The 144,179-nt window shown below is 37.9% G+C and overlaps 2 protein-coding genes across 2 annotated transcripts; both read right to left on the bottom strand.

The window, feature by feature from the left end:
• Positions 1-24,538: 24,538 nt before the first annotated feature.
• On the bottom strand, positions 24,539-27,383 carry LOC117369690 (regulator of G-protein signaling 5-like). Its single transcript, XM_033965003.2, has 5 exons — positions 27,266-27,383; positions 27,025-27,108; positions 26,540-26,601; positions 25,820-25,986; positions 24,539-25,230 (listed from the first exon to the last, which is right to left on the bottom strand). The coding sequence occupies exons 1-5, from the start codon at positions 27,316-27,318 to the stop codon at positions 25,027-25,029; spliced, it is 570 nt and encodes a 189-aa protein (XP_033820894.1). The 5' UTR covers positions 27,319-27,383; the 3' UTR covers positions 24,539-25,026.
• Positions 27,384-68,670: 41,287 nt separating this feature from the next.
• LOC117369999 (regulator of G-protein signaling 8-like) lies at positions 68,671-110,978 on the bottom strand. The gene is made up of 5 exons (XM_033965341.2): positions 110,749-110,978; positions 80,392-80,502; positions 79,620-79,681; positions 69,884-70,050; positions 68,671-68,938 (listed from the first exon to the last, which is right to left on the bottom strand). Exons 2-5 carry the CDS (start codon positions 80,490-80,492, stop codon positions 68,741-68,743), a joined length of 528 nt encoding a protein of 175 aa, XP_033821232.1. The 5' UTR covers positions 80,493-80,502; positions 110,749-110,978; the 3' UTR covers positions 68,671-68,740.
• Positions 110,979-144,179: the final 33,201 nt, after the last annotated feature.

The following is a 144,179-nucleotide window of genomic DNA, read 5'->3' as shown; positions in this document are numbered from 1 at the left end:
CTCGTGGAAGCCAACATTTCCACACAACAGTCAAAAGTCTATGTTTTGAATTATTCATCTGCAAAAAGTGTCCTCGGCTGCAGCCAAAACCTAATCCCATAATGCTGCTTGCAAATCCCACTGAAACTTTAGCGGAGGGTTAGAGGTCATCGAGGGTCTGAAAGGTAGCCATATTTTTGTGAGTTTGCAGACGTAACACTTTCTAAGCTACAACTACAATTTATTTTATTTGTTGTTTGTCTGGATCTTGATAAGCATGGGGCAGCCAAAATTTGCATGCTTTTAAGAAATCCAACAATATTTCAACTTTGATGCGAGTATACATGACTTTACTGGATTTTAGTTTTTATTTCTTTAATTTTCAATCTTACTTTTTTTTTCATATTTCATTTTAAACTGTCCATTAAAGTGCTACTAAACGTCTAAACTCTGCCGACAACCACATTTCAAATAGAGCTGCTAAACTGGACTGTACCTGAAGGACTAAGGAAAAAAGTGAGGGGGGAGGAAGGGGCGGGGTCTCGAGGTATAGTGTGTGCACACTTCAAAGTCCATCCCAGGTGTTTGTGATTAGAAAACACCTGGATGTAATCAGGGCAGTCTTGTGTGATGTTACCAACTACTTTGGATTGTAGTGGCCACTGTTGGCAGCACAGACGTGGACGTTTATGACCAGCAAGCTGCATATTTCCTTAGTTTGTACTGAAGTTGACAGAACAGTAGACAATGTAACTAAAACACTATTTATTCATAGCTCAATGCTCAATTTTGAAGTCTTATTGATCGGGCTTCATTAAAGGGCATAGTACTGTAACCACAAAAGGTTTAAATGACATTTTCTCAGCCCTTGATGACAAACAAGATTGTGTAGCGCTGTTTATTGATTTAACTAAAGCTTTTGATTCAGTAGTACATAAAGTTCTCTTGAAGCTCCCGAAGCAGATTGGATTTGACATTGCTACGTGTAATTGGTTCTAAAATGATCTTTGAGACAGAATCCAGGCAGTAGTAGCCGTAAATCAAATGTTTTAACTTTAAGCTTAGGAGTTCCCCAACGCTCAATTTTGGGCCCGCAAATTTTTACTATATTTATTTATTTGATTGGTTGCAATTTAAGAGAAAGTCTCACAGATGATGCTGTTTTGTATGCAAGTGCTCTCTCTGCCGATCAGGTGATTTTAAAACTGTAGCAAGATTTCAATAAAATCTAAAATTAAAATAAAATAAGTTAATTTAACTAAAATAAAATATAGTATAGGATTTTTTGATGTGAAAACTACAAATCTTTAGAAATTAAATGGTACATTGATTGAGAGTGTATAAGTATCTTGGGTTTTGGCTTGATGAAAATGTATCCTGTAAAATATATATCTTGAAATCAAAATTATCATTTTATTACAGAAACAAATACCGTATCCCATTGAATTGCAAAACAGACATTGTTCGGGCAACCATTCTTTTTGTACCAGATTACAGAGAATTACATGCAAACTTCAGCCTCTACTTTGAAACCTTTACATCCACTCCTTTACTCAGCCCTTTTTTTAATCACCTGTTGAAACAATCACTGTACACGCTATAAAAAAGTAGGTTGGCCCTCGCTATCTGTCAGAAGAGAACAACACTGTATAAAATGTATTTATAAGAGTCTACTTGAGAGGACGCCTAAATATGTCACTGCTTGTTGAACTCTGAGATGGGAATTGTCTTAGCAGGGACTCCCAGACCTCTCTCACCCCAGAGACTTCCTCCAGCTCCTCCAGTGGGACATCAAGGTGCCTAGAAATTATTTCTGTAAAAGCAAAAACCAGAGGTAAAGGGCACCCCGACAGAGTCCAACAATGCAAACACAGCTTCTGTCATACATGTGATCGTATCATCAATGATCAGATATTGAGCCTTTGTTATAGTGTTTGGTAATGCCTTCACCCAACAGTTGTTTTTTTTTTGTTTTTTTCTCATTGCACTAAACTCCTGCATTAGAGAAACAGCTATATATAAATGACTGTTGTGATTCTTCCAACTACCAAATGTTATATACCTGTAATATGTACATTGTTAAGACATTTTATCATTAAAGTAGCATATTAAAAGGAAATTAAAGAAACATGTTATGTCTACATTTTGAGTAATTAGACCTCATGTTTTTCTGTCTTGTGAACTTGTGCACTCCGCCATCTTGTGTCCACACAAGCAATGAGAAGCTGATGTTACTAAGCCACAAGATGATTCTGTCATGTTTGTATAAGAACATGTTAATCTGCAAGATATCCAGAGAGACCAGCCAGAGATTATTTTGTTTATTATTAACTCATTCAATAAAGCTTTTTAATTATACTATTCTCTTTGTGTCTGTCTCTCCAGGTTGGAATAAAGTTTCCATATATAAAATAAACTTGTTCGTACAATTCTATAAAATGTATTAACAACATGGACGAACTGTGCAGGTTCATGGAGCCTGATTGATTGTATACTGTCCTAGTGCATGTACTTTTTTATTTATGTCAATAAATATCTCATGTCATGTGGGCCTGAGGAACACATTTCTTCATCATGTTTTTTCACATGTTGGAATAACTACTAAAGAACCATGAACCTCACCAGATGACATTGCTGTGACCATTGTAGAGAAAACCATTCAGTCAGATGATTCGGTAAAAGCAATGCAAGCAAATGTGGCGTGAGCAAGCTGCACTGCAAATATTTTGTTCAGTCTTTGTCGTAATTGGGAAGCTATAAAATAGATTTATGTAAAGTGTATTTAGGTAAAGCGAGGTTATACAGGGTTAGTTAAAAACAAAAAGGAGACTTAGAGACAACTTTGCCTTTCAGATTTGAACGGAACTAATCTGACGATGACAATGATGTTACAGGAAGGGAGAGGATCGCAGGATTTACGGGAATGTGGGAATATGGACTTGTGAGTAGTATAGAACAGATGGCATTAGGTGCAAAACGTCTTGAGAAGTCTTTCATTGCCGCAGACTGTCAGATGGTCAACTCCTTCAAAGTAGCTAGTCGACTGGTGATGGGTCAGTTGTGGGTGTTGTGGGCATTTAATATAGAGCATGAATCAGTACTTTTCCAACCCTGGTAATGTACTAAAGAAATGGGTTATAACAAGACATTCTACACTTAGAGCACTAGTCAAATGTACATATTCTATCTACATCTACATACACAAGATGTCAAATATATGATGCAAGATATGTGGCATTATACAGAAAAGGAAAAAGGTTAAATAACTCAAGTATATTTTATATTCAAATGCTCAGAGTAACCACCCTTTGCGTTGTCGACAGCTTTGCAAACCCTTGGAAATGGTTTTCACTTTTCACATGCAGCTACAATGTAAATAACCTTTGAAATAAAGAAGAAAAATACATTTAAAAGTGCATTCAAACTTTTCATTGGTAGCGTAGGTTACAGGGCTGAGCTCCTGTTTAATTCCCTGTCCATTTGCTCCTACTGTTTGCTCTGTGTTTCTACATTGTGTCAAAACTGGATTAATGAGGGTAAAAAGCGAGAACTTGCAACACAACACAAATTTAGCCTAATCAGTGTGGATGCAAACTAAATAATTTGATTAGAATGTTACTGGAATCCTTGATCTCACCTGTGCAAATGAAATCTATCATGAAGTAGATTTTAACTCCAACTAAACCTGAGTAACTTGAATTATAAGTGATACTAAAAATAAAACGAAGATAAGATGAATGAACCTTTTGCTTTATTCAATGAACGTACTTGAGTGCCTTATATTGGGATGGAGTTGTTGTTTTTATGTCTATCATTTGTGCTAATGCTTATTTTTTACAATAATATACCATCTACCATATGCAGTCACCACTCGTCACTGGAGAAATTAGTCAAGATGGTGAAACAGAGAGAGAAATCTATTTATTGAAACTCCATGAAGCCTCCTAAGCTCACTGATTTAAGTTCTGGCAATAGATTTATGATCACTGTTTACTCTTCCTCCTTCCAGAAGATGAGAAAAACAAAAAGTCATAACCTCTAGACGAGAGCTTACAGCCACAGGAAGAGCCCACGTGATACAGCTCAGAGTCTGACCCCGGCTGAGGACAGTGCTCCCTGACCTAAGCAAGGGCTAAGTAAATACGTCAGTTAGATAAATAGTTTTTAATTGGGTGTTTATTAAGTGTTGTTAGTACGGTGTCCTTACGGAGAGCATACATTCTTATTATTATCTTTAGTATATTCAAGATAGTCAAGTATTACTATATTTTCATTGTTTTAATGAGATTGCTGTACATAATCCTCCAAAACATCCTTTAAAAGAATTAAAATACTATATGCAATTTCACCTTCTTTTCAAATGTGAGATAATTTGACATGAGCCTCCCCCATCTGCACATTTTCTCTGCCAATGACACATCTCAAATGTGAAAACTGACGCCATTTCCTCGAAGCAATCAGGAGTAGCAGCACATTTGCTGTCAGTGGCTTCAAAAATTGGAAAGCCATTTCTGTAAAATGAAGCAAGCATGAAGAAAAACGAAAAGGATGACACCTCTAGACAACAAATTGCAGCCATGGGAGGACGCCCCGTGCTACAGCTCTGGTTTTGACCCCAGTTGAGAACATCTCTGCCTCCAATCTACACAGGCACAGTGTAGAGGGTGTTGGGGTGCTTAGTATTTACTTGACATGTAAGCACTAAGCTTTCTGGCTATTCAACAGGTTTCAGATGCTGCGTAGCGAGTCAAGGGTGCTCGGGGATCCAATGACCGACTTTCTTATCAGTTGCTGCAGACACTAAACCCCATACAGAAAGTAAAGCAGCATTGTGAAAGAGTGAAATAATTGATATAATATAATACATAACATTTAATAATATAAAAATTGACCTTGAGTTGCCAGTTTCAATGCTGAAATCCAGTTGGTTTAAAAGAGGACTCTGTATGATCTGAATGGTCAGTACCTAAACCCCAGCACCTGCAGTCATCATTAATCAGTGCTAGTGCAGCCTCTACAGCTCAGTGAGTGAATTCTGAGCTTTTACATGAGGCATGGCCATGTCTATATACTGAGAAAAAAATGTGTACATATCAGTTGTGATTGCAGTACCTTTAAAAAAAACCCAGCAAATAGCAATAGCTTTTTAATCTAAATAGATGAAGGACAACTAGGAAACTTTCAAAAGAAAATTGAATTCTATCAACTGGACAAACGTTTTTGGATGTTTTGCCACTCATCTAGAACCGAAGAAGCCTACCTGGATGGCTAAGGGATTTCAGACATCTTTTAATGACTGTCACAAAACCTGTATTGACAACTATTGCAAAATCTACTTTTAAAATGTTTGTATTTATGTGTGCATTGGTAACCATCACTACATATTAGTACGTGTTAGTTAGGACTATAAAAATGACATGTAAACAGCAAAAAAAAATCTGATTTCTTTCTAATCACAATCCCTCCAATTACTCACATCAAATTTTGCTATTTGCATGTCATTTAAATAATCTTAAAGGTCCATAAATCGGATAATAGTCAGATTTTGTTGTGCATGTAAACCAAGCCGGTGTCACAGTGAGAAACAAAAATAATACTAAATGAGATTATAAGCAAGATGCAAGATTATTATTCCTTCCTGAACATGACTCTTCACCTGTTGCGCTGTTATTGTCCTACACACCTGGCATCTGTCACGCGCCATACTCTGCACTATAAACAATTAGTGCAAACACAGGCCACAGCTGGTGTCTGCCATTGTGGGTGAAGTCCCGCCTCTTCCAGGAAAAAAACAGGAAGTGCTTAGAAGATAATGTCAGAGTGAATCCACCCATTACCAAACCTGCCTCTACGCTTGTAATGTGGCAGTTTAGCCCGCGGCCATTAGATTAATGCTATCATGGACAGTGTATCAGAGCACAGCAGGTAAATGGAGATGGCAATTGAACCTGCAGGCTTAGGGTATGGTCTGACTCTGCAGTTAAAATAAAAGCAAGAGTCAATGGAGCACATAAACCAACCAGAAAGATTTTGATAGTTAGACTAGGATTAATCACAACTGAATCACAATTTCAATAGTCACGATTAGGGCGTAATCTTCTTAAGGGCGTATTGTGCAAAATCAACTTTTTGATGAAGGAAGAAAGTTACGACATGGTATAAAGCTTCAAAAACATGTTGAAAATGGTTTGATATGTCATCCATGCAGGTTTGAGTAATCTCCTGGACCCTATTCAAATCTCTTTAGCCTTTTAGCAGTATGAGCCAGTAGAGAAAATTGTCATGTCCAACACTTTTCCATAAAAAAACCCCCAAAAAATACACTACAACTTCACAAACCTGATGGAACGTACAGTTGTTTCATTAGCGGGATGCACACGGATTGTGCTGTGATAGCGCTTTGAAGGGGGGGTGACTTAGTGTGGAGAGCAAAGAGAAGCAGAACTGAGAGTGTCAAAAACGTAACTGAAATATATAGCATTTTCAAAACATGGTGATCTAAATATGTTATCTGTCAACAATTGATAGCTCATAGAAGAGTAATACCCACTCTTCAACCAATCACAGAGATGAGAGATGTATTTGACTCAAAACAAGTGGAAAAGGAAGTTGCAGGGTACATTTTGAGTCTGGATATTCAAGACGAAAATATGTTTTCTGCTACTGTGAGACATGCACAACAAATAAACTATTACGACTATTGGACTGTCACAAAACTCACCAGGCTAGAGAATATTGCCGCTTTAATCCCATCTCCAACCAGTGCGTCCTGTCATGGTGTCCTTGGGCAAGACACTGTGGGTTGTGATTGAGAAATTGGTAGTGGTCTGAGGGGACGTTGGTGCAGATTGACATGTTTTCTTCGTTCAGTCTACTCCGGCGCAGGGACTTCATAACGCTTACCCATTACCACATATGGGAAGCAAAATTGTAAAATAACTTTGAAAGCTACGATTATTACATCCTGTCCCCATGAGGTCATAATGTGTTTAAAACCTGCTAGCCCTGTGGATTAGACCTCTATGAACATGCTCTGCACTCTTCTCTCAAATGTCAATGCCTCTGGGTGTTTTGGTTTTGTGTTTTTAGGTCAAATATGGGAAAAGAAAAAAAAACATTCTGTGAACAAAACATGTTTTTTCCAAAGATTTTTAGCTAAACAGTACAAACTCAGTAGCCTTTCTAATGTTATATTTTCATTTTTGAGGATGGAAAGAGTAAACATACCTTTGGAGTTTGTATTTTGAGTGAACTTTAATAAATGAATAGTGATGTTGCATTGTAAATTTCTCTGCGCTGGGATTGGCTGAAAGTTATAGAGCAAAAATTGTGTGTCAAATAATTAAATAAACAGGAAGTCTCTTCAGGCACGTAATGTTCAAATGGATCTTAGAGTAGAATATGTTATGTGAGATCTCAGAATAAAAGGTGAGATAAGCCTTTTTTTAATTATTATATTATTATTATTATTATATTATTATTTAATACAGCCCTGTGATTGGTGAATTCACTTCTTTCTATGAGCTCTCAAATTTCCTGAGAATTCAGCTTACATACACACATACACTACAAGTCAAAGGTTTGGGCACAATTTCATTTATGTTTCTTCTTCTTTCCATGATTATTTACACTATAGATCCTCACTGAAGTCATCAAAACTATGAATGGACACATGGAATGTAGCAAACAAAAATAAACTCAAAATAACTCAGAACTTACAGAACAGACTTAGAAAAAAATCCACCCTTTGACCACTGTTTTTGTCATTTCTTGACCCTGACAAGACGCCCCAGTGAAGTGAAAACCATTTCTGGAGACTTCATCAAGAACCGCAGTGAGAGAAGGCCAAGGGTTGCAGCACTTCTTCACAACATAATTCCTCATATCTTTCATCATATATTTGATGACTTCTGTATGTATATAAAACGTGGAATGTAATGAGAGGATCTGTCTAAACTTTTGACTGGTAGTGTTTGTTCCCAAATGCCAACCTGTTGAAAAAGTACAAACTTTAGAAGCATAATTACATATGAAGCTTAAGGCTCACAGCCTAAATCAACATGACTGAGACCAGCAAAAATTTAAATTTCAAGATAAGCTGCGTCAATAACAAGCAGCGATCTGAGCTGTTAACACAAAGCTAGCATGTACGTGCATAATCACACAGCTTTGTGTACATAATGGATCTTACAGTTTCATCCTATAGTTAATGTTCCCAATAGAATGCATTCAGTGACCTGTTCTGTGCGTCATTAGGGGAGTGTGCTCTGCTGGATGCTGCACACACCATATAATGTAATATAATGTATCACCTTATGGAGGGCATAAATCTGATAACCTCATGAACCAGGATATAAAACAGATGCTTGCACGAACAGCGTTATCATTTTTAATTATGTCGTCTTCCATCAAAGCTAGTGCTGGCTGTTTGGCTTTAACATCTGAAGAGAAACAGACATTTAGCTATAGGGTGAAATAGTGTACATGATTACAGTGATGAGGCAAAGGAGAGGGAGCAGGGCTTTGCAGTGTCAGATACTATTACTGTAAAACACTGCACTGCAAATAGTAATGCCCATGTAAGATAAAATAACATGGATTAAGAATAGGAGACATATTAAGCAAAATCAACTTATCCATTAAAAGTTGGATTTAGAGTGATGTATGCAGTATTCCCTTTTAATTTTAAAATGCCCCAAATATATTAGGGACATTATACATAAATATAAATAATGGATATCATAACTGTAAAGGCTAATTTGCCCTCTACAAACAGCCACTACTGGTTGAAGGTGCACAGAAGTCTTAAAGCATGTGTGTCTTCCAAAAAAAGAAAAAAAGTCCAGTAGTTAAATGTATTTATTTGACTCACCTTTGCTGCAGTAACACACGGAACATCTATAGGCATGGTCAAAAGTTATATGTTTCTGCAGCTTTGAAATCCTGATGCCATTTTCCTGCCCTCTTTACACTTGGAATTTTCACTCCAAATAGCAAAATAACAGTGCGACATAAGGGCTGGAGGTCCACATATTTGTAAGGCAGTGGTTCAGACAATAACTATATTACAGACAACCCAATAATATGGCTTGTTTAATTGTTACATTTTTGACAGTTAATATATTTAACTTGATCGATCTAGAAAATGTAACTTTCAAGATATTTTGGAATTTCAATATATTGCTTCTTATCAAGTTCAAGCTAAATTATCTTGTAAACAATCAGAAATGTATTGAAACCTATTGAATACTCTACCTCCCATAAAATGTTTAAAGATTATTTTATTTCTGTGGGGAATTAACTGTTAACACATGACATATTTAGATCACCATGTTACATTTTATTGTTTTGAAAATGTTATATTAGCCAAAAAAAAACCCCCAAAAAACCCAAACAAAAAACAAACAAACATATTAACATGTTTTATAATTTTCACTTTGTTTTTTGATGCTCTCCTCTCACTTTGCTCTTTGCATTAAATCACTCCCCCTTCAGAGCACTATCACTACACAATCAGCGTGTATCCCACAAATGAAACTACTGCACACTGCATCATTTGTTGGGTACAGTTTTGTATCATGCTTTTGTATATTTATGGAGAACTGTCGTGTGGGACCATGGAGGACATAGTCTTCTGGGCTGAACATTACACAGAATCTTACAGCTAACTGCATGGAGGGTTCAAATAGGGCTTGGAGGAGATCTTTTTTTTTTTTTTTTTTGCAATGTAGTCTATATCCTATGGAGTAAAGCAGGACATATGTTGACCATAATGAGTAAAAATCCATTAATGAGCACAGCACAGCAAGGTCAAAGTTTGTATAGATTTCCTCGTATGCAATAACCTCACCTCAGCTGTAATGCAGAGCTAATCCAACAATAATAAGAATAATTGGTGTAATCAATTCAAAAGAGCATTGGGTTGACGTCAGACCCTGAGTGCAAAGGAGAAAGTAGTGATGCTTAGAGCTTTACCTTTAGTCTCACTGGGGTCAGGCCATACTACAGTCGGGGCATGTATACTTTTAATAAAGCATCATTACTAAGATTTACATACATGCATTTTCATGGTGACACTAAACCTGATCTTAAATCTGAAAAACAGAACTAGTTTATTTTAAACAGTTTGTAGTTATTCCTCACTTAACTTACCATGGTAAATAAGTCAAATAAGTTTGCTTTTCACAGCTCTCAGAGATCAGAGGATATTTTTGCCGTCACTGTAGTGCTAACAGTGACTAGCACGTTAACTTTCCCAATTTTCCCACACAAATAAAAGGCTTATAATTAGATGCAGACAGTAGACAGCAGGCAGCAGCGATTTTGATCTCAAGAGCTGCTTATACAATATATCTTTTCGGCTCCCCCAAAGCAGAGGAATGATTCCTGCTCCCATCGCTTAGAGCATCTGGAACAGGCTCTGGAGAAACTGCGACGTGTCATGTGACCAGATCAAATGTGAAAGAACTCCACATGAGTCTGTCTTTTTCAGTGTCTTTATTTGTTAACATTCATTAAAATATGCGACTAATGAAGGCTGAGTGAAAAATTTGCCATCAAGTTATTTAGGCTGATCATTAAATAAATAAATACATACACACATGGCCTAAAACATCTTTGGACGATCAGAAGATTTTGCTCAATTTGCTGCATTTGTGCAGATTTGAATTAAATCAGTCTATGATTTAGTTCCATTTTATTGCTTAAATAAAGTAAAAGAATACCACCTTGCGTTCTGATGACGTGGATCTCTCCGAGGATCCTGGCAATTTGGAAACACACTTTTCTTTAATTATCCAGGTACAGCCCAGTTTAGCAGCTCTATTTGAAATGTGGTTGGGAACAGAGCTTAGGTGTTTAGCCCAACTTTAATGATGCAAAACTAACACTAGTCCAACTTTGAATTTCATCCTCACATGTTTACATTTACATTTTACATAGAGTCCTGATTGTGTACATGATTGTACTTTTGAAGTTTGGCCTGAATAAAGCCAAGGCACCCACCTGTTTTGAATCTGCTGCTTGATTTTATAACTGAATCGGTTGAAGTGCAGCCAGATCAAGGACTGAGCTGCGTCTAGACCTGTGGCACTTTATTAACCTCAAAATACTTTCTGATCCACATGATTGAGATTAACTTTGCCTGAGGTTTAAGAGGGGGTGTTATGCAAAATCAACTTTTTGAAGCTTTCCATGATTATAACATTCTCTCATGACTGAAAAGATTTTATATGTCATCCTTGTATGTTTTGAATAATCTTGTGATCTCTCGTGCCCTATCAAACCCTCCTTATGGCTAGCTATAAGATTCTGGCTCAACCTACTCACCCATACTTCCGAATGGCCATTTTCCACAAATATACAAAAGCAGGATACAAAATAATATGCTACAACTTTTCAAACCTGTCAGTTATGACCTGATTGCTGTGAATAATTACGATTCATGGAATATGTTAAGTGAGTGAGGAATAACTTTTGACATCTGCAAACCTTTTTAGTTTACGCTGCTACACCTTGTTACACACTGGCTGTGTTTACATACACACCAAAATTCTGATCATTATCAGATTTCTGGAGATATGAGATCATTAAATCAAGCTAGCGTGAAGTCAGCCTGGAAGACCTAACTGCGCTCCCATCTACCTCATCACTTCTCCAGAGTTTACCTGCTCCTCAGCCTTAATCATTTCAATCCAAATAACTCAACCCTGCTGCTAAATGCACCTTCTCTTCCTCCAGCCTGACCAATTTAAACTCCCATGCATGTCCGCTTGAGTTAGTGCCAAGCTTCATGAGTATGTTTAGCATGTCTAATTTCGATTCTGATGATCCCATAAATCCATTGTTGCTGTTCCATGGGAGTTTCAGTTCCCTACTGGACCGCCCGGCTTGGAAGAGCGCACGCCTCGCTGCTTGGGCTGACACCCCATCAGTGCTCAGCCCTTCGGACCCACGCCTTGATCCAATACACCCGAGCCAGCTCTTCTTTCCTTTCTCCCTTACAGCAATTCCTCTCCTCCTCTCATCGACCCCCCTCCACCAACCGTTCTCCCATTCTTGTTTTGAATACTGTGTGTTATGGACATTGAGATGAGCTTGTTTCTTAGTAGGAATGGTACACATACTTATTTTAAGATGTCTCACTGGAACCTGCTACTTCGGTTACATGATATGGGTATTCATCTTCCTGTGACAAGAGGCCTTTGCAGTACATCTTTTCAGTAACTGCAAGCCATCTTTTCAGTGATGTATTCTACCTTCTGTAAGCACTTACCGGTGTGTCCATTTATGGCCTTGTTTGGACAGTATGTAAAATTAGTTTAAGTCATTATACGACCAGCCTTCTATAGATACCTTTCTCAGGGTATAAGTACAGCTGGTTTGTGGAGAAATGGCAGTCCTCCTTTTCAGCCTCTGAATCCTCTGCACTATATGAAATAATTGCCATTGCAAAAGCTTGTCACCTATGGAGGAGGAAACGAACTGTAGCTCTACACGAAAAAAGGGTTATCTGGACAGCCATGAACAATAATTTTATCATCACATTCCCGGCCATTCTAATGCCATCACTAATGCTCTGTCTCATCCTAAATTGCAGATTTTTCGCTGCCTTTGTCCCACTGCCGGCCCTCTGCCTATGCCAGTGCCTCCTCTCGAGGACATAGAGATTTCATGTCTTAAACCTTTTTTGGACTTGGAAAGTTATTACATCAGAGCAGGCGTGTTTCAGTCCACCATCAAAGCATACACTTATGCCTGACTTTCATTCAACAAGTTTTGTGCTGCTTATCACATCCTCCTATGTCCCGTACCACTCAACACAATCAAAGCCTTTTTAACTTAATGTTTTGATCGTCAGAGCTACGAGTTGTCCTATATTCGGTCACAACTGGCTGGCATCAACTTTCATTCAAAATGCTATAATCCCTCCACTCACAGCTAAACATTCCCCTGACACAAGACACTCCATCACTCACCAAGTTTTCACAGCGTTACGCTCGGCCCCTTTCTCTTGCTACATCAAAGCTCTCTTCCACAGCTTATTTCTCCCAGCTTTCTACAGATTTCTAAGAGTAGGAGAATTCACATCACGACCCTTCCTCCAATGAAGCATTTTCCAATCTCATATTTTATCCAGATCGCTACAGTATAAGCCTCAAACCCTCAAAAAGGTCCCTGGTCAATATCCATTGCCTGCACAGATGGCCCATTCAGCCCATTCTGAATAATGTTAAAATATCCCAATGAGATTCAGCTGGTGTTCTGCTAATTTATTTTAATAGATTCTTTTTTCAGACCAAGGTTTAGTTTGTTTTTACCCCTGTGCCCGGGGGACTCAAAACTGGGATGAGGAGGCCTTTTTATTTTCAGACACTTGGAGTACTGTTTTGAAGAAGTTGAACTGCAGATGGCGCTGTCATCCTGGAAGGTCCTGGTAGGAAGACAGAACCAAAACCTGTTTAAATCAACTGAGTGAACACGTCACAGCAACATCACGTGACTATTTTGAGGAAGACCGCTAGTGAGCAGTCAAAACTGTCATGTATGAAAACAATGGCTCTCCTTATCACCCCTGTTCCTTACTCCTGAAAGCCAGCCCATTTCAATCACCTGGTTCTAAAAACACCTCCTGAGACCTGGCGTCCTCATCTGTGGACAATACATTTTGGGTTGTTGAGGCCACAATGCAAATTTTTAGAAGAACAGCAACAAGAACATGTAAAATTTTGAATATTTCTAGGAGGTTATAATATTCATTTATTATTTTTTATGTTGTTGTTGTTGTTATTATTATTATTATTATTATTATTATTATTATTATTATTATTATCATTATTATTTTATTTTTTTATGTTTTTATTATTTTTATGTATTTATTTATTTTTATTTAAAGGCATATGTCTTCCTGCGCCTGTTTGCAGCACTTAAAATGAGACACTTTGTTCCATGAGGCACAATTGTTTTTCATTTTGTTTTTTACATTCAAGAAAAATGTTGCTGTGTTCAGGCACTTAAAAGTTTTTGCAAATAAAGTCCTGCAAGAGCTCGGGTCTCAGGAGGTTAAAGCCACCTTTTCCTTATGTAATCTGTCCCCTCGCCTCTACTCCAGCCACTCGTTTAGAATAGGGGCAGCCATTACCATGGCAACTCAGGGCATTTTCACTCCAGTCCTCCAACAACTCAGATGATGGTCTTCACCCGCCTATGCCCTGTATGTTTACCTCGACAAGCCTTACTTCTTAGCCGTACAACGCTCTGCATGCCTAGTAAGCCTTATCTCACTGTCTCACTTCCTACCGGCGATTGCTGCTTCATGGTCTCTGCTTCTGTCTATCTTGTCGCTCTCCATTTAATCGCCTTCCGGTATAACTCCCCGTCTCAATTTTCTTATTTCAGTGCTCTGCCTAACATGTCATCTAACTGACCACACCCTTCATCACAATGTCTTCTGCCAGGGTCTGAGTGCCAAATATAACTCATTCAGTAAAGTTTATCATTGTGTCTGTCTGACTCTCTCCAGGTTGAAATAGAGCTCCCATCTAACTCACCGCTTCTCCAGAGTTTACCTGCTCCTCACGTTTCATCATCTCACTCCAATTACTCCTCCTCGCTGCACGCCACACCTCCTCTTCATCTAATCAGTGCCCAGTCTGCCCAATTTAAACCGCCACTGCAGATGCACGATCGCTTCAGTTTGTAACGCACCCCCACCCCCTCAGCCTCTCAGCATCTCATCGGCCCCTTCACTCCCCTCAGCCTCACCTCTACGACCTCCAGTGTCCAGGCCCTGGGAGGGAAAACATCTCCTAAAACATCATCTAACCGGCCACACCCTTCATCGGATGTCTTATGCCGGGGTTTGAACTCCAACGCTAACTCATTCAATCAAGCTTACTAATATTTTTTTCTCTTTGTCTCTCCAGATTTAAATATGTATGTCATGTAAACGGTTAAAACTGTGAGTAATCTGATGTCTTTATGGGAGATCACACCTGTCTAGGCTTTGACCAGGAAAATTATGCAAACTAATGACAAACTAAAATGATAATGTAGTTTTTTTGTTTTCAAATTACAACCTTGAATCCACTGATTACCGAGCATGTACCTAATGGTTTTTTTCTCCTTATATTTGAGCAAAATTGGTCTTGCTGGGTACTGTCTCCATCCAATTATAACGTATGTTTTATTGTCCGATCATCAGGAAGTGTGTGTTAGCATGCAAGTTGTTGATAGTTTTACCACTCTGGCCTCTAAAAGTTGTGGAAAGTGCTTCTAAACTCATCGGGGTGAATAATTAGGATGGTCTGAATGCATGAGGTAAGTGAGGAATACTTTTGAACCACAGCAAAGTTCTGTTTTTCACATCTTTAAATCAGGTACAGTGCCTTTAACTTACACGTCACCAGGTGTTTTTGATATTAGATTTTCACTTATTCATGTAAACTCACATCAAAAATCTGATCTGATTATTGGATTATCTGATTATTGTGGTAATCTGATTTCTACTGACAATGTAAGCATACACAGTATTCAAACACAGTAACTAGATTTACGTGGAAAGTACCATCTGATTTAAGTTTAGACTTCACAAATAGCGTGTTTTCTGACCTTTTGTCCTGGCTCTCAAAGCGGGGTGGTTGTCCAAATTAGAAACATTTGGATTTGTATGTAATCACTGTAATTTAATCTGGTGAAATTCCTCAGGCGGTTTGCTCACAGTGCTCCTTCTATGAGCTCAATGCAACCTGGTCCAAAGCAACCGCCAGGGAATATTCTCAACCCCATTTATTATTAGCCCATAAATCACCTTATTGTCGATATTTGATGTAAGTGTGAGCAGGTTGTTGTGGTACATAGCGATGCGCTGAGGTAAGTGTGCTCAGTAAATGTGCCTGTTAAAGGGGCTCTACCTGACTTTTACTGTCTCAAATAAAAAAAAAACTTGAGAAACAAAACTATTTCATTTTAAACGGTTTACCTTATGCATTATACATCATAACGAGATGAGTTCATAATCGCTTTTCACAGCTGTCAGAGATAACTGAAAAGCGACTAGCATGCCATCGGGCACTTCCTGATTCTTGCACAATAAAGCACATTATTATTAGATGCAGACAGCACGCAGCAGACTCAGTTTTACCTCCAGAGCTGCTTATACAATATATCTGTACTGGGGTAAGATACATTTTGTTCCAATACATGGGGAAAAATCAGGTACAGGGTGAGCGTATGGTCTGCTGTTTTAATAGTGCCACCATGTGCTCAGAGTTAAAATTGCAACTATAGACAATAAGAAGATGTGTTTTATTGAGCCACATGAAGAGGTAGGTAGAGTTGTTAAAATTGAAGTTGTAGTTTGGGTTGGGCAATTATTATTATTATTATTGCTATTGCTATTATTGCTTATATATTTTTAAGGGCCTATACCTAATTTATTAATCTGTTCCAGTCAAGATAAATGCTCTTTACATAATGCATCGTAAGGTAAAAGTAGCTAAATAAGAAACATATTAAGACTATAAATCATAATGTGCATTTTTTGTAGTGCGTCAACTAATACAGAAGTTACTAACAAGGTCACAGTGTTCATTAAGAATCATGGGAACCCAAAGCAGGAAACCAGCATGACACTATCCTGGACACTTAATTATCTGTCATGGTGCACTTTGAAGTGGCATTAAAGCAAACAGTAGCAGAGGTCAGAGAATGATAAGTAAACAGCTGCATGACACTATCCTAGACAGATGTTTCTGTGTTATGGGGCAATATCACAGCGGTAGAAAGGGCAAAGTGGGCGGGGGTAAATGTTCTGACTAAAACATGTTCCTCATGGTTCAAAATCAAGTACAGACCCTTTAATATTTATCTTTATGATGATGTTTAGTTTCTCGACCCAAACCCTAAGTGTAACCATGTTGTTGTTGTTGTACACTGTGGTGCTCTGAGGAAAGTGTGCTCAGTAAATACAACTGTAAATGTCAAAATGTTCACAGCAAACTCCAAAGGCAGTGCATGGTCTGCTGTTTTACAATAGTGCCCCCATGTGTTCAAAGCACATTTAAACCTCTGACGTCTTAGAATCTGTTTGTATGTATGTAATGTTTGTTCCCCAAGCAGAAGTAGAGTAGAGTAGCCAAAACTTGTACTCAAGTAAGAGTATTGCTATTTTGAAATGGTATTGCTCAAATAGAAGTACAAAGAAGTGGAGTAAGATGTTACTCAAGTAAAAGTTAACGAAAGTAAATGGGGAGACAACTCCTCCAAGAAGTACAATTTCTTTTAAAGGTTATTGAGTAGTCCAATACCAATCTATTCATCTATGTGCTGCAGTTAACAGGCCAGTACATGTTAGAGAAAATACAGAATCTAAATAAAATAAAAATAAAAGGAAAAAGGGGAAAAAAAGAAAAGAATTTCAGAAGAACTTTAGAAAGGGGCTCTCCAGCACTTTATGAAGAGTTGCAGATTTTGGGTTAATGCTCCAAAACTAAGCCAAAAATGCCACCTGGTGTCCAAAATTAAAGTTGCATCTTCAGGCAGTTTCATTGATGAGTCAGGAGGCTTCACATTCAGTCGATTACAATCGATGCCTGGCAACAGAGCAAGACTTCTGTCCATTTTGAGCCAGACAAGTCAGTGACCTTTCACCTGTTATGTTTGCCTACATAAACTACAAAGTCATTTCTGTATGATGGGACATGTTGTCTTGAGAACCTACTGGAGGTTCATTATTGCTTATCAATTCATGAACAGTAACTATAACTTTCTGGAGTTGACACGCCAACCTGCAAGATTCCATGGAAATAGAAAGTTACCATACTTTGGAACAATCTCCATAGAGACAGATGTTTTTTTTTCATGCTATACTGTCAACATTATAGAGCTGAAGGAAGAAAATTACCATGGAAACAAGCAGGTAGCAGGTTTTATTATTCAATTTATATACATTTTTTATGGGTTTTTTGTGCACACACAGCAGGTATGTGCACAAAAAAGCACCCAAACATCCCCCTCCCACAGGTATCCCTTCTCTCATTACTCACCTCCCTCCAACCATCGTCTTCAGGAAAAAAAAGGAAAATTCTAATACAATGTTATAGAAATATATTATATAAATTTCTTTCTAACACCCAAAGGTCACTTCACAAATGGACAGAGATAATAATTTTGAGGTGAAATGGGTTAGCTTTGAGAATTTATTGCAATGTCAATGCAGTAAATGCTTTTTTGTTTTTGTTATTGTAATTATACATAAAACCAGCAGAGGTCACCCTTGCTCCACATTTAAATTGGCACCTCTCAAACATTACTACATTACTTCACTATTGTAGACTAGTGCTATATAGATCCATACTGTTTATGCATGTTCCACTGTTTTTCTATCTGCAAAACTCAAAGAAATGTATGGCTATTTTATAATTAATTTCACACTGCAATTCCCAATTGTACAGCTCTTTCGAACTGATGAGTTTATAAAAATATGGATTACTTAGTTCTTTTTAATCCTTGTCAAATCCCTCTTACATTAAACACATCTCAAATCCAACGCAGCATTAACTTTAGCCACAAAAACATTATTTTGTCTAAAGCCCTTTTCTATAAATTAATCAAATATCTGCATCTAATTAGAAAGCGTTTTATTGTCCGATAACCAGGAAGTGTGGAGTTAGCATGCTAGTTGTTACCGTCACTGCAAAACTCTGGATTTGGTCTCTGAGACTTGTGAAAAGTGCTTTTAAACTCATTGCTGTGAATAATTAAGACGTTCGCAATGCATAAGGTAAGTGCGGAATAACTTTAGACCACTGCTAATTGTTTGCTAGCTCTGTTTTTCACGTTTTTAAGAGAGTTTAGATCAGGCACAGCACTTTTAATTCAAAGAGTCGCAATTCATCTGTCAATAAAGTCCACCCCATCTATCATAAGTATTATATGTATCTAAATATACTCTTTTATAACAGTCTAGCTTCGCCTGCTTTTTCCTAGAATTCGATTGTTCACTCTCATGCTGTAAAAGCGACACTGGCCTATTTGCTTTTGTTTTGTAGCGTCCAGCGGCGGGGAATGTTGATCACCACGGCAACAGCAGGCCTCACACTTCAAAACACCGCACTATACAACTACATCCGCCCACTCTCACACCAGACAGACATATAACAGACATGGACTGGGCAAACAGGAAGCTATCCGAGAAGAAATCGCCAACGTAATAGAAAGAGCCATAAAACTACAACCTGGGTGTAAATGTCAAACACGGGTGATAAACCGTGAATACAAGCCTCTGTCACTAGGCCTGAAGTTAAAGGTGCACTGTGAAACTTTTGTGGTAGAGAGTCACGTGTGTGTCTTTAATTAGATGTTATTGCTTTTCTGTAATGTTCTGCTGTTTAGTGCAAACTTTTCTAATCTCTATGGCAGGGGTCCCCGACATTTTTTGCACCACGGACCGGAATAATGTAAGTTTTGTTTGCACGGACCGGCCTTCTGCGTGTGGCACTTAAATATGGCAAAAGTGCATAAAAAATACAGCTCACCATATTGCTGAACCAGTGGGAGCTCTGTGCTTGTTTCTTCTTTCCTTCTTGTTCGCCTTAGTTTCTTTCAAAAAACTCTACAGGCTTATATCTTTTAGTCCAGGGTGCTGTGTCCCCATGTGCCGAAGCAGTTTTGAATTTTGAATTGCCTCGTTCGCTTTTCCCCCCGGTGAGGCGTGAGACTCACCTGTAGTGACAAACCCATCTTTTAAGTAGGACTCCCGGTGTTGTCTGTTAAATTTATCTTTCTTTTTCTTGGAGGTCGTAGGCTCCTCTTCTGGCTCCTCAGTTGACCTTTTCCCCTTTGGCTCATTTTCACTCGCTTGTGGCTCTACTTTTGAATGACGTGTCTGATGTGTTATACGTGATATGTCATCGCAGAGGACAAGAGCAGAGCCATTATATCAAATGAATTTCTGTGGAAATTTTCTATCAGGATTTTAATTATATATCTATGGACAAGCTTATTAGCGCATCATGAGGGACGGGTGAAAGTTACGTCGAAGAAGATGCGGTCGCTGATAAATTATTTACTGTTTTTGTGCGGCCCGGTAGCAAACGCATAACGGGGACCACTGCTCTATGGGGACAAGCAAGTGACACCATGCACCAGGTCAAGTTACGAGTCAGATCTGTGGAGATATGACCCCACGCTCAGTCAGAGTGCATGTTTTCTAGACCGTTTTAGCAATAACAACACCGGTAAATGAATAAAGTTTAAATTCATACTATGGAGCATTTAATAATAAAAATAAATGTTACCTGCAAACAAAATCGCTTATTAGTTTATGAATGTATCAGTGACTTAATAGGCTGATAGAAACTTGTCTCTTAGCTTTTTTTAGAACCGTGGAAGCTTCGTATCAATAACAATCGCTTAAGTAATAAGGGATCACGTTTATTATTAACTGATCAGAGAATTTACACCAGCAATGTCCTATGCACGTCCAGCAAGTGTAATTACGCTATGTATCGATCAAATTAGACCGGAGTTCTCCAGGGTTTTTAGCAGCAAAATAAACTTTCAATGTCCTTTCAAAATAATAAATAAGTCGTGTAAACACCGCGCGTCGCATCCAGGACTTCGGGGAATGATTTGTGATGGACTATGGAATGTTTATAGTCCAGTTGGATAAGTATAATACATTTCACGACATCAAACAGCAACTTTACAAAGACAATTTCCACAGCATGCAGAAACCTAGATGGTAAGTTCATTTGAGCACTGCAGCCACGGCTTGTTATTAAGACTAAATGTGAGAATATTGCTGCGTTTCAGACGACATTACAACATTCTATAGGCTAATAATGTTTAATACAGATAATGCAGGCAGCTAAAATTAATATTGTTAAATGCAGAATGGCTCTAGTTACTAATAGAAATGATCAGGTTCAACATTTGTGAGTTTACCTTTGGAAATTTCAGAGGAAAGTACAATGTAATTAATAGGAACAACTGTCTCATATCTGGAAGTACCACATTATCACATTATAAAACTTGAAAAGTACTGATACAGAGCCAAGTATTTCAGGAGCAGGTCTGATGACTCTGGTGTAAATTGACACTTACATGACGTATGTATCTTTGTCATTGTAGCTCCAGGTGTAAATTCCGCGTTTTAAGGTATTTCCGAGCAAAAAAAACCCCCAAAAAACACCTAGATTAGGCTACAAAGATTCATTTTTATTGTCATACTGTGGAGTAATAACCACAGAAAAGTTATACAATGCACTTTCAAAGCTCTCGAACGTTGATTTTGCAGAACATCTTCTTTGAAAAGATGAGCACGAACGTGATTGCAAAACATGTTAGTGCAAATTGAAATAGATTTTTTTTTTTTGTCCATCTAAAAATCGTTTGTTCTTTCTACCTAATTTCAAAATGAAATGTTGTACCAGCGATTGCATAGATAAGTTGTACTTGTATATTCATTAAGTATCGGGGCAGTTATAAGAGAGGACCAGATGGTGCAGAAGACTAATGCATATGATTACAGCTGCCATGTCTTCCATAGTAACACACAGGTCCACAGTAGAACAGGGGTAAATGTGCACACGTCAAAAAGTGAAGATTTGAAATGTCAAGATGAACTAAAGATAAAGATGAACTGCGTAACTTATCTGGTTTAGGGTTTCCCACCTGCTTGTTTCCATGGTGATGTTCCACAGCATGGCGTTAAACACACAGACAAGCAAACCAACTCAGATCTGTGGAGAAGCGACCCCGCACACAGTAAAAATGCACGTTGAGGTACTTTTTTTTTTAAGCAATAGAAATATACATGTAAAATTAAAAAAAAATAAAAATAAAAAATCATGTATACTGTGGGATATTCAAAGAAAACAATGCATCTCCATCTGGAAACAAGGATGAGATAGCAACCACCAGAAAGATTACGTAACGCATCTTTATCTCATCTTCTTGCTGAGCCATTCAGAGTTGGCCCAATTCTGACAAATGGATTAGATCTGTTTAAACACAATAGGTAAATCAATATGTTATCACGCCAAAGCGCAAATCAGTTGTATCCATGTACACAGCAACCACTGCATTAGCTACTGTTGATGTTAAAAACACTGTTACCATGCCTCGAACGTAAACCTGATTTGACACCACGAAAATAAAAAAAATATATATATAAACTTCTAATCACAAAGTTGTTGTAAAATCCAATCATATAAAAGAACTGACTGATACAAGTTTACCAAAAAGTGCTATTTAAATTGCTGATCACAAGTTTCTTTGTTAAAATGATGGACATTCTGAAAACCAACTCTAACCACAAATGGGATCTTCACAAAAAAAAAGTTATTCTGCCCAAAACACTGAAAATGTGGCTCTTTAAACATGCATAATGATCTGAAAGAAAAACAAAAACGCAACAGAACTGTTAAAGCAGACCTATTACGCAAAATGGACTTTTCAGCTTTTGACCATGTTATAGTTGTTTTCCTTCTCATTTGCACTCTCAAAGTTTTTGGAGTGATTTGCGCATGTTTGAACGATCTTTAATCAGTTATTTTAAAGATGGCATATTGTCGATCAACCCCCGTTTTCACCTCCACTGGTATACGCCCACTGCTCTGTGCTTACTTCATTCTTCATAGGATTTGGCAGTACTGCTTAGTCTTTTTGGTACAACTGAAAAAAAACAAAAACAAACTTCCTGCTCGCTAGCGTGATGTGCAGATATCCAACAGGAGGTGGCGATAGTTCCACCATCTTTGTTGTGACGACATTTATGGCGACATCAGCTCCCATTAAGCGCCGCAGTTCTGTAACTCAGAAGTCAGCGGGCTTGTTACTTTTATTAAGTTGTTCTAGATGAATATTCCAGTTTAAAATGTGCAAATTATAACATAATGATCCACGGGTGTCGTAGATTATAACTTTATAGCAGACACAAGGACAATAGATCTTTAATTCTGTTCCTATTACACAGGCAGAACTTGCTGTTACAGTTGTCCCTCGCTATATTGTGGTTCACCTTTTGCTTTGTCGCTGTTTCGCAGATTTTTTAGTGCAATTTTGCATGCTTTTTTACAGCGTATGAACGTGCACTGTGTTCTGTGTCCTGACCTGCTAAGGGACTGTAGACCATTGTCAATCAGTCTCCTCCGTGCTGTGTCTCCTGTACAGTACAGAATGTGTTCAGTCACATAAATGTTCATTTGACACTACAGTGGAGTGGCACTAGGACGAAGAGGCACGGTCAAAGGAACTGTGAAACATGCGTGAGTCACTGTTATTTAATTAAACAAGAGAGAAATGTGAGAAAATGTTAATACCTGTCTGAGAAAAGTGTATCAAGTGTGGGATGAGGGGTTTTACAGCCTTAAACATATATAATAATTGTAAAAAATAAAGCTGACTACTTCACAGATTTCGCCTATTGCAGGGTATTTTTTGAATGTAACCCCCCCAATAAACAAGGGACCAGTGTATTCAATTGGTGTTTTTAATGCTAAAAGAAACTTGAAAAGCATGTATTCTTACCATGAGCAGGCTAGCCTTGCCACAGATCTGAGCTGTAACTGATGAGCCACACACTTGTTTCCAAGATAGAAAGATATAATGTATTGTGGAACATTACACGCAATGCAGTAACATCTCCTTGGAAGACAAGCAGGTGGTGGACCCTGAGTTACATAGTGGCCCTTGAAACATTTAGCTTTATCAATCCCCAACCCTAAAATGTTGCATATATCGCATAGTATAGTTGTTATGTGTTTAAATAATCAGTCTGAGTGCATTTGACTATTTTAGTTAAATCCCTGGAATTTGAAACTAAATGAACTGGTCAGTGAGTCCTCCGGTTTTACACTGTTGTTTCATTCCTTATCCTTGAGGTAGGATTGTTAAAAGTATCAAAAATCAGATACTAATCAATACTAAAGCTATTATTGAAACTAGAAACTAATTTCTGCAGATTTGGACACTAAAAAAATGTCACATTCGCAGGACAGCAATTAACCTTCCTGAATAGCTTTAGAATGATTTTGAGCTGTATCAGAACAAGTATAAGACACATAGACTAGTTTATGCACATGGACCACTGTGAAACCTACTGGACGACTGAGGGATTACACAGATGTAACGCCACAAGGTGATATAAAAAAAAGTACTATTATTTAATAATGATACTTTTTCGACAGCCTTGGTCTCTCAATGTAACTGAAAATAATGTATTGAAACAGATTCATTTTTAAGACCTTAAACTTGGAGGTGTTGAATGCCAGTAGAGGGCGCAAGGACAAGAGCTGCAGGTGTACCAAGGGGTTAGCAGTTAGGCTGTTAATTAATGCTGTTAACTAAGCCTGAATCATTCTTAATAAATGATCAGTTCATTATGAATTAAGTTGCAGTTGCTTTTAAAATATGCTTATAATATGTGATTTCCAGTTACATATTGTTCATAATAAATAATTTCTTCTTTCATGTGTTTGTATGTGAATGATTCCAGAAACAGCCATGCTTAAGTTTTCATAATCTCATGTTTTATTTCACATACAAAAGTTGACATCGTATAAATAACATTGTAATATCATTAGATCAAATATTGCACGGGTAATCTTTTGTAAAAAATACAACCAACAATACATTAATATCAAATAAATAGTAATAATAAATAGAAATTTCAGTAGTCTGTTCACAAAAAGGGAAATTGCACATCACAACATCGACAAGTTTGCCCAAAAACGGCAACAAAAAGTGCTTTTAAGTCTCAAGTTTTTTTTACAATTGATTGTCAGTTAAAATCTCCTCTCCACGTTCTATCTGTTCGCCAGCCGTCTTATCTTCACTGCACATATCCAACATCTCCAAAACTTCCCAAAGATCCACCTCAAAACTCAGACCAATCCTGCGCTGCCTAATCTGCGTCACCAGGTTAGCATACAGCCATTCAGCCAGCTTCATGACGCAACTAGCTTATTTACCATGCCTTATGTCTTTCAAAAGGCAGCTGGTTTTGTTGAAGGTAATTTCATATCATGGTCAACAGGGGGCAGCTCACGCCTTCTTCTCGGTCCTCTGGTTCTTGGGGGGTTTGGCCTGGCGGAGGAGGTCCTTGAAGGCCGGGGAGCGGAGGAAACGGGGGTAGCAGTCTTTCGCCATGAGCAGGTAGATTTTGTGCTGCGCCGAGTCAAAGCAGGAGAGAGATGGGGTGGCCATGTTGGCTCTGGTGATGTCACGGGTTTCGTGGTCGATATTGATCTGAACAAAAAATAAATAAATAATTGAATGTCAATCGTATTATGCCAGGTTTGTTTTGTCATATTAACTGAACTAAGTCTAAGTTTTTTTTTCTACTTTTATCCCTATATTTTTTACACTTATTATAAAGTCTTAGTTCAGACTTTAATTGAGTCAAATCCTCTCTATAAATACATAGTAATTAAAAGTCTAATGCAGAAATTGCTGAGTTAATGAAATATCCAATTATCATTTTGGATCTTGAAATTATGGATGGTGATTTTGTTCATTTTGAATTTCTTAACTTTGAATCAAGTTTGTCTAATTTTTGCAAACACTCCAAGAAAGGCATGGGTAAAATTGTAATATTATTATTATTTTATATATTTATATTTTATTTATTTTGAGAAGTAGTTGTTTTCCTTTTTTATTTTATTATTATTATTTATTTTTTTTTCTGATTTGATACAATTTCTATAGGCTTGGTTTGTTACATGACTTGGTGCCATTGAGCTACAGTTAAGGCTAAGATTATTGAGTTAACCTGATATGTCTGGTTCAGTTTCATTTCATTCATTCATTCCATAGACATTATTTGCATTGAACCTACCTCTCTGGGAGCATCGGCGCAGATGAACTCCTCGTAGATCTTCTGGGCCTTGGAGGGCAGTTTGCTCAGGACCTTGGTGTTGCGGTACTCCTCACAGGCGAAGTAAAATGCTATGTTCTCCTCACTGAATTCCGAGACCAGGAACGCAGTGAACGCACACAGTCCATCTGGAAGAGAGAGAACAAGGGAGATATGTGGTTAGATATCATATCGATCTGGTTTAGTCATATTTAGTCCTGGTTTACATCTAACCTAATCTAGTTTAGTACTGGTTAAGTCCTCACTTTATCCTGGTTTAATCTTGGTTTCAACTTTGTGCCATCCTGGTTTAGTCCTGGTTCAGACCTAGTTCAGTCCTGGTTTAGTTCTGGTTTAGACATATTTAATCTTGGTTTATTTCTGGATTCAGTGTTGTTTTTTTCTGGTTTATACATAGTTCACTGTGGGTCCAGACCTGGTTTAAACAATATATTTCTTCAATTACTCTTGGTTTCCTTTAGTCTGTTTGGTAACTAATTAATTGTATTCCTGGCATAACACCTGCCTAGTCCAAGTTAAGACCTGGTTTAGTCCCTGTGTGAGGCAACCTTGATCACAGTTAGACCTGGTTTAGTCTTGGTTTCACCCTAATTTAGTCCAGTCTTATTTTAGTCCAAGCTTAATCCGGATTTTGTCAACACTCTCAAGATGAGGGCACATGAAAAAGAAATGTTTACTTACATTTACAAGACAGCAGCTTCTCAAAAGACTCTTTCCATCGCAGGCATTCTTCCAAAGTTGGCCTGAAAAATAAAAAAAATGGTTAGAAATGCAACAGTTAGGGCTAAAAATAGACCCATGCATCATTTATTTTTCACTAGATGGCGCAGAACAACACTGTGCAAAGAAGAGACGCCACTAAAATTTGGAATCTGTATTAAAAAATTATTTGCTTAGCCCATTTTTGCAGATGATACTAGCATTTTAATACATCAAATATACATATAAATATCATTGTACGTTTTAATGCTACTGGGACAATCCAGATCTGAAATGCACCAAGCTAAATTTAGGTGCAGTGCCCAAAATAGATTCCAAAAAATATTACTATGCCAGTCACGTCTGCATACAACAACTAAAAATTACCCCAAAAAATTCAAAACAATCCTCAAAGTTGCATGCTTTTTTATGCAACAAGTATATACATAAACACATTTGAGACTTACTTGTGCTTGCCGATTTTGCAGCAGGTTAAATTCCAATCGGGTTTTTGCAGAAAACTCCCCAGTCTCGCTCTCAGCTCCTTCGCCCTAAAAAAAAAAAGACATCATTTATAAAACACTGCTTAACCCACAGCGATACTCAAGTTACATGCAATCTCTAGCATCTCTCCAATCGTCCTCACAAACATGCAACATGGTATTAATAATCCAAGCGTTCGTCCATCCAAAGTGATGCTGAATGTACCTTTCCAAGCAGCAGGTGGACAGTGAAGCTAGTCCTTTGCACATAGTGATCATTTAGTGTTGCGTCTAGATGTGTTTTAATGTCCAGGTATAGAAGTGGCTCCAGTGATGAGAGAAGGATACTGCGTTTGAGGGAAATGCAGCAGCGTACAGGCTTATATAGTCCCACCCACGGCTGTTGATGTGTCAGCGGAGAGAGCGGCCAATCAGAGGGGAGCGGTTAGAGGGAGGGGGAAGGACCAATAGGAAAAGAGATGAGGGGGAAAACGGAGAGAGAAAGAGGGGAGGGAGGGAGTCGGTGCAAGGACGCGTCTGGGAAGTGACAGGGGCTTTTTGATGATCTGTGTTTTTTCGTTAACTGTCCCTGAAAACACTATAATGAGCGCTCTTGTTTTCTTAGAATGGAAAAAATCATGAGGCCAATTTTGCGTTTTATTTCAGATAAGATTTTTTATTATTTGATTTTTAATGTGTTGCAGTGGGTGCTACCAGGGAGATGTGCGGTTAGATCCTATATTGATCTGGTTTAGTCCTGGTTTACATTTAGTCGTGGGATAGTCCATGTTTAGTCCTGGTTTACATCTTATATACATATATCTTTGAAGTATTATCGCTATTGTTTAGTACCTTGGCAAGGTTTGGACATTTAAATTGTGTTTATTATGGGTTACGTCCTTACTTTATCCTGGTTTAGTCTTGGTTTTAACTTTGTTCTGTCCTGGTTTAGTCCTGGTTCAGATCTAGTTTAGTTCTGGTTTAGTCCTGGTTTAGAGGCCAGTTCAATGTGTCATTTCTTGACTTACAAAAATATGTGGTTACTAATAGATTTAGATTTGATTGTTGTTGTTTTTTTGTTTTTTGTTTTTTTTACAATGGACGTTAGGCATTACTACTAATTCCTTTAAATCTATTACACAAAATGGAGTCTTGTAATCTTTAGGTCATGTTATAATGTTGTTATATCATCAAAAACATACCTGGAGTTGTGTTTTGTTTCATTCACACATCTTTGAGTAGCACTTTATTATTAATTACTATATTATTAATCTGTTTACATCTCCACAGATCAAATTGCTCTTTTCCACCTTGTGATGTCATGAAGTGGTAGTTTTCCAAGTTAACAGCTACACTTTTACCTTTTGTTCAGTAGAGATTGACAATTCCAAGGCAGAAATCATCCAAATGATTCTAGTGAATGTGTATGGAGTTTAGGCGCTTCCTGTATTACCACATGACACCACAAGGTGGAACAGAGTGTTTTCCGTTTGGGAAAACAGCATTACAACATAGAGAAGAAAATAGCATAATATGTGCCTTTTAACTGTTATATGATCCAGTTAGAAGAGGCAGTCTTAATTATATAGCAATTTAGTGCTTAAAAAACTACATAGCCTGTACTTTTACTGTACTTTTACTACAATCACAACTGAACCTGGGCTGCCTGTGGTTTAAGTTACATATTGAAAACAAATACAAGTTTCTCTCATTCTATATGGACAGGTAATGCCTCATGTTAGAACCTCCAGAATTCTCTCACTGAGCTGCAGAGGCTGCACTAGCACTGATTCATGATCAGCTGCAGGTGCAGGGGATTAGGTGGTGATGATTCAGATTAGAGAGCTTCCTTTTAAGTTTCAACCAGCTGTTTAACCAACCCAAATATCTGTCTGATGGGAAGGAGGCTGCTCATTCACTTAAGGTAATTACATTATATTATAGTCTCATCCGCCTCTACCTGTAACACAAAACCCTTATCTGGTCTTATCTGTTTGCCTTACTACTTTGTCCATTTAAAAGCTCTGGTTACACATGACTTTATGTCACATGACTAAAGCTTGACTAACTGCTTTATACTCACATAAGACAATAATATGGCATGTAATAAATATTGTATTAACAGACTCTACAATATGATCATTAAGTTCCCGTAAGGAAGGACAGCTCCTCTTGTAGGCCTACTGTACTATTTGTTTTTACTTTTATGGTAGCAGTTGGATGCACTGCAAATTTGCCAGTGTCATTACTAAAGTAAAAGCCCACAAGCCTCTTTCACCGATGCTACCACACAACAATTATCCATAAAAACACAAAAGCATGATAAAACAACAAAACAAAACAATGGTGAAACTTAAAAAAACACATGATGATGTTGTTTTTGTCAAACTTAGCATTTTCAAAATAATAAAAGGTAACAGCATTAGACTTGTATATCTCTATGGAGACAAGCCGGGAACCTTGGCATCAAACATATACATCTTACATTTATTCAACTGTAGTTTTTATTGAGAAAAAGAAGATAAATACATTTTTACTGCATGTCTCCTCAAATTATTCCCTGCATATCTGGGCCTGACCCAGGCCTGTGCCATTCAAAGTTAAATTAAATTATGTTTATGCTCTGTTCAAAGTTTTAGTGGTTGAATAAACATGTCTGATAATAGGTTTACATGTTGTATTGTTAGATACATCTCTTTTCCAGGGCACCCACCTTCTCCAGCTCCTCTGCTCTTTTTCCCCCTCTGTACAAGTGTCACATACTTTGATTCACGAGTCTTCATCTACCCCACACCGTGTATTTGGCCACCATGTGTACAGGGAGTTAATCATTTTGTATTGAAAGAGGGGGAAAAAACACTGCGGCGGCTGAGCTCTGTGCGCTGAGGCTGTTGTCAGTCGTCATGCTTGAAGAGTCCAAGTGGCAGCGGACAAATAAAAAATGCACAGTTCACCCTATATATGGACTATAGTGGACCCCCGCAGGATCAAAACTCTGTGGACTCTGTGGAAATGATAGATTACCTGTCAGGCAGGGGCATGTATGTAACAAGTTGCACCAGCAGTATTCAGCTTTGGGTCAAATGTAGAAGACAAATTTCCTCATGGGGACCGTAAAGTACACCTTAAAGAGAGAGTATTACACGTCTATGGGGTATTGATTGCTGACACATGACATATTTAGGTCACCATGTCACCAGAGCGCTTTCAAAACATAATCAACAATCATAATCAAGTATTGCTATTGAAACTACTGCACATTGCATCAGGTTTGTCAAGTTGTACTGTATTATTCTGCAAGTTTTTGTATATTTATATAAAATTGTCATGAGGGATGACAGATGAGTGATGTAGGCTTGTGGGCTGAGTATTGTACAGACTCGTACTGCTAATCGTAAGAAGGGTTTGAATAGAGCCAAGGAGAGATCACTAGATTACTCAAACATACATGGATAACGTCGAAAAACGACTTGTTTGAGGGAACATTATAACATGGCAGAAAGCTCCACAAAGTTGATTTTGCATAATACCTCCTCTTTAACCTTGCAGACCGTTTATGGAAAAGCCGAACATTTGCATTTGTATAATAGGTAAAGATACTGAAATGTTTGTCTCTGTATGCCTACATGGTGAACCCTAAACACAAAAAGTTACACAGTGTACCTTTTAGTAAATTATGCGTTTTACAATGAACAAAATATAAAATCTTCATGTGACAGAATATTTATTGGTTTCATTTTCTCATTATAGGTGTCATTTTGAGAACTGTTTCAAAATACATATAATATTTCCTTTTGAATTTTTAATTGCTTTGGCAACAGTGCTACCACAAAAACAATAAATAAATAAAATAATAATAATAATAATAATAATAATAATAATAATAAATACAAAATAAAATAAATAAATACAAAATAATAATAATAATAATAATACTTCTAATGTTAGATAAATCAGTATAAATGTGTAAATGGGGAAAAAACAGGTGCTTTATTTAGGTTTTGATGAAGAAAAACAATAAATCATGATTAAAAGCTAAAGATGGTAGTTTGGCAAAATAGAGGTTCACTAAATGTAACAGTTAATGCTTGTGTTTTGCTGTTTTTACTATGTTTACTTCTCATCTGACCCGCATGAGACACAGACCAGAACTCATCAGTTACACGCTGCCTACTCCACTTAAGTCAACAACATTCACTGTGTCCCCGAAAAGTCCCGCTCAAGCTATGGCCCCTTACGAGATTAGCGCTTATATTTAGCCTGTTCTCCATCTAACACCTGGGTACTGCTTTTGGGAGGCGCACAGCAAATGTAAAATGAGTTTATATTTTTATGATGTAACACGTTAATATTTTTTTTTTATTGCTTTATTAATTTACAACTTCTTCAGTAGAGTCAAGTGTGCTTTTTATAATGACCAGATGTTTGCTAATGTTATTGTTTTGATCGTGTTCAGTAGTGACTTTGGCATTTTGTGAGTTGATTTGAGTTTTTTTTCCTTTGTTTTTTTTGATGATGATGATTTGATATTCACAATTTGAGAACAAAATGTAAAAATGCATGTGGAAAATACCAAATTCCGCATGCAAAATTGGACAGAAAAGTAGTGTACCTGTACTATACTGCCACATATCTCTTCCAAATTAAGGTGCAAGTTAAATTAGCATATTTTAGTGATGATAAACACATCTTGTAAAACGCTTATCTAAATGTGTACCTTGAAAGGAGTTATATAAATCCAAGGCATTACTATTACAGTAACAGTATATGATAAATGCTGTTTTTATATAATTCAGCCTTGACAGTTGAAGAGGCAAAGTTATGAATACGTTTGATTTTGAACTCCCAAATGAACTATATTTCATGTTGAATTGACAATTATATAGTTCACCTGAGTCAACAGTAGAGTTTACACTTGCTGTTCACAACTGACTATTTGCTGCTGTTTTCTGGAGATTAGGTCTGTACCTAAACAAACCCAGTAGGTTTGATTGGGGTTTGATGATGAATATTTGTTTAAATAACGGGGGATTTATTGTTTGGGGAGAGGGTTAGTAGGGAGAGAGAGGAGATGGGAGGGGGAGGGGAGAGGAGGGGTGGGGTTTGAGCCTGGGGTGAATCTAGATGAGATGCACGAAGTCGAGTACATCATCATCAGATTCATCGTCTGGCATATCAAACCAAAAGCGGTCGGTGGCCTTGCTTATGCTTTTCTTTTTTTCTGTCAGCTTGGTTCCATTTTGCTGACCTCTTGTGGGTCTCATGATGGCCACCTCTGGTTCGTCTGGTATTACAGCGTAGAACCGAACGCTTGGTTTAGTGTCTTCTGGCTCAGATGTTGAAGGTTTTACTGGTTCCTCCTCTGTGACCAAACTGGAGCTCGTGTTGAGGGCCTGGTGACGAATTAGGCAAGCTTGTAACCACAAAGTTTCTTTCATTCTCCTGTTATGTTTTTTCTTTTTAGGAGTTTGTGTCTCTGCAGTGACATTTGTCCAACCACCTTTGGCTGTGTTGTAAGCACCTTGTTCATTCTCAATCAGGCAGCTGGAAGGAAGCTCAGGCTCATTCTTTGGAGTTGGGACCTGGGTTGCTTGAGGTGTCTGAATACTGGGCGCCCCTTTTGCTGGTGAAAGGATGACGCGCATTCCTGGGTCTTTGGTTAGATGAGGGTCCCCTGGGAGCTGGAGATGCCTGGGCTGGTTCAGTGTTCTCCAGCCTTTTCTTGTTGCGTCTCTTTTTTTGGACAGTCTCCCATCCCTCATCCTCACTGACATACTAGAATGTAAATTAAATTAAGTGTAGTCTGTGAATACTGAAATAAGAGACAAAGATTTGCATATTTTTATTTTTTTATTTTTTCATTATTACTTTTTTTTTATGAGGTGTGTGTGGGAGGTGTGTGTGTGTGTGTGAGGTATGTTTTTGACTACCCTAGAATTCTAGCATTAAATTCTAAAGCAGAGAAAAAATGGTTGAAATGACTTTCGTTTCAGAACTCAGCACTACTCCCTGTATTTTTCATTTTTTTAAATTTCTACTTTCTTCAGAAATTGCCACTTAAAGGTTGTAAAATTATGATAAATCTTTACCCCGGGTACCATCCCACCAAACCATATAATAAATATAAAAAAATATATTACTCACTTAAGAGTCTAGTTCTGACTGAAATTCTTCTTGAAGGGCCTATATTACACAAAATTGATTCTTTTGAGCGTTTAGTCATGTTATAATGTTGTTACCTCATTAAAAACATACCTGGTGTTGTGATTTGTTTCATTCACACATGTTTGAGTAATCCTGCGTTATTAGTCTGTCTACAAATTGAAAGCTCAGAATGCTCTGTTCCACCTTGTGATGTCATGAAGCAGTTGTTTTTTTAAGTTAACAGCTCCTTTTTAGCTTTTGTTTAGTAGAGATTTGAAATTCCAGGTCTGAAATTATACAAATGATTCTAGTGAAGGTGTATGGGGTTTAAAAAACACAGTAGAGCACTTCCTGTATTACCACATGACATCACAAGGTGGAACAGAATGTATCCTTTTTGAGACAAGGACTAAGCTTTAAAATTGTGGGTTAAATGTGTGAATGAGAAGGAAACAACATTATGACACAGATCAGAAAATAGAGTAATCTGGGCCCCTTAAAGAAATGCAAAAACAGGAAGTGTTCACAGCCACCTGACTATAGCCCTCCACACTGAGATGATTGTCTTGTGCAGTTACACAAACCCGGCTTTGCCACAAGGATTTCCAGGAACACGAATCCACCGGAGCTCGGCAGAAATAACCCCCCGAGGACATGGAACGTCAATACTCGCTCCTGTCTGCGCATAAGGAACAGGGAACCCACGGTGGAGTGGCGTCGATACAGGAAGGAAAAGCTACACTGAGACGCTTTGTGCATAATGGAGGAGTGTTGAGAAGAATGGTATCATAGACTTTCTTTGTAAACCGCTTTGTTGAACTGGAATGACGCAGAATTGGCAGGTTTTATACAGTGACAGAAACATTTAAGAGGCGCGTACCTGCGTTAAAATTATCCACGTACCACCGAATCCATCCTAACCTTAAAGAGAGGGTATTACGCACGTGATATTTTTGAGCCTTCTACCGTGTTATAACCTTGTTCCCTCATCAAAAACACACCTGAAGTTATTTCATATGCTCAGCTCACAATCTATGCTCTGGAGCAGCCATTTTTCATACATATGCACTAGCAGGATACAAAAACAATATACTACAACTTCACAAACCGTGATGAAGTAGTTTCATTAGTGGGATGTATACTTTGCCTTTTTATGTCAGAAAGTAAAAATCAGGATAAACAAATCTACAATCTGATGGTCAAACAGCAAATTCTCCCATAAGATTCTGACCTTTCCTCTGGTTTAGTTGTTTTGATGTCACATAAGCACAACTTATTGGAGAGAGTGAACGTTGTCTGTTGTCTGGAGGGTTAGTGGGAGTTCACATTTTAGCCGCTCCAGGCAACCAAAACGGGCTTGTGTCAGCTAATGCCCTGGGATTCCTTCCGCATTTATTCTCCTTTGATTGGTCTAATTGAGCTGTTAGCTGCTAGGAGGCGACAATGCCAGGTCTGAGAAGCCCGGGGGAAGCCTGTAGACGCCTACGTGTTAAACTCATTTGTGATGTCAAACATGCTTTTAACGGAGAACGAACAAGGACAACGGAACGGAAACGCAGAGAAAGAGGAAGAGAGGTGTGCTGTGGGCCGGGAAACGCTGTCCTTGAACAAATGCTACAAGAAAAATGGCAACGCTGTGAATCACCAACGAATTATGATGTGATTTTGTATGACGCGTATTAATAGCGTAAAATAAAAGAAAGTCGCAGACAAATTTGTTCATATTTCCGGTTTTGAAACGTGAGCTGGCACGTTTTTCGACAACCGCACAGTGAATGGAAACATTAACGGTATATTATGTGACTTTACCGGTGCAGACTTGAGTGTATTTGAATGAACCAGGGCTTTGATCAACAAGAAATATTCCATTGTGAATCAGCGGTGAGTTATGTTACAGGTTTGTATGACGCATTGTAGGTCACATTGTTCAAATAGGATAAAAGAGAAAGAAAAATGTTATATTTCCAGCTCTGAAAGATTATTTGAAATATTTGACACATTTCTTTGCAAAAGTAATTAAAGAATAAATAAATAAAGGAATCATCAATGCATGTACAATATTAGTAACTTACAATACAAACTAACAATATTAGTTTCCGCCCGTTGCTGGGTGAATTTGAACCTTACAGTGGGAGTATCTCAAGATGGATACTCGTCAGTTTGTGAACTCATAAATATCACCAGAATCCATCTTGCTGTGCTATATTAGTGCAGTAAGAATGTGCACTTTTCTTGGGGATGGTCCCACTCTCCATTGTTGTTTTGCCTAGAATATTCCACATTATGGCCTACATTTTTGGTATGCCATACTATGAAAGGTACAGAAATAACACCTCTATCTTGTTTTGTTCCATTTCCATATTCCATTTTTCCACTGCACGTGTTTCATACATTCTCACACGTGTTTCATACATTCTCACACGTGTTTCATACATTCTTACAGCGAGATTGATCTAATGGAGACAGAAAAGTCTAATGCCATACTGTGGAACAATCCCGGCAACGCTATAACATCTCCATGAGACAAGCAGATGCCAGACCTTTCACCGTGCATCTTTTAAAATTAAAACGCTACATAAAAACAAAGCAGAAATGATGACAGGTGTTTCTTAGTGTTTGATTGTTGGCTCAATGAATGTTTGCCACACGGTCTACCGCATGTCATTAAATCAAACAAGCAGCTATTACTACATGACTGTGTAAACTACTGCACCTTTCTCTTCACACAAACATAAGAGACCAAACCTGTCCTGATAAAGATGATAGGCCCAGCATGTGAGCCTCTATCCCTGGAGGCACAACAGTGAATCATGTTTACACTACACCAGAATGACTTCCAAGCAGCTATTTTAGTGCGCTCACTTATTACTGTACAAAGGGCACAGGCACGGTTAGGTTTGTTGTTGATAAAATAAGGTTAGGTCATTCAGGTGAGTAATCAAGTACGTTGTATAAAAGTACTATTTGCTTCTACAGTGAGGAAAAAAATATGTTTGTCTGTTTTGTTTGGCAGTTTTGAAAATTACAGATTATATAATTAGACTTTAGACGGGTCTGGTTATACAATTTAAAGCTGTAGTGCCTGATTTTTCCAGTCTACTCTAGCTGCAGCCTCGGTATGGACTTGAGGTTTGACACTAGGCCAAGTTACAGTTCGGGTTTGTGGAGAGGCGACCTGTGGAGAATGTTCGTACAAAGTGTTTTTTGTTTAGTTTTTTTGCAATAAACACTATTGTCATTGAACAAAAAGTCAAGATATGCACATATGTTTCATGTAACACTTTGCCCTACTGGTTTCACATCAAAAATCATAATAAACTTGTGGATGGTAGCTGTAAATTAGTGCTTTTGTTTATTTTTAAGCATTCAAGTAAAACGTCTAATCCTGCAGCTCAATTTGAAAAACTAAGCGAGCCACATCTTTTCCTGAAGGTAATCGCACTAACAAAGGATTTAACGATGACTTTAAATCTGGCTTTAGATGAGTGCATCCTGAGACCTGGCGTCCTCATATGTGGACAACACGTTTTTGGTTTGTCTAGGCCACAGTCAAAATTATTAGATGAAGAATAACAGCATACAATAACAACAACAATGTAAATATATTATATATATTCATTTTTAACAGTTTAGAATTTTTTGAATATTTTATTTAAATTTCTTTTGTTTTTCTTCCTGCTCCTGTCAGTAGCTCTTCACATGAGACACATTGTTCCAAGAGGCACAATTGTTGTTTCTCATTTTGTTTTTAGATTCAGGACAAATGTTGCTGTTTTCAGGGTCTTAATAAATAGTTTTTGCTAATCCTTATTTAAATGTTTTATCAAAATGAGTAAAATGTCCACATATGAGGATATTTGATTTGCATAATTTTTTCTCAGAAACTACATAATGTAAAAAGATAATTCTTTGTATTTAGACTCATCAGGTCCCAGTCAGCCCAAATAACAAAGAGAAATTAATAAAGCCTGTCATGCAAGAGCTCGGGTCTCAGGAGGTTAAGATGACGGTGATGCTAGCACTATTCTGCCTGCCATTTCATATCCAAATAATTATTTAAAAAAAAAAAAAGCAAATGTGTCAGGTTAATAGTTTACGATTGCTGCATGGTTACCTTGATTAAGGTTAGGGTTGGGGTTGAACTTACATGGTCAAGTTGGTTAAGTTTAGCTTTAGGATTTGTGTTAGGGGTCGATGATCCCAGTATTAAACCAAAAAAGATGTGGAGTTAATGGATCTCCACTCATCATGGCATCGGCTACAGTCAGACCTTTCTCAATTATCCTACTGTGAAAGGATGAATTACAGTATGTATTTAAATCTGTTGAACTCTTAACAGCTCTCGTATTTGGCACATTATTCACATGCATTGTTTTTTGGGTGCACACATGGTTTTAGATCAGCTTTTTTCCAACCATAAAAAAACTAGATTGAACCACCAAAGAGCAGCCAATCAGGGCATTGCTTTCGGGGCTTACGTCGAAGTAAGCTGCAGACAGTGTGCAGTAGTGATGTGACGCTCAAGAACGAGTCGGCTCTTTTGAACGATTCCTTAACCCTATAGAGGCAGATGCTATTGTCGCCGATAGAGCACGGTTGCGGACTTTCTATTACCGTAACTCCGCAACCAATTGTGTTATCATGTAAATTCAAACGGCGTCTCAAAGCAGAGGCATGGGGCTCTTTCAATATTTGACTGTCATTACGGTAATCTGCCTCCGTTGTCCCTCGAAGATGACGAATCAGAGCGCAGGTGACGTGGGGATTTTCCCAGTCACTTATTCAATGTGTCAAAGAAAAAATATGGATGGATATGTAAAATAGAGGTATTTGTGTGGAAAAAAAAGCTGTAAATTCCTTCCTTTATCATGATTTTTATGGCAAAAAAAATAAATAAAAGTCTAGGTGAGCTATACTAGTCTATGTGTGCTCAGTCCTTAAAGGGTTAATGTGAACGGCTGGAACCGGATCTCATTTTTTGAAAGAAGCAAATCTTTTTCTTTTTAACTTCCATGCAGTTTTATACTGATTAACACTAAAACATCACAAGAATCTGCACAGAAGTAGAGCAGGAAACACGAGTCAAATTAAACCACATTAAACCTCATTCATTCACTGTTGAAGCAGGTCAAATATTTCCTGCTGTGAACCAACCAGAGACAGTGGGTGGCAGGGAAATAAGCCGTCGTCAAGGGTTTCTTCCTTTTCATCCTCCTCATCTCCTCATCTCCTCTCACCTGTTAGAGTAATAGCATTAGAAGGTCAATGGAGGCGATTTGCACTGAGAGCACATGTCTGTAATGGTCTGTACTTCCCAGCTGGACAGACAGACTGTATAAAGAAGTGGACTAAGAGGTGTGACATCACTTATAGCGTTCAGCTCCAGTTAAATGAAGCTCATCGGGCTAGCAGTAATAGAGGCAGATTTGGATTTTTGAGCCATGTCCCATATTAGGAATCCCAATCGCAAGTACCACAGCAACTAAAGAGCCAATCCAGAGTGAGGATGTTGAAGGTAACACCCTTTCGCACCCATACCACGATCATGTAGAGAGGGTTAATACGAATATTTTCAAACCAAAATGACGAGCCTGACAGCAGCAGTTACAGAGGGAAAGGTGACAGTTTCCCAATAGAAAGTGAATTCGAGCCCCTCTATATATACAGTCTATGGTTGGCAGATATGACATACATAGAGGTAATTCCATTACTATTACCTCTCAGTAATGTAAACAAAACTTGCACAACTCTGATGAGACTAATACACATAAACACCACAATTATATTTAAGATTTTCCCAAAAAATTCTTCAGTATTTTTTTTTTTTTCTCAGCTAAAGTTTAAAATGTAACAAAATTGCAATAGTTTTTTTTTTTTTTTTAATAATTAGACTAATAAAAATAAATGACGATTCGATAGAACTGTTGTTGAATAATGTTTAAACTGTGGGGAAAAAAAAATCCTTCCTAATGTGTAAATTGTCTCTGTGTTTTGGATAGGCTAGAATTGTCTGGGTTCATGACATAGGTAGCCCTTTTTGGACCTCACTGCTCCCTGTATTTTTTCTACTTTTTCCCACAAACTGCCACTTAACTGATGTAAAACTATGATAAATGATATTCCCCAGAGGTACAATCCCACCGAACCAAATCATAATTAGAAAATACTTTTTTCTGTAGAAGTATTCTATTTTAAACTCACCTTTACTTCCTGTATGTCTTGAAGTGTTCATCAAGGTTTTCCTCCTCTCCTCTTACCAGTTAATGCAATAGTGCTAGAAGGTCAATGGAGCCAATCTGAACTGGAGCACGTGTATGTAATGGGGCCATCCATGTCTCATCCGCAAGTCCCGTTGTTAAATGCATGAGTCAGTCTTTAGATCATTTACACACCTCTCCTAAATGGGTTAGGGGGTTTGGGTAACATGAAAACATAAATAAATGTGTAGGCAGAGGCTCACGTGTGGCTGCGGGTGAAACGGAGGACAGATGGGCGCTGAAGTAGAGGTGTAAATGCAATATATGTCTCAATGTAATTAGAAACATCATAAGCGGAAGTTGTTATTTCTATAGGATTACTGCTAAGTGTGATTTATCTAGGATGCTGTCATGGTATGGCCTAATGGGTAGAATTTACTGCTACAGATTCAGATTTCTTATTGATTGATTTGCATCTGGTGTATGGTTATTTTATATTTATGTGTAAAATTGTATCCACCTGTCATATTACCTACATATATACATATTCATTATACATTATACATTACATATTTTGCTTCATTAAATTTGGGGTACCTGATTTACAAACAATGAAGGGAGCAAGTAGGTATTTAAAGAAATCTATAGCTTCTGTCACTCTCACAAACCACTTAGCACATGATACATCAGTAGTACTATTTATGTTCCTGTGAATTCATCAGGCACGTGCATAGATTTTGAACGGCTTTTTCAGACGCTTAAACTTGTTTGCATAGAGATTGATGAATTAAGTTTGTTGCGATGGAACATTCTAGAGACAACTGTAACAGCAGGTGTGAGCCCTCCACCAAATAAAATCAATCAATAAATAAAATCACAGTGCATCTTTAAAAAGGGGTGTGAATTTTTGCGTACATGATGGAAATTATGTAAAATTATGTTTGAAGATTCTCAAAACGCCTTATATGAAGATGGTTTGGTATATGATAAAACATTGTGCTATTCATTTCAGCAGTGACCCTCAATATGCACTGGATTGAAAAATAAGACTGCATCCAATTATGTGTGTGCATCATCTGCGAACCAAGAAAGTGCACCATTAGCCTCCTAGTTTTTGTTAGCATTACCATGACAGCAAAACACCACTCTGGCCTTTGGAACTTGAAATGTGCTTATAAACTCATTGCGGTGAATAATTAGGATAGTACAAATGCATTTTGAACGTAAGCAAAAAGTGTGGATTGCTAAAAAAGAAATTAATGAGTTCTGTTAACATTTTTAAGACAGTAAAAATCAGGTACAGCACCTTCATTGATAAGATAAGATATGCTTATAGAAGATATATTTATTAGTCCCACAGTGGGGAAATTCCAGTATTGCACCGCACAGTTAAAGAACAGAAGGGAAATGGTACATGCAATAAAACAAGATAATAGATGAATAGCTTAAAATAATTAAAAAAATAGACTTAAAAATAAACTAAAAATAGACTCTTATATATTGCATAACACAAATGCTCTTTTAAGTCCTGCATGTTATCACTTAAATGCAAAAACATCTATTCTGAGAAGTAAAGCATGTGGTGAGTTTAACAGTTCAACATACTAACTGAATGCAGCCCAGTCTGCTGGTTTCACTGTGAAAATCACTGTGAAATCGAATCTGTATCTGTCAGACGCTCTGGCTCCTCAGGTCTACAGACTTAAAAATGTACTGAATCAAGTTCTTAGAAACACCACAGTGCCGCTTGTTATTTTGAATTGTGAAACACTTTTCTTCAAAAGGTTAAGTGGTAGAATTGAAATATAGCATAAAAGTTATGCTATTATGCTATATTTATCTAAAATGCAATGGTTTTCAAGTTTAAGAAACATTGCAGTAACATGGCAGAATGGTCAATGTCATCAGTTTTACAAATATTATGTAAAATTGCCTTTTTCTGTGATTTTAAGTGTTGTTGTCCCCTTGTCAAAAACTTACCTGGAGTTGTATTTTGTTTCAGTCACACTTGTTTCATTAATCCATTATTCCAAACACATCTTCTCTGCACATACAAAAATGCTCAGTTTGCATTTTGCCCTCATTGTTGCATCATAGATAAAAATACAGGCTACTGCACAATTTTTAAGCCCATAAACCATCACTAGACTCGCGTTCTGGTCAAACTGTGTTCACAGTTAAGACTTGGCTCTATAAGCACAGCATTTACAGGGATAAAAACTTAATTTATTTTCTCACTTTTCATTGCTGTTGTGGACAACAGAGGGAGCACAAATGGTTAAATACCATTAGGGAGTAGTAGTTTTTTAAGTGTTTATTTTCCCAGACACTTTTAAGAGAGGAATCCATTATAGTAGTCATATTTTAACAGGGCAACGATTCATCAAGACCGCACACATTATTTCACCAAATTCACAAAACTTTGGTAAATGATTATTTTAGATATGATTCGTGCAGGTTTTGATCCATATTTTTTTCAGTTCCTTGAGACTAATGCATTATAGTAAAGCAAGGTTTGCCACTCCCCAGCTCTAACCTGTAACATATTCTGGTTGTGTCATTTTCCAATAGTTAAGTCACCTTACGACAGTTAAGTATAATGCCATACTGAGGAAAAGTCCAGAGAGAAAGGAACCTCTATGGCGACAAGCTCTGGCTATGGACCATCTACCAAAAAGGTTACATGGTGCAAAATTATTCAGCCAATGATAAGAATTTAGCTTTTGTATTTAGATACTATTCCGTTACTGAGCACATGTCACGTCATTCCTTCCAGTTAGACTAAAATAAAATAAATAAATTCCAGTGGCGGGCCATGCATTTCACTCCTGAGCCTTTTCGTGATGTCCCACGCATCATAGTTTGTAAGAGCCCAGCTGTACAACAACAGGACAATCTGCAGCATTTCTCAGAAGCTGTGAGCCACGGGTACAGTTCGTAGTTGCTCATCTAGAAATGACAGACAAACCCTTTTCACTGGGACAGGTTAGCTAGTGCAGGGGTTGGCCGACCTCTTCTCATAATAGCCAGCTTTTTGTGAAAGGCCCATCTTGAAAATGGTGTGGAAAGTATATCTGTAACCAGATCAGTCTCTTCTCCTCCTTCGGCCTTTATGGGTTAATAATACAGCAATAGAAACTGCCGCCTTTTTGCCGCCGCCGCTCATCCAATCACAGGACACGTACATGTCCAGTCCAGATCTGATCGGCTATTGAAACTGACTGTGTCTGTGTCTACTTACAGTGGACAGGGCTTGCTCTGTTTATTCTGAAGGCCCCAGGAAAATGAAATTTCCCTGACAACACAAGCAGCTGAAATATAATTGGATAAAAACTCTACCACAATAAGCAACATTGGAAGCCACTCAACAAAGTGTATATAGAATAGAGAATATTTCTGTCTACATATTTATGAAAATAAAATAAATTCACTTGTCTGAGCATGTTTAGACCAGCAGAGAAGGCCTTGCTGACCCTGGCGGCCCACCACTGATAAAATCCAAACTTTCTTTCCTGGTCTAACCTCGTGTCTCTGCGAAGCCAGATAAGCCCCAGCTGACATTTCTCCATTTCCAATGTCTTTCAAATCAAAGGTCATAACTCACAATCTTCCTCCCATTTCTCTTTTTTACATCTAATCCGATCGAATACTGCATTATACACCTGTTCACCTGATGCCACCCGCTATTCAAATAACCCATTTCGTCCCATTAAAGATTTTCTCCCATCTCTTTCCCAGCGTGAATGGGGCTAGCTCACTGATAAGCATGCACTCTACTGGATGGATGCAAGCACGGTATTGCTTTCTGGAAAATTACCCATAAATGACAAAGCGTTGGGGACCTCAATTGTACAAGGCAGACGGGGACAAATAGCGGACACGGATTCTAAATTACTCTTGTAGGAAAAACAGCAATGCCCCCATTTTCAATTTCGAAGTAAATACAGGGACTAGTATAAAAACTAGGCCAAGGGCTTATATTTGTGCCGCATGGTCAATAGGTAAATAAATAAAATAAATATTTGAAATAAATGTATGGTTCACGGAAAAGACATTTTGAGTTCATAGATTCAATGGGCTGGATTAAATCGATGAGATTTTGTGTTTTTCTAGATGCTGAACTAATAAATAACACAAACTCTCTTACAATAGGTAGAGTTTATGTGACCTGGAGTTGGAGTTTTGTTACATCCACACATGTTTAACACACAAGCCCTGCATATTTACACTGAGTTCTTCTCTCAAAACAGAAAACACTCTTTTCCACCTTGAAATGTCATGTGTTCAACAGAGCATTTTGAGCTTTGGAGATGTAGACTGACTCATAATAAAGTGTTACTCAAACATGTGTGAATGAAACAAAACACAACTCCAGGTCTGTTTTTGAGGAGGCAACAACATTATAACACGGATTCAAGCTCACAAGGATTTGAGCACAGACTGTGGCTGAACCTAGACCTGACTCGTACCTATAGTCTCATACCTATTTCCTTGGTTAAATCCGGGTGGAGACTTTTTTTTTTTGGCCAGGCGTGTAATACAATGTTTTATTTTTCAGAACAGTTTGAAAAAGTGATGAAATTTCAACACAAACACATGTTTCTGATGAAAGGAATTCAAGTCACAAGTGGCAGGTTTTTGGAGCTATTCCTAGCTTAGGTAAGGTTACACATTTGAGAAATTTTTGTTTAAATATATTTTTTTTTCAGTTAACCTGATTTTGTCCCATCCAAAATGTGTCTTGCCCCAGTACAGATATATTTTATAAGCAGCTCTTGATGTCAAAATATGTCTTTAACTAATTATAAACTGTTTTATGGCCAGATAATTAGGCAGTGCACGTTAGCATGCTAGTTGTTGTTAGTATTACTCCGCTTTGGTCACTGAGATTTGCAAAAAGAGCTTATGAACTCGTTGAAGTGAATATAAAGATGCTCAGAATGCATAAGGTAAGTGAGGAAAAACATTGGACAACTGCAAATTATTAACTTGTCGAAGTCCCTATAGGTTTCCCTTCATTTTGGATTTTGATTCCCCATGATCAGGCCCAGGGCACAAGCCTCTCTGTGCATGCGTGTTCCTCCATTATCACTCATACTGTCTGCGGATGATTGACAGCTCCTCCAGTGTGCACAGCTGAGTACAGCCACAGCAGTGTTCTTATTTTTCTTTCAAGACCAGATGTTTATCTTCCAAGTAAATAAAGAAGTCAAATATGAAACTTGCGGGGTGAAGGCACATGAACAAAAGTGGATGGCAGATACACAAATAAGAGGAGCGGAGGAGGAGACACAGATGCCCAGAAAGAAGAAAAGAAGTGAGGGAGAGGGGAGTGAAATGATGATCTGTGTATATTATAGTTCACGACTAAAGGTCCTATATTACATAAAACTGACCCTTGCGAGCTTTTAGTCATGTTACAAAAGGTTGTTACCTCACCAAAAATATACCCAGAGTTCTGTTTTGTTTCATTCACACATATTTGAGTAATCCTTTTTAGTTCAGTAGATTGGCAATTCCAGGTCTGAAATTATCCAAATGATTCCAGTGAAGTTATATGATGTTTTATAACACAGTGGAGCACTTCCTGTCTTGCCACATGACATCACAAGGTGGAACAGAGCTAAATATGCAGGATTTGTGTGTTATACCTGTGTGAATTAAACAAAACATGCTAACAAAGCATACACTGTTATCCTAAAAGTGGCAGTCAGCGCAGAGCTCAGTGTGCAAAGACAAAGCAGTAAATATTACAAGTACTCATCTAAATTACCTTTAATTATATCTAACTACAGTGATTTTAGTAGAAATGTACAACAGCCCCTCAAATAAGTATTCCAGTGAAAAAGTATGCTATACTAATGCAATTATGTATACATTATAATGAAAGAATTGGACAATAAGTAATGAAATAATGAATTGGTCACTGTAATAGAAACTCAGTAAAATAAAGTTTGGTATCTGTTTTCTTTATGGGTAAGAACTTAAAATGAAGTACTTTTACTCCTACTCGTTTTGGAAAAAGTGGCATCAGTGCATCCCTCCTTTATTGAAAGCATTGTTGACTGATTAGATAAAACCACACTATTATTTTATACAGTGAGTCAAGCAGGTGCTTGAATCATGTCTCATTATGTGATCTCTGTGCTTTGTGGGTTAATATCTGGGCTATCTTACAGTCTGCATTCACTGTTCACAACTATGAATCATGCGATAAAAAAAACTTGTAAGGGTCTTTTGATAGAAACTGGATTAGATTTTCTAAGTGAGTCATTTTGTATCAAGGGTTTTAACAGAAGATAAGATGCTTGAGATTACCACATGGATAGTTACTGCTACAATTTTCTTTTTTTTATTGACCTAGTTAAAAAGTCCTGTACTCAATTTTTCCCCCCACGTATTTGAGCAAAATGTGTCTTGCCCCAATACAGATATTATAAAAGCAGCTCTCCACATCTCAAAATATGTCTGCTGGATGCTTTCTGCTTCTAATTATAAATCGTTTTATTGTCCGATAATCAGGAAGTGTGCCTTAGCATGATACTTGTTAAACTTCAAAACTAAAAAAGTGCAATGTTCTGAATGTGTAAGATAAGTAAGGAATAACTTTAGGCCACTGCAAATTCGTTAAAATTAAGTAGTTCTGTTTTTTCCACATTTTGAGACAGTACAGCACCTTTAATGCTCATAAATGACCTGTTTCTGTCTCTAGTCTGCAGAGATCTGACCTGTAACTGGACTTGAACGCACCACCTGATTTGTGGCCAACTTGCACATTTGTTACCCTACTTTGTGAGACGTGGGTCGCTTGTTTCGGTCTTTTTTCTGGCAACCTTCAGCCACTCGCTCCTGAACTCGGAGGAATGTTTGTTTGTATATATGTCTTTGTAAAGTAGAGTAGCTGACAATACCCCTTTTGTATAGAGCGTATTTAGTCCTTGTGGTTTAAACTCTACAGACTTTTATTTCGTATTCAGCGCTCCAAAAGGACAGATGGCATCTCTGAAAATGCATTACATAAACGGCTGCACTTGATGGACAGTGGTCTTACAATGTGCGGATTGTCCGGTTCCAGAACAGCCGGTGATGGTCTGAGCTGCTTCATGACAAAATAAAAAGACAATTACCGTACATTTATTATTCAAAACTGTACTTCAATGATTGTGCATGTTTGGAGCATCCTTATCTGAAAAGTAGGCAAGGCAAAGTAAGTTTATTGTATAGCACAATTTGTACACAAAGAAATTCAAAGTGCTTTACAGAATAAAAAAAAAAGACATTAGAATCAAAATACAACAAATTGAAACATAAATAATCACAAATAATCATCATAAGATTAACATTAAAGGAGAAAAGTGCAGAATAAAACCTTATAGTCATATGCACAGCTAAGCAGAACCGTTTTGAGCCTGGATTTAAACATTGTCAAAGTAGAGGCCTGTCTCACAACTTCAGGGAGATTGTTCTAAGTTTAGCTGCAAAAAACTGTTGATTCCCCATGTTTAGTCCTGATTGCCCATGTTTAGTCAATTTTATTTTTTTTTATTGGATTTTTATTATTGTCTCACTAAATGGCTTTCAATTTAAATTCCTTGAACATAAACAATGAAGAGTTCCAATCAGTGTCATTTAACACAAAAATAATAGTAAAATTCCTTAAAATTCTTGTTATCTTCAAACATACCTGGAGTTGTGTTCGTTTCATTCACATGTTCGAGTGTCAATCACACTCCTGGAATCGAGGAGACAGGATACGGTTCCAGATGTATAAAGAAGTAGACTAAGGGAGTGTGACGTCACCCGTAGCATTCAGTCCCAGTGAAATGAAGCCCAGGCTGTAAATTACAGGGGAAAATTTGGAGCCGAGTTCCATATTTGGAATTCCGACCGCGAATATCATAGCAACCAAAGAGCCAATCTGGAGCAAAGTTGTTGAAGGTAATGGCCCTTCTTGCCCAGGGTGGGCTCTTAACAACGCAGTTTATTTATGTATTTATTTAATTGTGACAATGCATGCTAATGAACAGACATGATACAACATGGATGTAAACACGCCGAATTATAGCCAAAGGCTTATTTCCATCTGTTGTCCCAAGGACTGGGGTCACAAATGGGCCAAAATAAAAATTGCACATTGGACTCATCGCACAGTTCCCTTAATTAAATTATTATTAAATCTGTTGCAAATGTTAGTGGGAGAAAACTTGGGGAAAGGAGGTGCCTAATTTGTTCGTTATTAATGTTCATATCTTTATTTACAGACACAATAGCGAAATAAAAATACCAGGATCATGTAGAGCGGGTTAATACAAACAGTTTAAGACAAAAATGACAAGTCTGAAAGCAGCAGTTACAGAGAGAGGGGTAACAAGTTTTTTAATGTAAAGTGATCACTTTCTATTTGGAACACAGCGGCGAGCAGGTTAGCAATATCCATATATATATATACACAGTCTATGGACACAAAGAAAAGTAATAACACAACCATAACAAAAACAGACAAGACATACTGTCCAACAAAAAAGTTACTCAGTGCACTATGAAGGTCCACACTCACACGTTCATCAGACTTGATCACGTCACTGCTCAGATTACCAGAATTGTACTATTAAATGAGTCATTATTACTGTTCCGCTCCTGTTTGTTGATATATGTAAATGGGGGAGTTTTAAGGTCAGTGCAATAGGAAGTGAGTGGAGCTTCCCAACGCCAACTCCAGTCTTGCGCAATGTAGAAACCAAATGTCCCCTTGTTGTGTCCTTGGGCAAGGCACTTCACCCACCTTGTCTGCATTTGAATTACAGTTGGAGGGGCAGATGGGAGTGATCTCCCTTCTACTACTACTATTACTACTATTACACCCTACGGGGTGAGATCTTGCATGGGGCCCCAGATTGAGGGAGATTATCAGTGCTTTTATATGTCTTCCATTTTCTAATAATTGCTCCCACAGTTGATTTCTTCATATGAAGCTGCTTACCTATTGCAGATTCAGTCTTCCCAGCCTGGTACAGGTCTACAGTTTGTTTCTGGTGTCCTTTGACAGCTCTTTGGTCTTGGCCATAGTGGAGTTTGGGGTCTGACTGTTTGAGGTTGTGGACAGGTGTCTTTTAAACTGATAACAAGTTCAAACAGGTGCCATTAATACAGGTAACGAGTGGAGGACAGTGTGAGAACAATTCGTGGCAACGTTTTTACCCCACTGTACTGTCCAACAAAAAAAGATGCTCAGTGCGCCTTGAAGGTCCACACTCACCTTCACCAGACTTGATCACGTCACTGCTGAAATTACCAGAATGTACTATTAAATGAGTCATTATTACTGTTCAGCTCCTGTTTGGCCCTAAGCTTGTTTTTGTTGGTATATGTAAATGGGGGAGTTTTAAGGTCAGTGTAATGTGAATGAATTATGGTGGTTGGAGAAGCAGATAGTAGTGACCTCCCTACTAATACTACTACTACCACCAATCCTACAACTACCCATCCTACTACATACTGTGACAAAGCAAAATAACACAACCACAACAAAAACAGATTATCCAACAAAAAAGTTACACAGTGCACCTTTAAAGTCCACACTCACACCTTCACCAGACTTGATCACGTCACTGCTCAAATTACCGGAACTGTACTATTAAATGAGTCATTATTACTGTTCCGCTCCTGTTTGGCCCTAAGCTTGTTTTTGTTTTCATAAGTAAATGGGACAGTTCTGAGGTCAGTGTAATAGGAAGTAAGTGGAGCTTCCCAATAGGAATGCCACTCTTGTGCAATGTAGAAACAAAATATCCCGTTGTTGTGTCCTTGGGTAAGACACTTTGAGGAGACTGGACACCAATGTCTCTGCGTTAGGACATGGGACAAACATGTGAACGCTTCAGATCAGTGGAAAACTTGTAGAAGCCAGGACAAAGTGTTGCCGCTAAGGAGTTTAAATTGTATTACTTATTGAAAAGGACATCATACGGTTAATATCTGATATTTGTAGATCATTTTAAAGCATTTACAATCTTTATGAAATGCTCTACAGGTGCAAAGTTGCAGCAGCTATCCTGTGTAAAAGGTTTGCCCCTGCACCTTTGTTGCTTGTTTAGAAAATGAGTGGAGCTCTCCTATAGTAACCCCACGCTGTTTATTTGCTTTGGGTTCAGTTTGAAGGTTTTCATCACAGTGAGTCAGAACAGCGGAAGAGCACACTTTCAAGCGAATACCAAACAGTGGTTAGACGGGAAGTGGTAGCTGCTGGGGAACTCTCGTCCTTCAATCAAAATGAAAGGTCAGTAGAATCATTTCGTACAGATTTTTTTTCATGTATGTATTTAAATTTGTTTACAAGCCATTGGACTTCTCAGTTCTTGGGGTTCTTATTATCAAAGTTATACTGTGCCGGGTTCTACTAGTTCACTGTTGGCATCACTAGTTCTGTCGCAAAGACTGGGGGTGGGGGACCAAAGATTCAGACTCGGGGTAAAAAGTTTGAACAAAGTCTATTTACAGACACGGAATTGTAAATGAAGGTTGACCAAACAGCTGAGTATTGGATCCTCAGTCCCTTTGTGCTCCACAGGTGCAGCTTGATTGTTGTTGGGTTGCAGGTGTGTAGAGGGAGGTACCAGAATCTCTGCCCAGCTCCAGGCTCATATACAGAAGGGATGGGGAAAGACAGCACAAAAACACAGGGCAGACTGGGATTTTGACAATTTCCTGTCCATTTCGTGTATTCTATGAAGGTTTTTGTACCATCTTTGCATTACATTATATAAATACTTGAAGGAACTGACAACCCAGTTGACCCTGGATTGTCAGTGGCTTCACCTGCATATAATGGACACATAAATGCTTTCTCACTGAGTCACTGATTAATGACTGGCTGCTGGTACTGGGGTTTAGGTAGTGGAGATTCAGATCAGCCGTTTTAGGTTTAAACCAACTGGATTCCAGCATTGAAACTGGCAACCCAAATAAAAAACTCCTGTGAAGCTCATTCTGCTTTCTGATTGGATAATAGTCTTGAGAACTAAAACTAAAGCCTAAAATAAACAACTTGGCGATCATGTCCAATTTTTTTCTAGCATTAAAATTGTTTAAGTTAAAGTAAGTAAAAGCTATACTGATTTGAGGATGTAATCCTCATAGCTGGGGACAGTTAGTTCATGTTTATGGAAACTGCAGGTGGATTTAGATTTAGATGTGGTTAAATGTGGTTACATGGTTTTCTTATCCAGTTTGTAATAACACAGGGCTGTGGATGAGTCTGTGGTAAATCAAATCATAATTTGGGGGGAATGAATCAGCCCTACATAACTGACCCACAAATATTGGCAGATCTTATCAGCCATTGGCTTCTCTGGATTCTAAACAAACTGGTATCAACATTGGCCGTCGGCCAACATGTAACTGTTAAAAAGGCTTAGTAAATGATGTGAATACTTTGCCACGGTGCACGCTCCAGGCAGCCACATGCTCCTCGCTCCAGTCAGCATGGTGCAGGCCACTGTCATGCTTCAAACCTTTTGTTAGCCTTAAGCCTTTTGTTTGACCTGGTGGGACTGGCTGTCCTGTTTCCACTCTTCTTTGCGTTCAGGTCAGCTGAGTTTTTTTTATCTTTAGTTGATGTTGTCAGTATGAGGTCAACTCTGTCGCACCTTTTTATTCTGATTGGCTGGCTCATCATGTCCACCTTTCTTTTTTATTACTTTTTAGTATTTTGGGGCACAGCAGCATTATTTAAAAAATCTTAAATTATCTAAAATAAAAAACACATGGGCAAGCCCAAATTGGTGCCCATATGAATACAGATGTGGCAGATGCACACTCATGATCCATTATGGCTGCACTACTAGATGATGTTGAGAATGGAATGCACCGACATGAGCAGGTCTCTTGAGACCATGCTGATTTCTTGGCCCATGGCGATGGGTGACTAATAAGCCAATTCCCAAAACTCCCAAGATATGTGCTCCTGAATTTGATAGCTGAACTAGGCCCAGCATTAGAAAGGCCAACAATACACAATCACACAATCTCTACAAGTCCGGCAGGTCTTCTAGATGCAGTTAGCATTTCCTTTATATTAAAATATGTTTTCTGTGCAATAGATTGGAAATATTACAGCTGTCGTTCAGTGCCACCAGTTTTGGCAGGCATCATACGGTCCCCTACACAATTCCCTACACAGTGGTAGAGCAGGCCAAACATAAAAAGACTCAAAAAGATCACGTTGCTATAAGGGAACCAAGCATGAATGAAAATGAATGGCACGCTCACAGAATTATTATTCAAATAAATAATCTGTGACTCCAATTTGATCATCAGGAATTTGGTGGCCTGGTTCAACTCATAATTCATTTATAATGAGAAAGAGCAGCTTGGGGCAAAGGTTGCATGCTTGGTTGGTCAAAAACGGCTGGCTTCTGTGAGTTCATTTCAGTTGCACCTTTAACATTTCATGTACTATTTATTCACTATTTTGACATCTTTGTAGGTGACAGTGGTTATCTATTAGTGCAGTGGCTGCTCAACCTATTCCCTAATCCACAGGACACAGCGGATACCTGCTACAGTGGTGGAGTGTGCCATTGAAGTGCTGCTGGCATTACCTGGATGGCTCAGAGAGACAAACTAATGTACCATTCAGTAAAAGTGCGTCAAGTGTGCCTGTGGAGTGCTACATAATGTGTCCCATACACCAGGGTGTACCCCTCCCTCCTGACTTGGCGATATCACAGCCTAAACTCCCAGATTGTATGCCCCCACATCCAAACAAAGGCAATCTACAGCTTCTGTGATGAAATGTGATGAGGCAGTTATGAAAGACAGGTATGTTCATAATAATGCATCGTGCCACAGTATATTAATAAAGGCAAAATCACACATAGCCATGTGATGGAAATTTATGTGCATTCATGTAGAAAATGTTATCATATATCTTTGGGTAAATGCATTTAATTTGCATCAGTCTGTCAGAGACAGACCAGACATTAACATGTGTGAAGGCTCCAGAGGCACTGTTTCCATGCCACAGGAAAATCTATGTTGTTTTTACCTGCCTTCTCATGGCTGTGAAACAAAAGTCACTCTGCTTTGATATGTATGCACGTTGGTAGTTTTGGTGTAAATACTTAGTGCACAGATAGATGGTCTGGGAGGGAGACTGAGGAGAAACGTGCGTGGGGCGCCGGGGGGCTGGCAGTCTGTGGGCACAGGAGGCCTAGGCCCTGTTCTGTCTGATGTAACTAATACTAAACCTTTTTGAATTTCTTAACTCACCAGGCTTCACAAATTAAGTATTAATCATCAATACGATTTTTCCACAACAGGCCATTTTACAATAAACTTTATTTTTGGAAAGCTCTTTGAGAATTCGAGATTTCCCCTAAAACTCTCCTGCTTGTTTTTTATACAGAAGCTATGAATGATTATTCCATGGGCTTTTGATACTTTGCAGTGACATCACTCTGGGGGAGGAAAAAAAAATGGATTTAAACAACACATTTCAGGAGCCTCTGATCAATACAAGCATTCATGGGATCAACAAGTTTGACTTTCAACAACTGTTAGCAGCTTGGAGTTTAGTGGGCAAGGTTAAAAACACATTATGAAATATTATGACTCAGCCTCATAATCAAAGGTTATGAATATGGTTTGATGGTTCTATTTTAGAGTTTGACTTTAAAATAAAAAAAAGTACTTGAAAGAGAAGTTTTCTTTTGTATCTGAATTATGTGGTCAGCTAACATAAATGTAAGAAAAAATTGATATTTAATGATCGGGTTATGTTTTATCAGTTGGTACTTTGATCCTCAAGGTGATTATAAATGATTTACAATGCTAAAATCTAAAAAGACTGTCTGATCTGAATCCTCACTACCTAAACCCCAGCAGGTGCAGCCAGTCATTAACCAGTGCTTGTGTAGCCTCTGCAGCTCAACAAATGAAGTCTGGAAGTTCTGAACTTTCACGTGAACCATGAGGACCGAGATCGTCATTGAGGTTTGTACTATTTTGCGTGGGGCTGTTGATCTTGACAGCAAGTAAGTCCCATGCAGACTACAAAACAGTTTTTATATTTTATAGAGAATCGGTGCATTGTTGACTTGTTGATACACATGAACATTGAACATTTTACACAATGTGGCAACACATTTCTCAAATGCGCTATTAAAATAAATGAGATTCATGGAAGGCTCACGACAACGAAAGTTCAGTTTAGTAGCATTTAGAGGCAAAAGAAGGCGGGCGGAATAAGGTGAATACTGAGGATGATAAAAACTTGTGTGTGTCCTCTATCTGAGTGTGCAGACTTTAAGAAAGATGCTTGGCTATAGGTTAGACTTACCTGATACAACCATCCTGCTTTGAGAGAACTAATCAATTTACAGTGACGCCAAAAGCATGAATAATTTATGAACTCCTGTTAAAAATACTTTATTGATTCAATGGCTTTCTGATATTCATTAGCAGTGGCCTTTTAAGCAGCTTTACTGGGGCTTTATTTAGCGCTGTAGCTAAATCTGTCCTCACTGATTGTTCTGATAATGAGCAAGCTTTTATGAACCAGACGCAGGGACGGCCACCATGGGGGTAATGACATGTAATGACTCTTAGAAATTATAATTAGACAACTTTTTCCACAAGGGCTGCTTTACAAACTGAGAATACAGGACACAATTCAACACAACAAAACAGCAAGACATGCTAATTGGATTGTATAACTACTTAATTAAAAGTGCAATACCCACTTTTACAGTCTTTTTTAGACGTAAAAACTAGTAAAATTATTAATCATGATGATGAATAATTAACAATTAATAATATAATTGGATACAAACAGTACTCAGCCGACTTATTTTTACCTCAAGAGCTGCTTATTCAGTAGATCTGTACAGGGGTAAAACAGATTTGACTTTATTACATGAAAAACCGTAATGAATTTGACATATCTGAAGTTGCCTAAACGAGTTCAGTTTAATGCTGATGTTGTAGTAATATTAATTTCTTCACATGCAAAGTTCAAGGACTCAAAATGCAATGACCCACTTACAATTGAGGTAGATCCGGTAAGGTAGAAGTATCGAAAAATTAGGCAAAGAGTGCAAATACAGGCAAAGATCACCACGGGGCATGTTTCGTAAAGGGCTCCTGTGTCCTGTGTCATATTTACTGCAAACAAACATGTAAAACGTTTCCTTCACATGAACTTGTTAGACGGTTTCCCATTACCTTGAGAGTACTGTTCAAATTGATGTGACCTAACCTAATTCTGTTACAGTCTGTTTCCATCTTGTTTTACCTATTTTGGGTATTGCTGCATGGACAGTGACTATTAAGCTGAATAAAAAAGTCTGCCCTGTGTTCTGGTCTCTGTCTGCTCTGTCTTTTTTCCATGGCAGAGAACCATGGAAAGGAGGGGAGTATATACACACACTAAGGACACAGGTGAGACACATTAGGGTGGGGCTTGCAATCACACAGGCGAGAAAGCAGACATGGACCAGGAAGTGAAGTGATCTGAAATGAAAGTGTCAAAATAAAGATAGTAGTGAGAGCTCAAGAGTGGTGTGTATATAACCTGGAATCCAGAATACACTTTGTTCCAAATTATAATGCAAATGATACTTTTTCTGAGATTTTTCCAAATTGTCAATATAAATGACAGTCATAATCATTTTCAAATCATCAACCGTTAGAGTAGACACAGCCTTAAAAGTTGACTTAGAGCCGTGTTAGTCTAGCAGCCAAGCGCCGCCATGTTCGTTCTCTCTTCACCCCTCCCCTCAATCTTTCCTCCTCTCTTGTGGTTGAGTCCAACTGTGCACAGATGTTGCACAATGCCCACAGGAGTGAGTGCAGTGTACTCAAACTGTTCTTTCCTGTCAGATGTCAAACATGCATTCAATTTGTACAAATGTTAATTATGCAAGACCCTCTCATGTGTGAACCCTTTTGAACATGTGCAGTTAAAGGCTTTTTATAACTTTTTTATGCAGTTTACTAAATTGCATTCTTTTTAATGCAACAAAAAATGCAAACTGAAGTGCAATTGATTCAGATAAAACACAGCTTTCTCCAATTGTTGCAAGTTTTGTGTTCAAAAAGGAGAATCCATTTTGTACCACTACCAAATTATCAGTTGAAGATCACAAAACTTTTGGTGCGGAGCAGAAAATATATTTTCCCACAAAACATTTCATTCATTCTTGTTAACAAGGCACCAAGTGTAAGAAATAGGTCATTTATCTGAAAAATGTAAGTAGCCTACATTCAATTTTAAAGAAGGGATCATAATCACAACTGAACCTGGGTGGCCAGTTGTTATCAGAAAAAGTGACATTTAATTTGAACAGGTTTACTGGGTATGTCCCACCGGGAGGAGGCCCCGGGGAAGACCCAGGACACGCTGGAGGGACTATGTCTCTCGGCTGGCCTGAGAACGCCTTGGGATCCCACCGGAGGAGCTGGAGGACGTGTCTGGGGTGAGGGAAGTTTGGGAGTCCCTGCTTAGACTGCTGCCCCCGCGACCCGGCCCCGGATAAGCGGAAGAAAATGGATGGATGGATGCTGCAAAAAATAAAAATAAATAAATAAATGAAATTTTAAAAATCCAAAATTGTGAGGTCAAAATTTGGAACAACCACAATATTTATATTTTGTGTTTATTTATGAGAAAATATGTCACATTCTCTAAATTCTATCTAGTCTAGTCTAAATTATAATATGGTTGAAACTCATGTTGAAGTTGATTTTGCATAATGCATTAATAAATAGCTGTCCTATGTCCAGCTTGTTAGGTAAATAAAAGGTCTGGAGAAATAAGGGGAAAATATATGGAGAGAGAAATAGAAAAAGACAGAGAAAGAGGGGAATGGGATGAGAGAGAGGGAGTGTTCTGAACGCTTTGACAGGAGTATTTTTAGTCCCTGCTGCAGTTCTCTGTGCACCTCAGGGCTCCATTACACAAGCACAGCACAAGCAGACAGACAGATGAGGGGGTAATTATACTTTTAGAACTATATGCAATATGCAATGGCTAAATATGGAAAGCATTGCTAAGATTTCAGTCAAATATAAAAAAAAATAACTGAACTTTCTTTCAGGCAATTATATTTGTTAAACATGCATAAACACATTAACTTGTGGCCAAAATAAACCATATGTATAATTTTAAATATAATTTAAAATTTCATAAACACGGTGATTGGCTGCAGCCTTCCATCTCTACAGGACCTGTACGTCTCCAGGACTCGGGGGCGAGCAGGCCGTATAGCAGCTGACACCTCTCACCCTGGACATGGACTATTTGAACCACTTCCCTCTGGCAGGAGGCTACGGTCCATTGGGACCAGAACCTCTCGTCTTAAGAACAGTTTCTTCCCCTCTGCCATTTGTCTCATGAACACTTTATAATATTTGCACAAAACTGGATATTTTATAACACCGGCCACTTTAATAAGTCACATTTGCACTGCTGTTCTGATGCTGCTGTTGTATATATTTTATTTTATTTTTTAAGCATATCTTTTTAACTTTGTGCATGCCCTTATTTGTATTTGTATTTATTCAGTGTGTTTTATGTTGCACTTTATCACCGAAGTAAGTTCCTAGTTTGTGAACTGTGTTCACAGATAATGGCAATAAAAGTCTTCTGATTCTGATCTGATTCTGACATGTCCCCAGATACAAGATAAACAGATAAGGTTTGGAACTGTTATCAGTTTATTTATTCTTGTTTATGTTCTTTTTATTCATTTTCAGCAGTGGATTTGGTAATGAACTTGGCATTATGAAAAGAGATGTTCTTCCCTTAGATCAGGGGTTGGCAACTTGACACCCAAAGAGTCATTTGGACCCAGTTTCCATGAAAAAAAAACAAACAAACACTGGGAGCCACAAATACTTTTTGACATGATATAAAATGAAGGTAACATTTTTTTCTTCTTCTTTTTTTACGCTTCGTATAAACAACTATACTGTGTTGTTTGTAAAATCCATGAAGTGCTACAAAGACTTCTGCTTCTGAACCTCTGTGCACAGAGTCTGCAAATCAAGACTGTAAGAAGTCACTTTCATCTTTATGAAGAACTGTAAACTGTCATCTGTGAGGCGTGAGCGGTATTTGCTCTTATTTTGAGTGACAAAAAATAATAAAATATAATCTTATTTTAATATTTCAAGTTCACAATAATCTTCCAATTTAAACCACAATAAAAAAATAATAATTAAAAAAAAAAAATAAAAGACACAGTATGAGGATGAAAGAGCCGCATTTGGCTCCCCCCCCCCTCCCTCGGGTTCCCGTGTTCCCGTGTTGCTCCGACCCTGCTCCGACCCTGCTTCCCAGCCCTGGTACTGTCTTGTCTGTCTCTGCACTCTCCGCTCCTGGATCCTGGCCCACGCCTCACCTCCTGTTCACCGCTGGATCAACCCTCATACTGCACTATTTGTCATTTCCATAATAAATCCTGTAAATATTCCCCGAGTCTGCATCCTTTGGTCCGCTACACACACCCGTTACGACAATGGTCCATTTTTCTCCTTCCAGTTGTGCAGAATGTAGCATTGTGTCACTACAGTTGCAAAGGTCACCACAATCATTCTCCCAGCTTACTTTAGACTTTTTACATGAGCTCGGACGTGTGTTCTGTATCATTTTATAAAGTGATGAATGCATTCCCTTTTCAGATGGTCTGAAGGTCTTAAGATTTGATCTATCAAAGTGTTATGAAAAAGTATTGAATAATTGCTTGAAAGCAGATGCCTTAAAGTAATGAGGAAGTGATTTAAAAAAATGATTGAAATGTCTGGTTCTTGTACATATCCGCAAAGAAAATCAAACCAGAATTTCACTGTAGAACATAACATTCGTAACCAAATGGACACATAAACTTTGTGTATCTGCCATAAATTGGGACGAGGCGACCTGCTATGTACAATAACAACTCGGATGTGAGGACAGAACGCCTCTATTTATGCGACACCATTTGGATGCATTCAGGCACAGACAGGGACATGCAATTTCTCTATTCAAGAACTGTTCGGAGACGTCCTATTATATGCCAATGTGAGGACTGGTTTATGAAAATACGAGAGGAAAAAACATGCGACTTTTGGGAGCTATGAATAACATCCGCCAACTCTGCTTCCTGCTGCTTCGCCTACTGCTGTCAGGAGGGATGAGGAGGCATAGTCTGTACTCCGGAAAATGTACTGCCGCAGTTTAAATATATTACGGGGTTTTATAATAGAAATGGGAAAACGGATTGACAAAAACTGCAAAATAGTCATAGGTGATACCAGTGATTTTAGTAATACTATGGAAAGTGTTGCAATATACATTTGATATCAGTGAGTTTGTATTAAAACTCCTTTACCTTGGCGTGTAGAGGATCCACCCCATTGAGATATATGTGCAGATAACCAAAATATAAGCAAAACAAGGTATTTCCAAAAAAGGTCTCTTTTGTAAGTACGTTTTTGCATGAGAATCAACCTAGTTTGAGTGTGCCCTATGTCTCTCTGGCTTGGGAACACCTCGGGATCCCTCTGGAAGAACTGGAGAAAGGGCGTGTGGAAATGGAAGCCATCTCTGCTTAGACTAATGCCTCCGCAGCACCGGATAAAGCAGAAAAAAAATTAATAGATGTCAACTAGACAAAAAGTTGTTTAGGTGAAGACATTTCGCTGCTCATCCAAGCCATGTAAACTAATGATGATGAAAATGTTTTCTCACGAAGCTTCTTGCCCCGGGCCACAAATACCTTTCCTGGAAGTATTCTGTCTCTTTCATTCCCCAAACTAGCCTCCCATTAAGACTACGCTTGTTCTGGTTTAACATTATGTACAATAGACCCCTGTGTTTTCAGTACAACATCATGGCCAGTATGTGACTTGGGCTACCTCATGCATAAGGATGAGAAGATGTGCTGTCTGCTGCCACAGAGATCATAACAAACAAACACAATTCAATAGCAGAGCACCAGCAGCCAGTCAGCGGGCGGCTCATCTGAAAGAGAGAAAGGAACCGTCCAAACACAGACAAGCAAAACAATTTGTGCAGTCACAGTAGAGTACAGAAGAGTACACAGCAGGGGCGGAGTGGGGCTTTACACAAATCGTCCACATGTTTTGGAGGCTCTGGGGTAGTTTGTCTCCCTAGAGAATTTTGCATAGAATCACATAAACTCTTGTATTCTGTTGCATTTTAGTTATTTGTTTTGTCCTTATTACAGTAAGTGAGATCTCATCTAAGATTAAACTATGCATCAAACTATTGGACTGTTAGATTTTTTTACATGTTATATTAAGCGATTTATTGCAAATGTTTAATTCATAGACAAATTTACACCTAAAAACACATTGTCTTGTAGGAAAAGTGCTATATATTTCTCATGCATTATTATTATGTGTGCAAAATAGTGTTTTGAAAAAGACCCTACAAGCTCCATTCAATTAAAGCAGTAATTGTTTTGTTGATGTCTGCTGTAAACTATGCGCACATACATTAACATTTACTGAGTGAGCAGATGTAATGTGTTTGGCAAAGGCTTCTAATTGTGGAAAAAAGGTCAGATGTCACAAACACATATCCGTTAGGTGAACTGTGAAAAAGAAGGCTCATAAACACATTCACATTACACACTCCATTTCCCCATGTGCACAGTCTGTAGGCCCCTGCTGCTGCGTGCCTGAGCCCTATGGAAAACGGCATTATATCACTGTAGCACATGCGGCAATAAGAAAGGTCTGGTAATGTTGGTGTAGAAATCCATTGGGTGTAATTATATATTGAGTTGAGTTCATGTGCTATCGCAACATTGTAGGATCCCTATAGTTTAAAAATAAGCCAGAAGTAGGGTCAGAATTTAATGGTGGAATTTGCTTTTTTACTGTCAGATTGTAGACACTTTGACGAGGTTTATGGTCAATATCTCTGCAATTACTGAGACTATCCACATGAAACAAAGATCAGCATGAAGGTCAACATCTGCACTACTACTGATTAATGGGACATCATTTTTTTATTTTTATTTTTTTATTAAGAATAAATCAGCATTAGAATTGTTATCAGTAGAGGCTATATTTTATTTCAGTAGGTTTACCTTGAATCTCGGGACACAGAAGCCTTACATTTCATAAACTTGACCTGTGTTCCTTCAAATTACGCATTTTTATTGCTAAAATATATATTGTAAATTATGCATTCTTACTGTCGCCTCTCCACAGATCTGGCCTATAACTTAGCCCGGTCCCCTTCTTGTAAAGCAACAAACCTGTAAAGAAATATGTGGCGTTCCCTCCACCAGAAAAGATACATAAATATATGGAAACATTTGGATGAATAGGTTGGTTTAGGTCACTCATTCCCAACTAATTCAAATGTAAATGTGTTATAGCATGACGCCATTTGGATTTAAATGGCTTTGGTTTTATTCAGAGAGCGACTGGGTTTGTCTGTGTCGATAGTTTAAAGTGAGGAAGGGCGAGCCTCTACAGGAAATCCATTAGACTGTACCAGGCCATGCGTGTGCATACACTTAACTGCATGAATGTGATTGATTCTGTGGGATATCCCCGTTTGCTAAAGCTAATGCCCTAATCACTGAACTGTAAGACCCAAGCAACATCCTGCCCATGACAAAAACTAAATCTACTGTCATTATTGTCTAAAACAAAAAAAAAGAAAAACAGAGGCATAAATAAAACATTGAATTTATATATTAATTTTAAAGACCCTATATTACACAAAATAGACTCTTGTGAGTTTTAAGTCATCTCATAATGTTGTTCCCTTATTAAAAATCATACCCAAAATTGTGTTTTGTTTCACTCACACAGAGCATAAATATGCAGGATTCATGTGTTAAACATATGTGAATGAAACAAAACACAACTCTTGATGAAGATACAATATTATAACATTTCCATAATATATGCCCTATAAATAAAGCAATGAAATCATTATTTATCAAAACAGTACCTTTCCATATTACATCCACGGCTATATTGGTGTGGCATTTGGTTGAGTTTTGAATTTGAGTTTTGGGATGACAGGATGATAGCACTTCACAGTAATAGTATGGTAACAAATGGTATATTTATTAAGGCTCATTCAAGGGCAGTTAAAGTGTTACCCTGCTCTGTACACAGAAATCAAACTTAAACTTTAATATATCTTATCATCTTTATGTTATCTTTAATTTATCTTATCTTTATGATGTAATTTACAAGTTTCTTTTCACCTTTACTGCAGTGGTTGTTTGTCTCCTGTGTGAAACCTGATCTGCAGATGTGCGTTGTGGGTATTCTGTTTACCTCTGGGACAGGGCACTCCATGTGCCATCATTCCAGGGAGAGGGGGACACAAACTACAGTCAATATGTTTTTGCCCTGCTGTAAGCACACGGGGTCAAATGGTCAAAACAAGGTCTTGATGTAACATCCAAAAACACATTTTAAACATAAACTGGGGATGTTGTCGGGCAATGGAAGGAATACTTTGAGCATCTCCTTAATCCCACTTCTGAGGAGGAAGCAGAGGCTGAGGATTCAGAGGTGGACTTGTCCATCACCTGGTCTGAGGTCACTGAGGCGGCTAAAGTTCCTTTGTGGCAAGGCTCTGTCCTGAGGACCTCAAGTCTCTGGATGTTGTGGGTCTTGGCTGATACATCTCTGCACCACTGCATGGAGGTGACAGTACCTCTGATTGGCAGACCGGTGTGGTGTTCCCTCTGTTTAGGAAGACAAGGGTCAGGTGTTTGGTTTGGGGACCACAGGATCTCATGTCAGCTGAACCAGGACCTGCAACACACACTGGGGTTTGTAGCCAGTTGCGAAGCGGATAGCATGAAAATCGAGAAAGCCAAAGCCATGGTTCTTGCCCAGAAAAACCTGACTTGCCCTTGTCAGGTCGATAGAGAGTCCTCGTCTCAAGTACTTCAAGGACTTCAAGTATCTCAGGGTCTTGTTCACAAGTGAGTGAAGAAACGAGCGTGAGATTGACAGGAGGATCGGTGCAGCATCTGGCTGGGTGCTCTCTTAGAGACAGAGTAAGCAGCCCTGTCACATGGCAGGAGCTCGACACTTACTTGGCTTGGAGAAGGTGCTCCACTTGCTTATCTCTCTGGTTTCTTTGGCTATGTTCAACAATTCGATAATTAAAATCTTAGACAAAAAAACTTTACTCATTTTACCACTGTATTGTTACTCAGTTTGGACAATTTGGTTAATTTAAAAAAAATGTGTTTTTATGTTCAAAGGACATGACTTGTTTCTTCCCCATTGAAGGACTTTATTAAGCCAAAGACCATGAGCAGGACAGGCAGTAGAGGCAAGGCTCCGGTGGACCGTGAGGTACTACAAAGAGAAAGTCCATCACTGTCCACTTTCAAACTGCACCTTAAACTGTGGATGAAGGAAAACCATATCTGTGAACACTTTTGAACTGGCCTTTTAATTTCTGTGTTATGTCTTTTTTTGTAAGATTTTGTCATTTTCTCCTGTGTCACCTGTCTAAGGACAACAGATGGAAATCAGCATATTTGCTATAATCTGGCATATTTTACACTGTGATTACAGATGCTCATTAATATGAGCTGTCCCTGTATGAAATAAATAAATAAAAATAAAGCATTAAATCTTGTGTGGTTGTAGCTTTCTATTTCAATTGAATCATGCAGATGACATGCCATCTCCAGAAAGTTACTTCTTATTATGTTAGCTAGGAATCAGTCTAACCCGTCAAAACAGCTTTCAAAATGGGTGTAGCACTCCCCTGAACAAAGATTATGATGTTTTCCCCTTACAATACAAACATTACAGTGACATATTGAGATGGAAGTGTCTCCTGGCCTATATTCCGAGTGTTATGTCTATGATAATGCTTTTTTAACCCAATTGTGCGTGATCCACTGGGCAGACACAGTGCGGCTAATGGACAGAGCTTGGCCCAGATCTTAGCACTATCTTACACTTACCCCAGATAGACATAAATGTTTAACTATGGTGTAATTTTAGCTTTTGTGATCTCACGCTGGGGAAAGACTAAAACTATTCGGGAATGTACAGTGAGTCATCGTGATGGATTGTTGTGCGCTGTAAAGTTTGTAGAGAGAAAAGGACCTACTTTTAAGGTAACTTTGGTTCGAAGAATGAGAAACGACGTGTGGGTACGGTACGTGTTTGATTCAAATTGTGGACGGTGTTCTTTGAGGGTTTCTTCTCTGCAGGATTGAATCTTAAAACATGCATTAACGTCAAACAACAACTACTTAGAAACTGTTAAAAAAACCTTGGCTATTAAAGTTAAAACACACTCACCGACACGTGTCCAACTCAAGATATCTGACGCGACTGATGTGATTCGCCGAGCTCATAAACATCACTGACCGCCCTGATGGATTTTATGTGTAAATGTAACCATGTGTGATCAGCGCAGCTCCTGAGAACAGCGTTTCTCCAGTCAGGTTAGCCTCCCAGAATAACTTGAGTGTGTAACGTGTGTGTCAAAACAGATTGTGTGATTAATTTGCGCTAATTCATGATTAATGCAGCAGTTTGATTTGATTAATTGCATGTGTTAACATCGACAGCACAACTCTACACACAACTGCAAGTGGGTGAATGAAGGGAAAACAATGATAGAAAATGAGAGGAAGCCCAGACTTGCTACAAAACAGCTTTCAATAGTGTGACGTTTCAATTAATGGATCTTTATGTCATGATTAAAAGCTGTGAAAAGTAAATTCTGCACAATATATGTCCTTTAAACTTTGAAACTACATAGTCCCCACTGATAAAGGCTCTGGTTATAGTTCTGAGAGTTGCCTGACAGCCAGACCAGAGAACAGAGGTGACACTCAATTTGTTAAAAACAATATGAATATGTTAAATCTTCTATTTTTGAATATATTTACCTTATATTTCTTCACTGCTTTCATAACCACGTTACTTGCAACTCTGTTTTCTTATCTAAAAGCGTCAGACTATTTTTCTGTTCCTTGAAAGCTGTTAGTTTTCACAGATTTCCAGGAAAAACAATAACCTCTCAGTTGTTCCCAGTTTCACCAAAATGACCTTCCTAATTTGTCACATAATCAACTGCTTCATGTACTTTCTTCCATGTATTCCTGGTACTGGTTATTGGGGCTAAAGACTTTCCTGAACAGACCACACACAATTACAATGTTTTTATTCATGAGAAGTGCATTATAGAGCTTTTCTGGGGGAGCATCTGCAATCTGTAATCTGTCTGTCTGAGCAGTAGACAATTCTCTATTAAAAAATGGTATTATATTACATAGCATTGTTTTTAAAGAAATTAAATAAAAAAAAAATAACTTTCCATCATGAAGGAATTAGAATTTGAATGCCAAAAATGTTCCCAAGAAGACTTTTTCGTAAGAACGCTTCAGAAATGAGGCACATTTCTTTTCCTGCAATAAACGTACTGTATCTGTCTCCATGGATTCAAGCCTATGCCACTATTGGGCCACATTACAGGTCACATCTATGGAAAGGGGACCCCATTCACTGTAACTATGCCTGTTTTTCCATGTTTTTTGGTCAATAAAACAGTGCTTTGGAACATTCTCCATGCAGATAGAGATGTTTTATGCTACACTGACACATGTCCTAATTTGTTCAACATATTTTTTTCCCTGCTGCCGTTTTGAGCTTATGTAAAACTGGATTTGAGGTCAATCCTTTCTGTTTGATCAGTGGATGGAGCACTCTCATATCGGTAATGGCTCAAAGCGAAAGCAAATGGAGGCAACACGCAAAGAGGTGCAAGATGCTTTTTAATCACAAAATAGAATACTATAGGAAAAAATCCACCAGTGCTTTGCAATAGGAGTGGACTCAGAGACAGCAGAGGGACAGTGGGTAGGATTTGGTAGTCATTTGTAGTACGACTGAACAATTTGTCAAAAATATCTTAATTGCGATTTTTCTGACAAACATTGCGATTAGATTTATAGATATATTAAAGCAAAAATCACATTTCAGAACATGCTTATACAGAACTAAACTACAGGCCTAGCAGGTTTTTTATGCTGAACAAAACAGGATATTTTGTTGTTAGTGGATGAAATTATGGTACTTCAAAAACAGCAGGCTGTAATTTGCTAATTGCTAATGGCAGATAGGTCTGCAAAGTCAAAATTGAGACCCGAGTTAGACCTTGATTAGACCTGTTTTAGACCAAGTTTAGGCTCCAAGTCAAGTATAAGTCATGATTCTGGGTTCAGACAGATTTGGTTTAGTTCTGGTCGGGTTGGATCTGCTTTAGTCCTGGTTTAGACCCAAAACAAGCATAGTTAAATCAAGGTTTGGACCAATTGTCTGTCTATGGTTTGTTCTCATTTATAATCCTTGTTTAGTTATTTTTCATACAGTGTTTAGTTCTTGCCAACCAGGATTTGAAATGTCTTTATACTTTTATTGCACATAACTTGGACATTTTTGGAGATTTTTTAACAATTCTAACAGTTTTACACTATATACTTCTATTAACCATTAAAATTCCAAATACATTTCACCAATTTGAACCGTCAAAACCCCATAATCCACTGTCTCTCTGCTGTCTATGAGTGGGCTACACATGCATTAAAGGGAACATTGATCCCAACTCTACAGACTATTATATAAACAAGTGCAAATGCCATAGGAGCACGTGGTCACAGCAGGATATAGAATACATAGTCCACTTTATTTCATTGTTCATATTCCCATGCTGTAAATGCCATTACTTTTAAATATTACTGAGTAGTGCATCATGCTGCAATTAAGTCAAGGATTATTGCACAACACATTGACTCAGGGTAGAGCTGCTGGGTTTGGTAACGGCTTTCAATTTACCGACAAGTGGATAAATATGTTGGCAAAACATTGGACATTAATATAAATTGTACATTGTTTCCATGGAGACACAGTGGATTAGGTTTGCCTGAAAAGCAGCTGGTTCCAATGACCTCCATGCTGTTTTTTTTCTCAATCTGCAGTGGTCAGTCGGTCCACCAAGGCTGACGTCGACCGCTTGTATCTGCCATCTTGTCCTTTCAGTCATTACCCAAAGCTCATGACTATAGGTGGGACTAGGAATGGAGATTGAGCGGTAAATTGTGAGCTTTGCCTTTCGACTCAGCCCCTTCTTCACCACATGGTTTGATGACGCTATCAGAACAACATCACCTGAAAACAGACAATCTCCGGCCCCTGACTGTACCTGTACATTTTCTCCATAAAATGAACAGAACCGGTGACAAAAGGCAGCCCTGGGGGATGTCCAATACGCACTGGGAACAGGTCTGACTTCTTGCCGGCAATGCGCACACAGCTCTTGCTCTGGTTATGCTGGTGTAACTTAAGTGTAACAAAAGTGGTTCAAAGATGGCACTGTACTTAAGCCAAGTCTCTGCCATAAATGTACCTGATACTATAAAAAAAAAATATGTGCTGTCCTTAGTAAACTGAAAGCCAAACCAAACCCATCAGCTCTTTTTACAGTACTTCACAGTAAGTTACACACTGAACCTGTATACGCGTTACAACACACAGGGTTATGTAACAATAGATTAATAAGTGCAATATCATTTGGCACAGTTTCAGATAAATAGTAGTCATTTGTTCATTGTAAACACACACAAGAGGGTGCTGGGTGATAAAAAAAATAAAAAAAGTAAAATTATTGACAGAAAATTTAAGAAAAACTAATGTGCAGTTGGTGGAGAGGAAAGGTTTGAAATGTATGGCTTGTATAATGTCCTATGTTCTTATGGCATGATAGTTTTATTATTTAAATGCCCAAAATGAATCAAATTCCAAGATTAAATAAAATAAATAATAACTTATTTAGGTTAATTAAAATATTGTAGTCTCCACTGAAAAAATAAAATAAATACATTATAATTAATAATTAGATTAATCAATTAATACATTTTGGGTTTAAACAACAAAATAGATAAATAAATAAAAATAAACAAATACACAAACAAAAAACAAAAACAAAAAATAATTTGTAGGTAAAATAAACAAGTAAAGAGGATTAAACTATACAGGAAAACACACTCCACTACAAATTCCAAAGTTGTGGCACAAAAATGTTAAAACATCAACCATGCCATAATTCAAATCAAAACAATCATGAACAATGAAAATATATAGTAAAATATACATATAGGATATATATCAAAGTCACATTTTTGGGGTTCCCTTTCCAGCTATTAATAACAAATCAACACATTTTAATAGCAGTAACTTTCACCAAAAAACACAATATGGAAATGACAAAAAAAAAAAAAAAAAAAAAAAAAAAAAAAAAAATGCACTTTACATGGCAAAAAAAATGAATATCTAGCCTGGTTAAAGGGCTTGAATTCAGGAAGATCAGATCTGAAAGTCTGAAATGAGTAGCCTAATGTGTCATAAGCACATTAAGATTAATATCCAAAATTCAGACTTTAACTAATGTAGATATTCTCTTTTGCAGTGTAGATTCACCCAGCACACAGAGGTAACACAGCTTATAGAAGGTTGTCTTCAGTCTCCATTGGTTCAGACTGTAGAGGGTGAACTTCATGCATGAGGATAGGGATTGGCTGGGCACGACACAGGGGGCGTGGCCAGTTCACAGTATTCACAGGCGCTCCAAATACACACTGAAAAATCAATCTACCCCGGTTGAAATGACTGAAATGTTGATCTTGGTTTGACATTATATGCTTATGAGACTGCAGTTGCACCTTTAAGTCTGAAGATATTTGCAAACTTGCGGGCATTTTCAAACTAAATTATGTTTTACGGTATAAAAATTGCACTTGCTCAAAATAATATATTCTTAATCGTTGAGGCAGATAATTTGGCCTAAAACAATAAGAAATTAAGAACTGCCATAAGTGAACTTTACCAACTTGTTTGAAGGGAGGTACCGGCTCTGGCAATCTTCAGATCTAGACCTGCTTTAGCTAAGGTATGGTTACACAACGCAACGAGAGGATGGGATAAGAAAGAACGCAGACTCAGGCGAAAGCAAGACTGCCACAAGCAGATATAAACATGAAATAATTTCTCACCAAACTTGATCTTGTGATAAACCGGCAGATCTCCAGTGATGGCTTAACTTATAAGTAAAACTGACACGCTTAGCAAAAAAGTGATGCAGAGAAAGCTGATTAAAACCAACCGTAACTCTAGCTTTAGCCAAGTTTCCCAGTATCGGAAACTTGGAATACTAGTATAATTAAGATACAGTGAATAATAAACTCAGTCAAACTCCTCAAATCAAGATTCAGCTCATTTCCACCCATAGCCCTCCCTTTGATTTCAGTGCGGCAGTATAGTCCATGCTATGGGGGTATTTGGTATTAGACAGATCTTCTCTGGCCCTGCGCGTGTGCACGGTTCACGATGTCCTGGTACATTTTGGAGCGAAGGAAGCGTGGGTATGAGTCCTTCTCCATCAGGCTGTAGACTTTGGACTGCACCTCATTCAGGCAGGTCGGGGTGGGCTCCATCAGAAGGGTCTGCTTGGTCCTCTCCCTGGTGCGGTAGTCAATGTTAATCTGGAAAAACATAAGGGGAAATATGTATAGAGTTGATTTTTAAGTTCTTAAATTCAGACACAATGGGTGATTTGGTCAATAAAAGTAAGTGTTAAAGGTGTACTATGCAACTTTTGTGGATGGGAGTCTGCCACCTGCTTGTCTTTCTCTCCTTTCATTGTCGGGATATCCATTTGGTTTCAATTGGTCAACCAGAACCGAAACCAAGCCTCTCCAACCAGCACCAATCACGCAAACCATTTATATAGGGAAGGTTAGTGAAGTACCAAAGACATAATAACAAACAAACTCAACAAACTTAGGTTTTTACTATTAAATAAAATAAACTGACTTCGATGAAAACAGCTTTTCTACAGGATTCCTTATTTTGTAGTATATACACAGTACAAGTTGATGGTGTCTCTTAAAGGATTGTCAAAAGTATCAAAAATCAGACACTAATTGTTATTCAAATTTGTATCGAACATACTGTAGATACTCATTTGAGCAGGTATCCATGCTAAAAATGCCATATTCAGAGGACAGGATGAACCTTGAACCATTCCTGAGTAGCTTTAGAATGACTTTGAGCTGTATCAGAGTATAGTATAAGACCACACAGAGTAGTATACGCCCATGGACCACTATGGAACATACCTGAACGACTGAGGGATTACACAGATATAAGACCACAGGGTAATATAAAAGTATGTATTATGATTTAATGTTGAAAGTAACGTTCTATTGTCTAAATAAAGGGTCTTTTGCATCAACATCCATTCATCATTGTGGTATCGAAATTGGTATTGAGTATTGAGTCTGTTCCTTAGTATCAAAATCAAGTTTGAAACACTAGTCTCTTACTCATGCTTTTAATTCAGTATTTTGTAACTTTGATTTACCAAAATGGAACAAATAAACAGAAAAAAAACCCCCCAAAAAACAAAAAACAAAACTGGAGTGTACCTCTCTTGGAGCCTGCACGTCAATGAACTCCTTGTAGATCTTGTTGGCTTTGGAGGCCAGTTTAGTGGAGTTCTTGACCTTCTTGTAGTCCTCACAGGCCATCCAGAACTCAATGTTCTCATCACTAAACTCCGACTTCAGGAAAGTGCGGAACACCACCAGCCCATCTGAAAACACACAGAACAAGGACAAGATTATAGGTTTGAATAACCGATGTTGCATATAAAGGATTGCAATACTAGACAGAATAATAAATTTGCTCGTGGTGGCATTAATTTAAATAGGGCTGGAAGAAAAACTGTTGAATAGGATGAACAGCGTCTCGTGCAACTCTTTGAAAGTCAAAATCAGTGCCCACCGGCTTAGATTTCACATTAAAACAAATTAACATGTAGATTTCAAGTAGAGTACCTCATAGGCATGGAAGAAATTATCAGAGGTCTAACAAACTATATACCCAGGTCTCAAATCGATTCCCGTCAAACTTAAATAAGCCTCGTGTCCCTAAAGAGTCATTACTATTTAATATGCAAAACTTGAAGGCAAAGGAAGCACTGGGAATTATACATATGAACACAGTATCACACCTAAATTAGTCTGGGCAAATCAACAGATGCAGATATATTTGTATTTTCTGAAACCATTTATGTCATAGATCATCTGTCTGTGGACCTTCAGCACCCAAAAATACTCTTACTGGACTGGAAAATTACAAGATCCTAATAATGGACAGTATAAATATTAACTAGCAGGAGAAAGAGCGTCGCTGTCTCTCTCTGTCTCATCATTTTTTTTAGAGAAATATCTTGCATTCCATTGAATTACAGACTATATAATATACATGTAGACCTCAGCCTTGACCCTTTAAATACTCTTTCACTCACTTCATTTTATAATAGGTGATGAATTTATAACCCATCACTGTTCACTCTATGAAAAAGTAAGTTTACCACACTGCCTGAATATCTCGCTTGCTTGTTGAAGACTGAAACGGGAAAAAAAAAAAAAAAAAAAAGTTTCTTTCTTGTTCATAATGATCCCCCCCCCCAAAAAAAAAAAAACAACAAAAAAAAAACAACAACAAACAAAACAAAAAAAACCCAAAAAAACAAAACATAAAAATTATAGGAAGAAGAAAAATAAATATGACAAGGTTTAGTTAGTGTATTTAACAAAATATCACTCTATAATTTCACATACTTGGTGACCTACTTTTGCCACAGATGCCCTGGAATAGACAAATACAAACGCAGACTCCCCAGACCACAAATCACCCCCACCACCTTCATACTTCTGTGGATGGAGTGTCTTGCCCAAGGACACAATAACTGCACCGGTTTACCTGTACATTTATTTTGCATCTAAACATCATAGGATTGTAGAATTGATGCCATGTTTGCTGAACGTGCCTCCCAGTGCAGCATAATGTTACAAATTCATGGACAACACACATCTTTATAACAATGATCTTTTATCATTAAAGGTGTACTATGTAACCTGTACTATGTAACCGTTTTTTACACTCTGAGTCTCCCCTCGCTTTGCTCTCCACACTAAGTCACTCCTCCTTCAGAGTGCTATCACAACACAATCAGAGTGCATCCTGCTAAAGAAACTACTACACATCGCATTAGGTTTGTCGAGTTGTACAGTTTTGTGTTCCCTTTTTGTATATTTATGTAGAATTGTCGTGTGAGAGTATGGATGGTTGCTCAGATTTGCACAGAATCTTAATTTTAACCATATAGAGAGTTCGAATAGGGCCCGAAAGAGATCACTAAAAAACTCAAACATGTATGGATGACATCTTCAGGCATGTTTTTGACAAGGGAACAACATTAGAACATGGCAGAAACCTCTCAATCACTCTTTAAGTAATCTGAAATAAGTACAGTACATACTAATACCGTACAGACTGGAAAAGCACATCTCAGGGTATATAATTCTTAATTTCCTGCACTTTGGCATGTTCTTGAAAGCTTCCTGAAAGCCTTGTTATTTTATCTAATCTAAAGTGATTAAGGGTCTGATTTACCGCTGTTCCATTTTATTCCCAGAAGTGAAGTCATCATAGAGCTTTGCAATGTGTTTTTTTTCTCTCTCTCTCTGTTAAATAGCTCATTAATGCCCTCTGTCGCTTGCATTAATAAGAGTCGCAGTCTAAAAGGGTTCGGTTGCAATGACATGTTAACTCGCCCTTTATTCTGTCTGCCTTATAAACAGAAGCCTACGCATTAACAGTAGACAAAAGACATGGTGGTGGCTGAGTGGTTGAGCATTCTCGTCTCACAGCGAGAAGGTATCAGGTTCAACAGCCCATTTTACAGAGAATGTCACAACCTTAGACAAACAAATCAGCAGATGGCACACATTCTGTGTTTAAACACTCTGTACAACCACAAATTATGTAGGAAAAACAAGTTAGTGTTACTGAATGTTTTAACTGAAAATAAGGAGGTTGTTTTGCTTCATGCTTTGCTTTAACGTTTGTTTGTCTAAGGTTCCCATAACGCTTTGCGATGTTTAGATTTCCCATCCACAAATGTGCAAAGCGTCTCATTTTGCATGCACTCTGCAAGACAATATAGTCTGTTTCTGCTAAATTAGGCAGAAGTACTTCCATGATCCATATCGTCACATTTGTTTTAGTTTGTTTTAATTCGTTTAGGTGCTTTGCCTTTGACTTCTGTCCAAACGACACAGCTGCCCTGTGACAGATGTGCTTTTGTGGGCAGACACAAGAGCAGTACAAGATGGATTCTGGTCATGGATTTTTACATGAGAATTCATCTTGTTGTGAAACATTTACAGTAAAAAAAAATAAAAAAATAGCAATGAATAATAAATGTTGTATTCTGAATTTGAATCATTTCTTGGAAGGAAAAGCATGTTTTACTGTACTGCAAAGTACAGAGGGAAGATTCTGAGAAATGATGAGGGAAGATGTACCTTTTGTTTTTGTCAGAGGTTTTTTATAATTAAGTTTTACGAACTGAAGTGCCTACAATCTGCATTCATCAAATTCGTCATTTTCAAAGTGAAAGTTATTAAGCTTAGCTCTGAAAACTTTCTTAAAATATGTAAAATAATTTCTGAGTGCAGAACACCCAGCTAGGGATGGACGATACCAACATTTTTGGCATTGATATGTACATAAGTACATTAGAGGGTCATTTTTACGATATCAATACTGGTGAAGGGATTTAAATAAATATAGGGATTTAAACAAAAGGGCTTCAAATAGACTGAACAAGACCTGACACAGCTAGATCAGTCCAAAATGCTGCTGGCAAAAGTGTGACTTAAAACAACAAAGAAATGACCCTCTCAAATTGAGGTCACTCTTAAAATTTGCATAATTAGCATTGATATTTGCATGAACAGTGTTGATCAATAATTGAATATTGATACTCCCATCCCTAGACCCAGCACATGAATAACAAAATGAATAGAAACAAAAAGTTAAATAAACACACACAACCATTAGAAATAAAGAATCTTTCTCATCAGGCAACAGTTCAGCTGAGGTTCTGTCATGTCCGTATATTAAGGAGCAGTTAGTTTGTTTGTCCCCTCAACAGACCCATGTTTATCCGGCTCCTTCCCCTAAATGCATCCATTTTAAATCTCTTGAAGCAAACAACACTACACTCTCAATTAAAAAAAAAAAGGAGACATGAGGTCAAAACAAACCTGCACCATAAATCAACCATTTCAGCTAATTTAGCCCAGAAATAACTTGTACTTGTCCTGAACCACAGAGCGCCATGTCAAGTTATCCGGACCATTTAGTTTCTATTTCACTAATGGGTACAGTGTGGTCCACCATACAGAGAAGACCCCAAATCACAGCATTAACAAGAGCACAAAATTCCCCTTTTTTTTAAATAGGCCTGATTCACACAATGTTCTTGCAATAATTGAATGTGTGCATGTGAACACAAGGTTAACTCTGACACGGGCTGCTGTGAGTGATTCAATTAGGCTGTGAATGTTGACACACGGTACACTCTCTACACATAGCTGCATGAAAGGAGGCATGGCCTCCATTTAAGTGTCATGTTTAGAACTCTTATTATTGTCCTCAAGCTGTGCATATGAAAGGAAAAACAGCATATTATTCATATTAAGTAAAGTACACTTTTTTTTCCATTTTACTGTTGTTTTGTACCTGCTTTGTTATGGCAGAAATGATTATCCTCTAAATGTCTTCATGAATTCCATGTACACAGAAATGCCTGAATGGAGGAGCAATATGAAACTAACGCACCCTTATTGTTCATTGAGTGTCTGTTATTAATTATTCCCATTGAACTGCCCTATGATGTGAACGTTCATCATATTTTGAATCGTTCATGCCTCAAGTGTTTCATTTAACTCCCATAAGCATAGTCTAATTAACCCTACTGCTTTCTTTGTTTTGGGTCTAAGGATCGAGTTGTAAATGGTTTTGTGAGGCCACTTCCAATCGAGTTGAGTTTCCGTGCTCAAGGTCCAGGGACAGGGCTCTGCTACGTGAACAACTGACGTCACCAAAATATTACTAATGTTTTCTTAATAAATCAAATGTAAATTGTCTACGAATTATATACTTATTACGCATAAGGCCATAGACTGTACAAGGGCGTGGACTAAGTGTGACGTCACCCTTAGCGTTTGGCTCCAGTTAAATGAAACTCATCAAGGCTAGTGATAATAGGGGCGAATTTGCATGTTAGAAATTCTGACCACATGTGGTGTGGAGCAGGTTAATACTAACATTTTAAGACCAAAATGATGAGCCTGACAGCAGCAGTGACGAAGAGAGGGGCAACAGTTTTCCAATGCAAAGTGAATCAGAGCCAGAGTCAATGGAGCCGGAAATTTCAGAACATTTAGTAATTGCACATTTGTGTCGCTCTGAGATGCCGCTTATCTAGAGTAAACACTAACACAAACCATTCCCTACACAGCGGGTGTGTCTGTAAAGCTCCCGGTCTCCTTCAAACCTACAAACACTGTAAGACAGAAACTGGTTCATCCAAAGGACAAAACCCCGAGCCACAAACAAAGCAATGTGGTCCACTCCAGATTGCAGTGAGCATTACATTGGAGAAACTAAACAGCCACTCCATAACAGAATGTATCAACACCGTCATGAGAGCTCCTCAGGACCCCAGTCTGCTGTACATCTCTGAATGATTATGCTAAATATGAGTCCGGCAGCCTACAAACAGAAACTGTAAACAATATGTGTCTTAGTTTTAGTGTAACTAGCTCCTCCATTCAGATATAAGGCAGTGTCCACCAATAATCTGACCAGAACTGAAGAAGCGGCTTGAACACTCCACAAATTTTTTGTCCAGTTGACAGATTAGAATTTTTCTTACATTTACATTTTCTATTACCTACATAAATGCAGTAGTTGTGATCTGATAATTGAACCAACTGAAATTATTATTCAGATTCAATTGCAACATTGTATCAGCCCTGGAATACTATTTTACATATTTAGTTTTAACGTAGCCTTCTGTTATTGACTTTTACATGGCCATACAGACTGTATATGTGAAAGCCACTCTCCTGCCCCGTCTGTTTCATAACCCTGTGCACATGCATCTAATGCACCCATTGCCTTGTTTGAGTTGGGAACATCGCGTCTCTCACCTCTGTAATGCTCAGTCAATTGAATCAGGAAGTCCAGGTGTTTATTGTCTGCGCAATGTGGACAGCTCTCCTCTTTACTAACTTCCAGTGCCCATATGTAATGCACTATGGCTTCACCGCTGGGAGGGAGGAGTCACAGAAGCCAATCCTGGTTCATGTAATTTATTTGTAATTTGTGAAAACAGTGCAGCCTAGTTTTACAAATGAGCTTCTAGGAAATGTTGTAGGCGGTAAATATAGTATTTTTTTGAAGAGTAATGATGTGTAAAATGTTTATGGATAGACTGGATATCAAATTGATGAGTTAAAGGGGACATATGTGAATTTACCTTTAACCTTTGTTCAGTAGTGATTGGGAAGTCCAAGACTGAAATTATCAAACTGATTCGAGTGAAGGTGTAAGGAGTTTAAAAATACAGTGCCACACCTCTTGTATGTAACAGAATGTTTAAGTTTGAGAGAAGAACACAGCCTAAATATGCAGGATTTGTGTGTTAAACTCTATGTGCAAGAAACAAGACACAAACCCAGGTCTGTTTTTCATGGAGAAACAAAATTATAACAAAAATCAGAAAATCAAATCCAAATCACCTTATTTATCCCAGAGGGGCAATTTAAGCACACTGAGCAGTAAAATACAATAATAACAGAAAAACTCAAACAAATGTCTGAATGGTGATTAATATGGAAAGTCATTATAGTACTGATACTGGAAGGAGTGTTAACGCCGTAGAAGCTTAGTCCAGTAGAGAAATGATGTCAACAGTTTGGAGCTTTTGAAGAGTTTTGAAACTTCTGTCATTTGACAAAGCGGGATTCAGAATACGCACTTCTTTAATACTACACCGGTCGTCACCAGTGCATCATCCAAGTTCAAATGATTGGAACAACCCATCAGGGAGACACGTGGTCCATCCCTATCAAAACAAATATGGGTGTTTACGAGAAAATTATCACAAAACACTGCAAATTTCTGCAGAATCAGTGAGTGAAATTTTATTGTGTTCAAAATGAAGGGTGACTAATGAGCTCCTTCGTTTCACATGCGTCAGTGAAATAAACAAATCTGATTACACGATCATGTTCTGGCTTGAGACGGGATGGAGGGTGTGGGGATCAGACCGATTTCCCTCTGTGTATATGGCTAGCTGGTTTAAGTTGATCATTCTGCATTCAGATTATAGCGCTGGGAACCAGATCTGCTGCAGGTGCTGGGGTTTAGGTAGTGGGGATTCAGATCAGAGAGACTCATTTTAGATTTAAACCAAGTGGATTTCAGCAATGACAGTGGCAACTCAAATAAGAGACTCGTGTGAGGCTCATTCTGCTTTCTGATTGGACAATTGCCTTGAGAATCAAAACACCAAACTATAATAAATAACTTATTTCTGAAAGTTCCATTGCATCCGACTCTCTTTCTGTTGACTTGATCTGTTGGTAAATCGTATTTCTAGAGTGGTTAAAAAAAATACATAAAAAATTAAACAATATAAAAATAAATAAATACATAAATAAATGATAAATAATAACAATAACAATAATACTAATAATAATAATACATATTCAGCAATTGTATTTATTTTATTATTACTATTATTATTATTTTATATTATTTTTTTATTTTTATTTTTTTTTTTTTTTTTTTAAATTTTAATTTTGGTTTTCTATAACTTCCCCTTTACATCATCCCTGCCTGCAGTGTATGAGACAGTGCATTGAGTTCAGTAAGCCTGGATTGCTAACCGTCATCATTAGGTTTAGCCCATTAAACCTGCTGACGCTTTATGTTGATGTCAGAAATACTACGTCACACTTTTTACCTCGTTAGCTTTTGCATCCAAGTGTGTTTATTAACCGTTAGCGTACAGGGATCACCGCAAAGGTCACTAGTGATGAAGGATATGAATCATTATTTATCATTCAACGTCTTAAGCCTTATGTAAGTATAGCTCTGAGGGAGTGCAAGGAGTTGCTGGTGGTGGTGGTGTGGGTGAAAAATAGACTCTTATGTCTATCTAAGGAAAGGGAAAACAAAGCATGCATACGTTTTCAAAAAACTACGAACATCTGTGGAAATGGGAGGGCTCAGGCTACAGAATATTGAGAAAAACAATCTTGCATTTGAACTCTCCAAATTAGCAACATTTAAGTTTGATATGGCAGCATGAAAAAATGTGTGGCAGCTAACTCACAAAATTATGAAAATGTGCCCTTATTTACAAACATATTCATCAGTATGGATCAATCCTAAGATATGTATAGGGAAGAAATCAGTGTTTTGGAAAAGATTGCCCATTGTTCTTTAAAGGCACACATCTCTATTTATTTTAGGATGGACTGTAACTGTAAGCTGTACATTTGTTTTGTTAATTACATCTTACAGTAACAGGCCTAATCACAGTTTGGTAAATTAATAGCTTAATAATTTTAAAATGTATTTGACAGTCACATACTATTTTGATTTTTTTGTATTCTTCTTTCATTTTAAACTACTCTCATTTATTGTGATATTGAGAGAACCCTCTACCCTGGGCGTACTCTTGTCTAATGGCCGTGCTGCCCTGTCTCCAGCCTCTGTGGGACTAAGCACTGAACTGAGTAAAGTCTCCAAACTACAGGACCAACATCTCCAAGGTTGGCTCTGTTATGTGACAGAAGCAGATCTGAAGGGTTAAACAAGGTGGAATTTAAAATTTTATGCACAGGAATAAGTATAAAGGGGCGACAGTGGCTCAGTGTTTAGAGTGTTGGTCGCCCAACCCGAAGGTCGGAGGATCAAGTCCCGCTCGGAACAAGTTCTGTCGTTGTGTCCTTAGGCAAGACACTTCACCTACATTGCCTAGTATGAAAGTGGTGTGTGCACGAATGATAGGTGGTGGTCGGAGGGGCCGATGGCACAGATTGGCAGCCTCGCTTCCGTCAGTCCAGTAGTAGCTTACCATCACCAAGTGTGGAAATGAATGAATAATGACTATAGTGTAGAGCTTTGAGAGGCTTTGACAAGCCTGTAAAGTGCATTACAAGTGTAAGCCATTATTATTATTATTATTATTAAAGGCACTGGAAAATCTTTGACATATTCTTTTCTTAAAGTGACCTCCTATGTTATATAATGCTGGCAAAAAGAAATGGAAATGAAAAAGTAAACATAACACAATGCTTAAAGTTAAAAACAGTATGAAGCAAAATGAGCACCCAAATAACAGGCTCTATTTGTCTAACTAGTTGTTTACTAATTTAACTAGTACTACTACAACTATTACTAGTAATAGTACTAATAATGTTACTGTTTTACTGTGGCTTCGAGCACTTTGATGCAACTTTTTTTTTTTTTTTTTTTTTTTAAATGTGCTATACAAATAAAATGACTTGACTAGTAGAACTGCTTCTACTACTACTATTTCTAATACTGGTGTTGTCACTACTACTATTAAACTGCTACTACTCTTACTACCACTAACTGCTAATACTAATACTAGCATAGCTTTGCCCACAGCCTGGTACTGTATATAAACATTCTACACCATTTATTTTAATATGACAGCTAAATAAAAATGACTTTCTGTAGACAACATACAGCCTTATGTAAGCATAGCTCCGAGGTAGTGCAGGGAGAGGATGGTAGTGGCAGTGTGGATGCAAAATAAACTCTAATAGAGGCCATTATGGGTCTTATTTATTGTTGTTAAGTTCATATGGTGTTTTATGATTTTATTCCCGTGACAAAAAATTGCTTCTAGGTGAAAAACTGGAACAAACTGTGTACCCAATGTGCCAGCTCTATTTATATTTATACTACTCCTACTGCTCCTGCTGTTGCTATCGAGCTAATCTGCTGTAAAAGCATGTGAGTTCAGAATCTGGAGAAATTTGACCCTTTGTGGTGCTAAATGACACTGAGTCTTTATTGGTTATGTACAGAAAATTAATCTTGAAAACCATTCTTATTTTAAAAGATGTTTGGGGGAAAAAAAATCACCCATGTATTTCAAAGCTAATGCCTACTTTTATTAAAACATAAAATCTAACATACATCATTAGCATATACTTATATATAGGGGAAAAAAAAGATCAAAATACATGAACTTACATTTGTGCGAGATGAGTTGGTTGAAAGACTCGGACCACCGCACCACCTCGTCTGTGGACAGCCTGCAGAGATAGAAGGAACACAAATAAACCAGGAAGTAGCCTTAATGTCTGGCACATCTTTAACTACAAAAAGTGCATTGTTGTGCAGCCCTATGCAAACCTTTGGGGACATGGATCTTTTATCATCTGACATTTCTGCACTTTTGTGGTTATTTTTATGGATCCATTTCATTTCCATTTTGTGAGTTACTGGAACCTCAACCAAGATATTTACACACATTTTCACATCATTCCGATTGCATTTTGAAAACATCATCTGAATATTGTTTTGGAGATCATGCGAAACATAGAGACATTAATTTCTGTCACATATCGTGCACAACTAGTTCCATTCTTAAATCAATTTTGGATAACTTTTAAAGAGGAGTTATAACACTTCTAAGGGGTCCCTCCTCTTCTTGCTCCCCACGCAAAGTCACACCCCTTGCATCCCACTAAAGAAACTACTGCATATCGCGTCAGGTTTGTGAAGTTGTAGTGCACTGTTTTGTATCACGCTTCTGTATATTTATGGAAAATTATTGAACCTTTGATAGAATCAAACTGCTAACTGTAAGGAGGGTTCGAATAGGGCCGAGGAGAGATCACAAGATTACTCAAACATGCATGGATGAGATAAAACCTCTTTAGGCGTGGTTTTGATGAAGGAACAATGTTATAACATGGTCAGATTTTTGCATTTGCGTTATGCGTGCCTTGTTCACACTCACTTCTGACATCGTGCGGTGGTCTCGTGAGCTGGGGGCAGGAACTCGCTGAAGTCGGTGTAGGAGTCCGACTTGTGGGACAGGCACCCCAGTCTGGTCTTCATCCTGGGAATCCTACAACACACAAAGATGGTCATGTACTATGGGCTGTAAACAAAAATCTCATGTTAATTTTGCAGAGAACAGAGCAAAATAGCAATAATTTAAAAAAAAGAATAAGAAGAATAAAAAATTATATATATATATATATATATATATATATATATATATATATATATATATATATATATATATATATATATATATAAATAATAAATATAAAAATGCACAGAAAAAAGATTTGGTTCTTTTCAAAAATGAGAACCGGTTCCGACAGTTCACTTTAAGGAACCATTCAAAAGAGTCAACCTGTTCACGAATGTCACATCCCTAATAACCTTATATTGCATTGATTCATACTACCGGTATATAAATTCATTTTGCACTGGGTTCTACAGCACATACCCTTTAGCGATGAGACTTTCAGCTCTTTCATGGGATCCGACTCTTTTGGATCCGTTCATGTCCAGGAGTCGTTCAAAAGACTGACTCTTTTTATATCTATTTATATGATGCCAATGTGAGAACTCATTGTATCACACAGGGAAATCATCAAGGCTCAGATCTGTTTAAAATGGTTCAATAGATTGTCGGATTGGTTACCCTTTGGAATTATGAATAATCTAAATAAAACACTGCACTGCAATAATAATAATTTAAAAACTAACTGTAAATATTATGCTGCCAGATCTGTTTTTTGTGCCCAAAGCTTTCATTCTTGTTGCATGTTCTACCTCTGTTCTGATCATTGTGTTGGTTCAGTGTAAATCAATATTAAAAAAAAAGATTAAAATTAGAAAGAAAAAGGTTTGATTCTTTTCAACCGTTCACGTTAAGGAACCATTTAAAAGAGCCCTTATATACTGCATTGATTCATTTTGCACTAAGTCCTATTTCACTGATTCCTACTGCATAGTTAGTTGATAAAATGAGTATTGTACATGTCCAGCTTTTAAACATTTATCACACAATCACATATTTGCACATTTGTCAACTGCCAGTTTAACATGACAGGACATTTTGTGAGAAGAATGTTCGCTTAAATGATAGTTCAGAGTCACGTCTGACAGTAGCTCCAGTTACTCGGGATCCTGACTGACAGATTTTTGCTTGATGAATACACTTCTACCTGTTTTACCTCCTATATAAATGAGATAACTAACACGTTGCGCTCATGGCTCATTCTCCATGGCTACAAATTACAAGGGAAACTAGTATAGCACACTTAAAAGCTCTTAAAAGTATTTGTGCATAATATATCTCCTTGATCTGATAAGAAATGGGACTGAAACTCACAATGCAAGACAATTGATATAAAATGGTCTCTAGAATTTTCAAAAATGTATTTATTGTTGCTATACTTTTTTCTTTTTCTCTCTATCCCAAATTGCAAGACCACCAAAGAGTATATGTCATTTACTGGATGTTGTAGATAAACGGATGAATAAACAGAGCACATTGGACAGTGGATGCATAGAAATCAGGCCTGAACAGGACTGGACTGGTTTGACAGGTGTCGCTTCATATGCAACAGCCTCTCTGCTGTACAGTCTAATCTAATAGGAATTTAATCTGATCACAACTACATGTGACATCTCCAGAGTTTGGCAGATGAAGATCAGTTAACAAAGTGTATAAGACAAGTTTTCAGTTTTTTATTTTTGTTTTGCTTGGTGGGATAATACCTGTGTTAAAATAATAATAATAATAATAATAATAATAATAATAATAATAATAATAATAACTCAAAGTTTTCCAACCCAATCAAACATCGTGCATGATTTCTACCTATGACGCAACAATCCCGGAAAAATCCAAATTTAGTGTTTTGTGACTTGGAGGGAGCAAATTTACTGCACAAGATTCATCAAACAAGCGTCAGTGAAGCCAAATACAACTCCAGGTAGTGTTGTCACAATAGGCAAGGCAAGTTTATTTGTATAGCACAAGTAGTACACAAAGTAATTCAAAGTGCTTTACAGAATAAACAAGACAATACTAAAATTTCAAACTCGATTTCGATACTAAGGAATAGACTCGATACCACAATAATTAAAAACACCCCTTTTTAAACAATAGACTGTGGTTTTCAACTTTAAATCGGTATTTTCTTTTACTATACGGTCTGATATCTGTATAATCCAATTGTCCAGGTTTGTGTCCATAGAGGTCCAGGGGGGTGGGTGTATACTAGTCTATGTGTCTTGTACTTGTTCTGATACAGCTCAAGGTCATTCTAAAGCGATTCAAGAAAGGTTAATTTCTGTCCTGTGAACGCGACTTCTTTTTAGCATCAATACCTGTTCAAATATCTAGTTTAGATTTAGATTAGTATCTGATTTTCAAAACTTTGGACAACCCTAGCTTCAGGTATATTTTTGATGAGAGAGCAATGCTGGTTTAGATTCCATGGTTTAAATCTCAAAATAGTACATTCTGCATAATGCGTGTGCTTTAAAACTCCAACATCAAGTAATATTAGATTTCTATTTTGCGCTCCCTACCGATGCCTGAAATAACCGTGGATCAGGCTGAGTAATACATTTGTTCCTGATCGTGTACCGAGGGGCTTTTATGAAGGAGCGTTTGTTGTATGCTTGTGTACCTCATCGTGTTCATTATTACACAATGATAGATCTGGGGACAGTTCTGAAAGCGCTCATCTAAAAACAGTGTGAACACAGAGGAATAAATAGCTAATCTGAATACATGAAGTGGGTTTTGTGATGAAGGAACACAAGTTTAGCATTGGACATTTTGTTATCTAATGCATTTGTAGACTGTCGCAAAGGTTCACCTCAGTTAAAGGGATACTTCGACAGAAAATCAACAGGGCTTCAGTCGTTTGATTGGTTGATGGTGTCTTATTCGACCAGAGTTTGTATTAGTTGACAAAGTATTTAATTTTGATTTTAAGGATTTATATGAGACAATAGCTTAAGTTAATGAGCACATGAGTCAGCTGAAGATTTTGTCCTTTTTGGTAAAAGGCAGATAAACTCATGATTCATGTTCAAGTTTAATCTGTCCTTTGTATAAATATATTGTTTCATAGTACTTTTCTGTGTAAATAGTTGTTTTTGCATGAACTTCCGTACAGATGTAGTCTTGTGAATGCAGTTTGGGTCAGATACATAGAGATACGTATAGTAGTACAGTTTTTGAGAGCTTTTCTTACACCCCATTTTTAGTTGATTGATCGATTGGTTTTAAAATTTGTTTAGTCGACTACAGCTCTAGAAATCCATCAATTTTCTTCTGCTTTATCCAGGTCCGGGTCGTGGTGGCAGCAGTTTCAGCAGGGAGGCCCAGACTTTCCTCTCCACACACTTCCTCCAGCTCTTCCGGGAGGATTCTGGGGCATTCCCAGGCCAGCCAAGAGACATAGTCTCTCCAGAGTGTCCTGGGTCTTCTCCGGGGCGTCCTCCCAGTGGGACGTGCCTGAACATCTCTCTCGGGAAGCGTCCAAGAGGCATCCTGAGCAGATGTCCGAGTCACCTCAGCTGGCTCCTCTCGACGTGTAGGAGCAGTGGCTCTACTCCGAGCTTCTCTCGTGTGTGAGTGAGTCTACAAGTGACAAAAGCTTTATGTTGATTTGGTCATTTGTGTTTCTTGCACTGTTCCATCAGATATTTGTCTAATTTGTGTGTATATTATTTGAAAATTCTACAAATTACATTAACTTTAAATTTATACATCTTTATACATTTAAATATATTAGGTCTTGATATATTATGTGTTACTTTTACATGAGTAATATTATTTTGAAGTAATGTTACTTTTACCTAAGTAAAACTTTTGGCTACTCTTCCCACCTCTGTTCATTATGAATCAAGTTGTCATGCTTTATTACGGTTAAATAAGGAGTGTATTTAGGTGTTATCAAATAAGTGCAGAAATAGGCACAAAACAGAATACATGTCCTAATAATACAAAATGTATATCTAATTCCAATGGCATATTTCTTTATCCCTTTTGTTAATCCTGCAGAGATATTTTGCTCTTTGCTTTTTAATGATCATCATTGCCCTTCTTAAGGTTGCCCTATATAATCACCTTGTTACATCTCAAACGTATGTACGCACGCAGCCCAAGCATCTGGCATCATCTGCCAGTGAATCATCCATTTAAAGGTACATGCTATTTTCAGACCTGCAGCTATTTCAGCTAAGAAGAAAAGGAGCATTTAATCAGGGAGCCTAAATTTAGCACACTGAAGAATGCGTTGCTTATAAAAGGTTTTGCAATGGTGAGTCAGATGGTTAAAGTGGCTAAAAACATACACTGGTCGAGATGGACGATTCTGATGTATTGGATGTGAAAGAAGGTGAAGAGTGGAGGAATGTAGTGGAGAGTGCATATTTTTATCAACAGTAAATCAAAATGCAATATTACTTAGTAGATTGTCAGATTGGTAGGAATGTGTTTGCCCTGGATACTTGGATGAAAAATGAAAAAAAGCGCAGTACAAAGAAGTGAAGAAGTGAGAAGGGAATGAAATGAAAATTGTGATATATATGGCTACTGCAGAAGGTCAGCGAGGAGCTGACTCCTCGCTCAGTGGTAACCTTCTGCTGAGTGAGAAGCAACTAATGCATTAGCAGCAGACCCTTCCAAGAGTGGCATTTTAGAATTTAGACTTGCTGCACACACAATCTTGTACTGATATTCTAACATTCTGTCCCATTCATTTTAATAGGACAATAAAACAAAAACATTCATTTTAATCTCTGTAGACGGCGCAGATAAATGATTCTTGTTTTTATGTCTGTTGCATTTGCCAGTGAGAAATAACTAATATGCAGGATTTATGCTACTCGATGTAATAAAACTAATATTTTACTGTCAAATACTTGGGGCCGGCCTCATTTTTAATGCATTTTTGTCCACGTATTTGCAGCTAACGTATAAAAGGTACCAGAAAAACCTGCAGCTGCTCTGTTTAAAACACTGGGAAGGTCTATATTATTGGATTTTTATACCTAATTCTCTCTCAATTGTTTAAAATTCAAGGTTTCTTTATTAGTATCCACAGGTAAATATGTTTGCAGAGGGGATCACAGCAATTGTAACCACCCACAAACACTAAATGATTATGTAGTGCTGTAAAATTGTCTTACTCTTATGTATCGCATTGGCATTGACAGTCTATTGACAGTTTGTGCAAAAAAGAAAAAGTATTGTACATAATGAAAAAACGTATTTTTACGCACAACTTCTATAATTTGGTTTGTTATAGGGTTGTCAGATATATGGAAAATCAGATTCTAATCAATACTCAAACTAATATTGACAAAATTTGAGTTTTCCTGGAGAGTTTAGTCTGATTTTGTCGTAACGGTGGGTGTAGCGGACCAAAGAGTGCAGACTTGGGGCAGATTTACAGTGTTTATTTACAGTTTGTGACACAAAATACAGAACCAAGGGTTGATCTGGTGGAGAGCAAGAAGCCAGGTGCAGGCCAGGATCCAGGAGCGGAGCATAGAGTGCAGCGAAGACAACGATGCGGGTAGCACCAGGGCAGGGAGCAGAGTGCAAACCAGGGTCCAGTAACGTGGAGTGCAGAGATAAGCCAAGACAGTACCAGGGTTGGGAAGCAGGGTCGGAGCAGGGTCGGAGCAGGGTCGGAGCAGCAAGCAGGGTGAAGACACGCGTAGGATCCGGCACCGAAACAGGATGCAGGAACGACAACGATCTCGCGCCGAGTGTCTAGTCCTGGCTCCTCTTATACTCCGCAGCAGGTGGGAGTAATTGCGCTGATGCACTCCAGGTGCGCGCGGGAGGAGCCAGGAACTCTGCCCAGCTCCAGGCTCAAACAGGTGAGGGAGGGGAAAGCACACAGGGAGACAGAAAATGCAGGATCATGACAGATTTTGAGCTTTATCAGATTAAATATAAGACCTCATGCTAAGATAAAGAAAGTACTATTATGTTGTTTACCAAAAAGGAGCAGGTTTTTATCTTTGTTGTGGTATCGTAATCAGTATCGGACATTGAGTGCATTCCCTAGTATTGAAATCGAGTTTGAATTTTTAGTTTTGTGACAACACTATTTTGTTGTTTGTTGTCTTTGTTGAAAAAATAAATAAAAATGTGGCTGTTAGCACACACTGTGTTAAACCACAACTATCTGGAAAGGAACTGAGAGACACTGACAAATACCCATAACACAGTGTCCATAGGCTGCATACATCCATGTGTCTGGTCTGTAGGAGGAACCGGAGATGGCCCACGCCTGTTCTGAATCACTCATGCTAATCACACACGCATCCGAATAAATTAGCAACTCAAGACATGCCTGTAGACTCCTCCAGTTTGCTTCTTATCAAAGTGGGGTTTTCATAGCTCATCTTTTCAACGTAACTACTGCTCTATGCGTGTATGTAGATATTTGTGGAGTACTTTTACACCGGTTTACAAAGAAGCCATATTGTGCTTTTGTCTGCTGTATTGTATTAATCTAAACAACTTATTAAAGAAACAACTTAACAAAAGAAACGACTTCCGCTGACTTCCGCAATAGAAAACTGCGGTGTCCAATGGGAGCTGAAGTCACTGTAAACGTCATCAAAACAAAGAGCTATGAAGTTGTCGGCACTTCCTACAGATAGCTGCACATCACACTAGACACATTGTACCTTCAATAAGACTTGGAAGATTATTTTTAGTTCTGTGTCACAATGCAGTGTGAAGTTATTCAGGTTATAGAGGTAGAATCTCTTCAGTTTGTAGTAAAAAATACTTCCTGATCAATTGGGACAGTTTAGGAGGAGGCATGAGGGCCAACAAAAATTGGTCTGAGGGCCGCATTTAGCCCCTGGGCCATAGTTTGGACAGCCCTGAACTAAACCTTCTGCAAAGATTCATGTGTATTTTATTGTTTAGTGCTTTGCTAATTGATTCAACCAATTTTTCAATCCCATGACATAAACTTTTTTTTTTTTTTTATGTACGCCGCCTAAAGCTCATAGTTGCTGTTAAAGTCTACTGTAATGATACTATTTTTGTGTTGATACTACCTTATAAAACCATTGGCCTGAACTCACTCTCTCCCTTTGCATTAGTGTGGTGAGTGCAAACCCATGCTGATGTGGAGCTATTTTTGCACTCTTTGACAAACACATGTAGACAGGAGGAAGTAGTGCATGTACTACGCTCGGACATGCAGCCAGGCCACGTCCACACGAGACTGACGTGAAAGACACACGCAACACAGGTGGGGGATATATATAGAAACAAGAAGACACTGAAATGCTTGGTTTTGATAGTCTAGAATAAAATGGGTATACAGCTGCTGCGATATGGCCAAGCTGCAGTAGTACTCAGGAGTCTTTTGGTTTGGCTTGGTTTAGTCTAAGACATGATTTAATCCTTGTTTAAACCGGGTTGATTTGAAAACATTAACTTTCATTGTTTGGTTTTCGTTTAGCCTGGGATTTGTTCGAGATGCTTAGTCCTGGTAAAGACCAACTGTAGTCTTTGTTTAGACTGGCTCACAACTGGATTCTCCATGGCTTTCCTCAGTTAAGGGGATACAATTTGGATATTTGGTGTTAGCAGCACAAAAGGAAAAAGAAGAGAAGATTCATTTTTTCCCTAACAATCTTATGAGACATGTTAGTCCAAGACATATAATGAAAAATAAATAAAAAAAAAATAACTAAAGAAAACAAAACTATTGAGATTAGGTCTGGACAACTTTCCCAAAAATTGTATAAAAAAACCCCTAAAATTCATGAACACGTTTTCACTTTAAGTCTTTTATCTTTAGTGATTCAATAGCCCAAAAACTAAATCCCTTCTCTAATCCACATACTATGCCAACAATTTTAAACCCCCAAACTGTTCATAACAATCTGCAGCAATTTTATTTCAATTGGACTCAAACAGGATCACTCAACCGTCTTAATGAAGCTATATATTGTTGTCTGCGCAGCCCACCCAGCTGAATATTTGGTGCTGGGTATGTTCCCCATTGTGTTACCTAAGCTGGTGCATTGCAGAGCTCCACACACATATCACCCTCGTTTGAAGCCCCCGCAACAGTCCCCATGTGGAGGCAGATAAGGGATTATGAAACTGCATTTTGTCCAAAATAAAAAGCTAAGACTGGATGAGGGAATAGTAATCACTGTATTTGTTCCCTGTTGAAAATAATGGTGATTACTGCAGTGGTCTGATGACTCATGTTATTTTACTATGGCCCATTGTAGTGCATGAGTCATGAAAGGAGAGGCTACAACTGGCTACAAAACATACCGTTGGGTACAAAAGACTGCCTAGTGGGCTATTCAATTCATAAACCATAATCAATACACTCAATGTACACTAAAAATATATATAAACTGATACTATGCTGCGGAGGTGCTGCATATATGTCTGTGGAATTATGTTCATCATTTACTCTGGTGACACTGTGCACACATTAGCAAATAGCCTCATAAGTTGTAAAAAGAAGAGCCTGTGATCAATACAAGTGTTCATGGTCGTGTTTAGGAGTTTGATTTTCAACAAAAATGTGAGAGTGGTTAACTAAACAACAGTTGGCTAATGCTAGCTAGCTTCTGACTGTAATGTTATTTGAGAGGGAGTTGTTTAACAGCACAAAATCAGCGCATCAGTTGTAGTTCCAGCTAAGTCAGTTCTTTATGGTCTGATTGTGTTAAAACAAGGCTAAGATTACAGTCTAATTTGAGTAACAGAGCTTCAGACAGAGCAGTGCCTCTAGTTAGCTCCGCCCTCCCGGGTAATGTTGATTCAATTCAATTTATGTTTGTGAAGGCCAAAATCACAACAGCACTGGGCTCTAACGGCTTAACAAGATCATTGATCATTAAACGTCAGCTGCAAAGTATCAATGTGCAAATGTGTCTTTTGTCATCTTTTTATTGTAGGGAGGGTAAAAATAGTATCAGGGGTAAAATGTATTACCCTTAAAATATATATATATAAAAAATGAAAAAGTTCAGATACTATACTATATATCTAAAGCAACACCATGTAACTTTCTGGAGGTAGAAACCATAATTTGGAACATTCTCCATGGAGACAAATACTTTTTATGCTGTAATGTGGAATATTATAGCTAAAGGAATAACATTTCCATAGAAACAAGCAGGAGGAACCTCTCCTCCTGGCCAAAAAAGTGTCAGGTTTGTGGAGATGCAAGACCACTCATAGTAACAATGCACGTCTTGCAATAAGAATAGCAAAAATGAAAAAAAACGAAAAAAAAAAACAACAACTTGTATATTCTTGATGAATATTTGTTATCTTAAAGGTTTACATAATGTAGCTTTAAGGTATTTTTGAGAAATACAAAACTGAAGCAATACCTGTAATGAAACATGTGCTGGATGGATACCTTTAATGCCATACTGCAGGACATTTCAAGCAAACATCTCCACAGAGACAAATAAATTGCACACCTTCCATGAACAAAGTTACATAAACCATCTTTGAACCCAAAATCTTTACCAGTTATTGCCTGATGCTAATCAAAATCTCTCTTCCAAATTCAGTCTAGCTGTTATTATTAGCTCAAAACCAAAACTGTATTACCAATCTAAACTGTGAAATCGCATCTTCCATGTGAAATTACTCGCTAGTTCTTTTGCTGCGGCCGTTGATCTTGAGAAAATAATCTATTTGCTTTCTATTTTAGTCCCGTTCCCCCTCTATGCCCCTGTATATGCTCCGACTTGGTTGAACCCGCTGATTTGCTCAGATGCCTCGGCTCGCGGTGACGTGGGGGATAAAAATGGAAGTGCAAGTGTGACGATCCTTCGCTAAAGTTTGAGATGCGTAACGACTCCTGGTCAATGCCCCTGTCTGCACGCCTCGCTGCAAGGTAAAAATAGTACCGTCTATTGCAACTATACACAGACCAAGCACTCACAATGGAGGCTTAGTTTAATAAAGGACCTATCCACCATATTTATAGCCGGTGTTTTCAAATAGTATTAAATAGATATTTTGGGCCATATTTTTGGATGATTTGACTGGGTAAAATCATGCAAAAAAAAAAAAACATGCAATTTTTCCGCATGTATTTGAGCATAAGCAACTCTTCTAAATGGTAAATGGTCTTTTTTTTACCCAACATCAAGGCACTTCCCACAGACACTTGGGGCAAGGTGGTTAGGTGTGTTGCCCTAGAGCACAGTGACAGCATTCATCTGTGGGAGCTGGAATCGCACCACCAACATCTGGATCTGTGGATCTGACAACTCAGCTAATGATGTTGAGAGCGGGATTCGAACCACCAGCCTTCAGACCAGTGGACAAACCAAGCTCTACCAACTGACCTACTGTCACCGTTAATAAGGTCAATGTCTGCTGCATACTGTCTGCATCTAATTAGAAAGCATTTTATCATCTGAGTATCAGTACGTGCATTGTTAGCATGCTAGTTGCAGCTTTACGACGACAAAACTTCGCTCCGGTCTCTAGCTGTGAAAAGCACCGTAGTCGACAATTATGGACAACAACAGTAATAACCATGTGTACAACTCAATTCTGGTGCAGTGTATAACTTTTTGGTTGCAGGAGTGCCACCTGCTTGTTTCCATGGAGATGATTTTGCTTTGCTATAAAAAAAAAAAAAAAAAAAAAAAAAAAAAAAAATGCATTTCTTACAGTGAATGGGCTCGCCACTCAAGAGACCTGACTTTTACTTGGGAAAGATGCCATTATCAGCTTATTTCCATGAAGAAGATATATCTTTGTTGCCATACAGTGTAACATTCCAAGCAAAGTAACATCTCCATGGAGACAAGCAGGTATCAGAATAGTTTCATAGGGCACCTTTAAGTCATGACCTAGTTTCATCGTGGCTAAGATCTCGGCTCAGAATCGCATAAGTTATGGTTTCGCTACAAACTTTCTTAAATTCATTCATAGCTATTTTTTTCATGCAGCCTGAAGCTAACCCGTGGTAACAGTACACAGAGACCTCTTCACGCTCTACAAAGCTCTTGTTAATAACATTAGATTAGCAGAACTGTCTACTTCTTGGAGCAAAACAAGTGCTAGCGCCACATTTGACCCAACCAGACCTGGACATGCACCGTGCAGTCTGCTGAGGCTAAAGCAGGCTGCGTCAGATGGGCCCCCATGTTAGCTGTGGATAGTAGGTCTTCCTCTTTTGGCCCTGTGAACATACGCCCTGCACTTTGGACCTCCTCACTGACTCAAGCCTCAAATCTGGGTTGTCTACATGGAAATGTTGTTCTTTTGGCTATAATATTCCACAGTATGGCATGAAACTTATCTATCTCCATGAAGCACGTTCCAAATTATGGTTTCCACCTCCATGAAGTTACACGGTGTTGCTTTGGATAAATAGTAGTCATGCTTTACACTTTGGCATAAACTTTCTATTTCCATGGAGTCATGCTGGTGACAATCAGAGCAGGGAATTACACAGAAATGTTTTGATAGTGCAACTGTAGTTTTGGAAATGAAAATTACATTAAAAAAAAACAAAAAACTGCATTGCAATTGTTCAAATGATGTGTAAGGGGATATTTCTGCACATTAGTGGTTAGTGCAGTCAATTTCCTTGCTTTGCCTTGATGTTTTGTGTTACCTCAAGCAAAACATTCACAGTTTTAGCACATTTCTGATGCACTGTCATTGCCATTACTGTCATAAATAAGTAAAAGTTTATCAAGATATTCATTTTGTCAATTTCACTCACCCTGCATGAAAGGCATGAAAATCTATTTAATTTTTTAATTTTAATTAGTTTTTTAATGACTAATGCAAAATTTGATATATTTTCTTGGGTGGTTGGTCTGGAATATTTTCTTTTTTTTTTTTTAACAAAGTCAAAATATTACCTTTCCTTTTCAAGATTTTGAGGCAGATGACACCCTGGTTTGAAAGTCTGAGATGATCTGAGGCTAATAGACAATAGACAAGTGACTATAATGGGTTATGTTCACCAATTATATACAATTTGATGTAATAATTTCAGATGGAGAGTTTTTGAAAGTAATATCCAAATTGAAAAATCACAAATGTGAAACCGTATTTTGGATATTAATTGTTGACACATAGCATATTTAGATCACCATGTTACCTTTTATTGTTTTGAAAGTGCTTTATTCTGCTGCTGTAAGTATTTCAAAAATTTGTTTTCTGTTGTCGTTTTTGACGCTCACAGTCCCCGATCGCTTTTCTCCCTGCACTAAGTCACTCTCCCCTCAGAGCAATATCACAACACAATCAGCATGCATCTCGCTAATGAAACTACTGCACATCGCATCGGGTTTGTGAAGTTGTAGTGTGTTGGGTTTTTTTTATCCTGCTTTTGTGTATTTATAAAAAATGATCGGGAGCATGGGTGACATCGGTGACATCGGCTTGTGGGCTGAGCATTGGAGAGAATCGTACAGCCAACCCTAAAGAAGGTTTGAAAAGTGCATAGGAGAGATTGCAAAAACATGCATGGATGATGTACAAAACTTCTTCAGGCATGTTTTTGATGAGGAATCAACATCATAACATGGTAGAAAGCTCCAAAAAGTCAATTTTGCATAATCCTGCCTCATCAAAGTAAAATTATGCAAAAACTCCTGTCAGTCTCAAGCTATTTCAAATCTAGATCACTCTCCGGTCAGTGGGTCGTCTTGTTTTAGCTCACGGAACAACCCCCTGCAGTTTGGACAATCTCTGTCTCAATGACTCAAAACTCAAATCTGGCATTTTCGTAGGACAAACTTGATCTCGCCAAATGCTCCTTCCCTCCTTGCCCGATAATTGACTCACAGTGAATCCTAATGAGTCCGAGGAGGCTAAAACTGGAGCGGCTAGCTAGCAGTAGGACAAAACACAAATATGACCGAGACGCGATGTCCTATATGTGCCGGAAGGTGTTGTGAGTCCAGACCAACTGTCCCACTGCGTACAGGAAGTGGACATATGAACGAACTGACTGGTGCGGTGATATCAGGCTAACGCACGCTTATGTAATGCTGCAGCGAGTTAGCAACACATGGTGATTAGACCTAGTTGGGAAGCCATGCAATTTAAATATACATCTTGTAACTGAATACTGTATATTTTTAGCAGATGGATACAACTTTAAAAAAAATATCTTTTTATATATAGAGATCTTTTTTCAATTACAGTCAATTAGCATAAAGTGCTCCTTGCTACCTTGACAGCCCTGTATGCTAGCTTGTCATTTCAATAAATAAATAAACACACAAATAAATAAAATAACAATTACATCAGAAAACAATGAAAACAAAAATATTTTTTTACAGAAAAAAAAAAAAAAAAAAAAAAAAGTGCCATTTTAATTCAATGAGATCCCTAAAGTAGCAACCACATGCAACACCCCGTTTTATAAATTTAGGAACATATAGAAAACCCATGGTTCAAAATGTGGTAGAGTGCCTTTAAGTAGATCTGGGATTTCAATCAGATGCCCTTCCACTCAGAGTCCACTCAAATGTCCAAGTTTTGTTTAATATAATACCTCTTTGTATCGTTGTGACTTCCATACATTTTTTTTGAGAAACATTGAATATGAATTAATATATTATTTATGTATTAATGTATTTACCATATCAGTAGAATATTTATTAATTATTTATTTATTAAAGGTCCTATATTATGCTAAATTGACTCTTGTAAGCTTTAAGCCATCAAAAACATACCTAGAGTTGTGTTTTGTTTCACTCACACATGTTGGAGTAACCCTGGATTATTAGTCTGTTTATGTCTCCAAAGCTCAAAATGCTCTGTTCCACCTTGTGATGTCATGAAGTGGTAGTTTTTAAGTTAACAGCTACATTTTATCTTTAGTTTTATAGAGATTCCAGGGCTGAAATTATCCAAATGATTCTAGTGAAGGTGTATGGGGTTTAAAAACACAGTGGAGCACTTCCTGTATTACCACATGATGACATCACAAGGTGGAACGTAACAGTGTCTTCTGTTTGAAAGAAGAACTCAGGCTATATATGCAGGGTTTATGTGTTAAACTTGTTTGAATGACACAAAACACAATTCCGGGCATGTTTTTGATGAGGAAACAACATCATAATAGCGTAATTCATACTTTGATGCTAACATGAGGAACTGCTCTGTCTGAAGCTCTGTTGCTCAAATTAGACTATAATCTGATCTTTGTTTTAACACAATCTGACCAGAGAGAACGGATTTAGCTACAACAGGAGAGCTGTTTGTAGTGTTAAACAAGTCTCTCTCAAATAACATTACAGCCAAGAGCTAACAAACATTAGCCAACAGTTTTTCATTTAGTCGCTCTCACCTTTTTTGTTGAAAATCAAACATCTAAATAGGACCATGAACCCTCGAATTGATGACAGGTTCATGAAAATGTGTTGTATAAATCAGTTTTGTATTTTTTATAGTTTTCAGACAATAAAAAAAAAAAAAAAAACTTGGCTGTGTTTGCCACCATGGTAACTGCTGAACATTCCACCATAGAAATGCAGAACACCCCCAGCATGATGTCACTGGCAAGTATTAATATGTGCCTTTTAATCCGTTTCACCTGTGTTATTATTCTTGTATCAGTCCTGTAAACTGAACTAACTGCAATGCTTTGACGTAACAGCATTTCTCACATTAAATACAAAACATTTTCTTTAGAGTTATTTGAACTTGTAAATGTGTTTCCCCAAACACCTTCTGTAAATAGCATGTGCGTATTACTGTAAACTACTGTCTAAAGCTTTGACGTAACACAATTCACTCGACTCTCAGCTAAACAAACATCATTATCGTCTGACAATGGATCTGTGCCATAGATTGCAATGGGTTTTCCCGCTGTTTACATTACACAACTGGCCTACATTAGCAAAACTGAGCTAACGTGTAGTCTGACCAAGCGGAAGATAAGGAGTTTAAAGTGCGTATGAACGGTTAGGCTACTCATGTCAAACACAGTTAACATCATTATATTTAAGATTTTACTATAAATCTTGCCTATAGTGTCTGTGTGTGTGTGTGTGTAGGGGTGTGTGTGTGTGTGTGTATTTTTTTATATATATATGTAATTGATTTATAATTTTACTTCTTGGTTGGGACACGGGCAGCAGATACGACACGCACAAGGGCCAAAACATGTCTAAACGGCACTATTGTTATGATTAGGCTAATACAAATTGATGAACAAATTTATTTTGTTAAATGAATATTTAAATTGACAGAAAAATGTATTCCTAGCAGATAATTTGTTCCTGCATTATTCTGTTTTATAACTCACTTCTTCTTTTTGTCACTGCCACTTAAAGGGTCTTTACCATTTTTGTCCCACATTCCTGCTTATCCAATATCTTATAAGCAGCTCTTGAGGTCAGTATAAGTCCACTGCATGCTGTCTGCTGTCTGCATCTAACTATTAAGCATATTATTGTGCGAGAATCAGGAAGTATGTTGTTAGCATACTAGTTGTTGTTTACCATGACTCAACTCTGATCCCAGAAAGTCGGGAATAGGATGGATGCTTAGGATATTCGGAATTCACAGTGTAAGTGAGGAACAACTTTGAGATACTGCAAACTTTTTAAAATGAACTAGTTTTAAGACAACAGTGACTTTAACTGATTTAAAACTGTGATACATATTTCTAACAGATGATATTGCGCCAAATCAAATAATAATTAGAAAAAAACATGAAACACCGTCATATGCACTTTAGACCTCTGCACTAGCCCTGGTTAGGAACTTGAGAATAGCCTTAAAAAATGCCACTTCATATTTTGCAGTGGCGGGGGCTAGCTTATCGCTTTGACAGCCGCAGCATCAGCAGCAGCCTTGCTAATCTAAAAATAACTTCACAGTTCAAGGACAGTTTTTAAAATAATGCCTTGCTGTATCAGGCCAATGCAAAGTCTCATTTGAAGGAACCAAAAATATGTAATGGTATATATATAACTTCCTGTTCCATTGTGCCAATTTGAGGATAGTTGACCATTCAAAGGATATAATACAGTTGTCCCTCATTACAACGCAGTTCACCTCTCACAGATTTTTTTCGTGTGATTTTGCATGCTTTTTTTTACAGCGTCTGAACGTGCATTGTGTTCTGCATCCTGATTGGCTAAGGGACTCTAGACCATTGTCCATCAGTCTCCTCCGTGCCGTGTCTCCTGTACAGTACAGAATGTGTTCAGACAAATTTACATAAATGTTCGATCGACACTACAGCGGAGCGGCAGCAGGACGAAGACGCACGGTCAATACTTCGCGGATTTCGCCTATTGCGGGTTATTTTTAGAATGTAACCCCCGCGATGAACAAAGGTCCACTGTATTTAAATCTGAATGTTTGAATTGAATTACTATGACAGTGGCTTTATCGTTTCATCGTTCTGAAATCCATGGATAGGATTCTTTCTTAAAAATCATACATTGGTTGCTCAGAGATTTTTAAATATGTAACAATTAATTTATTTTTGTGTGTGTGTGTTACCAGATCCTACAACTAAAACCAGCAATAAAACCAAAAGAGCGCTCTATGATATAACGTGTCCTCAACTCCCTGTTTTGTAGGACCTTTCTGTGTGGAGTTTGCATGTTCTCCCTGCGTATGGGTGTGTTTCATCCAATCACTCCGGTTACCCGCATCAACCCACAACATGCACATTAGGAACCACCCTTCAGCTGAGAAAGTCCTGACCAAGACTAGCTCAAAATTTGAAGATGATTCTTGTACCGACTGCTCTGGACAGATTGCCCCAGCAGCTCTGAAAGATGGGTCACCTTAACCGTAAACCAATTTTAAACCAATCAAAAAGGAGCACATGTTACCCATTACGTTGAACTACTATTAAATTCCTCTTTGAACTGGATTAGAATGGATTACTGCACTGCTTTATAAATCTTGAAAGTTTAAATTTGCAGCTTCAACAATGGTGCAATGGTTAGGTTCCCCCATTAACCATGACAAGTTCAGACTTTTCTTATGTGTACATATGTATGACTAATTGGTGGTGCCATAGTCATAGTCAAGTATAATTTTAGTTATTTTAAATCATTACAATATTAAAGTTACTGTACCTGATTCTGGGATGGGTAGTACTACATTTACATTACATTTGCGTGAGTAAAGAGTACTTACAGCAGCACACTTTACTCCTATTTAAGTAATTTTTTTTTGGTTACCCCTCCCACTGCAAGCTTTATGTTGATAATATGATAGAATTTGAACATTTATCTTTCTTGCACAGTTCTTATTTTTGTATCTGTCCTTTGAAAATACCAGATTTTGTTCATCATGTTGAAATTACGAATCAGATGTTATGTCCCAACAGTTACTCTGAGTACTTTTTTTTTTTTACGCTTAATAGTAATTTCTTGGACCACTACTTTGTACTTCAACTTGAGTAATATTACTTTGAACTAACGTTACTCTTGCTTGAGTACAATTTCTGTCTCTAACTTGTCTTAAAAACGCCAAACATATTCCTCATCATCTCTAACATCCTGATTATTCACTGCAATGAGTTTTTAAGTACTTTTTACAACTCTCAGAGACCAGTGCAGAGTTTGGCCATCACAGTAAACACTAACAAACATTTGGATGCTGATCGTGTACTTTGTCATTTTCTGACAGTAAAACACTTTATAACTAGATCTGCAACATTGACTCGTCCAGTTTTGCATTGTGGGTTTTACTGTTTTTTTATGTTTTTACTTGTTCTGTACCGTGTCCTTGGGTGTTTTGAAAGGCGCTTATGAATAAAATGTACTATTATTGTGCAGACAGCATGCAGTGGACTTATTTTCACCCCAAGAGCTGCCTATATAATGAAAAAAAAAAAAAAAGAAAAAAATCTTACTGTACACTAGTTAATTATATAATCATTTATAATCATCAAAGTACAATGTAAATTCTGTATTTGTTTTTTAAATACAATTATACGAAGAACCTCTTACATGCATAAAATTATCTGGAGATATTCTTATCCCACTGCACTAACCCAATGCTGGATATTCAAAGGCGTAACTAACACCATACTGAAGTTACGTAAGGCTTCTGAATCATTCAATGAGATTCTCTCCCAATCATTACCATTTCTATTAACTGCACACCACTCCCCGCTCAGCAGATTGGTCATTATGTAACTGCAAATAACACCTGATGCATATGACAAAATCCATCATATTTTTAGATCAACTACAGTTTAAGAGCCATAAGAGTCTATGCAGGTAGGTCATGTTGTGTGGGACTTTTGGGGACTTTTGCACCAGAAGATCCAACTAACATGTGACATCATTTCTTCAGCGGTGATTCATAGAGATGTTTGAAACACTGGGACCATCCTCCAGACAATTTAAAGACAGAATACCTGACTTTCAATCCACAAAAATCTCTCTGACTTGTTACTAGCTCTACTTAACCATATGGCACGTACATGGACACTGGAAAAATCACAATCTTAAAACAGTCAGTAATGATAGAAAACAAGACATTATCTTGATTTGAGTAAACGTTTAAAAGCAGCATTTGTTTTTGCTCATTCCAGTGACAAAATGCTTGTCTTTTTCTTATTTTAATGTAAGACAAGACATTTTATGCTTGTTCAAATCTAGTTAAATACCTGTGCGACTATATTGCACATTTCATAATATATTACATTTTACATTGAATGTTAAGTAGCCTAGCATAAAAAGCTATGCCCTCTTCCACAAGAACACTCCAACAAACGCCTACAACATCTGTCTATAATGCAAGAACATGTATTTTCCATTCTCAACCATGAATCACTTTCCCCATTCCCCATAGGTCACAACAGGATACACGGATCAGGGCTAACACGCTAACGCTATATCTATACACTCCATATGGCGCTATACTGTCATGCTAGCTTATGTAAACAACATTATCATGCTAGCATTGTGTACCAACCTCATTTGCCTCCAGTTGACTTGCTCTGCTAGTTCATTTCCAACACAATGTGGCCATTTTCATGCAGAGGGGTCTTGGCGGTATTCTATTATGAGTTCTTGACAGCTAGAATAATATGACAGCATGGTTTTGCAGACATGCGCCAATGGCTTTTCAGGTGAACAATCACAGAGTGGCATTATTAATCCATGGGAGGTGAGCCAACAATAGAGTTTGAGGTAATGCTAGTAGGTACTTGCTAGGTTTTCCCATGCGGTTCAATGTGGGCTAACAACGAAACAAAAAGAAGTGTGGAGGATGAAGAGCAGGTCTTAATGGGAGACACTTGGAATCGGAATAAGTCAGGTCATGGAGAAAACCATTTCAGGTTTACCTAACGATAACCTGACTGTGGATACAAACAAATTTTGACCTCGATGGAACCACATCTAACAAATAAGCTTAACAAGGAAGTAACTCAGGACTAAACTAGATCATAAATGTTTAAATGTAAGAGGAAAAACGCCTTGCAACGTTTCATTATTTAAAATTTATGTTCCTTTTTTTTATATAGTTTGTACGGTTTAAAAAAAGGAAAAAAAAAGTTGCATATTTTGGGAACATTAATTATAAAATAATTTCACATTTTGTCGAACATTTTTACAAGAAAAATAATATATTTGAGTCAACCAGCCATATAAAATGAAAAAGTTCTGTAAAAAAAAAAAAAAATAATTAATTAATTAAAAATACAAAAAATAAATAAATAAATATCAGTTAGGAAATAAAATAATAAAACAAAAAAAATTTAATCTAAAAAAAAGTTAAAACATTGTGTCAATGGTGTCTCACTGGTGCTTCCTGTTGAAATCTTATAGTAAACTGAGTAAACTGACCCAAAACCTTAAAAAAAGACTCCACTTTATCTCCTCAAATCAAATCATGCACCATTTATTTATTTTTATATTTCTTTACATCTTGTTGGTGAGTCACATTAGCCTCCCTCTAGGCCCTGTGTGTGGTGAGTGCAGAGTTAGCGCTGTGTTGTCATAAACAATATATCAACTTTAGATTAGCCTGTGCTCTTTATATCACGCTGTTAGCATATTTAGCATTTCCGGCAAGGTTAGTGAATCATTTACACTGACTGAACGACTTCTGATCCTTTGTGGATATTGTAACATTGAAATACGACATACAGCTATTCACAATATTTCCTAACCAGACCAAGAACACTATGTCTATTTGAGCAATAAATGTTTTACCAGGTATTGCATGAAATATTTATATTACATATTTTTCAATTGCTTTTAAATTTTACTTTTATGGGGTAATAACTGGTAACACAAAATATATTTAGATCATCATTTTACTTTCTATTGTTTTGAAAATGTTATATTTGCTGAAAACAGTGCATTGACATAAAGCTAATTTTCCCATTAATGCATCCTGCTAATAAAACCACTGCGCATCACATCAGATTTGTCAAGTTGTTGTGTACAGCACATAAATATTGCAAAAATATATTTCCTGTCCTGTTATCTGCTGATTTGATGACTGTACCTAATTATAATATGTCACACTCAGGCCTCTGTAGTTATGTGGAGCTCTCCCAGTGGGTGCCTATTAGATACTGAGGCTCCTGCAGCTGCTGTTCTCGTGCTACAAATCCTTTCCAGGGACATGACATAGCTCTACAGACTGATGCTAAAAGAGGGATAACCTGGGCTAACTCCAGGTCAAGGGGCTGCAAGAAAAGTGAATTTATTCCAAAGAAAGAAGTCAAAATGTACTCCAAAACAGCAGCACCTCAATGCATAACATCAGTGTTTTATTATTGTACTTGAGTAATTATGAAATTGATTGAAATAACATCACTTCAAGGCAAGCAGCATTTGTTTTTGTGCATTCCGGTGACAAAATGCTTGTCTTTTTCTTATTTTAATGTAAGACAAGACATTTTATACTTGTTCCACTGGCAACTTAACTTACTTCAAACTATGTCCATATCCAGATAAATATTAGTGCAAGTGAATGTATTGCACATTTCATATTACATTTCAAAGTGAATGTTAAGTAGCCTAACATAAAAAGCTGTGCCCTCCTCCACAAGAACACTCCAACAAACGCCTCCAACATCTGTCTATAATGCAAGTACATGTATTTTCCATTCTCAACCATGAATCATACTTTCCCATTCCGCGTAAGTCACAACAGGATACACGGATCAGGGCTAACACGCTAATGCTATAACTATACAGTCCATACGGTGCTATACTGTCACGCTAGCTTATGTAAACAGCATTATCGTGCTAGTATTGTGTACCAACCTCATTTGCCTCCAGTTGACCGGTATTGAACATTGGCCCTTAATGCTAACTTCCAAAAAGCCTAGATCTATGAAATAAATAAATCAATGTTTGAGGTTATGGAATCAGGCACACTACAAATAATGTCGTCAAGTAGTTTTTTGACTCATAGTACTCCTCGTAGGCATATCGCTGAAGCAAACTGAGACAACAAAAGACAACTTCAGTATTGTCAAAAAGATGAATAACAGAATGCAAACCTTGAGCAATTTCTCTGTATCTACAATGAGTCATAGAAGGTCATGATTCAGCCCAAATTCTATCATAGTACAAAAAAAGCAAACAAAAAACTGACTTAACATGGATATAGAAGATACATACAGTCTTTCTATCATTTTCAGTATATGGACAGGTCATGCATCATGTGAAAGATCAGAACCTCCAGAATTCACTCACTGAGCTGCATGTGCTGGGGTGTAGGTAGTGAGGATTCAGATCAGAGAAAGTAATTTTAGGTTTAAACCAACTGGATTTCAGCATTGGAACTGGCAACCCAACTGATAGATTAATGTAAAGCTCATTTGCTGATTGGGTGAGGATCTTAAGAACCAAAACAACACATTATCACATACGCAGCTTCACTGTTTTTGTATTTATGTATACACTGCCTGGCCAAAAAAAAAAAAAGGAAAAAAAAAAAAAAGTCGCCACCTGGATTTAACTAAGCAAATATGTTGGAGTTGATGCAGTCGGTCCGGTCTAGGTTCAGCAACAGTCTGTGCTCAAAGAAGGTCAGCTGACACCTGAATATACTAAATGACCCGGTTATTCGATCAATGGATTTTTTCTTCTCTGGAATTCATCGGGCTCAAATTATGAAAGAGTTGTTCAGGAGCATGAGACATCATTTTCACACATGGATTGTCCACCACAGAGTCCAGACCTTAACCCCATTGAGAATCTTTGGGATGTTCTGGAGAAGGCTTTGTGCAGCGGTCAGACTCGACCATCATCAATGAAACATCTTGGTGAAAAATTAATGCAACACTGGATGGAAATAAATCTTCTGACATTGCAGAAGTGAAATCGAAACAATCCCACAACAAATGCATGCCGTAATCAAAGCTAAAGGTGGTCCAACGGAATATTAGAGTGTGTGACCTTTTTTTTTTTATGGCAACTTTTTTTTTTGGCCAGGCATTGTACATGATATAGAACCACATGTCTATATTTCACTTAAAATATGATAAAACTCTGATATTAAGCAAAAATAAAAGAATGTCTGCATATGGGAAAGATAATACTGAATAATGCTATAATAAATAACTTTAACCTTAACTATAACCTTTTAGTTTTTTTGCTGTCATAACTACTCTCGTTCCTGCCATGTTACACAGCACATCAGAGTAATGTGTATGGCTAACTCTGGGTCAGCACCCCCTGTAGGTGAATGCAGAGCTATTTAAAGACCCACACAGTCAAAACAAGTGTCAGACTCATGAGGGCATAATTTAGATAAGATAAAAATAGATTATTAGGCTATAGTTAGGGGCCTGTGGAGGTTAAAGGGGCGCTATGTAACATTTCTCACCACCGTGGCAATAAAAGATTTTTTTTCTTAATCTCTAACCAGTCACCCTTACCTCAGAATCATTTTAGGCCTCTCTGTCTGATCTCTGTCTGTGGAATGCCCCATCACTCTTCCCTCAGCCTTTTACATAATGACTTTGTAGAGGGATTATTTTGGATTGGGGCAGCGACTCGGCTCAAGCGCCTCTCTGCAGATTAGGATTGGCAGCTTGACTTCCATTCGTATCAAGAGAAAAGACCACCACAGAATACACTGTAGCTAAAGTGCCTTCTTTAATCCAAAATCTTTAATCCAAAAATATTGCAGCGTTAATATTGCACTTTGCAGTATTGGTAGAACAGCGTTTAGGGGACTCTATGAAAAAAGACAAAAGTGAGCACTACAAGAAAAACAAAAAGTTAAAATATCTACTTTTAAGATGAAGACAAAACTATTGCAGAAATTGTACAATAAAAGTCATATTTTGAGAATTGTTACTAACAGAATGTTGTTGCCTCTTTTGTACTGAAAACCCACTTGAAGCCATTAGCTAAAGTGAGCATGCCTCGATAGACGGCAATTATTTTAAAAGCATTTATGGACACAGTCTACAGATGATGTTGTTCAAATACAGGCACATGTCACAAAACGTGGCAGAAAGAAAACACTGGGCCTCAATTATGAAACCTTTTTATAAAGAAATTCGTAATTAAGAGCTTCATGTGAACATTTTTGGCAGTCACAAAACTTTTTCTTAACTGAAAATGTTCTTCTGGAAGAACAAATCCTACGAACAGTCTGCAGCACTTGAAAGATCTAAAAAAAATCTGCTGTTTTAGAATATTATTACTCTTATAATACAACAACAACAACAACCTCCATGGTTTTAAATTGTATATATTTTTAAAAATTTTCTTATAAAAATACTACTACATGATACAATAGAAAAAGATATATTCAAATCTGTAAACTGGGCAAATCGACTGCCCAGTTGACAGATTTAAATTTTTCTTTTACTATTGATTATACCTGGACGACTGAGGAATTACACAGATATGTGATACTGTCACATTTATCCTCATAAATGTGATTGTATCATATATCTGTGTTTTGCAGATCATGTGGTCTGTTTGCTCTCACAGGCTGCAGTGACAGCCTCAGCCTGTCCCAGCTCCACTGCTCTCCATATGGGCCACTTACAGCCCTGCACTTGGCCACTGCACTCGACTCAACAGCTCCTCCCTCGCTATTCAGTGCAGATCCGCTACCCACGGAAAGCAGGATATTCATGTGTGTTTGGACATTTTGAATCGCTCTGATAGACGCACTCCACCCGACTTCCTCGTTCACTCTCTGCCTCGCGTTTCACATGTCATAATGCCAAACTCATATTGGCCATATATGTAAGTTTAGAGGGCGTTTCTTACTAAATACAAATATATTTTTATGTAAATATTGGATATTTAAGACAAAATTTGGCAGCTTAAGAACATGTTGTGAGTCTGGTGCAGAGTTCACTTAGCATCTTCTTAAAGTGGAAATTATGGACATTTTTAGGACATCATTCATGAAAGAGGCTCATAGTTTTTACTTGCCATTTATAGCCAATTAGCAGTGCTGGCTAGTGTCCATGCTAGGGAGAAATGACAAAATTCTTAGAATATAAGCCCATTAGATTGCTTGTGAACAACATGTGTGAGAGCTCCGAGTGTGATTAGTGTGTTTTTATGTTTAATACAAACCCCGCAACTAATAAAACAATATGTATTAAAAAGACTAACTTATCTTCACGCACAAAGTGGATTATGGGTACAAAACGGGCAATGACAGCAGTTGCGAGCTACTTGCTTTTACTATGCTAATGCTGCCCGCTGTATTTTAACATCAACAGAACAATCTATTAACTTTATGAAACAGAGGCATGTTAAAATAAACACAATCCACTAGGAAATTAAAAGAGGGAAAAAGTTGTGTTTCCTCATTGACTGGATTACCACACCCCCCAACATAATGCATATATATGTTATTTTATGTTTTAGAGCTTAATTTAGAGCCACTTTCACCATTGTTGCCAGGGTATGGGTGGCTTTTAAAGAGATGCTGCGAGTGAAAAATGCATGAGTTGTGTCGCTGAAGCCTGGCAACCCTGACCTTCACCTACATGTCACAATGATGATGATTAATAAAATGTATTCAACGCATGGGCCTGACATAAGCTTCATTGAAATATATCACTGGGTTACAAAAAAAAAACATTTTTGAAAGTTGTCTGTGTTTTTACAACTGAATTAGGACCATTTTGCACCGCTGAATCCAAAAATGATATCCATTTTTCTCAGTCAGGTCAGGTTTTTATGCTAATTTGATTTTGAAAAATCCAATCTTCTGACTAAATTGATTACAATTTTGTGACATTATCAGATGATTTTCTTTAATATTTCTCATCCAAAAAATGTTTTAGGAGATAAAAATAGTTTTCTAACAGAATGTATTAATTAAATGTTACGTTATGTTAATTGATAAAGGTAAGTACATGTAAATTGGAACGTTATGTTATCATTGTGCAAAATTCAGGACATGAACTTCTGTTTTTATGAACCCCTTGAATGCTCAGCAGCAGGGACGTCTCTCTTCAGAGTCCAACAGTAATCAGCCATCATGACTGCATCCCAGCGTCCCTGATACCTGGTCTCCATCTCTTTTATGTTCTGATGGAATCTCTCCACCTGCTCATCACTCAGTGATCCCAGATTCTCAGGAAACCTGAACATTTAGCTCCTTTTGGGGAAAAGGATGTGGAGCATCATCATTAAAACCACACTGGAGGAATCTTTGTCACTGATGTCAGGAACTTCTACAAAGACAGGTACTGGAATTTCATCACAGTGAGCTACAGGACGACGTGCTGATTCACGGTCAGGATACTTGAGGCTGCTTCGGTTCTTTCTGTTGATCCCAGTCACATCAATAGCCCAGAAGTAGCTTTTGATGTCGGCTCCCTCCAAACCATGGGAATTCCAAACTTCAGACAACTCTTCTTGCCTTTAGTCCACTGACGCAGATACTCGGTGCATGACTTGCATGCCATGTGTGGCGCCCAAGCTTCATCTTGGTCACCAAGTTTAATGCCAAAATAAGCATGGTAAGCACGCTTTATGAAACTTGTGACTTGATTTCTGTTAGGAACATTGGTGTATTCACCGCAGATGTAGCAGAATATGTCAGGCTTATTTTTGCAAGATCTTCTAGTTGAAGCCATTTCATTCAGTTGTAATATAAAAAAAAAACAATTAGTCATAAGTTGGCACATGCAAAATCTTCAGAATTTGTTTATAGTGAGACATATAATAGAATTTTGCATCTTATGATGTGAAAATACTCATACATGTAAACAAAATATTCCAAAAACAAATACGTAACTTAGTTCAGAACGTTGACCTGATTGAGCAAAACCAATGTGATTTTTGGATTCAGCACATCAAAATTATCCTAAATCAGCTAAAAAATCTTAGACAATAAATTTAGTGTTGACCAGTGTAATCAAAGCAAATGAGAAGCCATGTTGTTCCCCTGACAAAGGAGAGGGTTTAGTGCAGACTATTAATATCCCTATGAAGTGTGGTGAGAGCTGTGGTCAATCAGTGGTCAATGAGAGAACAGAGAGTGAGAGGGAGTGGGATAGAAAGAGAGACAGATAGAAGTGGAGGACATGAATCATATGGTTATAATAGCTGGCCGCTGTGAAGGTGCAGTGCCAGAGAGGGCTTCAAAACCACGTCTCCACTTTGATACGAGGACCCTTACATCCGACACACTCAGCACAGCAACGCACCAGCACTGTCAGCAGGGGGCAGGAGAGGGGCTTACAAAGCAATATAATTTACGACAATGAAATGAAACTTATGACAATCCACTACCAAGGAGCAGGAGGCATCCATCTCACCTGACTCCTCTTGACGTGGAGTAGCAAAGGTTTTACACCAAGTTTCTCCTGTGTGACTGAGCTCCTCAATCTATGTCTAAGGGAGCCCGGCCACCCTGCGGAGGAAACTCTTGTCCTTTCGGTCATTACCCAAAGCTCATGACCATAGGTGAGGGTAGGAACATAGACTGACCGGTAAAAAGAGAGCCTTGTCTTCGACTCAGCTCCTTCTTCACCACAACAGTTCGATACAGCGACCGCATCACTGCAGACGCTGCACCGATCCGCCTGTCAATCTCACGCTCCGTCCTTCCCTCACTCGCGGACAAGACCCCGAGATACTTGAACTCCTCCGCTTGGGCCAGGGCCTATCCACCCACCTGGAGAGAGCGCCACCTTTTTCCGGTCGAGAACCATGGCCTCGGATTTGGCGGAGCATCCCAGCTGCTTCACACTCGACTGCAAACCCAGTGCATGTTGCAGGCCCTGGGTAGATGAAGCCATCAGGACAACATCATCCGCAAAAAGCCAAGATTACATCCTGTGGTCCCCAAGCTGGACCCTCTCCTGACCGCGCCTAGAAATTCTGTCCATAAAAACAATGAACTGAACCAGTGACAGCAGAAAGGCAGCCCTGGCAGAGTCCAACATGCACTTAAAACCAATGAATCCAAAAGGGCTCTCTATGAAATGACGTGTTCATATAATCACTTTTAAACATTACGGTGGCTGGTGGGGACATAAGAGTTTAGCTGGTCACTTCTGCACTTCAGAAATCTGTGTTTGTGTGTCATCGCTCCTGAAAGGTTACATAAAGCAATTTGCATGTATATTTAATAACTTCCCTCCTGTAACTTATTTATATAGACAGAGTACATGTTAGCGTAGTAGCCTAGAAGGTGATTGGCTGCAGCCTTCCATCTCTACAGGACCTGTACGTCTCCAGGACTCGGGGGCGAGCAGGCCGTATAGCAGCTGACACCTCTCACCCTGGACATGGACTATTCGAGCCACTTCCCTCTGGCAGGAGGCTACAGAATATGCCATTTGTCTCATGAACACTTTATAATATTTGCACAAAACTGGACACTTTATAACACCGGTCACTTTAATAAGTCATGTTTGCACTGTTGTTCTGATGCTGCTGTTGTATATATTTTCTACCTTTAAGTATTTTATTTGATTTTTAAGCATATCTTTTTTTTTACTTCGTGCATGCCCTTATTTGTATTTGTATTTATTCAGTGTGTTTTATGTTTTATTTTGCACTTTATCACCAAAATAAGTTCCTAGTTTGTGAACTGTGTTCACAAACGATGGCAATAAAAGGATTCTGATTCTAGTATACAAACCTCTCCTCTTAATCCCTTGATGTACAGAATGTGTGAAAATATTGTCAGTTGGTCTGATAAGTCAAATGAATCACAGACATCTTGAGGTTTTTTAAAACAATAATAAGCACACATTGATTTCTGCCTGTCAAGTTGTTCCTTTCAGCTTTTTCAAATGGGAAAGATACAATTGGTTATCCAGTGTACAAAACCGTAAGAGTAACCCACAGTGTATTTTATGTATTTTGCAGTTACTTTAAGGCGCTGCCCCTGATTTTTACTGTCTTAAAACATGAAAAACAGAACTAGACCATTTTAAACCATTTGCAGTGTATTTTATAAGCACTTTTCAGAGCTGAGTTTTGTCATGACAGTGAAGATGAACAACAACTAGCATGCTAACACGCATTTCCTGATTTTCAAACAATATAATGATTGATACTTGTATGCAGACAGCACACAGCGGACTTATTTTGACCTCAAGAGCTGCTTATACAATAGTATACAGTACTGAGGCAGGACACATTTTTGCTCAAAGACTTTGGACAAATCTGGATACAGGTACTTTAATTGGAATGTTTGAAGGGCTTAAAATTAAATCATTATTTGATATTTTTCATCATATTTTGGTGATGTATGTCCTGACTCCAATGGTTCTTTTTAGTGCAGCTCTATTCTCAAACGCTTTTCCCCACCCACTTCTCCTACTGGTCGGCCTCTGTCATGCTTTGATTGAGTGACAGGTGGTTTCAATCAGTGTGAAATGTGGATGCTCAAGAAGCAGGTGGCTTTGGTTACCATTTACAGCCAATATAAAGATACAGTGTGCAGAGATTGTGACGAAATCTTAATAATTGTGACATTATTTTTTGGCCCATACCATTTCTTCATAACTTTACCATCTCATCAGTTTGTACTGGATTTAAATGACTAAAGATGCACTTCGCCACCAGATTGTCTCCAGGATTGCGACTGGTTTGCCTAGAATGTTCCACAGTATGGCATACAACATATCTATCTCCATAGAGTTTAAGAGTGGGTAATTTACTTCAGTGGGCATTAAATGCTAACACATGTCATATTTAGATATCCATGTTACCATGTTTTATTTGCCAAAAACAACATATTAACATGTTTTATAAGTAAAATGTTTGTTTTTGATGCTCCCGTTGCTTCTTTAGAGCACTATCACAACAAAAAAAGTGCATCCCACTAATGAAACTACTGCACATCGCATTGGGTTTGTGAAGTTGTAGTGTATTGTTTGGTATCATGCTTTGAATTGAACGCTTGTGGGTGGAGCTTTGTACAGAGTCTTACAGCTAACCATAAGGAGGGTTTGAATAGGACTAGTGAGAGATCACTAATTTACTAAAACATGCATGGATGACATATAAAACCTCTTCAAGCATGTTTCTGATGAGGGAAGAACGTTACAACATGGTAGAAATCAAGTTTTTAGGCAGAAATTAACATCTGTCACAGGACGAAAGATGAAAAATACTCTTTCTGGCTAATTCTGGCATATTTATAGAAATTATCATTAATATGCACTGTTCCTGAAATTAATTAATACATTGATTTGGCATAATAGACCCTCTTAAAATAGATGACTCCACCAAGCCAATTTACAAGCCAGATTTGTGGAGAGGCGATCCCGCTCTCAGTAAGAATGTTTATTCCAAGGTATCACTCAATGCAAGATATAACTTTAATGCCATACCGACATAATGACATAAATATAGGACTAACGCTGCCACCCACAATCCAAAGATATTAATTATATTTTTTTAAATAGAACAAAAAATCTCGCCAGATGCACAAACAAAAAGTAAATTTTTACTGCATAATCCCAATAATAAAAAAATGTTCTCATGGTCTCATCCCATCCACAACACACCACTAATAAACACATTCACACCATCTACTTATTGTTGTGGTTTTATTTAAAATGCACTTTTCAAATTCAACTTTCACACATGCATTTTGCACAGGAGTTGCATATCTTGAGTACCTCTTAGCCTTATTTGATCCTCTCATCCAAAAATAGCAACCAGCTAGCATGCCTCTGCCATCACTTCAATTACAGTGTATTAACTACCCACACCTCATTATCAAGGCACCGTGTTATCCATAATTAATATCTGTAATCGGCAGCAGTCACTACCAACCAATCATGCCAAACACACCAGCTAACCCTAATGCTCCAAGAAGCAATTACGTAACAACCATCCCAAATAATGAATATCCATGTACCTGGCGTTGGATGAGGCTACCCCTTCTCCAGCTTGGGATCTGGGCTGGTCTGCGTTCGGCGTGGAGGTGATGGTTGGAAGATTTATGGAGGACAACAAAAAAACAAAACAACAAAAACAAAACAACGTAACGGTTAGCAGGATGTGGCTGTGTAGCTAGCTGTGTTGACGATGATGATGGTGAAGATGGAGAGAGGGAGAAGCACGCGGAGGAGACATGCTCGTTGGTGTGTGGATGAGAGAGGGAGGGAGGGAGGAGAGGAGGATGGAGAGAGAGAGCGAAAGAGGGGGAGGATGAGGCTTTGTTTGCCGGGGGAAATCTCCAAGGACGACCGCTGCACATCTGCGGAGAGATGGAACAAAATGAAATGAGAGTGGAAATAGATAACAACAAAATCACAAGAGACACGAGGGTTCTGGAAAAATGATGGACTGTAAAAGATCAGTGACATTTGTGCGTTAGTTATGAAACTGTGTCTGAAGCAAAAATCCTGGTATTTTAAAGATTTATGGGTTATTCACTGCTGACACATAACATATTTAGATCACCATGTTACTTTTTATTGTTTAGAAAATGCTACAAATGCTGAAAACAACGAATCAAACTACTGCACATCGTACCGGGTTTGTGAAGTTGTAATGTACAGTTTTGTTTCATGCTTTTGTATATCTATGGGACACTGCTGTGATGGAACATGGGTGACGTACGCTTGTGGGCTGAGATTTGGATAGGATCATACTTCTAAACTTAAGGAGCGTTTGAATACGGCTGGGGAGAGATCGCTAAATTACTCAAGCATGCATGGACGATGTAAAGGAAATTAAAATATTGTGTGATTATTTTATCTTTTAGAATTCACGTCGTCTTGTAACTAAAACTCATTTGGTTTCGTAGTTAAAGGCAGTGTTAGAAAACCTTTCATGTTAACCGTTTTGTTGCCTTTCGGTTGCTAATCTCGTTAAAATGTGTTTGTAATGTAAGTGAAGATTGTCTGGCCACACCTCAGTAGGAGTGTCACATCTTTACTTTGAAATGTATGTCCTCTGGTTCATCTCAAACTATATAAACCTAGTGCTTTCCATCATTCGGGGTCTGACATTAGGGGGAGATGCTGTCAGACCTATTTCTTGCAAGAAATAAACTCTTGTTTTTGCTTCAACATTCATCAGAGCCTGCAAAAGGAGTCTTATTTCCACAACAGATGACATATAAAACCACTTCAGGCATGGTTTTGATGAGGGAACAATGTTGTAACATGGTAGAAAGCTCCAAAAAGTTGATTTTTCTTTGTTGATTATTTACAGTTTAAATCATGATAGCATTACTTATCACAATCGAATTGAAATTGCAAATGGAGCTAGCGTAAATTCAGCCTGGCAGACTTAACTCCGCTCCCATATACTCACCGCTTCTCCAGAGTTTACCTGCTCCTCAGCCTTCATCACTTCACTCCGACTACTTCTCCTCTTCATCCAACCAGCGTCCAGTCTGCACTATTTAATCCCTTATCGCAGATGCATGGCTGCTTCAGTTTGTGCCGCGCATCTCCTCGTCCCCTTCACTCACCTCAGCCTCACCTCGACCACCTCCAGTGTCCAGGCCCTGGGGTGAAGACATTTCCTACAACATCATCTAACTGACACGCTCTTCATCACTACGTCCTCTGCCGGGGTCTGAGTGCCAAAGATAACTCATTCAATAAAGCCTACAAATACTTTTCTTTCGTGTCTGTCTGAGACTTTCCAGGTTGAATTTCAGTTGGCACAATTATCAAATCATCAAGGCTGCAACTAATTATATAATACACTGCCGGTTCAAAAAAAAAAAAAGTCTCCACCTGGATTAACTAAGCAAATATGTTGGGGTTGCTGCAGTTGGTCAGGTCTAGGTTCAGCAACAGTCTGTGCTCAAAGAATGAGATCAGCTGACACCTGAATATACTGAATGACCAGGTTATTCCATCAATGGATTTTTTCTTCCCTGATGACACGGGCATATTCCAAGATGACAATGCCAGGATTCATCGGGCTCAAATTGTGAAAGAGTGGTTCAGGAGCATGAGACATCATTTTCACACATGGATTGTCCACCACAGAGTCCAGACCTTAACCCCATTGAGAATCTTTGGGATGTGCTGGAGAAGCTTTGTGCAGCGGTCAGACTCGACCATCATCAATGAAATATCTTGGTGAAAAATTAATGCAACACTGGATGGAAATAAATCTTGTGACATTGCAGAAGCGAAATCAAAACAATGCCACAGTGAATGTGTGACGTAATCAAAGCTAAAGGTGGTCCAACAAAATATTAGAGCGTGTGATCTATTTTTTTGGTGCCCAATTTTTTTTTTTCTCCACAAACATGTTCTGGACTGTACTGGAGTCTTGTAATAGTTATTTTCTATGTGCTCTTTGAACACAATTCTAGTTTTTATATAGCAAAAGAAGAAATATAAAATCTGTCAACTGGACAAAATGTACGAGTGAAAAGGTTTTGCTGCTCATCCAAGCTGCTTCTTCACTTCTGGTCAGATTACTGGTGAACACTGCCTTATATTTATCTTTTTATACATATCAGAAATCTAATTGCAGTACTTAGTCACAAATATTTTTTCTGCAGCCTTAATTTTAGCTGTTACGAAAGACAATAAAATGAATTGTAATAGGATGAAATAGTCACACAGGCTGTTAATTACCAATTGATGATATGAAAAACAATAGTTTTTCTTGCTTTAACTCGGCAGAGAAATCTCCAAGGACGACTGTTGCACATCTGTGGAGCTAGAGGTTCAGATGGAGAAAAATTAAGTGAGTCAAAATAGACAAACACCTAAACCACAAGAGAAAAAGGGAGTTCTAGGAAAAACTATAGACTATAAAATTGTACACTGAGAATGTGTTATGAAACGACATTGCAAGTTTAATGAAGAATCAGTGCATTATAGCAAAAATGAAATTAGATTACGTTAGATAATAAAATAAATTGTGTAATTAAGTCGTTGTACACTCGTTTCATTACTGATTGACTAAAATATCAGTTAGCATGTTTTGTTTTTTTTTGTTTATCTTCTCAAAATCACTTTACAGACTTTTTTTGTTGTTTTTTTTTAAACAATGTATCAGGAATGTGGGAAACTGTGCCTATTAAAGTTGAACTTAACACTGTGTACTGTTGTTTTTTTGTTTTGTTTTTTTTTCAATTTTGCCTTCACTGCAATTTCAAGTGCTATGTGACATCACCCATGCCTTTATTACAGTCAGGTGTTTCTGATTACAAACACCTGGCTGCACGTTAGAAGTGTAGATACCTGTTAAACCAATCACATTGTTAATTTACTTCAGACTCCACCCCTCCTCTCCCCTGACTCTTTTCTTTAGTCCAGTTTAGCAGCTGTATTTGCAGTGTGGTTGTGAGTGGGGTTTAGATGTTTAGTCCCAATTTCAGTTTATCAAAAAGCATGGAAACCCATCTTTAAATATATGTGCATGTTTTGAAGTAGGAATAATCACATCCGAGAGAAGACGCACCTTAGCATAGAATCCATAATGTGGTTATGTAACAGACTTGATCCTGCTCTGCTCCTCCATTCCTCCACATGTCCATGTGCTCACTAACAGTACTGCAAAGTCACACCAGAACAACTGCTCCTTGATCTGCATTAACTCAGGTCAAAGACAAGGAACAATCAATAGACAAACCAAGACTTCAGTGAAAGAATGCACAGAGAACAAGCTTCGAGTAAATGCTTGTAAAAGTGAGTATATTGTGCAGTAATTGTACTTGAGTAAAAGTTTTGTTTACTTATCCCCTGTGAGTAAGTCTACAAGTGATAAAATTTACGTTCGCAGTTAAGGTTTATGGCAGGGCTGAACTAGAAGAAGAAATCAGCCCTGGGCTTTTTGAACCAGCCTGACGGGACACTACTTCACTGTTTCCGTTTGCTTAAACACTTCACCCATATATATAGACTTTTTTTTATTCTAAATAGTCTTGTAATTTGTCAAAGATTTTATGTTTATTATGTTTATGAAGCATTGTATTCACTGTTCTGATCTCTACATACTCCACTGATCTTTCTCTCCATATGTCTGCCGTATTGAGCAGAGGCACATGTGGTATTATAGATGCTTATATAATGTATAGATGAGTCATTTGAGGCCCTGTGCACATATGTGGAAATGTGCTGTGTGAAGAGATGCAATACATGTTTGTGTTTATCAGCCATGATTGTTTTTTTTGTGGCCTTTAGCCTTTTGTTACATACGTGCCAAAGACCCTCATCAGCTCATGTTCTTTCACAATGCAACTGGCAATATTGAATAATACCAAGACAAAAGGTCAACTATGAAACATATAGCCAACAATGCATACAAATAGTCCATGATTCTAGTCTATTTTTTTTTTCTCTTTTTTTGAAAATATATTAAATAATATGTTTAAATAACATATAAATAATGAAAAATAATTAATACTTAAGCAAGAGATGAACATAAAAATAATAATTAAAATAAATATTGTTAGTTCTATGGGGTATTAACTGCCAAAAAATGTAGATCACCATGTTACCATTTATTGTTTTGAAAATGCTATATATGCCGAAAACAACATATTATTTTGGTTCATGTTTTTGTTTATGGGGAATTGTTGTGTGCGCAGAGCATTGCCCAGAATCTTAAGCTAAATGAAATGGGTGAAGTCACACTCCCTCTGTTGACTTCTTGTGAGTGAAACTGGGCGATCTATAAAGAAAAAAATAAAATAAAATTAGAAAATGGCCTATGAAGTTACAATTCCTTATATAAAATGGACTCTGTGAAATAATAAAACCTTGAGAAGATTGCATTGGTCTTTACATTCTAAGAAAATCTGAAAACATACTTTATTTTCAAGAGCTTCTGAATGTTTTTTTTTTTTTTTTTTTTAAATGACGCCACTGTGCAACCTTGTGCACGTAACATTCTGTGTATACAAAAGAACAAAAGATTTGCTGCCGCACTGTTACTAGCTTAATTGAAGTGTTAAATGGTGCTGAAGGTTTTTTTGTTTTTTTGGCTAGACTAATTCTTAAAGAGTGTATGATGCAAAATCTAGTTTTTGAGCTTTTTACCATGTTATAACTTTGTTCCCTCATCAAAAACATGCCTCCTGAAGAGATTTTAAATGTCATGCCTGCATGTTTAAGTAATCTAGTGATCTCTCCCAGGCTCTATTTGAACCCTCCTCACGATTAGCTGTAAGACTCAGCCCACAAGCCACGTCATCCATATTTTCCATAAGTATAAAAAAGCAGGATACAAAACGATACACTACAACTTAACAAATCTGATGCAAAGTACAGTATTTCATTAACGGGATGTACACTGATTGTGGTGGGTTAGCGCTCTGGAGGGGGAGTGACTTAGCAAGGGGAGGGGGGGACTCAGAGCTGAAGAAAATGAAACTTATTAAACATATTAATACATTGTTTTCAGCAAATATAGTATTTTCAAAACAATAAAATGTATCACGGTGATCTAAATATGTTACGTGTTAGCAGTTAATGCCCCATAGAATGTCAGGATTAGGGTTTTTTGTGTGTTTTTTGTGCTGTCCTTCCCCCTCTCTTCTGTGTCGGAGCCTTGAGTTGGGCGGAGATTCTGGCTCCTCCCATACACACCTGCAACTCATCTTCAATCAAGCTGCACCTGTGAGTACAAAACGACCAAGGATCTGACACTCAGGGCCAGATCGTTTTGTCATCTTCCAGTATTTCCACAAGTCACCCTTCCTCTCATGCTCCGGTTTATTTGTCCATGTGTCCACGGTGATCTCGCTCCTTGGAACCACTCTGCACGACCGGTACGAACACCTCAGCCTCTGACCCTGCGATCCACGACCTGCTGCAAGACTACTGCATCCGACACATTTACCTACGTGTAAATAAACTTTGTTCAAACTTTTACTCGAGTCTAAATCTTTGGTCCCCCCTCTTCAGTCATTACGACATATAACTAAAATACTCTCTCTGTAAAGGGTGATCTTTATGGAGAAAATAAAAAAAAGTATAATGGTAAATGGCTTATCAAGTTACAATTACTGATAAAGTGGATAAAGTCAGATAATAAACCTTGAGAAAAGCTGAGGATTTTATTTCCTGGTGATATGAGGAGAGAGAGAAAAAACAGTCATATAAATAGGCAATATGGGGCTCTAAAAATTACAACTCCGACCTAATTTGAGTTAATAATAAAAGTGATTCCTACGTGTATGCTATACTGACTGCTTCGGTGTCAATTGGCGATCTAACTGCACATATAGTACACAGTTTACTTCAGTGCTGCCGTTGTTAGCATCTTTGTGCTTTGTTCCTTTCAGTTAGCAAGTTTGTTACAATGGCAGAGAAGAATCTTTCTGTATTCATAACGCACAGCTGCACAAAGTTGAAAGTTGTCTGATGGCTCGTTTCACAAATGGACCGTGTAAATGATGCCACAAAAGCTGCAGTGCCTCACATTCTCACAAGACAAAGTTGTGAATCGACACATTTCACATTACCAAGATAAGAATTAGCTGACGACCGCAGTAGCGCTGGAAATACAATAATTATTTTCTTGGAGGCCGTGGATCTAAAAGGGAGGAGGGGGAGGTAGAAAGGGAGGTAGAGGAGGAGGTTGAGGAGGAGGGCGCGTTCTGGCTCAGCAAACTGAATTCTCACGAGCTCAGAGACAACAGAGCGCTAATCGAATTCAGTTCTGATCCAGTGTGCTGCTGCTGCTCCACCCACTCACACATGCTCCTAATGCTCCAATCGCCCGGCTGCCTGTGAAGGCATCAAGCAAAAAATGATGCAGACCTATGGAAAATAACCAGGGCTGGTGTCAAAACGCTGTGAGAAACATTCGGGAGAGGTTTATACATTTTGAATTGACAATTTTTCACAATTCTAGATGAAATTCTGGCATTTACTGTTTTATAATGTGTTTTGTGTTCAATATAGTGCCAAAGACTAAGTACTGAAGTAATATTGATACTTTGCAGCCGATGTCATCAACATTCCCTGGGACTGTGATGCTAACTGAAGGCACTGCTCTGTCTGAAGCTCTGTAGTTAGACTTTAATCTGAGCTTTATTTTAATACAATCATATGACCATAAATAAATAACCATACACCATAAATGACCATAAAGAACTGACTTAGATGAAACTACAACAGTCGAGCTGATATGTGCTGTTAATCAAGTCTCTCAAATAACATTACAGTCACATGTTAGCTAGCATTAGCTAATACCTTTTCACGCTCACAAATGAGTGTTTTTGAGTGCTCAGAGAAAATAACTTTGGATTAATGAAGCAAAATACAACTCCAGATATGTTTTTTCTGAATATGTTATAATCATATATCATCATAAACATACCTGGACTTATGTTTTTTTTTTCATTCACGCATGTTTAACACAAATCCTGCAAATCTCTCAAACAGAAAACGCTCTGTTCCACCTTGTGATGTCATGTGGTAATACAGAAAGTGCGCCACTGTTCTTCTAAACTCCACACACCTTCACTAGAATCATTTGAATCATTTCAGCCCTAGAATTTCCAGTCTCTACTAAACAAAAGGTAAAAGGAGCTGTAAAGTTGAAAGCTACCACTACATGACATCACAAGGTGGAACAGAGCATTTTGAGTTTTGGAGATGTAAACAGACTAATAATAAAGGATTACTCAAACATGTGTGAATGCAATGAAGCACAATGGGGTTTTTTTTGAGAGTACAACAGCATTATAACGTGGGTCGAAACTCACAAGAATCACTTTTATGTAACGTGGCACACTTTAATATTTTGCCCTATTCACCTGCGTCAGTGTCTACATAAACCCTTTACCTTCCCACGACCCTGGAGTCTGTGGTGAAGTCATAGTGTGAGAAATGACTAAATATGCAGGTACCATCCACCCACACATATTTACACTCAGACACAGGAGAGGTGGCCTGTGGGAACTTTAAGTATATCTGCCCTTTACTGATGACAGTTTGTGCAAATTCTACTTTAGGATTCTAAGGTGAATCATTTTGTTTTCATGGAGGTCTGACTCAAACAGAGGCAGATTTTTTTGTCAGTTGAAAGGACTTGAAGTGATAAGGTAAGATAAGGTTCAGCAAGTCGTAAAAAAGTGGTAAAGTTATATAGGCCCCTGCTCTCCATCTGAAACTGACATGAAATTCAGAAATATCATGAACACAGCCTATGTTTTATTATTCACTTCAGCTTGTCTCCATAGATTTATATGAGATAGTATAGTTCATTCTAATATTAATAAAGATCTTACCTATAATGTAAAATGTTAATTAAATGAAGCAAGAAATATTAAACCTTCCTCTATCCACTTTTTAGATCTATGTCTTTTATGTATACTTATCATGCATTTTTTATTACAGAAAAAAAAGAAAAAAGTTTTGAATTCAGTCTATTGTATTGCATTGTATTGTATTATATTGTATTGTATTATATTATGGATTATGTGTTTGAACCCCTTTAAAAATGAAATGCCACATCTCAAGAGACATTTCAAGACGATATATTTGCTACTTCTAAATTCAAGATATGTTTCTATTCCCCTGCAATGACCTTTATTTCACAACCTGGCAAAATATACTGAATATATATACATACTGAACACTGAATACTCAGAAAAGTGTAATCATAAACTCTTTAACTTCCCATGACAACGCTGCCTGTGACATCCTAGTGTGACAGCGAAATGACTTGCAGATACCATCCACCCACACATAACACACTAACAGAGACTGGAGCGATGGCCTTCAGGGAAAATAAAGTAGGATTCCATGGTCAAATTTGCAAACTAAGATAATGGCATGATTCAAATACACAGGCGCAGTTGTTGCCAGTTAAAAGGACTTTAAGCCTTATGTAACCGGTTCATATATTTATCTGCATAAGTACATAAAATGGTGCTTTTGTGGATTACAGTTTTATTCATACCTGGCGTTCGATTTACTGTGCAGCCTTGACCTTCTAGCAGCTTCTTCTGTATTTTTGCTTCTTCTTCGCGTGACCTTCGCCTTTCCCCTGGTATAAATTCAGGATTTGATCGCTGCCTCTTCCCTTTGTAAATCCATGTTGCGTAGAGCTCAGTCATCTGTTGTAATGCCATGATTTAAGTGTCGCTTTGTTAGTATTTTGCCTTTATGTACATCCATCCAATTATATTTGATTTACTTAGTTATTTAAGTTAATGTTGAGGTCTGATGTTGCACCATTATCTTCTCCCCTGTAATTTGGGCCAGACCAATAAATAGAGACACATGTTGCTGGCACTATTTTCTATTATTGTGGACCAGATTAAACGGTGAGTCCCTCCAAAAGTCCCCGCTGTGTCCCATGGCTCCTTAACGCACCACAAACTACACAAAATCACACAACACAGAAGTTCACCGGTCACACATAAGATTAATCTGACAAATGCATCATGATAAAGTGCAACATTTGTGCATTTCTTTATGAATTTCCCTCAAAAATAGTAAAGCTCCTATAGATTTACATAGGCCCCTTTAAAATATGTCTGCGTGTTGTCTGCTCTGGCCTCTGAAAGTTGTGAGAAGCACTTATAAACTTGGAATGCATAAGGTAAGTGAGGAATAACTTTGGACACTGCAAACCGTTTAAAATTAACTGGTTCAGTAAAAATCAGGGAGAAAGCCTTTATCTTTTTTCCTCTTTCCATGACACAGCAGTCTGTAGTGATGTCATAGCGTGAGAGAAAAATGGCTAAACGTGCAGGTAGCATCCTCCCACACATATTTGCACACACACACGCAGGATAAAGAGGTAGCCTTCGGGGAAAATAAACAGACAATCCTTCAAGCCTGTAGCCTCTAGTGACAGACAGACACTTCCTGCTCTGACACACCGGAAGCTCTTTGTCATGTTCAGAGCAGAGAAGAAATTCTGACTAGCCAGACGAGAGTGTGTGAAGGTCAGTTTACTGCACGAGTAGGATAATACTTACAAAATATAATGTCATTTCAATAGGTTGTGTTCACATTTGAGAATCTGATGTCATAATTTCAGACGGAAGGGAGGGACCTAAGCTATCAAATACTTCACAGTGATTGGTCAAAGCGTCCCAACAGCTGAGAAATCAAGCTTTAGTTAAATCCAGGTGAGAGAAAAGCACAGACATCTTACCTGTCCACAAATGCACAAAACGCTTCCTTCTGCATGTTTTTTCATGAACAAAACCGTCACAGTACTGTCCAGTGATTGGTCAGTCTCTATTGGGCCTATCACAAGTGAATGCTTCAAATGGAGACTAACACAACTGATTCTCAAGATCATAGGAATTCATCTTGATGGCAAGGTTACAGGGACCTAATGATATAAAGTAATATATTCCACAACAATATACAAACAATGATGTCTTTGGAGTTGCACAATAGGTAAAATTGTCAGGCTAAGCTAGTCCTGACCTCAAGATCTCGAGATTAGACCCGAAGCACAGCACTGCTCCTGACAGGTTTCAGATAATGAACTTCTACCACAAGGGATTGACAAAAAAAAAAAAAAAAAAAAAAACATCACATACTATTTCAATTTTTCCCCTTAATTGAGTGAGTGTGATCAAATAATCTCATGGTACTTCATTTGTGAAGACTGAGTAGACATTCAGTCATACTTATGTAAAACAATATGGTAACTTACCTTTTGATAAATCCAGACTAAGAGCCTCTCCTTTACACACAGTTGCACATGGGAAACAAAGGATCTAACGGATCAGCATTTAGAACAATGCACAGACTGTATAGAGAAGTTGACTAAATCAGTGTGACGTCGCCTATAGCGTTCGGCTCCAGTCAAATGAAGCTCATCGAGGCTAGCGGTTATAAGGGCGAATTTGGAGGCAAGTTCTATATTTGGAATTCTGACATAGTATCATAGTATCATGGCAACCACAGAGCCAATCCGAAGCAAGGCTGTTGAAGGTAACGCCCCATCCTGCCTGTAACGCTGGTTTAGCAGGAAGTGGACTCAATCATTCCTGTTGTAAATGGTAGCAGGTGCCTGATTTGTTCCATATTAATGTTCATATGTTGAATCATGGACAAAATTGCTGAATAAAAACATCAGGATCATGTAGAGCGGGTTAATACGAACATTTTAAAACCAACATGACGAGGCTCACTGCAGCAATTATAGGACGAGGGGTGGAAATGTTTAAATACAAACTAAATTGGAGCCAGAGTTGATGGAGCTGGAAGCACGCCCATGCTCATTCCTTATTTTGAATGTGGCGGCTAGCAAGTTAGCTATGTTTAGATATGCAGTCTATGGAAAAAAAAAAAAAGGTTAGCCATGTTTGTTTTGATACAGAAGGACCTTGCGGGTTTTTATGATTGCTTTCTTTGGTGGGATAATACCTTTTGTAAAAATACATGAGAAATTTAAACCAATCAAGAAGCAATTTGTGAAGAACAGGAAAAAAAAATTAAAAAATCTTGAAAATTACAGGAAGTAGAGTTCTAAATCATATTGATGACACCACACGAGAAAACTTTTTTTTTTTTTTTTTTTTTTAATCTAATACATTTTTTTGTCCAATAATAATCAGGAGTTTTGACTTAGCGTCTGACATGGTTGCTAGGTAACAGCTATGAATTCCCTAGTGTGTTGTCATGATTTTTTATCAGGAAGTAAACTTAAAAAAAAAAAAAAAAAAAAAAAGACCAACCTGGGATTTTTTTAGTTTTTTTTTTTTTTTTTTTTTAGCACAATCTTTACTATAATGATCTTAAGTGTGTTTTAGTAAAATGAGTAGTACAGCCTGTCATATGTACTTTCTTAATGAAGACCTCTGATGCTTGTTTATGCTGTATAATTATAATCTATGACAACCATGGATCATTACGCTACAATTTTCACATTTTAAATCTTTGTTTTGATCTAAAAATAGGAGCTGACATCGTAAACACCATCACAACAATGAGCTGTTTTGCTTTATATGATAACTACACTTTCTATTTGTACCAAAGTAACTTCGCTACGCTGCCGAATTCTAAGTGTATCACGATTGAGAAAATAAAATTGGAAAACAAAATACAACTTTAAGAGGGTAAATGAGAAGGAGAAAGAAGTATAACATGGCTCTGAAAAGTTTATTTTGCATAATAGGTCTGCTTTTAAATGATTAGGACATCACGTGCACACAACAGCTTACTCACTTTAAATCTGAATATGTTGCAGTTCTACATGAATCTGCGTGTTTCAGCGATTCCTTTCCCTTTCTTACCGCCGTATTGGCACTAAATAGATCTCATGTTGTCATTAATATTTCATGACACGATTCAGGTGGTATTTATTACATTGGCTTTGCTCCCCTCTGCGTCAGTGAAGCTCCATGTGTGCCTTGTGTACCTGCTCCTTCAGTTTGAGCTGTGAAACAAACATGTGCTTACGCCAGATTTCAGTAAGATCTACTTATACAGTTATAAATGTTATTATCATGAGCCTGAGTATTCAAAGTCAGTGCCACGTGATGCAAGTCTGAACTGTGGAGACACTGCCACAGCTGTTATTTCTAAGTATTGTGATGGAGAATTGGTGTGTTTTATGGCGTGTGTTTTAACTTTGGACTTTGGAGTCTGTAATAAAGTTTTGATGATGATGGTGATGATCTGAGAAACATTTGGACGCTCCCTCTCATTCAGTGTTTTTTTTTTTCCTTCATGTTCACTATTTTCTACATTTTATATACATACAGAAGACAGCAAATATATAATGTAAGATATATGCAGTTATGTAGTAAATTATGTAGTTCTGGTAAATTAAGGGCCCCACTGGAGCATCTTGCACTGACACAGCTCTGTCTGGATTAAGTTATGAAACTGTTGTTCTAATTTCAGTTGCCAAAAAGAAACATTTGAACGGGAAATAAAGTCTGAATTTAAAAATAAATATCAGTGGTCTAAACACTGTACGATTGTTTTCTCAGAGGAGGAGAGGAGGAGGTGAAGAGTCTGTCTCACACTTGGCTGCAGCTGAGCGGATACAAGCGTTCCAAATGACACTTCTGCAGTCAGCCATTTTTACACAAAACTTCAACAGAATTTGCAGAAAAATTATTGAAATGTTGCGATTGTTCATAGATTCCAACTATAGCATGATATGTCTCCTCTGAAGGTGCAGTATGTAACTTTCTGCAGGTCACTTGCACGATTCCATGAAAATAGAAAGTTAAACCCATACTTCAGAACATTTTCCATTAAGATGCATAAGCTTCATGGCATACTGGAATATTATAACATTTCACCAGGAGGGGGCCCTTCTCCAGACCAAATAAGAGTCAGGTTTGTGGAGATGCAAGCCCACTTTTAGAAATATTTAGTTTTTTTGTAATAAAGTCAACCAGTATGAAAAAAACATGCTTTTATGTTATATCTATTTTGGGTTAAAGAGTAACATACTGTGGCTTTAAAGAAGGGAGTATTATGAAAAATCTATTTAATTCATTATTTATTTTTATTTTTTTTTTAGCTTTCTTATATTGTGCTTCCCTTATCAAAAACATGCCTGGAGATGTTTTAAATGTCATCAGTGCATGTTTGAATAATTTAGCAGTCTCTCCCGGGACTTATTTGAACATACATTTAGCTGTAAGACAATGGCAATTCTCCCTAAATTTACAAAACAATAATACAAAACTGTACACAAGAGCTTAACAAGCTGGTGTGACGTGCAGTAGTTTTATTAGCAGGATGCAGGAGAGCAATGGGAGGGGAAACTCAAAGCATCAAACACAAATGTGAATCTTATAAATCATGTTACTTCTGTGCTTTTGACAAATATAGCATCTTCAAAACAATAAAAGGTAACATGGCCATCTAAATATCTAATGTGTCAGCAGTTAATACCCCATAGAAGTAAAATACCCCCTTTTAAGGTAATTTTGGATCAATATTGTGATTTAAAAATATAACTGATGCACATGTCATATTATAACTATAGGCCTAGCAGACAAAAGCACAATGTGTCCTGTCTAACTTTCATATGTATTTTTTAGGTAAACATCAAAACAAACACTGAGGTTGGTACTAGCCTATGTAATTACAAAAAAAATATTGATTCAAAGTAGAAAGTTATAGTGGTGCTTTCATGAATATATTCTGTAATTAGTATGTTTTTCTTCTGTTTATTGGTTTTGATTGTTTTGGTTTTCTTGCCCATTATCTTATTAGAAAGCACAATGAGCTTCTCACTTTGAGTTGCCAGATCCTGTGACTAAAACAAGCTTGCAATAAACCCAAAAGGACCCTCTATGACATGACTTGTTCTCAGTACATGACAGCCAATCGCACAATGGTTCAGCTGTGACTGTATTTACATGTTTACACCTGTCGTGCTGCATGTTTTAGCCTTTTCTTTTTAAGCTTTTTGGACTAATCATTACAGTCAAGTTATTCTTCCTCTCCACAGGCAGCACTTAGTGACAGTTGTGATGTGGGACAGAGAGGAGCTAAAGAGGCTTTTATGAAGCAGTTAGCCTGAGGTAGCGAGCATTAGGGCCTCACATGGAAATGAATAGCAGATTTGGCTAATTGGCTGCAGCACAGTGGAGACAGTAGACTGTGAATCTAACCGCTAATGGACATTAGCATAAAAGTCTTTAATGGAACGACAGCACTCAGAAGCACCTAGGCTTTTTTTTTTTTTTTTTTTTGCAAAAGTCATTATCTATCTTACATTCTTTCTATTATAGCCGTTTTTATAGCAGAAGAAAACCCCAAAAAACGTGTTACTCATATTTTTACTATGATCAGGATTGCCTCCACATAGAGCTAGCTTGTCTCCAGTGAGAAAATAACATTTAAAACCATGCCATTCCAAGAAAAGAAATCATAACTCATTGGAGACAAGCAGGTGATGGGACCTCACCAAAAAATTGACTTAGTACATCCTTAAATTTACTTTTTTTAATGCACTATTTATTAAAACATGAAAAACTTAAGTTAATTTGAAACGATTTGCAGTGGCCTAAACTAAGTCCTCATTGACCTTCGGCATTATTTATTCACCGAGTTTTTCACACTTTTCAGAGTACAGAACAGACTTCTGCCATTACTGTAATGCTAACAACCACTAGCATGCTAATTGTGCACTTCCTGATTCTTGGACAATGAAACATTTTATAATTAGATCTAGACAGCACCCATATTTTGTTGCTTATCCAATATATCTGTACTGGGGCAAAACAATTTTTTGCTCAAATAGGTGGGATAAAATTGGGTTCAGCCTCTTTATTACCACGTAGAAGTGTAATACGCTCTCTTTAAAGAAGGGTATTATGCAAAAAAAAAAATCATGTTATGTTCACTCAGCAAAATATGCCTGAAGAGGTGAGATGTCATCCATGCACGTTTGAGTATTTAGCGATCTCTCCCTATTTGAGCCCTCCTTATGGTTAGCTGTAAGTTTCTGTGCAATGCTCATCCCACAAGCTCCTGCACCACAATTCTCCATAAATATACAAAAACATGATACAAAACTATACACATCAGCTTGACAAACTGATGTGATGTGCAGAAGTTTCATTAACGGGATGATTGAAACGATTTGCAGTGGCCCAAATTCCTCATTTATCTTATGCATTAATTATTCACCGAGATGAGTTTATAAATGGTTTTCACACTTTCAGAGTACAGAATGGATAAAATTGGGTTCAGCCTCTTTATTACCGCATATAAATTGTAATAAGCTCTCTTTAAAAAGGTGGTATTTTTAAAAAAAAGTCTCAAAAACATCAAAAACGAAACTGAATCTTATTAAACAAGTTCTTTTCAGCTACTACAGCATTTGCAAAACAATAAATGTAACCTGGTGATCTAAATATGTTATGTGTTAGCAGTTAATACCCCATAGAAGTAAAATACCCTCTCTTTAATATAGTTTATGTACTTAAAAAAACACAAAAAAACAAACAAACTAACTTCTCTGTGTTGTGTAGTACTGCCAGTTCCTCAATGATTCCTTCCACACTGAATAACACTGTTGAACAACTTGTGAATGGTCCGTTTTTGTCCAGATTGGCACCATGTGGCAGTGCTCCTGGTCTGTCTCCTCTCTGTTGTGCATTTGTTTGATTTCATAAGAACGGAAATATTAGCTAACAGTCTCAGAGCGGTGTAGGAGGCACACCTGCTAACATGAAGAGTGGATGAGAGGAAATGTATCAGATCGGATTCTGTGGTTTGGGCTGACACTTTGTATGACCCGAGTAACGGAGAGAAATCAATAGTGCTTTAGCAGACATCTTTAGCTTTAGTGGAAAATTTGCTTCTTGTAGGAAGGCAGTGTCGGTGGAATGATTATGTGGTCTTTAACAAACACGATTTCTTGTCTCCACGGAAAAATGTCCTCTGCATTCAAAGGAACTGCATGTAAGATGTTGATTTTAAATTCCATAAACGTGACCTGTCTGTGCAGATATGAAGAAGACATGTTCAAATCAAATACAGCTTTTACAGGGAACAATTGCAATGCTGATTTATTCTTAATTGCAAAACCACTGGACATGATGACAGCTCAGTGAGAAAATTCTGGAAGTTCTGAGCTTTCACGTGACCTGTCCATAAACAAACGATGAGAAAAACTTGTATGTGCCCTCTATCTGCAAATAAAGCTCTATCTGCAAGTAAAACAGTGGCAACCCAGCTTCAGTTGTGACTGTAGTACTTTAAGGAGCATTGTGCAAGTTCCAGAGTTTTTGTAATAGCTTGCCGCATCTGCCGTGAAGTGGAACAGTACACACAAACCAAATAACTCTCAAAAACACATCTTCATTCTTCCTCTTCAGATTCATTACAATTTACCGACATAATGTTTATAGAGGTGAGAAAATTTACTTGTGCTTGTATGTTTATTATTTTGAATTTTACAAACTATATACACACACATAGACGGTGTGCATGTGCCTGTCTATTGTCTAAAGAAACACCATGTGTAGCTACACAAATTCAATCACCAGCTGCCATCTAGACTAGCACAATAAATATTAAGCGAGACACATTTCCTAACTATCTTACTTTCTCATCAAAAAGAAAGCCAAGTGCGGGTCCCTTCTTGTGTCCAGTCTATCTCTATTTCTCAAATGCTCTGATGTTCGCTCTTGTCCAACTCTGGCGCCGGTCGGTCTCAAATTTTGCCCTTTTTCTCACACTAGATAAAACCTTTATTTTGTTGTTTTCATGTAGAGTCTCTCATGGTGTTTGGGAAGCGCTGGAGGCTGGTCTCTTGCTTGACAATGCAGAATCCAGCTTCCAACTCTGCAACGATCATCAAAAACCCCACTCTGTTTAGTCATGGCAGCATATCAGGAAGTCAGATCTGCAATGCGTCGCTTCCTCTGAGACAGCACAGGTTATTCAAACCCACATCGCTCTCATATAATTGACTGTGTGGGGTTATAGAGGCAATTGCTTACACCAGAATAGAGGTGAGAAATAGTCATTTTGAGCTTTTTAACTTGCACAGTGCACCTGCTCCTGTAATTATACCTGAAAAAATGTATAAGAATCTTGTCTGTAAGTAAAGTATGGTGTTTGAAAGCTATTCTGAGCACAGTGAAAACAGAAGCATGTTCATTTTTAACGGATGGCAGTGGTACAAAGTTATTCCTCACTTACTTTCTTTTCACCATGATGTATTTATAAGAGCTCTCAGAGGACAGAGCAGAGTTTTGATGTCACAATAATGTCAATAACTACCATGCTAACAGCTCACTCCCTGGTTCGTGGACAATAAACCACTTTGCAGTTAGATGTGAACAGTACACAGCTGACATATTTTGGCCCAAACAACTATTTTCGTAATATTAAATACTAAAATGTAACTGAGTCCTACCCCAGTACCCTTCCTACAATCCCATGAGCTAATACCCTTTTTCTCTGGAGGTTGGCAGAGTTGATTGTTTTGGGTGAACACAGTGGCGAGTGGCTCTTCTGGTGTGAGAGCTGATAGAAGGTAGAAGATAGCATCATGATTCACACACTCTGAGTTTATATGGCAACAATACACTCTGAGTCAGCCACACTCGCTAATACTGCGCTGTCTCCATCCACCGCTATTTTAGGACACACGATAAACACAAAGTTAAATTCGGCTAACTATATTTACTCATCACTCTTCTGTTTATAGGGTAAAGAGGCTGAGGTACAAATTAAGAGCATGAACTAAGTCTGGAGTGGGACTGTATCTACTTTATGGCAATTTAGTAATACTTTATTTACTGAATATACACTGAGAATGAAGATTGAAAGGAGCTGCAGTTTTTATTTTTATTTTTTGGCTTTTTTGTTTTTTTGCCCCAATACAGATACATTGTAAAATCAGAATTTAGGGTCTATAGCAACCACTAACATAATAATGTAAAAACAGCCAATAACATAATACTTTTGGCTAACTTTTAGGCCAAAAAAAAAAAGGTCACACATTCTAATATTTGGTTGTTCCGCCTTTAGCTTTGATTACGTCACACATTCACTGTGGCATTGTTTCGATTTCGCTTCTACAATGTCACAAGATTTATTTCCATCCAGTGTTGCATGAATTTTTCACCAAGATCTTGCATTGATGATGGTCGAGTCTGACGCTGCACAAAGCCTTCTCCAGCACATCCCAAAGATTCTCAATGTGGTTAAGGTCTGGACTCTGTGGTGGACAATCCATGTGTGAAAATGATGTCTCATGCTCCTGAACCACTCTTTCACAATTTGAACCAGATGAATCCTGGCATTGTCATCTTGGAATATGCCCGTGTCATCAGGGAAGAAAAAATCCATTGATGGAATAACCTGGTCATTCAGTATATTCAGGTGTCAGCTGACCTCATTCTTTGAGCACAGACTGTTGCTGAATCTAGACCGGACCAACTGCAGCAACCCCAACCTATTTGCTTAGTTAATCCAGGTGGTGACTTTTTTTTTTTTTGGCCAGGCAGTATATGTGCTGTTTGAATCTAATTATAAGGCACTTTTTTATTATCTACAATCCAGGAAGTAACGCTGATGCTCTGTTAGCATGCAAGTTGATCTTAGCTGTGGTCAAAGTTGTTAAAAACATTTATAAACTCATCACAGTGAATAATTACAGAAATTCTGAATGCATTATGAAAAGGAATCGCTGCAAACTCTTAGGAATAAACCACTTATGTTTGTCATGTTTTTAGACAGTAAAAATTACGTACACCAGCTTTAATTTCACATGATTTCTTGAGGTAATTATGCATTATACTGTGATATTGTTCGAAATGTGTGTAAGTGGATCACCAAAGACATGAAGGAGCTTAAAATAGTAATCAAAATGCTATATTTAGGATTGCAAAACTGGCATCAAAGCATCACCATGGTTCTGCAATCGAAGAACAGGGTAAATGCGGTCATTTAATTACACTATGTTAAGAGGAAAAGACACCCACATCCAGGAATTACACTATAATCAATATTTACTATGATGTCATCCGGATCAGCACTGTGTCAATATGGATTAGTCGGAATTTCCTGTACTTTTCTTTTTACATAATTTTATTGTAAATCTATTGCCAAGGATCCAGAATACACACTTCTTCAAAACTTAATGAAGATGTGAGTCTGAGCACCAGTGAATCTCCCTGTTTTCAAATGGGTGTGATTGACAGGTGGATTAGCCAATTGGGGACATGCATGGCTCGTCTGTGTTGGAAAAAATGAAGGAAAAATATATCATAGGGGACATGTTTTACCTGCATGTGCTTTTATTTCAAATGATTAATTATTACAAATGTATTACTGATTATTGCGTATTGAACACTTAACTACTCCAATACATCTAATACACAGGATTACATATGACCCTGATATATATTCGCATGGGCTTTTCTGTGTGGACTTTGCATGTTCTCACCGTGTCTGGGTGGGTTTCCTCTGGTTTTCCCACCCTGCAAACCCAAAACATACACAATAGGTAAAATCCTGCCAGTGAGAAGCTATATTCTATTTAAGCACTTTCCTTCACACTCCAAGTCACCTTCAAAAACTAAACATTTACACTTGACACAGGAAAACACACACAGTAGTTGGTACGTGTCTGGACGTGGATAACAGACACGTACGAGTCTATCTGATGTTTCAGATCAACACGTCTTCTAAATGTATTTGAAAACATATATAGTCTGTGGACATGAGGTGTTAGAGGCAAATTGGTAATTATTAGTTGTTTTTTTTTGGTGGTATTCTCTGGGTTTGCCACTAGAGGGGGGTATTGGAACACCGTGGCTGATTTTTGGAGAGCGTTAACTAGATGCGAGCTTGTTCTATCTCGTAACGCAACTGGACCAAAGTAAAAACATTGCTTTAGAGTAAAAATAATACACAAAAACAAATTACAGTCATAACTGAACCTGGGTTGCAGGGGTTTTGGACTGTGGGGGGGGGGTAAAGGGTAACGTTTACCCGGGGCCCAGTGCAGGGATGGGCATACGGTTCCTATAAACATATACTACAAATCTAAGCGCTATCCATAAAAATGCTTCTACTAACATAATTTCTGGAACTTTTTTTCCCAAATAAATTCCAATCTAACTGTGGTCTCATCTGCTTCCAATCTCTCTCTTTATTTCCCAACAGAATATTATGAAACCCATCCCAGGAGAATAGCAGCTTCCAGAACTCGGCGTTATTGCATTTGCCAGATATCAGCTCGGAGTGGGCGGCCAAGCACCAGAACAATCACAAATAAAGAAATAAAAGAAATAAAAATAAGCATGTAGGGAGCAGGAACAATGGATTTTTCAGTGAATTTGGATGTACTTCTTTGCGCAAGAATATATTTTGGTTAGGTTTTTAGGCCATCGTGCAGAGGCTGGAGCAGGCTTTGAATGCTGGAGTTTGCAGGGCTGCCTTAGTAACCTATAAGCCTACACTGGTGCTGGAGTTTAGGCACGAGATTTAGCTTCACGTGGAATCACAAATGGCTGTTTAACTGTCAGGATGAGGGTTTAGTTTTAACCTGATGCAAATTTCTAGTGACATTATGATTTGAACTTTTCTATAGAGACATATTTTGCATGTATGAGCAAAATATGGAGGGGGTGAGTAGAAAATGTAAATAATGGGATCTGTGCAATGAACGTAATGTGCAATTATGGCAACTGTGAAGTGAGTGGAATGTGTAATATTTTGGATGGTGCAATAAGTGTAATGTGCAATATGTGGGATGTGCAATGATTGGGATGTGCAATGAGTGGGATGTGCAATGAGTGGGATGTGCAATATGTGGGATGTGCAACTATGAGAACTGTGCAATATTTATGTGGACCCCTCTGTGACCTCAGCTCTTGGGACAATGGATGGAAATAAGCCTTTGGTCATAATACGGCGAGTTTACGTTCATATCTGTCATGTCATGTCTGTTCATTAACATGATTTGTCCCAAACAAATAATTACATAAATTAAATTAAATTAAAAGTTAAAACTATACTGCATTAGACCCATTTTTCAACGCTGGTGGGGCAACCTCAAGCCCCACCAGCCCAAGAGCATTGGGGAACCATGTTGAGCTACCTTAGCTGGAGGATTTTTTTTATTTTTATTTTTTTATTTCAAATAGAAAAGGAAATTATAAAAAAGGAAAAGGAAATCAGAGTGCCTAGTGAAAACCCACCCAGAGACAGGGACAACCTCCTTGTCAAAGCCTGATCTCATCATAAGCAGGGTCGGGTCTGGTTAGTTCTTGGATGAGAGACCACAGGGAATTCCAGGTATCACAGTGGGGCACTAATGGCAGAGTGTCCTTGGGCAAGACACTTCACTTCACTTACACATGACTTTCTTTCTTGGCAATGTACATTGGCAATGTATCTAAGTGTTGATGGTGATCTGAGAGGCCAGAGCCTCACGTCTACCCCAGGGCAGCAGTGGCTTACCCCCACTGAGTGTGGAGTCAATGAATAATGCACACAATTGTAAAGAAACTTTAAGTATCTGGAAAAGTGCTATTATATAAGACAAATGCATTATGATTATTATTAGAACATGAAAACTCCACACAGAATGGCCCAGGTAAGTGTATTTAGTTTTGATAAAATATACTTGCCTAAGTTGCCTTTGTTGGGATTCTGAGGATCCCTGTCTATGTTGGTTGTTGAGAATTTAAGGTGGTTGTTCTTGGTTGTGTATGTTGAATTTTTTCTAACTTCGCTTCTGCTTTGATCCATTTGTGAGTGCTTTTACCGGCATGTCTTAATGTCTTCAAATAAATGTATGGTGTCTAAAATGATATATGAACTAATGCCAGCTGATCTCAACAATGCTTCTTTGTACAGTAACAGCAATTATATAATTTAATACCTAATACCTATCTATGCCAAAAGACATAAGCGAAAGTGTGAAAATGCTTTATTAAATGTGACAAATTGCTTTTATATAAATGTACGGCCTGTTTCTGGAGTGTGAGGATTATGATGAGCAGGTGCGGTGCAATGGGGTTACATCACTGTTGTAATTGAAACTATATTATTAAAGGTAATAGTTATGACATATGTCCCAAATGGCTTAAAACACTGTACTGTGGAACATTCAGAGCAAAGCAATAGCCTCTTTTTGAAGGCACGCAGGCAGCAGGCTCCTCTAGTTTCAATGCAACAATGTGTACTTAGAATAATTATTTGCCGAAGGCCCTGTACCTGAACAGAACTATTTCACTGTAACCAGTTTGCAGTGGTCCAAAGTTATTTCTCACTTACCTTATCTATTCTGAACATCCTAATTATTCACCTCAATGACTTTATAAGCACTTTTCACAACTCTCTGAGACCAAAGTGACGTTTTGCCATTGCATCAGTGCTAACAACAACAACTAGCATGCTGATTTGATGCAGACAGTACACAGCAATTGTTATTTCGACCTCAAGAGCTGATATACAAAATATCTGTACTGGGGCAAGACTTATTTTGCTCAAATACATGGGAAAATCTGGTTAATATATTGTCGTAAATACTGTATAAATGATCATGACCATCATAAATTAATTAAATCCACATAATCCAGTGACTATTACACTTCATCTTTTACTCTTTCTGCATTACATCATCTTTTTGGTCAAACTCACATAACCTTCCATAAAGTCATAAATGTTGTGCCCGGAGTTATAATTTGTGATGTGTAATCAAGCAGCTGCAGATTGTAAAAGTCCTGACGGTAAACACAAAATAAGGAAGCTGGGCATCCACCTCCACACATGCACAAATATATGATCTATAGTGACTTTCAGGGATATCATGGGGAAACAAGCAGGTTAGGCCACCATTTTTTTTGTCATTTTTCTTTGGCTGTGAAATGATTAATTGAATAAATGCAAAATGGGATGTAATGTTATCCTTCAGCCGTCCGGTAGTGGTTCAGTGTAAAGAAAGTTTCAACCATAGACTGAATAAAGAAGTGGACTAAGTGAGTGTGACGTCACCCATAGCGTTCGGCTCCAGTCAAATGAAGCTCATCGAGGCTGTTATTGAGGCAAATTTTGAGCTGTTTTCATATTTGTAATTCTGACCACAGGTATCAACCAAAGAGCCAATCTGGAACCTGTTGACGGTAAATGATCTTGGGGAAAAAAGGCAGCTGATTTGTCGCTTATTAATGTTCATATCTTGAGTTACGGACACAATAGCCAAATAAAACCACCAGGATTACATAGAGCGAGTCAGTACGGACATTTTAAGACCAAAATGATGAGCCTGACAGCAGCATTTATGAAGCGAGGGGCGACAGTTTTCAAATGTAAAGTGAATTAGAGTGAGAGTCAAAGGAGCTGAACGCGTAACCCATGATCGCTTCCTGTTTGGAACGCAGCGGCTAACAGGTTAGCTATGTTCATTTATATATACAGTCTATGGTTACAATGTCTACGGTTTTCATCTGTAGTGTATTCTATTCACTGCAAAACAGAAGGCTGCACTTAACAGTACTTCGGGGAAACTAAGCAACCACTACACAACACAGACGACATAACTCAACCAGCTGTCTCATCTGAAAAAAAATGGTGTGCAATGGAAGTAAAGGAAGCTATTTTTGTGAAGAAAGAGAATCTCACTCTGAACAGAAACGTTGAATTCACTCCATGAGTCCTCCTTTTGAGGCTGGATTTACAACGCAGAGTAGGATAAATTTCCAGCGTTTTAAGCCAGTTACATCAATTGAAAATGGCATCTGGATGGGAGCCAAAATGTCTTGATCGCAAAAACAGGACAGAGCAAGTTTCTCGTCTATTGGTGCAAAAAAAATAAACAAAAAAAAAAAGTACATATGGTAGCTTTAAAAGTGCACTATGTAACTTGTCTGAAGGAGGGTTCGACATCTACTTCTAAAAAGATCCACTGTTATGCCATTACGCTAAGTTGCAGGTCAGCTCTGTGGAGAGTCGAGCCCCCTCCACCTACAAAAATGTATATAGTGCAGCTTTAAACTGAAAATAAATGCAGACAAACACACCGGCATGTCATAATCTCCCCATATTCAGTTTGTGCCTATAGTGGACATTGTATTGAATAGATCGTCATGATATTCGCTTTCAAATAACTTCGACAATAACATCATCATTTACATATAAGGGTGACGCAAGTATACCACCATTGTTCATTTTCTCATGTGAAAAGACAGGCTTGTATGTCATTATCTTATTCGTGTAATTACATAATGCCAGCCAGTTAATTAAAGTATGACTCGTGACCTACCTGATTCGTCACTGATGGACTTTCCCTTTAATTGCTGACTGAATCACTTCCTCTTCTTTGTCACCCGCTTCATCCGGTTTTACTCATTGTCGTCTGTATTTACAAAATGCGATGATGAATAAAGAAAGCATTCATAACAGCTGATGTAAGGTATATTTATTCTTAATACAAAAATGTCATCCCCGCCAAATGACGAGCGAGTAAAGTATGAGTTTAAATCCTTAGTATATACAGATTTTGGTGTAATAAACATACATACACATACAATACAGTACAGATGCATCGTATAAACACCTCTTGACGTCAAAATAAATCCGCTGCGTGAAGGATTATGAAGGATTTTTTCGAATATCAGGAAGTCTGCATTAGCATACTAGTTGTTGTTAGAATTACTGTGTCAGAAAAACTCCTCTCTGGTCTCTGATAGTTGTGAAAAGCACTTATAAACTCATCACTGTGAATAATTAAGATGCTTGGGATGCATAAAGGAAGTGAGGAATTACTTAGAACCTCTGCAAACTATTTAAAATGAACTAGCTCTGTTTTTCATGGTTTAAGTTGACAGTAAAAATCAGGTACAGCACCTTAAATGGTCCCAGATACTACCATCTCAAAGGAGACAAGCAGGTGATAAAACCAGGCCAAAATAGAGGTCAGATCTGTGGAGAAGCGAGCTCATTTACAGTAAGAATGCATGATTTTCAAGTTTTCTTTTTTGAGCAGGAAACCACATGTGAAACAAGTGAAAATTCTTAAGATAAGGTAAGTCTAAGGCCATAATAACATCCCAGGCAAATAAATAACATCTCCATGGAGACAAGCCAAGTCTGATGTTGCCTTTTGTTGCCAGGTAAAAGTTTAATAAAGACAGGCCAAATGGGGACATGAGAAACGTTCACGTGTCATTCTACGCGAGGAAAAAAAACAAAAAAAAAAAACAGGTTTGAAATGTGATCTTGATTTGTGTCCTTAAAGGGGACGTACAGTATTATGTAAAATCAACTTTTGAGCTTTTAACCAAGTTGTAACAGTGTTCCCTCATCATTATCTTACTCACAGTGGCATTTAAACTGATTCATGACTGTTTGAGTAATCCCGTATTGTCCTGCATTTGTGGCTTGAGTGCTCAGGAAAGTACTGTTTTCACCTACCCCCTGTCTCCGCCCACTACTCTGTATTTAGCAGTGATTATCCAAAAAACTCAAAGTCAGTTCTATCAATTCTACAGAAGTCAACAGGCCAAAATAATAATTAAATATAACCTAAAATGTTAATTACAAACTGAGTTATTGTAAGATCATGCATGCTAGTTGTCGTTAGCTTTACCGTGGTGGAAATGCATAAAGTAAGCGAGGAATAACTTTGGACCACTGCAAACTTTTCAAAATCAGGTGCATTTAAGCTATTTTAGGTCAACATTACATAAGCTCTGCGGTAACTACAGCTAACGAAGTGTATGATAGACATTTATTTACATATTACTTCCAAGTATCCATTGTACTCAGACGACTCAGGCAACGCTAATGACTCTGGTATCTGACCTACTTATTAAGCTAGCTCATATTTACCGTATTACACTTAATAATTCCAACAAGGTCCCAAGTTAAACCTATAGCCGCGCCTTATATCATCACAAGATCGGACCAATTAGCACAACGCAAATATTAGCGCTTGCCTGAGGTCACTAATGGTAGCGCGGCAACGGTTGCTGTTATGTTTGGCTAATTAGCTCTTAGATATAATTATGCGTATTAGGTCTGCCGTGACGGTGCATTGATTATATACATTGTCTAGATTAGTTACTTTGAGGTAAATAAGGCCCACTCATACAATTAGTACAGTGGGTTAATTACTTTTACATATTTATAACATTTTTTTCTTTTTTTTTTCCAGATACGAGAGCCATTTTAAAGTGTTTTTTCCCAGTAATGGACAATAGAGACCAAAAAACAATAACATACTCCAATGATATGACTCATGCGTGCAATATCTGTGTCAAATGGACAAATGCAGGGGAGTCGACAGATGGAGGAGAAATGGGTCAGTTCTTACGTGGGGCCAGGGGTCTTAGGGGCCCAGAATTGCACCCTCTTCCTATTAATTTATGCTACCGGGTAGATTTGACCAGGCCCATCATATTCCTGTTGACGGGCCTGGTCAAATCTGCCAAAAAACATAAAGTGGCTGTCGTCTTGAAAGTGGAAAAGTGGAAAGTTGGTGGTTTATTGCCAGCTCTGACCTTGTATTGTTGTTGTGTCCTTGAGCAAGACACTTTGCTGGACCGATATGCTGCAGATAACTATTAACGTGGTTCTCAGCTGGGGTGTGCAATTATTTTAGTTACCTCTGCAAATCTGCGCCATTGTTCCCTCCAACCACCATCACCAACACTCACATAAACACCACCATCAAACTAGGCAGTGGATGTTAAGTGTCTTGCCCGAGGACACAACTACAGAAGTGGTCCTGAGCGGGAATCAAACCTCTGACTTTAGACTGCAGGTCCAAAAGTTGATAACCACCGCTCTTTTGTACACACAGACATTTGCATTATGTTGCGTCCTTCACATGTTTCGGTAAAATATTCAAAAAGTCCATATTTGAATGTCCATTATGATAAAAAAAAAAAAAAGTTTAAAGGCAGACATATTGCATAAGTCTGCTGTGTACTTACATCTGATTGGAAAGCAGGTTATAATCCGGAAGAGCACGTTAGCATGCTAGTAGTTGTTGTTAGTAGCTTTACCGTGATGGCAAATCTCCACTCTGCCCTCTGAAAGTTGTGACAAGCTCTTAAAACTCATCATGGTGAATAATTAGAACGCTCTGAATGTAAGTAAGGACTAACTTTGGAGCGCTGCCGGCTACTTCCGTTTTTCGCTTTTTTAAGAATGTAAGAATAAGGTACAGCACCTTTAAGATAGAAAGGAAAGGCCTACCCCAAAGTTTAAATATGTATTGTATTATGTCATTTGTAACTGATGCATATATGTATTAGAGTTTGGGAGATTGAGTTGCAGTTGGAAACATAACAACGTTCACCACTGACGTTTATAGGGTTTAGGATGAGCACACATGAATGGCTTTTTCCGCTCCTGTATACAATTACATTAGAGAGATATAAGGCAATTTGATGTTCCTGTTTGCAATGATTCACCAACTGTTCCTTCATTGTATGGTGGTTTCATTTGATGTGGATATGGTGCCCCCCGGTGGGTGATTGTGGGAGAAGCTTTAGAGTGAATTGCTGTAAAATTGTTCAAGTACTTCAGACAGTCTTCAGGTTTCAGTTAATAAACCATGACTAAAATATAACTGATTAAAGGTCCTATTTTACATAAGAACTGTGAGCTTTAAGACATGTTATAATGTCGCTACCTCATTGAAAACATACCAGGAGTTGTGTTTTGTTTCATTTACACCTCTCAATCTTGCATTATTAGTCTGTCTACATCTCCAAAGCTCAAAATGCTCTGTTCAACCTTGTGATGTCATGAAGTGGTAGTTTTCAAGTTATCTTTCAGCTTTAGTTTGCAGAGACCAGGGCTGAAATCATCCACATGATTCTAGACAAGGTGTTTTTGATGAGGAAACATTATGTTGTTCTACATGTTGTATGTTGTTCATGTTCTACAAATATCATGACAGGTACAGTAAGTACATCTGTCACCTGCATGGTTCAATGGAAAGGTAAACAATGTGGAACATCTCCATGTATGTAGTAATGTTTTTGCAATACTGTAGAAGATTAGAGCCAAAGGAATATTTCCATGGAAACAAGCAGGAGTTGCCCCTTCCTCAGACCAAATAAGGGTCAGGTTTGTGGTGCTCAAAGTCTGTTCAAAGTAAGGATGCATGTTTTTTATATGTTTTTCAGTACAATAAACACACTCGTAATGAAAAAAACAAACAAACATGCTTTTACATGTTTTTTTTTTTATTTTTAATTTTTAAATGTTACATACTATGGCTTTAATAACAGTATTGTTTAGGGCAATAGTTCAAGGGATGGAATCATATTTTTTATTTCACTGAAATTGATTTGACTTTTGAAAAGGCTATATTTTTTCAAAATGCTGTATTCTTCAGTAGATCGTACATCTGGTACATTTTAAATGTCATTCTCAGATAATGTTCAAAATTGTAACAAAAAGACACACCTCCTTGTCTGACTGAGTGTGTGTATTTGGTGGGGATGTTCATAGAGGACATGTTGCAGAATGAAAGCCACTTTTCTGTCAGCATGTCCCAGAGCAGCTCTAGGTACTTTAGTATTTCATCAGGGAGTGAAAGGAGTGAAAGGAGTGATTGTGCAGAGCACAAACAAATGTGTGAAGATACTTTAAAATCTACAACAAAAGAGCACTTCTAACTTTTCTTGTAGAGGGTCTAACACCTGCTTGTCACATTGAAGATGTTATTTTCCTGGAATTTTCCACAGTAGGGCATTTTAGTTGCCTGGTAAATCCAGAATGATATCTTTCTGTATTTTAAATACAAATTGTTATCAGTCTGGTCACCATGCCCTCTGCTGTGTCCCCAGCCAAATGGTTTTCCTTTTTTTTGTCCACATTTTATTTATTTATTTTTTCTATAGGGACAATGCACATTAATAAACATGTCTGTAAATGAGCCAGTATTAGCGATACAGCCAGCTCCCAACTGTAGTCCCCAGGAAAAAAAAACAAAATTAACATTATATACAAAAGGTCAGTAAAAAGTTATAACAGTTAAGAAGCCACATAAAGCAGAGTGAAACATAACAGCAAAGCACAAGACACAGACCTGCACAATGACACAGGACGACACACATGCACAGGCAGCAGCACGAAAGCAGCACAAAGAAATGACATTATTCATTATGGTCACAGACTGAATTCTCAAGTAACCACAATTTGAGCATGTTTTTAAAAATTCTGTGTGTACTGGCACTGTGCATACAAGATTGTATATTACTCCAGAACTGGGCAGCTCGCATCAAGAAAGTAGACTGGCTGAAGGAAATTTTTTTCTTGAGGAAATGACGACTATGAAGATTATTTGAGGTTGCATATCTGGTGTGTCTGCTACTCTGTGTCAAGAAATAAAATGTGAATTTTCCAACATTTATGGTTTTGTGTTTAAAATTACCACAGTTGTTTATAATAATATATGTCTGAGCTGTACAGTATGTAACAGTGTATGTTCATTCTCCATGTACATGCTTTATGCCCTACTGTGAAAGCAATAACGGGGAAGACCCAGGACACACTGGAGGGACTATGTCTCTCAGCTGGCCTGGGAACACCTTGGGGTCCCACCGGAGGAGCTGGAGGACGTGTCTGGGGAAGTCTGGGAGTCCCTGCTTAGACTGGTGCCCCCGCGACCCAGCTCTGGATAAGCGGAAGAAAATGGATGGATGGTCTAAAGGTTACACACTATGGCTTTATCATACAGACAGTTGTTGGTTCAAACTGTTATTCAGGATTTTTTTTTTCTTTTTTTCTTATTTTCTTTTATTACTTCTATTTGAGCTAATTTCAGGTTATAATTTTAGGCGGCCCATCTGCCTATTAGCCCAAAATGTACTTTATTTATTCATTTGTCTGCCTTAGGTTGTCAAAAGCATCGAAAATCAGACACTAATCAATACTAAAACTAAGATTAAAACTAGATATTCATTCCTGAATAGCTTTAGAATGATCTTGAGCTGTATCAGAACAAATATAAGACACATAGACTAGTATATGCCCATGAACCACTGTGGAACCTACCTGGACGACTGAGGGATCACACAGATATAAGGCCAAATGGGAATATAAACAATAATACTATGATTTAATGTTGAAAATGGCATTATATTGTTTAAAAGGTTTGTTTTTATTATCATCGCGCTATCAGAATCAGTATTAAGTCTATTCCTTAGTATCAAAACTGAGTCCAAAATGTTGATGCAGGGACAACACTAGTCTGGCTGCTGGACAGATTAAACCGACACCATAAACGTGAATATGATTTCCATGTCTTATCAGTCTGCCCTATTTGAACATCAGCATCAATAACCCTGCATGTGACTGTGCCAGGCCTCGTGACAGATGCAGACCGTGAGCAGTCTGGTGCACTGTGGGGCACTGGACCACAGGGGGGCAGCGGTGCACAGGGCCCTGACTGTGAACAGCGGGGTAGACCTCTGCAGAAGCGTCGCAACAGACCATAATGAGGACACTCGCTCAGGTACAGGGGTACAGGGTTATACATGCACTCTTGTTTGACACTATAGTTCTGTCATCGGGTGAGCTCAGGTTGTTGTCTGCTCCTGTTGTCTACTTAAAGCGATAGTCTGTAACTTTTTGGAGGTGCAAAGTCAACCGCTTGATTGCATGGGAATAGAAAGTTAAAACCATACTTCAGAATACTCTCCATGGAGATAGATACGTTTTATGTCATACTGTGGAATATTATAGCCAAAAAAAAAAAGACATTTCTATGAAAACAAAGAAGAGGAGGCCCACCTTCAGACTAAATAAGAGTTAGGTTTGTGGAAATGCAAGCCCGCTCACAGTAAGGATGCATTTTTGTTTTGGCTTTGAATGCAAGAAAAAACATAATGAAACATGCTTTTACTCTTAGTCTTTTTAGCTTTAATATGCATTTTTAATAGAACTTTCTTTTCATTTATTTTGCATCACTCATTCCAAACATCATGAGCCACGTGAGCGCCATCAACGGATTGTCAAACGTATTTCCATGTCAACAAACTTCCCTGGGTCTTTTCTTTCACCTGTGGTAAATAGATTGTGCGAGGACAATGCCCCCTGGTGGCAGCAGAGATAAGGCGCACACACACACAGACAGACCCAGGTTTACCCGTGCAGACAGAGGCCGGAGTGTCGCTGATATTAAGTTGATCCACTTTGCCTCATCAGACACGACGGCTCGCTCTGAAACACCCATTCAAAGAAAATACTATGTGCTCCGAGCGATTTTACTTTCACGATGAACAGTGCGGAGAAAGTAGGTCAGTCCGATTTGGAGAAAATTGGTAAGAAATCGGTATACAAGAGCTGTGTTCAAATATCCACCCTAGCCCCTAACCCCTCATTCACTACACAGCCCTGCACTCTTTAGTGGACTATATAGTGCACTCATTCACAGAGCGATTCACACATGCAGCTCACTACTTTTGGGTCACATTAAACTTGGTGTCTGAGTGAAAAAAAAGTCCACTAAACTCAGATAAAACTTGATTTCTGTGATAAAGAATGATCAAATTGAACTGGCACACAATTATTTATGGACTAATAATAACCATACAAGTTTTTGTCAAGCTGGATCTCACACAAACGGACTGGATTATTTGATTTTTGTCTGAGATATGGGGATTATTGCTCTTTTAACAGCCCAAGCTAAGGTAAGCAGGTTTATTTAAGAGTGTTATTAATCATCAGGGATCAACAGCGCGATAAATGTGACCAAGAAGAACAGGGAAATTAAGTACAGTGGTCCCTCGCTATATCACGGTTCATGTTTCGTGGATTTTTTTTTGTTGTGTTTTTTTGTGTGTGTGCAATTCTGCATTTTTTTTTTTTTTTTTTTTTTTACAGTGTATGAAAGTGCATTGTGTTCTGCGTCCTGATTGGCTAAGGGACTGTAGACCATTGTCCATCAGTCTCCTCCGTGCCATCTCTCCTGTACAGTGTTTGATCGCAGTGTGACTCTGAAGTGCTGTACGTTTGCAATTTGTTTTCTCCCCGACAAAACCCACGATGTCGATAAAACCGTCTGCACCGACAAATTTCAGAAACGCTTTGGACTTAAAAGTGTTTCTGTGCACGGAGAGATACCGCTGGAGCAGAGGCACGTGAACAACACACTTAAAGCGATCGTCTAGGAAGAGAGATTTAATATACGAAGGTTTGAACTTTGAGAGTGTTTAAATAAGAGAAATGTGAGAAAATGTTAATGCTTGTCTGAAAACAGTGTATAAAGTGTGTGGTGAGGGGTTTTACAGCCTTAAAACACATATAATAATTGTAAAAAAAATTATAAAATTGTAAAAACTACTTCGCGGATTTCGCCTATTGCAAGTTATTTTTGGAACATCACTGTCTTTTATTTAAGATTTTAGTAAAAATCTTGCACATTCTTTTCAATTTTATTTATTCACAATATTTATTTTTATTATTTTTTATTTATGTATTTATTTATTATTATGATTTTTTTTGTGATGATACAGTTTGAAGTTTATAATTTTTGGAAATGAGAAATAATTATAATGTAAAGGTTATTCCAAGCTGTTTCCTAGCAACCATTATGTTAACAAGGGCACTTTTTTTTATAGATATGATTAGACTACACCTTTATTTTGAAGGTTTAAACTGTCAGAAAAATGCGTTCCTTGTGCGTAGCCTTATTTTAGAACTCAGCGCTACTTCCTGTAATTTTTTTCCACAGGTACTCTCCCATTAGCCAAATCATAATTAGAAAAACATAAAAACTTCCCAAAAGCACTTGGAAACAGCATAACAAATCGCTTACAACACAACCCTGGAGATACATTCCCAAAATATCACATTAACAGATTTTGGCCCATATTTCTGCTCATTAACCTTTACTCTGTGAGAAATGAGGCCAGACTATCTACAACACGCACAACTGCAGCTAACAGATGATTACCCACGCGGCCCCTCGCTAAGT

Source organism: Periophthalmus magnuspinnatus, chromosome 4, assembly GCF_009829125.3.
Source record: "Periophthalmus magnuspinnatus isolate fPerMag1 chromosome 4, fPerMag1.2.pri, whole genome shotgun sequence".
Lineage (NCBI taxonomy): Eukaryota > Metazoa > Chordata > Actinopteri > Gobiiformes > Gobiidae > Periophthalmus > Periophthalmus magnuspinnatus.
The sequence above is the reverse complement of the archived record's forward strand: the minus strand, read 5'-3'. Positions and strand labels throughout refer to the sequence as shown.

Bases quoted from the DNA above. Each gene is read 5' to 3' on its own strand.
- LOC117369690 (XM_033965003.2), bottom strand. From the start codon at position 27,318: ATGATCACTATGTGCAAAGGACTAGCTTCACTGTCCACCTGCTGCTTG. The intron at 25,987-26,539 runs GTAAGTAAACAT...TCTCTCTTCCAG, and splicing joins GAAGCTGCTGTCTTGTAAAT to ATGGACTGTGTGCGTTCACT. The intron at 25,231-25,819 runs GTAGGTTCAATG...TTTTTTGTTCAG, and splicing joins GCGCCGATGCTCCCAGAGAG to ATCAATATCGACCACGAAAC.
- LOC117369999 (XM_033965341.2), bottom strand. From the start codon at position 80,492: ATGAAGACCAGACTGGGGTGCCTGTCCCACAAGTCGGACTCCTACACC. The intron at 79,682-80,391 runs GTGAGTGTGAAC...CTATCTCTGCAG, and splicing joins ACCACCGCACGATGTCAGAA to GCTGTCCACAGACGAGGTGG. The intron at 70,051-79,619 runs GTAAGTTCATGT...GTGTGTTTTCAG, and splicing joins CCAACTCATCTCGCACAAAT to ATGGGCTGGTGGTGTTCCGC.